This window comes from Daucus carota, chromosome 3 (genome assembly GCF_001625215.2).
Source record: "Daucus carota subsp. sativus chromosome 3, DH1 v3.0, whole genome shotgun sequence".
In the NCBI taxonomy this organism is placed as follows: Eukaryota; Viridiplantae; Streptophyta; class Magnoliopsida; order Apiales; family Apiaceae; genus Daucus; species Daucus carota.
Genome location: NC_030383.2, coordinates 45,961,109 through 46,084,296, shown reverse-complemented (window position 1 = coordinate 46,084,296; position 123,188 = coordinate 45,961,109). Strand labels below are relative to the sequence as shown.

The following is a 123,188-nucleotide window of genomic DNA, read 5'->3' as shown; positions in this document are numbered from 1 at the left end:
AAGGAGAGACTAACAAAACCCAAATAAATTGAGAACTTATTGAATGAAAAATAAGCTTTCAAAACAAGAAAGTAGAAAAAAGAAGAAATCGGACTTTCCACCGGTGGAAACCGATGGAAAGCCCTTCAAAAATCTCTTATGGAAGTTAGGGTTTTGAGAAAGAGTGAGAGAAAGAAATATGGGGAGAAGAATTACGTAAAATATGTTATCTAAAATATGTTTCACAAATATCATTATTTTAATAAAATTTTACAAATCTCATAAACTTAAAAGTACAACATGTATATGTTCGGCAGACTAAGTATGTTTTATAAAGTAATATATTTACCGTGTTTAACTTGTAAAATGTGTGTGATCCGTAGAATCTTCAATAAAAATAGTAATGTTTTACAAACATCAATGAAAAAAAGATGTTTTGTAATGTTTTAAACTGTATTTTATTTGCAGAACATATGTGTACTTTAAGATTCCATGAAGGGGGGACTAGATAGAACTTGACTCTTAAATTAGATATATAAATTTATTCATGTACTAGTAATTTATTTTCTTTCGCCACACTCTCCAAAATGTTTACATTTGGGTTGGGTAAGTAGATTAGAAAATTAAGTAAAATAAAACATAAAATATAAAAAAATGAGTAAATTGATGGAATCGACTGATACCTAATATATAAAATGAGTATATTCGATGAAAGTATTAAATTTAATTAATTTTTATATGATAAAAATTTATTATTTTTAGCGAATTTTGAAAATATAATAAATTGAAATGAACATTTGGAAAAGAAAATATAAAATTTTTAATGGGCAGACAGAATTATAGGTAAATAATTAAAATAAATAGAGATTCAACTAGTCCGGATTATGCGAAACTTGAACTCGGGTAAAGTATTCAGGTAACTGGACTCAAGTTCAAATATTCGATTAACGAATAGTTTAGAAAAAATGGAGCCATTTACATCCATGTTAAGATGCATTCTTCATTTAATTCTTTATATTATTTTCAAAACTTTTCTATAAATAATAATTTGATGCTTCATACTTTTACCAAACAAATTCTTTTCAGGATAGAGATAATTTATGAAAATATATGATCAATACACCTTGATATAACTGTTAAAATTGAAAATTTAAGCTAACACAGAGGAAGTACTAATTATAGAAAAGATGCACCAATTATTTATATTTTTTTAAAGACCACACCTGATTAAAAAAAGACCATACAGAATGTATTTCATGTGTAAAGATATAATAAAAAATTATATCCAGGACTGGAGATATTATAAGATAATGGATAGCTACATATATTAAGCAGGAGTAAACATAAAATATATATAGTGGACGCCTATCTTATTAAGCATATAATTAAAATAGTACTCCTTCCGTTTCTTTTTATTTGTCGTTTTGATTTTTTACACACAATTCAAAGTGTTTTGACTAAATATCTAAAATCATCATTTTGAAAAAAGAAAATTTATACTTTAAATTTTGATTATATACTTTTATTTAAAAAAATAAAATTTTAAAAATAATAAATATAAATACATGATCAAAAAATTTTAAATTACATGCAAAAAATTAAAATGTCATACATTTTGAAACAGTGGGGTAATATTCAACTTTTAGCGGACTGTATTGTCCAATATTGTAGGATATGAAAGTTTGAGCAGGAGCAAAGTGGAGTGGGCTTGCAATCGGGCATGGGGTGTAATAGTGAATTGTCGGGTTGGAAGACCTGGATACAACTCATTGTAGCAGTGATTCTGTAATTTACTTATCGCAACTTGCATGGAGTTGGAGTCGAACACAAACAAAATAGAATCAAGGAGTGCAACTTGTATTCACGTCTCCGGAATTCACCTCGGTTTCGCTAGGCACCAAAGTTTATTATTTCTTTTTCCAATAGTAAGTAAGCTTACCAAATATTTGGTGCCAATTATAGTAGGGAAGGTCGTTTTATTTAAAAATGCAACTATATTTGTGACCGTCCGTCTTGCATGTCGGCGTCATGGCATGCATTCTTTGGTCCCTCTCCCTCCTGTCCTGTGCGGTGATTTTTGTTCCGGCTTGTTTGTTAATCATTCATTTCTCGATTTCTAAACTCATGTCCTTAGCTTGCTAGGTCGTTTAGTTCTAACTTCTGCCTCTCTTATTTTTAACTTACTCCCTCCGTTCCAAAATAATAGTCGCTTTGACTTTGTGCACGTATTGTAAAAAAAACATACTTATACACATTATTTTTGAAATTTTTTTTCTGAATAAAAAAGTTTAACATTTCTATTTTTATTCAGAAAAAAAATTTCAAAAATAACATGTAGAAATATGTTTTTTTTGCACCTCAAAATACGTGCACAAAGTCAAAGCGAATATTATTTTGAAATTGAGGGTGTAATTGTGAAAGAAAACATTAATATGTACTTTTTCGTGGTATTAAGTGATTTATTTCGGCAAATAAGAAATGCTAAGCACCTATTAAATATTTGATGTGAAAAAAATATTACATAAATGAGAAATTTCCTCCCAAAATAAGTCATATTTTCATTGAACTAGATGGCCAAGCCTGCGCATTAAACTAGAGTCTTGTTTAAATCATTTAGTTCTAAAAAAGTTACGTGCTTGAATTTTCTCTTTTTAGCAAATAAAAAATATTAACACCCATTAAATACTTAATATTAAACAATAATATATAAATATAAAATCCTCCAAATAAGTCCATAATTGGGCTAAATAAGTTGAGACAAACAAGGTTAGTTTATGTTATGTCTAAACTCGTCACCAAACGAGTTTCATAAGAGCAATTTCAACATTGTAACCTGTCAATTATAAGTGCCCTTATGACAATAAACAATACATATTTTTACTATCCTCCAACATAAATAGAGCTCCAATCAGTGACAACTACGGTATTTTATGTATGATTAATTTAATACCAACAAATTAATAAAAAAAACTGATTTATATATAAAAATACTTGAAATTACTACAATTGAACTCAGACAAGTTTTCATGTTTTGATAGCAATTGACATTATCATTCCTCTTAATAATAAAAAAATAAATCCCTATCTTATTATGTAATTGAACAATCATTATTTGATCTCACATGTCGTTATGTAGTTTAACTTTCATTTGCGTCATCCTCGGAAAAATTCTTTCAAAATTTGTCGTTGCAATGGGATGAATCAAGACCAATTTCAGCAACAAATAGACAATTTAAAGAATTTTATGTTTTTCTGATACTACAAGTTTAACTTCACCAAAACTTGAAAATTCAAAGTTAGTGAATTGTTATTACTTGAAAATTCCTTTTGGTAGAATGTATCAAGTCATAGTAATGTATTTTTTTAAAAGACACAAATCGATTAATAGGACAAAAGCATGACATGCACATAAGTATTTCTTTACTAACCTCTGAAAATTCACACATGATTAGATTTATAATATTATTAATAAAATTCTGATGTTGGAGACCTATTCAATAGAAAAATTATCATATTGGACTATGATCGACCCAATCGGATTATATCAAATTGTAAAACATTCATATTAAATTTTAAAACAAATTCGTAATAAAATTTGAGTATTTTCAGTCAGTTTATAATTTTTAATTAATAGTAATTTATTAATTTAATAAATTGTGATTGATTTTGTTTATATGAAATTTAACAAAACTAAGATAAGATTAGTAACAATCAGAGGATAACAACAACCTGTGATTTGAATGTAGTGCAAACGACTTGTATATTAGATAAAGGTAAATGTTGATGCAGCTTGTATATAGAGCGTTGATCATGTGGGGGTAGGCTCTTTTTTTTGGGGGGTGGGGGTGGGGGCGGGGCTCCGTGCAAGGGAGCGTTGATCATGTGGGGGGTAGGCTCTTTTTTTGGGGGGGTTGGGGGAGGGGGCTCCGTGCAAGGGAAGCTCTAATCGTAGAGAATCATTCCATCTAAAATCTTAAAGTGTTCGGGGGAGGGGGGGAGGGGGGAGACTCCGTGGAAGGGAAGCTCTAATTGTAGAGAACCATTCCATCCAAAATCTTAAGGTGTTAGAGGAGGCTCCTTTATGGATCTTATACTAATATTTTAACACTCCCTCTCACTTGAAATCCCATTATTTGGGTTGAAGAGTGGATCACGGGCGCCCATCTTTGGGGTATAAATTGCCTTCATGTCCATTTAAATTGTGAGAATATTGGGGGGTGGCAGGGGCTCGAACCCGAGACCTCCCGCAAACCTCGCTCTGATACTATGTAGAGAACCATTCCATCTAAAATCCTAAGGTGTTAGAAGAGGTCCCTTTATGGATCTTATACTGATATTTCAACAATAATTTGGATGAAGAACTGGAGGACCAGGAAATGTATTGTTGAATTTGATGCTAAGCTTATTGTGATGCTGTTAATGGAAGTCGGGATAACACTTAATTTCATGCAATTGTTGAGGATTGCATCACTATCTTAAAATACTCTGATCAAGTGTTAGTTTCGTACGTTTTAGGTCTGCGAATATGATAGCTCATGAATTAGGAAGAGCCGCATATTCTATGTCAAGCTGATGGAGTGGCTTTATAATGCTCCAGAATTCATCATTTGTAAACTTGATTTTGATAAATTCTAATGCAAGTGTGCTTTGGAGAAAAAGGAGAAATAAGATTGAATAGAATTGACATAGATTTTTTAAATTTAAACATATTTTTTTTTAAAGTTTTCATGAGTTGCGAGGATTACATTAAGCTCTCAAAATATGTCTATATTACAAAATACAAAAAAGAATTTATTAGTTTTTATCATTGGAGTTAAAGAATTTCAACACATTTTAAATTAGTAACAAAATATTTTAAATTACAATTTATAAATCTGACTGTAAAATTGTTTTAACAACAATTTAAACTTTTGATTATATACTTAAATTTCATTTATTATCTTTTACTCCAATTTTTATATATCCAAATTTGGTGAAGGTAGAAAATTTTAGATTCATTACATACTAAGCTGATCGGAATGTTTTGAGTTGCCTCTGATATGCTTCCCAATAATATAGTTCTAAACTAGTGAAAAAAACGCGCTCCGCGCGAGTGAGAAAAATTAAAATATAAGACATTTTAAAAGATCTTTATGATTTAAAGTTTTTGAATCCTTATATTCTGTAATTGTTGTTGAAATATAAGAAAATATAACATTTGTTAAAACTCTAACCTTCAACATTTACTAAAAGAAATGAAATTAACAGCTATGTCCCTTTCAGGTGATGATCTTGATTAAGAAGGTGGAGTCTGCATCAGTTAATAAGGTGATTAGGCAACTTGTAACATCTAGAAGCCAAATCAGCAACATAAAAATTTATTGTAATAATTAAAAAGAAGCAAGGAAAAAAAACATAAACAACCAAAACCTACAAATTAGTTATATATAAATTCCAAGAACATGTTTATATAGAAATTAGGATCCCAAAAGCCTATTTCAGGCTTGGAACGAATTCCAGTCGAACTGGGATAGGAAGTCACAAGAGTCACAGGCCGTATAGTCTGGTTGTAGTGTGCAAGAAAGAAAATTGAACAAAACTATTCACTTTAATTGTATTCTAAGACAAATTACATGTGCAACCACCTTGTTACAAGCCAAAGGACAAAGGAAACTATATAATGCCACGGTCTGTTAGACAGCTCCATCCTTTTCTTGCTTGTGTTGCGCAGCCTCCTTGACATTGTTTTTGTTTGTTGAACTACACTCATGGGCTTCTTGCTTCTGATCTTCAGCCTCCTTCCTTTCCTCTTGTTTCATCTCTGATGCCAGGCTCTTTTTCGCAAGACCGTCGTTGCCTTTTCAGCCTGTCACACACACACATACAAGTTCAAAAGAAAAATAAACTGATAAATAGTAATCTTGTGTCATATGCGGTTTGATCGGGTGAATGTCATATTGTCATAGGATTTTATCTCAGTTAAATTGGGTTGTCTTATACATTGTTACTCCTAAGCTGAGATGTCAATTTCCATAGACCAAGGAAAACAGATAAAAAGAACAAAAATGCAAATCACCCGGTTGATCCAATTCAATAACCAATGGTTGCACAGCAAGCCTCTTGAACAATTGCTTCACCTGATCAGTGGAATACCCCTTTACAAAAACATCAACAGACCCAATTTCAAATCGTCAAAAAGATTCAAACTTTAACATCAAGAACCAACGAAAACACACACACAAATAATCTTCTCATGTGTCTTCTGCCATGCCCTGTGCCTTTTTGAAGTAATAAGATCGTGAAGAGACTGCAAAGTATCTTGCTTACGACCCACATTAATCAATTGTGCATGGTCAAATACCAAAGATCATTAAAACAACCTGATACACTAATGTCGCAATCAAAGATATAAATAAATTCATAATCTGCTTTTCTAATGCTACCATGTTTTGCTATTTATATTATTTTGATATACAATGACTTTACCGGGTGATCTAGCTAGCTGTAGTTTAGAAACAGGAGTGTATTCATAATGGCCGAGATCGAGTAGCTCAACAACATTAGATCGAGCCACAAACGTCCGAGCATATCGCTAATTCTTTAGCACAAAGAGTCTAGATATGGCGATTCTAAGCAGAGACATTAACAATGAAAGTACTTAAAGCATAAACTAAAATGCACTGTCAGAAGTTCACACAATCTAAATAAAATAGTACAACAAACAATCCAGATTATTTAATACTTACAACTCCAATGACAGAAGGAAGCCATCCTTTGTACAATGCACGGGCCCTTCTTCACGAAGCACTGTAGCAAGAGCATGAGCAATTCCTCTATACTGGCTTGGAGAGCTCCTTGACTGCAAAAGCAAGCACAAAACTTGAACTCCTTGCTCCATCCTAGAGCATACCTGATTTGGCACAGACCTTTGGCCAGCGCCAACCTAAATTTGAACAATATTAATATTGAGCAAGCAACTGTAAAGTATGCCTGGACTGTTAGGCGACCTCATACCAGGTCCATCGAGTAGGTCGCTGACATAGAATACTCGAAAGTTAACTAAAAATAAATCAAATCCCTAACCACCCATCAGCTAAAAATTCAACCAATCACAAAGCAAATCAATCAGTTCGATCAATATAAACAAAAGCCTCTAACATCAAGATCAAAAAAGCTAAGTTTCACACACTGCCAAATCATATGATAAAGCAAACACAAAAGATAATCAAACCCCTAACAATAATAATAAACATATTTGACCAAAATAATCAGGGAAAAAAATCTGGGACCGGGGACGCCGTTGGAATTTTCTTGATAAATATACTAAAGCCAATTATTATAGATTATACACATGAGCCCAACTTCTACACCTGCAAGGAAAAAGATGCAAACAAATTAGGAAGAATACTAAACAGCTATACTGTATTCTTCAACCACGGGTTCTTCTGTGTGATGAATTTGTAATAAATCATCGGTTGAAAGGGAAATATTAAGGCGCCTGTAGAAGGGAAGCTGAAGATACAAAAGATGTACATAAATTGCCTTTTCATCCGTCCTTTGTATTTCTCAACTTTAAAAGTAAATTTTTAATTATTAAAATGTGAAAAAATTAGGAAATGAGAAAATTGAAAGGAAAGATTTTCAAGCATGCCAGGTCAGCCTTTGAGGATCCTCCTTTATATAAATATAAGATATAAGATATAAGATTTTTGTTTTGTAAAAATTATAGTTCTAAATTTAAAAGGCGTATAGTTCTAAATTTATGAACAGATTTTATAGCGTGACCATATTTTAGTTAGTTTTATTAGTTAGTTCTAAATTATTCTTTCAAACGACGTCGGTTGGGCATAACACTATTCGGGTATCATTATTTTCTTCGCTCTATCTGCTTCCTGTTTAGTGTTAGGGTTTATAGTTTTGCCTGCGATTTTGATCTTTCCAATCCAATTAATTCCCCCAATTCTGTTCAGGTAATTCTCTATAATCGTATCCCCTTAATCGATATCTATAATAGTTACATACAAGTTATACGTACATTTTACCTGTATATAATCGTTTGCTTTATTAAACTGAATCATTAACAATTTAGGAATCATTTTAAAGCATTCGTCGATTCTATGGAGATTTTAATTGAAGGATTATGTTAGTACTGAAGCTTTACTCATTAAAGGACTTTAATTAGGGTTCTATATTTTTCAATAATGAGGTTATGTTTTGAATTGTACTGTTTCGATACACGAATTAATATGGCATCGTTTTGGAAATGGGTTTTGGTTGTGTTGTCCCGGAAATTTGGCTGAGATATGGTTGTAAGATGTTGATAGTATTAAAGTTTTTTATTTTGGTGTGCAGAATGATAGTCGTGGTAAGATTTGGCTGATTCGATAAATTTTCTTGATAAGCAACTTCTTACTATATTGAATTTATGTAACAATGTAAAATAGACTTTTTCGCTTTAGTTTGTGTTTCGTAATGCTGGTCGCACAGCTTACAGATGGGAAGTCATCTGGGAATGAAATGTAGATCGATAGGATCTCTGGTGCAGTTGCATTGATGGCATCACCTTTATCGTGAAGTTTATAAGATTTGTAATGAAATTTTCAACTTCTCAGTCTTTGTTGTTTCAAATGTCTTGTTGTTATGATGGTATTGGTCTGGCTGTACCAAAGTTCCTGACATTTTTGATAATAGTTCCTTTATTTTAGTATCTTTCTGTTAAACTGATTTTATCTACTGATGTTGATATAAAGTTAGATAGGAAACCGGATATGGGAAGCAAAGGTCGAATTCCTCCTCAACAATTACGCCGTCCTCTTCCCGGGTCTGTTATAGAGCATGCTGACACGTTTGCTCCAGGGCCACTACCTCCACGTGGTGCTTACCCTCCTTTTGATATGCTACCTCCTCCGGAGGTCATGGAACAGAAACTTGCTGCACAGCATATTGATATGCAGAAGCTTGCAACTGAAAATCAAAAACTTGCTGCCACCCATGGAAGCTTGAGGCATGAACTTGCTGCTGCCCAGCATGAGCTGCAGATGCTGCGTTCTCACATGGGAGCTGTAGAATCTGATAGTGAACATCAGGCAAGGAGCCTTAAGGACAGAATTGCAAGAATGGAGGCTGACCTCAAATCAGCTGAGCCCCTCAAAGTGGAGCTGCAGAAAGCACGAGCAGAAGCTCAGGAATTGTTTGGAGCAAGGCAGGAACTTCTATCTAAAGTGCAGGATATGACACAGGATCTTCAGAAAGCTCATGCAGATATGCAGCAGTTTCCAAGTCTGCTGTCCGAACTGGAGAACCTTCGACATGAATATCAGCATTGCAGGTACTTTTGTAGGTTCATTACAATGACCATAAAAAGAGTGTTCATGATCTAATATTTCATGAAACTTTGTTATGCTGAGTTTGGTTGAGGAGAAATAATATTATTGGCAAAGCGAAATGAATTAACTCTCCCTTGTTTTGAGTTAATTGATTTGATTTTGGGAATTTAGACATTGTTTTAAGAGAAGAACTCCAGATTTTGGATTTTGCTTGCTCTTATATATATGGAATTTATCTAGTTAGATAACCCCCCCCCTCTTCCGGCCCCAGTCCCCTGGTTTCTCTTTTTGGTGAGAAGAAAAGGTCACGATTGATTACTTGGGAGTCTGGAATGAAATTCTGATATATTTTTCTTTGACCGTCTTTAAATGCACCACTTAGTGTTAGAAATGTGTTTTTCTACTTCCGGGAATCTATGTAATATTGTTATATAATGTTGAAGTCCAACAGAAATGTAGCATGTTTTGATTGCATGTTTTGACCATGCAGGGCTACTTATGACTATGAGAAGAAAGTGTACAATGACCACCTCGAATCTCTTCAGGTGATGGAGAAGAACTATGTAAACATGGCCAGAGAGGTGGAAAAGCTTCATGCAGAATTAACTAATTCTGCAAATACTGACAGGAGAACTGGTACGCTGCATATATCATAATATTTTTTGCCATTTTATAGTTTTAGTCTGCTTTCCTGCAGTAATTTCTGATATCATGTTCCAAGGTTTCTGAATATCACATGACAGGTATTCCTTATGGTGGTACTGGATATGGCGATGAGGTAACTGGGCATTTTCCTGTCGGACAGAATGTTTATACCGATGGCTACGGCCTGCATCAGGTAATTATGTATTTTTGCTGTTGGTGAGTCTAAGGTCTTTGTCATTTAAATTAGCTATTTGATGAAAAGAGCTCATCCTCCAAAGTAAGTGTTGGGTTCTGCAATAAATTATTAGCAGTTGGAGGAATAGGTTATGCTTTAGTCCTATCCTATCTGCTTAATTTGCAATCAATGTAATTTGTTGTATTAGCTACACTAAGCCGACTTCAGTGTGTGGAACAAATGTTGATGTACTGATTTAGTGAACTAGAAATTTGCTAATCTGTCTATAGGCTCAAATATTAACAGCTCCATGACCAACTGGCAAAAAAAGATGAAGCTAATATGGACACATGTATTCCACCACTTGTCAAACTTTGGGATACATGTGGATGTTACAGAACATTAATTAAAAACTCTATAAGATGGTTAAGTTCTAGCCTTTTGTTGATATAAGATTATTATTACCTTATACGGAGAATGGTTAACTTAAGAATAAAGAAAAATAAATAAAAGCAGTGGTTTTAACATGTCATGTTATCTTTTTGAGTAGTGAAAGTTCAACCTTTTTCTTGAAGTTACCAATTTGGTGGTTGTAACTATAGCCCATACAAGTATTATCTTTTACATTGGATATACTTGCATCTGGTCAAATACATGAGAAGCTCGTATATGAATGTTTACACTATTACCATACAAACGTAAAGGCGGATCTCTTTGTTGTACACGAAGTTTGGTGAATAATGAAAATGCAAATTTCATCCTCTATGCCTCCAAATATATCGGAGCTGCTAAATTTATTCTCATGTTATAGTAAATTAGATATAAGTAGTTGCAGTGTTATTAGGTCGTGTCGAAGGAAAAAATGAAGATAATTGCAGATAGTAAAAGAATTTGAAAACGAAAGAACACAAGGGTAAGTAAATGCTACTAAGCAGCTGAAACTAGTAGTTCTGCTCCTTCCCTCAATGACTTCATGTTTACATTCACTTGAAGATGTTCAAGAGAAATGTGTTTAATGTGATACTTAACAGCAATAATTTAAGAAATTTATGTGTTGTTTGTGTGTAATAATGGCCAGGTTGAGCCACAAGTGAGTTTTTTATTTTAGTAATTAAAAAATTCCTTACAGTACTCTCTCCATATTGTTACATAAAACTCCACTGTTACACTGATGTCACAATTGGATAACATATTTCAGGGACATGGCCCTCTTCCTGGTGGGAGCAGTGGTGGAGCTGCTGGACCTGCGGGATCAGCACCTACTTCATCTCTTCCTGCTACAACTACACCCGTTGCACCTGCCGCTGCTGGTGGGGGTACTCCAAATGCTGGTGACAAATCTGGAGTAGCTCCTGTCAGGCCCAATATTGATGCACAAAGGGGTTCCAACTACGATGGGCAGAGAGGTACAGGAGGTCCAAGTTATGATACTCAGAGAGGACCAGCACTTTCAGGTTACGATGCACAGAGGGGTACAGGAAGTCTAGGTTATGACAGTCAGCGAGGACCAGTAGTTCCAGGCTACGATGCACACAGAGGATATGGTGGACCTAACTATGATCCGCAGAGAGGACTTAGTGCACATGGTTATGATATGCAAAGAGCCCATGGTGTACCCGGGTATGATTCACAAAAAGGAGTAGGTGGATCTGGTTATGACATGCAAAGAGGGCCTGTTGGAGCTGCGTATGATTCCCAGAGGGGAGCTGGGTACGAGATGCAGAGAGGATCTAGTTACGATGCACAGAAAGGACCTGTTCATGAAGCTCAAGTAGGGCCCGGATACGAGGCTCCAAGAGGACCAGAATATGATCAGGGACGGGGCTATCCGAGGAACAGGAAATGATTTCTGATCAGTGGGTTGAATTTGTCACACTGCTCGGGGGTTTCTTTGTTGAGAGATGGCAAAAAGCATTTCTACTGATGAACACAATTTTGTTGATGATATTAAACGGTTTAACTGCATTCAGATTACAAGTTGGAGCCTGAATTTTATTGAAAATAACGGTTTCCTCTTCAGTATGTTACTGAAGCAGTCCAGTATGTTTATTTCCTAGAATTTTAGAAATGCATGAGCTTGCTATCCCCAGAATTAATTATTATCGATCTTGTAATATATCATCAAAATTGAAAAAAGAGGTAAAAGGAAAGTAGTAGTTTAGTCTGTACAAACTCGTATGAATCCACAGTTTGATTTTGGTTACAATGTGCTGGTCTGGTCGTGTCGTGATCTGATGGAATGGGTGAACTGGATAATGTTGGAAATATTAGATTGGGGACGGTGGTGGTGAAATGTATGTGGACTGCTCATGAATGATTGCTAGAAAAGCAAAGCGAAAGTTCAGTCCAGAGCATTTGGTGCATAATTCCAACACTATCAATTTTGTGTACATGGCTGTTTTTTGTGTACCTGGGTGTTCCTCTGCTCCGGGGTTATAACTTTGAATCACTGCCGATGAATTGAGAGCTTACTTTGCTCATCTATATTTCAAAGACATGCATAACAGATACAGATCGACTGATCAGATTAGTTTGTTCTTCAAGCTCTCGCAACACCTGCTTTCTGCGTCGTCATCCCTGGTTGTTCTTGTTGATAAAGTAGCCGTATTATATGAGATCAAAAGGCCAACTGAGTGACGTAGTAACACTATAACAGTCTCCACTTGGCCTATACAAATTACTACGCTTTCGGCTTCTTGTTTTCTTTTAATCTCCTTTATGACTCCTCTATTTTGTCATTTATTTTCTACAACTGCAAAAGTATAACAAACACAAACACATTCATGTTATACATGAGGCAAGCAAAGCCACTAGTATCAAGCACATTACTCCAAATAGCATGTTCTTCAAATAATACCGCATCACCGGTATTCCAATTGTCGTCTTCTTTTGTTAGTGGATCGGTTGAGAATGTCTTTGCCTAACTTAGCTGCCTTAATAAATTGTTAACTTTTAATCATCACTTAATCACAGTTTGATGATCGCGATCCATGTAAAGTCCTACCTACAATGATACGTACCTTGTTCCCGTTAACGAGTTTTTTCCTTTGGAAAATGACAAGATGAGTTGCAACCGTAATTATCTTTTGTGCGTGGGTAAAATTAATTGCGGAGACTAGAGAGTGTAAAATTGGACGTGGTTAATACTTAATAAGACCATCTCCAACCACAATTTTATAAACAAAGCAACTTCATATTTATTTTCACCTTTTTCGCTTTATATCTTGATTTCATCTCCAACCATTACTTAATTTTATAAATAAAGCAATTTTTGCTTTATCTTCGTAGTTCAACTTCATATATAAAGTAGGATAGTAAATGACTTTATATATAAAGATAAAGTAATGGATAATTGGAGATTGATTACTCCATTTATAAAGTTAAAAGTGAAAAAATATGAAGTTTGAAGTTGTGATTGGAGGGAGTGTGATGATAAGCTCCTTTAGCAGAGTACACATTCTAAGTATCGAGATTTTGATTTATGAATTCTGGAGTTCTCACATATATGTTTAACAGACAATAATACATAACAAGTCTACAATACACCTGAAATTTTGTAGTATAAATTTGTTGCAAGTGGAATTCTGACAAAACAGAGGTACAAGTCCGGTAATAATAAACATCAAGACAAGAACATTAACCAATTACTACCAAGCTTGCTAGCTAGTGAAAACCAAGCTACATACTTGTAGCTTTATTTCTACCACCTCTATAACCACACACCATTATTAGCAGAGCAAGGACTATTAAGTATTATCTACTTATCACATAATCCACTATGTTTAAGAGGATAAGAGATGATTAAAAAGCATAAGTTTTGTTAATCTTGGGAGAATCAGCAACCTTGAGAGTCTCTTGAATGAGCTTCTGAGCTTTCCTGCTTCTTATTTCAACTCTCATGCTCTCACTCTTTTCAATCCTGTCATATAGTCCTCCTCCAGCAGCAGGCTTCTTTGTTTTTAGACACCTTAATTTTGACTTGAGACTCCCCATTAGTCTTCCAAATCCCATCATCACCATGCTTTGTTTCTTTAACTCCGCAGTTTAAGGACTGTTTCGAAATTCTGGTTCCTGTCACTAGAGGACAGGAAAAGAAATAAGAAGGTATTTGAAGTTATAGAGAGAAGGCAAGTGAAAGAGATGATTGGAATGAATAAGGGCTGTGAATCACATTAAATTGATGGTGTTTCAATGGGTTTGGAAGTCGGTCAGACCACGCAATACAAGTGAAGTGACTCAAAGGCCTAGGCTTCGCCTTATATATGACATGGACATTGAGATTCTATGTGTAATTATAATCTCCACTCAATTTTTAATGTTAAGAAAACGATTTAAATTAGGTTTAGTGACTGTTCAAACAGAAACGTATGCATGATTGCATGAATGAAAAGACAATGCGGTGCGTGGAGTGAAATGCAAACCAAGGCCACAATCATAGAAAAGATTGTTATCCTAACAAGTTATACCGAAATAATATTTCACAATCTTAAAGCTAAATTATAAAAAAAAATCTAGCGATTTATAAAAATTAGATCAATGCTCACAAGGCTCTCTTTTATTCGCTCATAATAACATGACAATGTCTGAGATCAGGCACCATATACTATAATTTTCATAAATAATGTCTAAAATACTTGAGTTGTGAGAAATGACTTGAAATATCAGTTATTAATGTTGGATAATCTGCCGTTTTGTTTTTTGAAAAAATAATATAATATCATATTTTTTTTGAGAATATATAATATCATATTATGTTTAGATTTGAAATCATTATAAAATATAACATGAAAAGATGAAACGCTACATAAAATAACGTTTAGAATTTTAAAACGCTAAACGCATTAAGAAGTGAAAAGGGGATGAATGAATGATTTCAAACTAATATATGAGGTCAGCTTGTCCGATAGTGATATTTGAGACCATTTTTCTTAAAAAGTGATAAATTGTGCTACCGGCAGCTGAAAGGCTCGGTTCACTGAATGTGACCATCAAAGACATAATAGATCCATCAATGTAGAAAATCTTTCCCCTCTAAAGTTTTTTTCTCTATGCAATTAGGATACGTAAATGTGTTCATCTGGTTCGTTTTCTACTCATGAAAGAGAATTTTGATTATGCATGAAAGAGATTTGAGCTTGGATGATGGATAAAGTGATAAAGAAAATTTCCACTATATATTTGGAGAAATTCTTTATAAACTTGTGTGTAATCGTGAATATATAAAAGCTTAAAAAACCAATTATTAAGTAGTTTTGATATATACAGCTTGTCAGTTTTCAGTTGGAACGAGCACCAAATACAGAAACAATAGAGAGTTGTGAGCAGGTAGTATCTTTTTTCCCCTCCATACAAATTTCAAGTGGCCACAACTGTCATAGCGTTTCTTATCTATATATGAAGATGTACAGTGCTCTTCTCGACACGTGAAACTAGTGCAAAATTGCACTATTGTAGATTTCTAGTCCTCTACCACCAATCTTAAATAAAGATAGAACTATTCTATCTAACGTTATAATGTGATTTTAATATAGATTTAAGCGTTCTAATTCTACTTACAAAAGTGCGACCTAATTTTTTTTTTTTTTTTTGAGAATGAAAGTGCGACCTAATTATTTTCATTTCTCGATATGCTCATTTTTTCGCTAATTATCTACCAATATGTTTTTTTTAATCGTATAAACAATAATACTATAGGCACAACAAGACAGTTAAGAGGAGAAAAACGAACTTATATATCAAAATGGATCTTGTATATATTATGGTGCTATTAACTTTTATATTTTGTTTGTGCTTGAAACAAGTTTGGTTTATACGAATATCATTTTTAATTCTAAAGCCCATAAGTTTAACATCTCGGCCCAAAAAGTTAAATATCGCTTCCTGGTCAGCCCAAGATGTTTTCCTTTCAACTTGGATACTTTCTTTTCCTAATAATAGATCTTTTTGACCGGATCTAATTAAATACGTGTTCATCGATATCAATGGACATCGTACATTATGTTGCTACTTGCTGGTATCTTTTACGTCATAGTAGGCCTGGCAATTTGACACGTAACACGCTAACACGAAACGAAACGACACGGAAAAAATGGATACGGGTTTTGATTTTCGATACACGAAACACGAAAGTACACGAACACGAAATTACACGATAAATTTCGTGTCGGATATGGGTTTTCATTTGGGGTACACGAAATACACGAAAGTACACGAAATATTTGTAGATTATATTTATTATATATATGTAATGGTATATTAAATATATAATTGAGTATAAAGTATATATTTATATGTATGTGTGGATATATATTATAGATACATTAACAAATTTATAAAGAATTGTATACAAGTATAATATATATCATTCACATTTAATAAGTTTATAAAGGAAAATATATATTAAATCCATTTTTTGATTAAAAAATATATTAATATTTTTATATATAATATACACGAAAAGTACACGAAATATACACGAAACGATTCGAAACGGATACGGGTTTCAAATTAGGTACACGAAATTAATAACGAGCGGATACGGGTTTCACCTTCCGGTACACGAAACACGAAAATACACGAAACGAAAGTATACGAAACGAAACGATTGCCACCCTTACGTCATAGGAATCGTGCATTTTTTATTTTTTAATATCTTACATAATGATGTATGAATATAAAAACCTCTAGTTGATAAATAAATAGATATTAAAATACTGAGAAAAAACAAGCATGGATGCAAAACTGATCCACCACTGTCCAGTCCACTGCTTGGGCCATGAAGCATAATTTTCATATCCACTTCCAGGTTCCACCACAAAACGGTTTTTTCTAAAGAAGACAATAAACAAATATAGAAAACCAAAGTAAGTTTAAAGTAGCTGGTTTGTAAGCTAAACTCAAAAAGTTTGCAAATTGAGTAATTTTGTAATTTTATATTATATTCTAATTTATTGGTTTTCAAAAATAATTTTATGAGTTACGACAATTATGTGAATATTAATATTTTACGTGCAAAATATGAATTGATGCAAATAATTAATTGTGGTAACTGTTATATGTGCATTTTATTGTTTATTTTGTTCCAGCAGGTAGATTTGAAACTCGATTTATTTTATTATTTTGTTCGAGCGGGTATCTTTAAGGTAAGTCAATGGTTATTATCGTTGAACTTGCACTTGCACGGCAGCGTGGTTGATGGCGTGCTTAGATCAACCCAGTTGTAAACTTGTGGTCTCCTCTAGTCGTGTATGTTGCGACTTGTGATGGTGTTGCGACTTGATGTTTTAGTTCAAGTATTTAACTTATCATGGCAAATGAAGTTAGTATTCAGACATTATGGCTTCCAGAGCGAAAGCAATTCTGTACATTTTTCTTCATATGATTAGCCTGTTGTCCATTTCTCAAGCTGAACATCATCCCAGTCTATTAACCTTGTTTGGTAGATGCAACTTCGACAAGATATTTCAGTTCGGAGATTCTATTTCAGACACAGGAAATTTCCTCGTCGAAAATCCACTGGACCGCTCTGGTAGACTGCCATACGGAGTGTCAAACTCAAACACACCTACAGGCCGCTATTGTGACGGTCTGCTTATGATAGACTATGTTGGTATGTTATTAACTCCAAACTTATTTTCTTAGCTAGTGTGCTCAGAGACGGATCTAGTAAGAGGCACGGGGACACGTGCCCCTCCTATTTTTTTTTTGTTTTTTCAATATTCTAAATTTAATAAAATTATAGAAGTGCCCCTTGATAATCTGAAAATATATAAGTGTTTTTTAAAAATTTGCTTGGTGCTCTTTTAAAAAAATATTTCTAGATCCGCCCCTGGGTGTGCTAGTGTAGATTTATGTGTATTCATGATATGAATCAGGGGACTATATTATAAATTGATGTTTTATGTTATTTGTTTACTTGACAGCATCTGCAGCCGGTCTGCCTTTGTTGAATCCGTATGAGGACACGAATGCCGATTTCACCTACGGAATTAATTTTGCAGTAGTCGGTGCAACTGCACTCTCTGTCGAAACTTTGGCCAGGAAGAATATATTTGGCGCGAGAACAAATAGTACTCTGGACGTGCAGTTGAGTTGGATGTCGCGTTACCTTTCTTCTTACTGCAAGTCCGAAGCAGGTATATCAAGTTCACAGCTTATTTAGCGTTTATGTCACAAATGCTGCATTTGTATTTTACTTGGTTGACGGAAGCTATTTTCAGATTGCAGGGAGAAACTTAAGAATTCATTGTTTTTTATGGGAGAAATTGGAGGTAATGAATTTAATTATGCATTTTTCGGTGGTATGAGTATTGAAGAGGCCAAGAATCTTGTTCCGGAAGTAGTCCAAACCATAATGAATGCTACAAGAGTAAGAAAGATTTTTATAATATTAAGAATCAACACTTCAAATGAGATTCAGAGAATCAAGAGAACTCATCTGCACTTTTTTGTTCTTTCGTATAGATTATTACTTGCTGACATTTTCCTCGACTGATTAATACCGACAGGAAATCATCAAACTTGGAGCTCGTAATATTGTGATTCCTGGAAACTTTCCCATAGGTTGTCTGCCATCTTACTTGACCACGTTTCGAGCTAACAGCTCTTTTGACCTGAACCATTGCCTGAGGGATTACAATCAACTTTCAGTTTATTATAACTTGCAGTTAAGAGTAGCGATTGTAAAATTACAGTTAGAGAACCCGAGCGTTGCTATTGTTTATGGGGACCTGTATTTTGCTTTCCAGCGCCTTTTTTCACCTACTATTCACCCAGGTTTCTTTCACTCTCTATCTATATATGAGATTCTTTTCCAAATTATTGATAGGTTTTTGATTTTTTGGTCGCATATATATAGGAATTAGGATTTGATCCCGATTCGTTGTTAAAACTTAAAAGCCTGTTGTGGAACTGGTGGCGATTACAATTTCGGATTTACAATGTTTTGTGGAAATGCTGGAGTTCCGGTATGTTCGAATCCAGATCGGTACGTAAACTGGGATGGACTTCATCTAACACAACAAGCCTACAAATATATAGCAGAGTGGCTCATTCTCAACATATCACCAATGCTGCACTGTCCAGCATCTTGATCGAGTATTATGCTTTTAAGTGGTTGAGAATGTATTTAGGTGATATGAAACTGGGTAATAGCTTGCTGTTTCAATTTAAATAAAAGTTACTTTTACAAACTAAAGCCATGATGGAATATACGGATTCAGTTCTTCAAGGAGAATGAATTTATATATATATACTTGATGTGAATTAAGAATTTGTGTTCTAAATTTATAAGTTGCCCGAATTTATTTTGAGTCCCGTGCAGAACTAACATCAGTCGCTAAATGTAAATACTGTAGAACTTTAACATTATTGTATCATTCGCATAAAAACTGCACCATCATAATTGGCCTGTAATCCTTGGAAGTTCTTAAATTTATCGAACTTTTAATAGTGTGATTTTCTTTTCTTTTTTTGGTCATAATAGTGTGAATTTCTAAGTCAACAAAAACTAGTATTTTTATACAATTTGAATCATTTTAAGCATACTAGATTAAAAATATATTTTAAATCCTTTTTGATTAACCGAAATTCCAATAGGTTAAACCATCAGTTGGTATATTTATTTGCTAACGAAAGAATGATATATTTTTTTGTGCTTGAAGATGATTTCAACATGTTGATTTTCTATTCTAAAGCCCAGAAATTTAACATTTCGACCCAAACATTTAACTATTGTTTTTACTCAGCCCAATATGAATCCATTTCAACTTGGATACTCTTGGTCTGCAAGACTGCAACAAGCTCAAGATGTTTCCATTGCTAATAAATCTCTCTTAAATAACACAAGCATGACTGCAAATTCTATTCAAATATTCCAATTACTTCAATTGAAATAAGAAGTTTGAGGTGTTTTTGGAGTTTAACCATTTCAATCTGTTAATGTTGATGTGAGTATTAAATAAAAGTGGACTCAAAAAATTATTTCGAGGATTTTTTGAGTTACAAGTTTTGGTATGTGTCATAAATTCATAAAAAGCTAATCAAAAAACTATTTTACAAAAGACCGCTAATTTAATTCATTAATTAAAATATTTATTTTAATTTTTAATTAACTAATCAAAACATACGATTCAATCCCCACCATCAAATTCTCAAACAATGCCTAAAATTTTTTCCGCTCAAGAGTTGCAACAGATGACAAGGCCAAAATGCTGCTTGTTCCATTAATTATGAGCCTGAGTGTCTATACTGAAATTGCGCCACAAATTTGGAATTTGTTGCGTAATTTATGATTTCATTTTTACACTCTTGTTTATCAACCTTTCATATTTTTATATTCTCTCCGTCTTGAGTTTCAAAAAAATCACAATTAATATGTAGATAAACTTGTATTGAAAGAAGAGAGAGACATATATTTTGGGACAATTTTTTTTTCTAAAATGGACCTATAAATTGAGACGAAGAAAATACTATATTTTTCTCTCAATCCGTTCGTCCGTTCCTCTGCACTGATTCTCTTGCAACCAAAGAGAACATATAATCATGAGAAGGAAAAAGGAAGAGAGAAAGGATAACGAAAACGAGAAAGAAGCACATGTGGTCACGTGATTCGCTTTTGAGTTTGATGAAACAGCCATCTATCCCCACTGGAAGGTGTCCACAGCTTCATCACCATCGTCCTCCTACACGTTCACTGCGTGTGCTTAAATATATACATATTTGTCAGCACCCAAAATATATATGTATTTATATACGACTTGTCAATATATGTAACTGTACATCATGACCAAATTAGATTTCGACCCCATGATAGATCTTTATATTTTATTTTTTATATTAGCAGCACAGTCATACACTCATACACGCCATTGATTCAGATGTAAATATAAAATATACAAATATCCAGCGGAGCCCGAGTTAGGAGTTACTCACTTCATAACAAAATACTGAACAAGATCAAATCTAAAAAGGATTAGATCTGATTTTATTAAAATGTGGGTAAAATAAAAGAGGGGATGAGAGAACGAAAGAGTTAATTGGTGAGCGAGATAATATTTAGAAGATGGAGAAGTGACGATTGAACCCTAATTACGGGTGTCGACTCTCAACACAAAAGAGAATATAAGAAGAAGAATTTGATGGTTGATCGTAGATATTACGGGTAATGACTTTTCGCATCGCACTTTTTATGCAGAGAAAACCGTCGCTTTTACTATTCCTATGCGTGTACATTAGACCGACGATTATTATCACTTGATTAGGATCTACAGTGTATAATATAACACTGTCAAAATCACATATTGTATCAAAGTTAAAAAAAAACATCTAAGATATCAGAGATCATATACGTACTACATACAGAAAATATTGTTCATAATTAGATATTTCAATTAAATTGAGAATATCAAAATTCTCCAAATTTTTAAAAATTCTGGTGGTTGATTATCTCTTTTAAAGATGAAAAATGGATTGACTGCATGATAAAAAAAATATCTAATAGTGATGAGTGCCAACCTTTTACACACATAATTTAGTCAGCTAAATTAAAAGTAAAATAGGGATCGTCGTTACACCTAATTTCATTTCTAAATATAAAATTATATTAAGCTGATTCATGATTTCAACTAATCCAGCAAGACTTTCATATTGTAAAAATTTTAATACACAACTAACCCAATGTTTCAGGTCAGCAAGAATCAGCCAAAACGGTTGACCGAATAGCACGATTACGACATGTAAACTGCCTTACATGGTGATTAAAGAAAAAAAAAGATTAATTACAAATATTTATTTGTTTATATTATCTACTTTCACGGTTATTTTTGATTTGGACATGCAATTTAAATTATAGACACACTCTTCTATAATATTTATTGAATTTAAATTTTGTGGATAAGAATGTATGGTATATATTTCTAATCATAAAAATTTAAAAAATAATAAATAAAAGTATTTTTATATACACCATAATTATATATAAAATATCAAGTTCACGTATATAAGCACACTGATATACTATAGAACATGTAAATATACATTCTTTTATGCATTAAGAGCAGATCATGTACGAGAATTGCTTAGTAGAGAGTTGTTTAAATTAACACCGACACACAAGGGGATTCTATATTGATCATATGCGTAATGATGCTATTATTAACAAATAACCACGAGGTAAGCTCCTTTCTCTCTTCTTAGAAATTGTTGTCTTTCTTTTTGCGATGTGATATTTCAACCAAATTACGAACATTGTTGGGCTATTGAGCAAACAAGGAAAGTAAAGCATTTTGGAAAAAATATGATACTACTTCCAAAAGCACTTAAACAAGGAAAAAAGAACTTTTACATGGTAGATAGATATCGGGGCTGTTTGGTTCATAGAAGCAGAAGCTGCTTCTGGCTTCTGCTTCTCTTGACCCGTTTGTGTAAAGAAATAGAAGCACTTTTAAAAAGCTGAGAATGCTAGCTTCTATCTCACAGCTTCTGCTTATTTTCCAAACACTTTATTAACTTCTTTACTTCTCACTTCTACTCCACTTGTTTACTATAAGCAAGAAGTCACTTTTTTTAAGCTAACCCAAACGGCCCCATCGTTTACGCCTACTCGAAGCTTCCTCCGTTTCCCAAATATGTAGGCAGAGAGATTCTCTCCCATATTTGTTCGAAAAAAGCGCTCCTGCAATAGATTTTTTTCGCAAAAAATTTAATTTGACAATTGTACATCATTTTTAATTTTAGGCACATAAAGCACAATCCCTTGTAAGTCGCACATGATCTGTATAAACTATTTCTATCTCATCTCTTTTCTTTAGACAGATTTAAAAATATATAAATAATATAAGTGGTATCTAAATAAATTAAAAAGCAGAAAGATTCATACAATAATGATTCTATGACAGTATGGACAAAAGAAACGGTGATGCAAGGCTGCGAGATTTTCAGCATCTAACCAACATATATCAAATTCAACACTTTGAACATATCGCACCTTCATATATGCCAAGTCTGTTTCCACCACCCTTCTTCATCACAAACTAATCCATCGCCCTCTCCCCCCCCCTCTCTCTCTCTCTCTCTCTTTCTCTCTCAATCTCTCTCTCTCGATGAAATCCCAGCCCCCCGAAAATACCTACGGTTCCAGAAACACAAGCACACAAAAAATCCCAAATGTAATAATATTACTAGCCGCCACCCTACTTCTCCTCACCATCGTTCCTCTCTACTACCCTTTCCGCCCCTCCTCCACACCCTCCCCCCTCTCCAAAACCTCACCGGAATCCCACATTCCGACCACCCACTCCGACGTCGATTCCATCAAAATCACCGAACATGAAAAATGCGACATATTCAGCGGAGAGTGGGTCCCCAATCCCGATGCACCTTATTACACAAACACAACATGTTGGGCCATTCACGAACACCAAAACTGCATGAAATACGGCCGGCCCGATGCAGACTTCATGAAATGGAGGTGGAAGCCCGACGGCTGCGATCTTCCCATATTTAATCCTTACCAGTTTCTCGAAATCGTACGAGGTAAATCTTTGGCTTTCGTCGGAGATTCGGTCGGAAGAAATCAAATGCAGTCTTTGATGTGTATGTTGTCACGGGTACGTAAAATTTATTGTTACTGATCATTTCTCTTTTATTTTCCGCCACCATGCATATTCAATTATTCATCAACGTCGTGTACAAATTTTTACCTAGTCCTTTGGATGAGGTTGATTTAGTAACTATGCAATAATTAGCGAGATTTGAAGTTAGCACGTAGTTCCAAGATTAGGTGAATTATGGAGGGGAGAATAATGATATTATTATATTGATAGCTACAGTACAAATTTTACACTGAAAGGTGAACTGATGTGCACGTGAATGATTAGACTGCTGAGTTTGCTTAACAGCTTAAGTTGAAATCTGGAATATTATTATTATTATTGCCGGGTTTCCTGCTTTTAAGTTTCAACACTGGGACATACTTATAAATTGCAAGGTTAATTAAGGTATTCATAATTCAGTTAATTTAGCTTTAAAATTAGGATTCGAGCAAAAACCATTAGGTTTGCGTGAAAACGGAAAAAGCCATTTGATCCACTTACCCTAAAAAATCTCTTAATTCCAAATTTACGCTGTAAAGAAAGTAAAAAAAAGTCCTACAGAAGTTGAAAAGTAATTTTTGAAATTTTCAAGTCTCACTTTTGAGTGATAATATCGGCATCATTGCTCATATTAATTGTTGGCTTCCATTTTCTTTTGTTTTCGATTTATAAATTATGATCGAATAGTTTGGAGTTGCAAGTTGTTTAGGTCCACGGTTTATGATGATGACAAAGTGAAGAAGATTTATCAAGCTTTTCGCAGTCATCTTTATTCGGGGTGACTGTAGAACATTAAAAATAGAGCTAGGATATTGAAGTAAGAGCTAGATCGCCACCCTTTATACAAGTCGTCAAGTTGTGGTTGAGCGGTAATTAAGCTGCTAAAGTCAACATATACTTCCTCAACACTCCATTTTTGTGGACAAATGTTGTCAGAGACTTGTACCAAGTCGGCCTTGCTCAACGCCTCGACCAAATCCTATTACTGTACCTCTGTCAAAATCACAAACATAGCTCAATTAAGTTGGACGTCCCACCCAATTATATATAATCCAATAATAATAAAAAAATTAAATTACATCATCTACTTTCTTTCGTTGTACCCACCTAATTTTATATATTACTCTCTCTGTCCCATTTGATTGTATACGTTTCTTTTCAACTGCTCGACACGCATTTCAATGCTCTTTTAAAATATAGTTCCGTAACTTATTTTTGAGATTTTCTTTTTCTGAATAAAAATATAACATCCAAACTTTAATTCAGAAAAAAAAAATTTAAAAATAAATTACACAATTACACTTTACAGGAGCATTAAAGTCCGTGCCGCGTCCCCGTCCCCCAATGTATACTACTCAGAGGGACGGAGGGAGTAAATTTAGTTGTTTCCGTCCGTTTATCCGCACTACACTCATTTTACATATTAAATATTAATTACTCTTATCACCTCATCTACTCTTTTTCTTTCTTTACTAAATTCACACGCACACGTGGGGAGTCGACCTCCCGCAAAGGGGTACAAGAGCTTTACTACCACACCAATACCTTGTTGGCACATTTTCTTAACTTACTTGACACATCTCATACATATACTATTTCATGGGACAGAGTGAGTACTAGAGTAGTATTTTATTTCATGGGTCCTGGTCCACAGTCATCGATGGCTGTGGACTGGTTAATTGGCCCATGGTTTTCTGGCCGTCGATGGCTGTGGACTGGTTAATTGGCCCATGGTTTTCTGGCCGTTGGATGCATATCCAGCGGCCAGGATTATAACAAAATTTTAACACGTCTAGCGGTTGGTTTTTAACCGCTAGACGAGGAACATATGTCTAACGCGTTAGACACATTTTCCCCGTCTAGCTCTGGCCGCTGGATATGCATCCAACGGTCACAAAACCATATGTTATTTAACATGACCAGTACCCTTATTTCATTTCCCTTTCAAATAAATATATACAGGGGTTGTTTGTCGTGATTTAAAAGACTTATAAATGAGAAGTAACTTTTATTCTATATGTTTGGATATTTTTTTTGGTATTTACAATGTATTGGGTATACAAATTATTAATATAATAATAAATTATTATAATTATCCTTTAAAGTGATCCTCTACGTATTTGTAAAATCAAATTTAAAAAAAAAAACAAGTCAGTGAAAAAGAAAGAGAGAGAAGGTAGGATTTTCAACTTCCCAGATTCCAACTTATAAAATCAGGAATTGACTTAAAAGTTCATTACATAAACAGTACGAATAAGTTACTTCTAACTTATAAATTCAGGAATTGACTTAAAAGTTCGTTACATAATAAGTATGAATAAGCTACTTCTGACTCAAAAGCCCAGAAGCTAGGGTTATAAGCCCAACCAATCACCCTCGTAAACTACAGAGACACCAAATATTGACAGATTTAGAAGTATGATTGGTTACAATTAGTAATAATTTAACCGAAACCCCTGATTATTTCTTAATACTTTATTATTAAACGCCATGACTAGATTTGATAAATTGGAGAATTAATGGAAAAACATTGAAGAAAAGAAAGCAAACGAAGGATATTAGAGAAGATAATAGGAACTTTTAGCATCCTCTAAAACTTGCAGTATTATATTTGATATAGCCATTACAAGAACTATCATGTGACATACAGTAAAATTCAATAAATTAACAATGTCGGGAGTGTTAAATTTTATTAATTAATCGAAACTGAATGTATACAGTAACTTTATATATTACACTATTTCCCACAATCGTGCAGAAAGCTGTGTGAGATTTCGAAGGTTTTACATATAGTTTTTTTGTGTGGTTAATTTCAAGCTTTGGATTGAAGCTGATGTGATTTATATATGAAGCCATTTTCTTATACAAATTTAGTTAAAGATATCAATAATACAATGTGCAAGTCTTGTCTCACTTTGGTGGCAGTCCGAAATCAGAATATCCATTATTGAGGGGATGAAAAGGATTATATGGAAGATATACACATGCAGAAACTATAATTAATAGAAAAAGGAAGTGGTGGGGTGTTTGCCCTTTCATACTCACAGAAATGTATAGGCTGGAATAGACTCTTAAATCAGACTAATAATTCATGTCATTTTTTTTCTTTCTATTATCATTTTCGATCAGTTTGGCCATATAGAGTATTTCTAAGCGACAGTTTTGGAATTGTTATCCCACCCAAGCTATACGAGAGTTTGTGTACCGCCGAGTAAGATTTATGCTCCACTCTTTGAAAGATATGGATTTGAGATCCGTTTTATAATTTATAAGACCAGATCTGCTTTTCCTGCCAATTTCTTACACTAACATGGTCTTTAATTAGCTGTTTTGAAGATAGAACTGTATTATGTATACAACCTTTCTTATAAAATCATTTTAATGTTATAGTTGATGAAGTACGGAAGGTAATTAAAATCTCTTTCGAGTCAGGAATAATAATAAACTGGTGGTAATTTTGTTGTGAGAATCGTCGCAAGCCTGGCAAGTGGGCTCCTCGCTCAACATACTGTAGCCTCCTCTCCTGTTGGTCTACACCTTGCCAGTTACAGCTGTAACTCTGTGAGCTTGTGACCATATACACTCAGTCTGTATGCAGGAGTATGTTTCAGGGTGACCATGTATCATCATTTGTTGACCATAATTCCAAAGACATATAAGTTCATGTGACTTTGTTCACAAATTTGGAATATTTGTGACATAGAAACATCTCGTTAACAATTATATACTTTAATTACTTGAATATTTTGTAATCTCAATCTGACTACGCTATATATGGACATATGTAGAATAATTAGTCAAGTATTAGATCAAAACAATGCAAATTTACTGTGGATGTATTTTTTGTTTTGCATTATTATTAGTTAAAAAACAATACATTTGGTGCTGTCGCGAGATTTAAAATTTTATTTGGATGATATTTTTCAGGTTGTGTACCCTGTAGATGATTCATACTCACCAGATGAAAATTTCAAACGGTGGAAATATGTTGATTACAATTTCACCCTCGCCACATTCTGGTCGCCTTTTCTGGTCAAAGCTGAACAAGCAAATGCGGATGGTCCGACTCACACGGGTCTCTTCAATCTCTATCTGGATGAATTTGATGAAAAATGGACGACTGGGATTCAAGATTTCGATTATGTCATCATCAATGCCGGTCACTGGTTCAGTCGACCGGGAGTATACTTTGAAAAGCAGAAAATAATCGGGTGTCGATTCTGTCAGGTTGATAATGTTACCGATTATCCAATGACTTATGGATATCGTAAAGCCTTCCGAACAGCCTTTAAAGCAATTAATAGCTTACAAAATTTTAAAGGTGTCACATTTCTAAGAACTTTTGCACCGATGCATTTCGAAGGTGGAGAGTGGAATGCCGGCGGAAATTGCAAGAGGCAAAAACCGTATCGGAGCAACGAGGTAAGTTTGGAAGGATTAAATTTGGAATTGTACATGACACAGCTCGAGGAATACAAGGCAGCAGAGAAAGTGGCCAGACAAAATGGGAAAAAATTCAGGTTGTTAGATCTGACCCCAGCAATGTTGTTGAGACCAGATGGGCATCCCAGTAGATATGGTCATTGGCCTAATGAAAATGTGACATTGTATAATGACTGTGTCCATTGGTGCTTGCCCGGACCAATCGATACATGGAGCGATTTCTTGCTTCAGATGTTTAAAACCGAAAACTGGAGATCGTTCAGGGAAAATTTACCACAAAAAGTGGGGAAAGATAGGATCAAATAGACTTTTGTTTCTTGGAAATATTCCATTCTTTTTTATCACTTGATTTTTCTTCACCCCCTTAAACCAGAGCCTTGAGGAGGCTCTGTTACATGAATTGTGTTGTTGCCTAAAAGTTATGTATGGGGGGGCCAAGTATTACATATCCTTGTTGTATTTAATACAGATATGAGGACAACATATAAGGCATGCTAAGGTCAACAGAAGAATGTACTATATAAACTGTTTGATCTGTGCTATATAAATGCTGTTGTAAATTTGTCGAGCTTCACTTCATATTTTTTGTAATTTTTACCCAAAAACAGTTATGGATTCAAATATTCACCTGTACAAATTACAATCATATGGTTGGATCCAAAGGTAAAAGTATGATGATAAAACTTTAATGCTCTGTTTGGTTGGCCTGAATGGAATGAGTTTCGGAGAGAATGGAATGGTCCATTCAGCCCATCAAAAAATTTTGTTGTTTGGTTGGGCCAAAAGAATGGAATGGTCCATTCTTTAAATCATTCCATTCTGGACCGGCAGTATACAACCTATTCTCGAACAAAACAAAGGGACAGCTCCATTCCATTCTCTTCTCTGCTCCCGCACAAAATCAACATATACAAAAACTGTCCATTGTATCCATGTCCGGCGATTCTCAGCGAGCTTCGAACTCTACCGAATCTGCAATCATCAACGAATATGTCTCGTTTTCATTGATCTACCATTCTTAACATTTTCAAACCTCAATTTATCTAAATAAACAGGTTTGATTTCCATCCATTTAAATTTCTTCATTATTCTTGCTAATTTATGTGTTTTTATGTCGATTGATTTCGATAAATCATTTGTCAATCTAGCTAATTTATGCGATTTCGGTGTATGGATGTGCCTAGGGCAGTTGCTCATTTCGGATTAGATGCTTGTGTTTCACCATGTGTATTACGTGTTTGATGAAATGCCTCTTAGAACAATGAGAATTGCCTGTGCTTGATTTATTCTCTGATGGAGTATGTGTCAGTAGGCCGATACAGAGAATGTGTTAAGCTAGATAATTTGTGTTATACAGTGAATCTACAGGAGGTCCACAGGGGCTCTTATAATCAAGGATTCTATTTTTAACTATATGATTGCTTATATTCACAAGTATATTTGTGTTATGTTTTAGACAAGGCTGATGCCATGTTTGGCTGTGGGTTTGGTCCTGATTTTCATAGGTTTCTTGACTCTAATTTTTAAATTTTGGTGGTACTAAATTGTATGGAAGTCCATTCATTTATATTGTCCTAACTGATATGCCAGAGAAATTGTAATGGGGGTCTAATCCGGATTCATTACCTTTTAAAACTGATTTTTTTAATCCAACATTTCTGTTATGCTAGCTCAGATGGTTTATTATAATGGTTTCTGTGAATTGCCTAGCTGATTTCTGTTATGCAAAATTTGAGCTTTATTATAATGGTTTGCTGGAGCTTCATCTTGTTAACATAAGGGAAACATAAGAATAATTAGGCCTAAATCTTTCTTAGCAGTTGCTGTGTCGACTCAACTTCGGATGTAATCTGAACCTTATTTTACGGATTTTACTCTATTAGATGATCTAATTTGGCGGGTTTGTGCTTATGGCAGAGAAACCTGAGCCTGTTGAGGAAAAGGATGCTGAAGGTGGTTCTGTTAACAGAGGTAAGACACCGGAACTGATTAAGAAAATTGTGATTAATTGCACAGGAGATAGCTTTGTTGGGTGGCTTTTTATCTTGGTTAATTCATATAAATCTGCGTTGCTGAGTTCATATGATTTATCATTATGTGTCCTGAGTTCATATGATTTTATGTTGTTGAGGTGCTGCAGATTTTATAAAATTATAGTTTTATCTGATATTCTGTTCTTTGCCAAGTAGAATCTTCATCTGTTGCTAGTTTAGTCATCAGGAGCACACACTTTTTGACGAACTTCTCATCCTGGTTTTCTACAATCTCTCTTGTGTTATTTAGATCATGTTGTGACACTCTAAATTATTTACTCTGCTATTTTGTTCGTTGATTGCTGTCACAAGGTTCTACATTATAGAAAATTAATGTTTACTTTTGAATATGTCTTAATTTATATATATGATGACCAAACTGTTGGACTGATAATCTCACTCTCAACTGGCTAGTTAAAGTTAAACCAAACTCTTGTCATTTCCTTGTACTCCTGTATTCTTTATAAGTTTCTGGTGTGTACAAATATATATTTTACAAAGCATTTGCACTTGGTTTATTTTTGACCATTATTGTCGTATCATCTAGTGTTGCACATACACACTTACCTTTCATCTTTTACATGGGGCTGTATTGTAATGACTCACTTTTTGTCACTGTAGATGCCATTTCATGCACTAAAACGTGATACCTGGTCTATTTGAGCACTCGAAAAATGCATCTTAGACTCTGCAGTTTTGTCAATGTGGACTAACAAAGTTTCCTGTCAAGTTCTTTACTCTGCAGTTCATTCAATTTTCTGAATTTTGGCTAAACTACTAAATTTGTTCGCAGCCAGATCTGAACCTGCATCTTAGACTGAATGCGGCTTCATCTTAAATTTCTGATATTGTTCAGAGTGCTTTATTCCCTGATGCTGGCTTGGAAAGTGGACTTGGTCATGCTGGAGAAGTGGGAGGGCTAGTAATAGTTCGGAATCTTGACCTCTTCTTGGAGAATTTTTGTATTTTATTTGTAAATTATGAAGGAGAATTAGTAGTGGCCAAAGTTTGGATTTTTTTTGTAAATTTTTAATATATATTATAGTTGATTAAGTTGCTACTAATTTGTGTAATGAAATGTGAAGTATGCTATTGACATGAAATTAATCCATTTGTCTATTTGATTTATAAATTCTGGAAGTTAAAATTTTATATGAAAAAAATTTGATAAAAAAATAATTAATTACCATTCCATTCCTTTGAGTAACCAAACAACTCAAATGAATGGAATGGTTCATTCCATTCCAATCATAAAAAAAATGAACCAAACAAGAGTTTTGAATTGATCATTCCATTCAACCTTCTTTCCATTCTCTCACCATTCCATTCCTAATCTCATTCCATTCTTAACAAATTTCATTCCTCCCAACCAAACACAACATAAGGCCAGAGTAAAGCTAGACACATGCAATTCAATTATAAGTGTAATAATTCCGAGGACATGAAGCATAAAAATAATTTAGGATGATAAGTTATTATTGTTTTACAGGTGGAAATGAGATAAGAGATTAGAGGGCCAAAATGAAAATGTGGATGAAAGGCGACATGGGCAACATTGAGTGGGGACATGGAGAATCATGGACAAAGAAGGTGGGGTTCATATATTCGACGTTTTCTTTGTGTTTGGCTGCTTATAGGCGGCCTTATCTTCTGGGCCTCAACGTAAATAAAGTTACTACAGTCTACGGACGTCAATCTTCTTGTTCGAGTGGTCGTATTCGTTGCCGGTCCCCGGTAACCATAATTTTGTTCATATAGACTCGGTTAAGTCGGAAAGGATATGATGTACGCAGACCAAATAATGCTCCCTGTAGTAATGAATGTAAATCGATTTCGACTCCTGAATCATGTAATCGTTGCTTTATATTCGTCTAATAATTTGGGGATGATATATAAGAAATCTAAGAAAAGAGAAAGGCAATCGAGCAATATATATAAAATGTGTGGCATCTACACATCATAATCAAATGGGGGAGTATTATTAATCGCATCGATTCGCCAATAATATAATTTAGCAGGATTGGTCCACAAGTCAATTTTGCCAGTTCAGTGATTGAGAAGAAGAAGATCACTACAAATTTTGCAGTGACATCTTGCCCACTGCTCGTTCAAATATTAATTATTATTAATCCAATCAACCTACAATTATTAATGTGTAACTATCATCTCCTCATTGAGCTTGACTTGATAACAAACTTAAAGCTGCTTTAGTTTCCTACTAATTAATTTCCTTAAAATTGAGCCATGAAATTCAAATTTGTAATCAAGTCGGTTATTCAAATTTATGGAGATGGTTAGCTGTATAATTAATCGCGAATTTGCATGGGGTTAAGAAGTGATTAAAAGTTGGTGGAAGATGCCTTTTGGAAAAGGCTAAGAAACAGACAAAGTTGCCATCTATTTTGAAAAGAAAGAAGGTTAAAGATGAGACAATGATGAAGCTAGAATGATTTGACTTCGTCCTTGCTACAACTCACCGGAGTCTTGATCACAATTATTTAGTCACCGTTTTAAGTTACATTTAACATTGTTAATCCTGTGCATTCCACAAAAACTCTTCGAAATTGGAATAAATGATTTATCTATTAATATCTGAGACTATAAATTAATAATCTCCGAACCTTGCTTCCGAGCTAAAGACACTCATGTTTGATTACATATTTACATTGCTTGTCAATATGGAGTCGGTCTTGACATACTTATATGAAACATTCAGTAAACTTGAGAGTTGTGGTCAAAATTTGCATCAGAGTTTCAAATTTTAAAAAAAATGACCAAATTTTGATTCTGATTTTTAAAAGTGTGGCTCCCGTTAAATGTCACTAACGAAAGCCACACTTTTGAAAAGCGGACCATAAGTTTGACCACTTTTCTGATAATTTGGAACTTATTTTTATCCTTCTGTCCGTTATCATATTTTTAAAAAGTGGATTTATATCACTAATAATACATTTTTCTGTGATATACAGTGAAGTAATTAAGCAATCCAACTGATTTATTAGTGAACCTAATCATGTTAGCAATTACTGATATCAATAATGGTTCGAATAATACTGCTAAAGTAGTTAACTCATCAACCTCATAATGATGAACTTTCAGAAAAGGCATCTCAATTCTTTCCCAAGAATAATTCCCCAGTAGCTTTAGATTACTTTTCTCCTGGCACTACAACCACCAGCTTTCTTTTATTCTGTAATGCCATATTCCATTGCAAATGACCATCATAATAAATCATTTCACTTTTACAAGATTTATTTTCAACCATAATTATGTTGAGATTGTATAAATTTTAATTTGACAAAAACTATCAATTTATATATATAGCATTCAACTGCAGGAAAAACTATATTTTCTATATATGATCCTATTTCTCTAAGCTGGCAATTCATGCATAAAATGATTAATATACAATTAAGAAACGGATTGTTTTGTTTAAATTGCTCCATCTCCATTGAGCTGTTAAAGGAAGAAAAGGCATCTCATCAGACACTAGTCCATGATACTTGCTTCTCTTCTCAGTGCATGTTCTTTAGTCAATTATTATACACCGCCAACCACTCTGCGTTTTACGCAATATCTAAACACTACTTGTGCATATAAAATTAAGATGCATCTTTTGGTTTAAACACTTCAATCAGCGATAAAGCAAAGCTCAAAGATTGTTCAAACTTGACACTATATAACTAAGAATGGTCAATAACAAGGGATTGTCGGTACACATTAGCCTAACTTGTTGGATGACTTGACTTAATTTTTAACTTAAAACTAGTTTAGGACACACTTGAATTTTTACTTAAAACACGAGAGTGGTACGAACTTTGGATTTTTACTGAAAATACGAGAGTGCTACGATTTTGACCATCTAAAAGAATGAGATTCTCATCCGATACAATCATATAACTAATTCAAACTAATACCAGGGATTGAAGTTTTGATATTCATTAATCGGACTTATTAACCATGAATCAAACATCTTTTACGTTGGTTTGTCGATAACAAGTTTTGACACGATGACAAGTACGTCTCAGCAAATTTCAGTCGCAGCATCATCTGTACAGATATTAACTTTAACTAGCAAGTCATTAATATATGAAGTAGCAAGTTTATTGTTTTGGGCAAGCCAAACAAAGCAATCCCAAATGATAAATCTGAAAATGACATTAGTACACTTATAGGTAAACTAGAGCAATATTGATTCCATATCCAACCTTTCTGAAAGTCGCTTTAGGAACAGTAATATTACACGTTTTCTTTTAATTATTTTGGAAATTATCTTAATCCTTGGCATTGTCGGTTTCAAGAAGGCCTTAAGAAAAAGATTAGGGTTAGAGATTAGAGGGGAATATTATTACAACAGTGTCTGTAGTGCTTTGTCAGCTTTAAGTTCAAAGATACTAACAAAACAATATTTAACTACAGGGTTGCTATGTTAATGTAACAATAGTTTATACATGTCCCAGTAACCTGTACAAAATGAGTTCCATGTGTTGCACCAATATTATCAGTACGTACATACAGTTTGGCCACATGTATCCAGCTCATATGCATCCTATATCCAAATACAACATTCTCCATTCTTTCTCTTCGGTTGTATACGTTATTTTTAGCATATATTTCAAAAAAATTTTAAAATACAATTCTGTAATAGTTTTATAAATTTCTTTTTGTAAATGAAAATTTGTTATTTAAATTTTTATTTAAAAAAAATAATTTAAAAAAACATTACGAAACTATACTTTACATGAGTATTAAAATACGTACAAACAGCGAACGTGTATTACCCACCGGAACGGAGGGAGTAATTATTTTCCTTTATAGCAGCGGTGAGATTTTTAATGTTTAATTTTTTGTCATATAATGAGGCAAATTTGGGTTCACAAAGCAGCAAGGGCGAAAGAATCATAAAGAACCGTCCACTTGACATGATATATATTTATATACCTCGAAAACTCTTGATTAAAACTTTCAACTAATTTTGAGGATGAAGGGCTATGCTATGGAGCTTCCAAGCTCCAGAAAGTTGATATTACCCATCCTATCAGTCTTTTTTCTAACCATAATACCACTTTATTTACGAAACAGTCCTCTGTCTCCTCTGCATGCTCTAGAAATGTTCAAGAATGGTTCAAGAAGCGTGGAAATTGAGCATGTCTGCAATGTGTTTCGAGGAGACTGGGTTCTAGGTTCCGACGGGCCTTACTACACCGATGAAACTAATTGCGAAATCGATCAACGACAGAATTGTATGAAGTTTGGCAGACCGGACACTGAGTTTATGAGGTGGAGATGGAAGCCTGATGAATGTGAGTTACCTCGTTTCAATGCATCTCAGTTCTTAGAGGCTGTCACAGGGAAAACCATGGCATTCATCGGAGACTCGGTCGGACGCAACCAAATGCAGTCACTGGTGTGCCTCCTAGCTAGTGTAAGTTCTCAAAACCACTCCAGCAATACAAATTTCATTGCTTGAATTCCTAATCTGCATTCCAAAATAACATGTTTCAACTACTACTAAATCACCAGTAAAAAAATACTAAAGGTAAATAAACATGGTGATTTACATGAATTCTGTTATCTACTTTAGGTAAATAGTTAACAGACCATATTAGCACTACAGGGCATGCCTGGCTGCCTGCACAACACACATGCATAGAATTATAGAAATGAGTTGGTGAGGGGTACAGTTTTTAGTATAAAGCTGATGTGGTGGCTCAGAGAAGTATCATAATTCATAATCATGTACAATTCAGAACTCGGAAGTATAAAAAATATGTGAACCTAAAAGAAGCAGAATGAAGAGCAAACAGTCAATGTGGTCCTACTTAGCAAGAATATTATATACACATGGAACAACAACAATATGACAACAATGACAGCAATAAACACCAGCAAAGAATCCAGACAAATGACATAGAACCCACTTCTAGTTACCCACATACTTTCTTCCTGTTCTCCAATAATTTTAATAATCAACAACTTTCGAAATTACTATCAAGTCCCTGCTCTTCTTTCAGCCTTGTTGTGCATCAACACATTACTGAATAGAACGGCATCCTTGATTAGGTTGATCCTAAATATTAGTGGGTTTACGGAAATGAGAATGATATGAAAGTTCAAGACGCGATTGGGAAATAATTTACTTATGTAATAGGAATAAGATTCGAAATAACTAAATTTCTAATCCAAATACTAATACATAGGATAAGGATTTCGATTCTTGTTAACTGAGACCATAAACTAAAAACCAAATGCTCCTATAGATTTCATAACCATAATGGATACAAACTTTAGCTCAAGTTGCTTACATTTTGTGCTAGCCTTTCATTTAATCTGTGGTTTATATCTTGACACAAGTATAAAGATGTGATTGCATTTTCCAGGCAGCAAATCCTATTGATATCTCCCATGTAAACGATACGAGATTTAGACGGTGGTTGTACCCATCACACAACTTCACATTACTAGCACTTTGGTCCCCTCTGTTAGTGAAATATCGCGATGCTGACACTAGTGGCTTCTCTAGGAACAGCGTCTTAAATCTCTATCTAGATGAGGCAGATGAGACCTGGACCGATCATACAGATGATCTAGATTTTGTTATATTCTCGGCTGGCCAATGGTTCTTTCGCCCCTTCATTTACTACGAGAACAACACAATTGTTGGTTGCTTCAAGTGCGAAAGACAGAACATAACAGAGCTGCCTCATTACTATGGATACCAAATGGCCTTTCGAACCGCCTTTCAGACTCTATTGAAAAATGAAAATTACAAAGGAATCACATTCCTGAGGACATATTCCCCATCACATTTTGAGAATGGGGACTGGAATAAAGGAGGGAATTGTGTACGAACAAGTCCATTTACAAAACAAGAGATGAAGCTAGACGGGTATAATTTAGCGTCCTACATGACTCAAGTAGAAGAGTTCAGGACCGCGGAAAAGGAAGCCGAGAAGAGAGGCCTGAAATTTAGATTGCTGGATACAACTGAAGCAATGGTGTTAAGACCGGATGGCCATCCAAATTATTATGGTCACTCACCGCAGGAAAACAGGACCTTAGCCGATTGTGTGCATTGGTGCCTGCCAGGTCCGATCGATACATGGAACGAATTTTTGCTTCAAATGTTGAAAGCCGAAGGAAATGGAAACATCAAAATTAAGCTTCAGACAGAAGACTAGTGAATAAACATCCTTTTGCTTGCAAAATGTATATCCTAGATCATATCGTCTAATATATGTATATAGATATGTGACTTGCATTTTTTTCACCGATTTATATTGAATTGATCATCACCAAATATCTTTTAGATGTATCAATGAGTATACTATATTGAGCTGCTTATGAGTAGTATAAAGATACTCTGTTCATTACAAGTAGCTAACTAAAGATTATGGGGCCGTTTGGCTGAGCTTAAAATAAGTGCTTCTTGCTTAAAATAAAAAAGTGAAGTAGAAGTTAGAAGTTAGTTAAGACTTATAAGTGATTAAAGTGTTTGGCAAAAAAGTAGAAGTCATGAAACAAAAACTAGGAATTGTAGCTTTTTTTAAGTGCTTCTCGACTTTTTACACAAACGGTACGAATAAGTGCTTCCAACTTAAAAGTCCAGAAGCGGGGCTTAAAAGCCCCGCCAAACACCCACTATGTTGAGTCTACTTTGAATTTGAGCCTCTTGAAACTAATGATACTTCATGTAGCTAAGTTTAATGCTTAAGAGGGCGCAGGAATGTTCAGATTCCATCAACTTCTTTTGTCAAAAAAATTTGATTGGGATTAATGTATATGAGCAAATAGCAATGAATCCAGTTCTCCCCACCTCTAACAACTTTCGTCACCCAAACTATTCATTTTTGCTTTCCATGCAAACCCAAATTGAATTCTGATATGATCGAAAGTAAATCCAATTTAAAATGGATAGATCTTGGATCGATCCAATTATCCGACTTGTCATGTTTACACGTATGCAAAGAATTAAGCTTTAGGGTTCCCCTCCTATGCAAAAAAAGAATTTTAAAAAAATATTTCTTCCACTTCTACTCCAGGAGCACAAATGAACAATATATGTAAAAGAGTCCAATACTCCAAGTCAGGTTGATCTTATATCCAGCGACAAAACTAGCCCAAATATGTATACCAGGGTCTGATAGAGCATATATTTATATATGCTTCTATATGATTTTATTCCCATAATTTTAGTATTTTGTAAATAATCGGGTTATTACTGATTGATTTTAAGTGTTTAATGGCAGGAAAATAAATATTTCTAAAGTTGGATTAAATCAAGCTTAATTGGGCTTAATCAGGTGAAAATTCGGATCTTACGGGCTACCTGCACAACAAACTTGTTTGGGTCATAACTTGAGCTCTGGACGTCAGAATTGGGCGATTCAACAACCCACGCGAAGATATCGAAATTGTCTACAAGTTTAAAGTGGTCCAGCTCTCTAAAGACAAATGAATCAGCCCAAAATCAGGCCTGAAAGTCAGCCTACGAATTTCTTTTCAGAATCCAACTTGTTTTAGGAAATTTGATTTGTTTTTCAAGGAAACCATTAAAACACTATTATTATTAGGGTTTTGTATTATTAGAAATATATCGAATAGTGGGTATTGAGAGATAGAGGTAAAGAAAGCTTTGAGAGATAACTTGAGCAAAGATTGAAGGGATTCAGTCAAAGTTCGAGAGATTTCGTCAAGTTGTATTTTCTTCACTCTTGTACTCTTTTGACATGATTTCAGTAATATATATATTCGTGTTTTCTTTAATTGTTATGGGTAACTAATCCTCTAATCCGAGGATTGGGGAGTATTTGTTGGCTTAATATGTTTGTTTGATCTAAGATTGTGGTTTCTCTATGTATGCTAATCTGTCATTGAGCGCTTAACACAGTTATAGGAGTCGCGAACCTGTAATTGTATCTGTAGGATTTATAATGAATCGGGAGAGGATTTATATTTCTTGTACATGATATGACAGACATAACTTGATTAATTAATCGGGAGATTATTAGGCGAGTTGTGAAACAGAAAATCCTTGGTTCGTGATAGCTTATAAGTTGGTTTTGATTGATCATGGGAGTGACTTCAAGATTAAGTTATAGGTATTATTTTGTATCTTGGGAGAGAACATTATAATCAATAGAAGGATTGTTTTTAGCAGAGTGGAGACTTGTTTATCACGATTGATTGACATTCATTGTAGCCAGCAAAGAAACCTGATTCTTGGATTGCTTTCCTCATCGTTAATTCACGTTTTTAATTGCTTTATTAGTTTAATTTAGTTGATAGTAAAAAAACTACAATTATTCTATAAACTTCTAAATAGAAAGGAGTAATATACTTGATTTGATATTGTATTCAGTCCTTCCCTGAGAACGAACTTTATATAATTTCACTGCAACAAATTGGCGCCGCTGCCGGGGAAGGCAGCAATATTAAGTTTAGCTTAATTATTTCTTATTGTTTAGATTTTATTAAATTTGTTTTCAAGATCTATCTTATTGGTGTTTCGTTTCAGGTGCACCATATATACGCGAAGATCGAAAAGTATTGGAAATTTCGAACCAGATCCAGAAATTGAGCGCACTTTTCGAGTTAGAAGGAAAGAAGCAAGGAGAAAGGAAGAGGAGGCCAAGATGGATGATAACAATAATCCAAATGGAAATCTCAATATTGTTGTGCCTGATGAGTCATCCATTCAGGATCATGAGACTCCTAATCCTACTAATTGCATGTACAAGACTCCTGAGATTGGTGCAGCTCAATATAACATCAATCTCAGTCTAATTCAGATGGTGAGCAATTCTGCTTTTGAAGGAGACATTGAGCGAGAGGATCCACACCGCCATCTAGAGCGCTTCGTGCAAATGTGTGGTTCTTTCAGAATTAATGGTGTTACAGCAGATCAGATTCGTCTCCACATGTTCCCTTATTCTATAAAGGGAAAAGCTTTGGAATGGTTTCAACAGCTGTCAGATACTGCTCTAGCTACTTGGGATAATCTTTCGACCGAGTTCCTATCCAAATATTATCCTTCTGACAAGACTCAACAAATGAGAGCAATTATTCTTACTTTCAAAGCACAACCAGGTGAAGGCTTGTATCAAGCATGGGAGAGATACAAGGCATTGTTGAGAAAATGTCCACATCATGGTTACGAGGAGTGGATGGTTCTGAGTACTTTCTATGGAGCTTTAAATTCTGATATTCGGCTGAGTTTGGATGTTGCAGCTGGAGGTAATTTTAAGAAAGCACCAGTTCATCAAGCTAAGGCACTTCTTGAGGAATTGGCCTCAAATAATTATGCTTGGGCACCCAGTGGTACAAGTTCAGTGAAATCAGCACAAGACACTGAGATGATGAACTTGCTCACTCTGAAATTGGATGCTCTTACTCAAGAGGTCCGTGGACAAAAGGCAAGTGTCAATGCTATCTCTTCTCCGATGGAAGGATATATGGATCCTAGTGTTAATCAACACTCTTATACACAACAGTTTCCGGATGAAGCATCTTTTATCCAAGGAAGACAGTCATGGCCTGTTCAGAATAATTCATATTACAATCCAAATCAAAGGCCCAACAACAATCTTTCCTACAACAATAGTCATGCTGTTAATCCATCATATGCAGCTCCAAAGCAAAATCCGCCTCCTGGTTTTCAACCACGTCAGCAATATCAAAGTCAACAACAGTTTCAACCTTTATCTAATGACAAAAAAGAGCCTGCTGATTGGGAAGTTGCACTCGGCAAGATGATACAAGGAACTACTGGGGCTTTTGCTAATATCGAGACTAAATTCAATAAGGTTGAGTCGAGGATTGATCAGATAGCTTCGTCACAGAAGATGTTGGAAATGCAGATTGGCCAAATTGCTAATAAGGTTGGTGCTCGTGAGCAAGGATCACTGCCTAGTCAACCAGATGTGAATGTCAAAGAACACTGCAAGGCTATCACGTTGAGGAGTGGCAGAGAATTACCAGAAGTTAGAGCGCCGGGACTAAATGATGCAACTCTTCCTCCTAAAAAGAGAAAGTCATATCAAAATACTGTGAAAATTGCTGAGAAGAGTGAGGATGAGCCAAAAGATGAGACTCCACCGAAAGCTCACGTGAAACAATATGTGCCTCCAATCCCTTTCCCACAAAGGTTGACAAATCGGAAGTTAGAGAAGCAATATGAGAAATTTTTAAAGATGTTTCGGGAGATACATATTACCATTCCTTTTGCTGATGCTTTGGCTCAAATGCCCCTTTATGCGAAATTCATGAAACAGGTATTATCTAATCGCAAGAAGTTAGAGGCGGTGGAGACCATCAGTCTTAATGAAGAGTGTAGTGCGGTTATACAACACAGTATTCCTCCTAAGCTCAAGGATCCGGGGAGCTTTTCTTTGCCATGCACTATTGGGAAAGTCGGAATAAAAAGAGCATTGTGTGATCTTGGAGCTAGTGTGAGTTTGATGCCATATTCTATCTATAAAAGACTTGGTTTGGGAGAGTTAAAGAAAACAAAAATATCACTTCAACTTGCAGATCGAACTATAAAATATCCACTGGGTGTACTTGAAGATGTTTTGGTGAATGTTGATAAATTTGTTATTCCTTGTGATTTCGTTATTTTGGAGATGAATGAGGATGTTGAGATTCCGATTATCTTGGGAAGACCATTCTTGGCTACTGCTGGAGCAAGTATTGATGTGAAAGCCGGCAAGCTTTCACTAAACGTGGGTGAAGAAAAAGTTGAGTTTGATCTTGATCAAGTTATGAAGGCACCGTCACTTGAAACCGAAAGCTTTGCTGTGGATATTGTTGAAGAACTTGTGCAGGATGTCACTGATAATATTCTCGAGAAGGAAACCGAAGGTGATGGAAACGATTCTCTGAAACTCCGAGAAAGGGAATTTAAGGAGATGGATTTGACACTTGGACCATTTGAGATGGTTTTGAAAGAGCCACCATAAAAAAATGAGGTAATCACGTCGAGCTAATGACGTTAAACAAGCGCTTCATGGGAGGCAACCCAAGGTATAATATATTTTGTAATTTTTATAGGATTTTAGAATTTTTGTTTTTATTTTCTTTACTCCCATGAGATGCGTTGATGGGTGTGTTCAGTGTTTCAGGTTATGATATTTGACTGATATTAGTTGAAGAATCATGACATGTTGTGATAATGATGTTGTGCACAATCATGCACTCTCTCGTGCATCTAATTGGATCATGCGCCTGGTTTTTCTTTAATTTGCACGGTCATGCAATCTACAGCATGCTCATGCATTCTCAACATAGCACAATCGACTGGAATTATCAGACCTTGCATGATCATGCAGTTCCGGAACATGCTCGTGCAGTCAATTATGCTTGCTGCGTGTGAATTTTGTGGCATCAGCATGATCATGCTGTTTTGTGCATGATCATGTTCTTCCTTCACTTGCTTTTATGGGTTCTGGCATGCTTATGCAACATTCCTCAACCACTTCCACACTAGTCATGGATCACGACACTTCATGCGTATGCATAGGGGAGTCTTCTTAACTTTTATTTGTATAACTATTTATTATATTATATTATATTATATTATATATTATTCATTGAGGACAATGAACCATTCAAGTGTGGGGATGTGTTCTCACGAATAATAATAAAAAAAATTGTATATTGCCTTGTCTTATATTCAGGAAATTCATGATAGTTGCATTTAAATTAGAGCATATATTTTTATTAATTTATTTTCTTTTTAGTTTGCATTTGCATAATTCCATGAATGTTTATCGACCAAGTCAATTTCCTATGATGAGTTTAATTGCATAATTTCTTGGTTAGTAGTCTTGATCATATGTGATGTCTTGCATGCTTAGAAATTGTTTGTGCGGAACTTGTAATTACACAATAACTGTTCTAGAAGCGAGATTTAGACTAGCTTATTTCTTGAGTCTTAACGATGGGCCGGACGTAGAATTTTGACTATTCCCTTTTGAGCTTAGAGTCTATAATTCTTAAGTGAGGGGGAGCTTTGGGATATACATGCCTTTCAAAAAAAAAAAAAGAGAGAAAAAAAAAATAGACACATATATTAGCAATAAAGTTCACGAAAAAAAAAATGGTGGTATAATTGACTAAGTTGGGCTCATTAATACTCGAGTAATTAAGTCTGAGGGGACTTTGTGCCTAGTAACCTAAAGCCTTTCATGGTTCGGGATTACTGACCCAACGCTCGCTAAATGGGTATTAGTGTATAAATCTTTTGGGATCTCAACCACTGCACGGTCAAATAAGCCACCTAAACAGCATGTGTGAACAATTTGGTTGGTGAAGTCTTATGGTGGTCGTAACTCATTTACACTGAGAAGCGTCCCGACCTTAGACCGAGCATGTACACACCAAACAATAGATATTGAAAAAAAAAAGCATATATAAGAGAGGCATGGAAGTACCTTGGTGACCCTAAGCTGTAGTTGACTCTAATGTAACGAAATGTTTAAGCATTATTCTGATTAAAGACTCATGGTTAAGATTCTGTTGAACTTTGTTGGTCTCTATTTCGTTTCATTAGAGAGCATGTTGAGCACACACGATGCACTCCGTACTTGCAGTGAAAGAGTTGCATGACTAATATGTGTGATAGATGAAATCCTTGATTGTTGCAAATTCTGAGGATTATATGTTGACAAGGTTGATAATTTCTTGATTGGAATCTATGCATATTCATTTAGTTTGCATTCATATTAGTTGCATTTTTAAGACTTGGCAAAGAAAAAAAAATGAATTTTGTGGGTACATTCACTATAGGCCCTCACGAGACCTTACTCGTCCACTAGGGCTGCCTAGGGGTTTAAAGGGCTTGTTGCATATGCCAAATGCAACCGTGATCACCTACGGAAGTGGTATATAATTATTAGGTATTAGTTTTAGTTGTTTTGTTTGCCCGAGGACGTGCAAAACACTAAGTGTGGGGATATTTGATAGAGCATATATTTATATATGCTTCTATATGATTTTATTCCCATAATTTTAGTATTTTGTAAATAATCGGGTTATTACTGATTGATTTTAAGTGTTTAATGGCAGGAAAATAAATATTCCTAAAGTTGGATTAAATCAAGCTTAATTGGGCTTAATCAGGTGAAAATTCGGATTTTACGGGCTACCTGCACAACAAACTTGTTTGGGTCATAACTTGAGCTCTGGACGTCAGAATTGGGCGATTCAACAGCCCACGCGAAGATATCGAAATTGTCTACAAGTTTAAAGTGGTCCAGCTCTCTAAAGACAAATGGATCAGCCCAGAATCAGGCCTGAAAGTCAGCCTACGAATTTCTTTTCAGAATCCAACTTGTTTTAGGAAATTTGATTTGTTTTTCAAGGAAACCATTAAAACACTATTATTATTAGGGTTTTGTATTATTAGAAATATATCGAATAGTGGGTATTGAGAGATAGAGGTAAAGAAAGCTTTGAGAGATAACTTGAGCAAAGATTGAAGGGATTCAGTCAAAGTTCGAGAGATTTCGTCAAGTTGTATTTTCTTCACTCTTGTACTCTTTTGACATGATTTCAGTAATATATATATTCGTGTTTTCTTTAATTGTTATGGGTAACTAATCCTCTAATCCGAGGATTGGGGAGTATTTGTTGGCTTAATATGTTTGTTTGATCTAAGATTGTGGTTTCTCTATGTATGCTAATCTGTCATTGAGCGCTTAACACAGTTATAGGAGTCGCGAACCTGTAATTGTATCTGTAGGATTTATAATGAATCGGGAGAGGATTTATATTTCTTGTACATGATATGACAGACATAACTTGATTAATTAATCGGGAGATTATTAGGCGAGTTGTGAAACAGAAAATCCTTGGTTCGTGATAGCTTATAAGTTGGTTTTGATTGATCATGGGAGTGACTTCAAGATTAAGTTATAGGTATTATTTTGTATCTTGGGAGAGAACATTATAATCAATAGAAGGATTGTTTTTAGCAGAGTGGAGACTTGTTTATCACGATTGATTGACATTCATTGTAGCCAGCAAAGAAACCTGATTCTTGGATTGCTTTCCTCATCGTTAATTCACGTTTTTAATTGCTTTATTAGTTTAATTTAGTTGATAGTAAAAAAACTACAATTATTCTCTAAACTTCTAAATAGAAAGGAGTAATATACTTGATTTGATATTGTATTCAGTCCTTCCCTGAGAACGAACTTTATATAATTTCACTGCAACAGGGTCCAATTTCATACTTACAATTTTCAAATTAATTTTGATAATTAAAATATTGTGATGTAAAAGCGGGAATCGGATTTAATCAGTGAAGTTACAGAACAAGAATTAATCAGAGAAATTAAATTGATCGAAAATTAATCGGATTGATCGGTGATTAATTGGAAATTTATTCAGCTCGACGAGTTACAGAACAAAGATTAATCAGTGATTAATCACCGACTTTTAGAACAGAATATAATGCGTCAAATATACTACATATAACTTGTTTTTTTTTCCCCCGAAACATAACAGAGTAAATTTCAATAAATAAATAATTTTACATAACAAAAACTACACATGAATATTGAATAGCGGGGAAGTTGATTTTATTTGGAAAAAAAGACCATGTCACAGTAACATAACAAAGAGTGTACTTCTTTTCCCGAAATTCATAAATATTTAATTTAATTGAAAATATTGGAGAAGTTGATTTTACTTAAAAAAAGATGTCACGGTAACAAAACAATGAGTGTACTTCTTTTCCCGAAATTCATAAATATTTTTTTAATTTAATTATTTTAAAAAGTGTTTCTATGATCATGACCACATACAAAATACTAAATTTAATAAATTAATTTTTTTTATATCAACTCTCACTTATGCATGTGTAATATATTCATGAGCACACACTAAACAAAATGATTTAAGAAATAATATTTATAGTAGGCCCTTGTCTACATTCCTCTAACTAATTCTCCAGCTTGCTTTTTCTTAAGTCAACTAGCATATCTTATTAGGAAGATTAAAATTTATTTTTCCAATATTTTGAGAAATAAAAAATTATTTTTCTAATAAAATGTAATTCTAACATAAATTAGAAAGAAATTTCAATTATATAAAATTTTAGTCAAAATTTGATTTATTTGGTCACTCTAAAATCAAATTAGCCAATTAATGAAATATTAAATATTGTTCATCTAATTATGGTCGAAAAGAATAAGCACGAAGGTGCACTCAAAAAAAAGAGCATGAAGGTAATGAAACGAGATTTAAATTATTTTAAAGGTAAAAAATCCAATTAAATAAGATAAAATTTTAAAAAATAAAATTATTTATCCATGAGCACTGCACTCTGCACGCCTAGAAATAAGAAAGACGGAGCAAAGAGACTTGAAAAGGCAGCGACTCACGGCGAAGACGACACAACTGATCGTGTGTTACTATGAATTCGCAGGAGTCCAAGTCAGCGGCTGCGGCGTCGTATGACTATGAAAACGACCCCAGATGGGCTGATTATTGGGGTAATGTTCTCATTCCCCCAAACATGGCTGCGCGTCCCGATGTTGTTAATCACTTCAAACGCAAGTTCTACCAGCGCTTCATTGTATGCACTTTATCCCCCTCTCCTTTCTACATTTTATGTTACTTCAGGAACTCGTGTGTAGCTTTTCATCGTTTTGTGTCTTGGTTGTGTGTATCAGCATGATCCAATTTAATTGAGCAAGTCTAGGGTTTTGTTTTTTTTGTGTAAACTTGGTTTGTTTGTTCAATCAAACACAATCTTATCTACGGGTGCTTAGATGAGTGGAGATAGGCCCGTGGAAACTCGCATATTAGTATAATTGTTTGTGATTATTATTCTGTTGGTTAGAAATGAGTGGAGATTTGAATGACATTGATATTGGCAAGGAGAGGTTTAGGACAGAGTAAATGGGAGAACATACTGTTGATTATGAATAGCATATTTGGGTGTGGATATTTATTGAAAATCAAATGATCTAATGTGGTTATGACGAAATGCATAGTGTGTGTAAAATTCGACTGGACACGATAATGTACAAAGTCCAAACAAGCACACACACTATTGAAATATTATCTTTGTGTTCGGCCCGGGTTGTACATTTGTTCTTTCTTCTCCTAGGCTTTTTTTTGGCTATATACTTTTTCTGTTTCTACAATTTCCCAAATTAGGTCATTTATCTAAATAGTTAACTTTCGATGCTTGAAATGATTCACAATAAAACCAAACTAAACATGCCCAGTATATCCCGCGGTCTGGGGAGGGTAAAATGACGTAGACCATTCCCCTATTTTGAAAGAGCAGGGAGGCTATTTTCGTGAAGACCCATGGCTTGACTTAGTGTAAGAGAAAGTATTGTGTGACATGTATGTAAAATAGTACCTTGGCCTATGATTTCCTTTTCACGGGTCTCACCTTTGTCGTGAAATCCTTCGTCATTGAATGATCTGAGCACTTCTCCAAACAAACTCTAATTGAGAGGCCATAAAATCCATTCCTTTGATCCTAATATAAACCTACACTATGTGGAATATTATGTATGCATAAGAATAAAAAGGGGAAAGTGATATAATACTAATGGTGGAAGTTAATTCATAATGATATTGTAGTCGATGTTTATGTGTGCACTTCTCTCTCTCTCTCTATATATATATATATATATAGGGATAGGATCAAATAAAAACTTTTTTAACTTACAAACTTACAAACCTTTTTTTGTGAATTTTTTTTTATTCTTCTAACCCGTTAATCCTTAGTTATAGAAAGTATCTATGTTGAAAATTATTGAAAAAACATCACAATTTTTAAAATAACGCACAGATAAATCGTGCATTCAACACATTTGTAACTGGGGTTCAACATTGAGTGTAGAACATTAATTATAATTGTGTTGAATATATTTATAGAGATGCTTAAACTATACCTCTGGGGTTTGGGTAGGGTCTAGAAAGATAAATATAGGTTATATAATACGTTTAACTTAGTTCTTATATTGAAAAATTAGTTTATGTGCTTCTCCAACACAATTTAATCGATGTTCAACAAAATATCTTAAAAAAATGTTGAACTCAAGTTATATATGTGTTGAACAAAAAAAGTTTGTAAGTTTGTACCAGAACCCTCCCCTATATATATATATGTGTGTGTGTGTGTATATATATATATATCTTTTGGAAGCTGAAAGTCTAATTTTAGAGGGGGCGCCTTAACTAAGTCTTTGATATAACTGTTGACTAATAATATATGAATATGATAGGATATACTCCCTCTGTCCCATTCATTGGTTTTTTCACTGCTCGACACACACGTTAGTGCTCTTATAAAATATAGTTCTATAACTTATTTTTAAAATTTTTCTTTTTCTGAATAAATTTTAATATTTAAATATTAAATTTTTATTCATAAAAAAATCTTGAAAATAAGTTATAGAACTATACTTTACAGGAGCATTAAAGTGCGTGCCGCGTCCCCCAATGTATACTACAACTCAGGGGGGTGGAGGGAGTATTTGTTTAGACTTAATTTTTTTTTTAAGCTACACATTCTCTTATGCAGGATCCTGAGTTGGTGGTTGAGCCAATTTCTACTAGCAGTACTTCCCAAACAACTAGACCATCAACATCAAATCCAAGCAATCAAACACGACAGCAAACATCAGGTCATTAACGACACTCTAACTACGTAAATTAAGGTAATTCTCAATCTCCTCGAGATCGGTTGCATATTGATCTGCCTCATATTTGTTGTGTAGAGTCTACTACCAGAGCATCAGGCACATATGTATCTCCAGCTTCTTTGCGCTGGGATCGACAGACAATACAATTTTCCCTCAACGCCTGGGTACTGTGACTTTCTGTTGTTTCTTATATTTAGATAAACATGCTTCATTCACAATTGTTGTTTGATATGTGACAAGATATTATGTGCTGGAGAAGTTTAGATGTTTAGGATATATGTGCTGCTGCCTGCTAGTCTCCCTGATTATTGTAATTTAATAGGGTATTTCTTCTTTTGACGACATACATCATGATGGTTTCAAAAGACTTACTCTTTAGAGGGCTTATTATATTATTACTTGTAGTCTATATCCTCTAGTGACTTTGATTCAAAGTTCTACTAATATTAGTTTATTCGATCTTTTTGCACATTCAAGGCAAATTTTTTTTTTACCTTATATATTTTTTGACTAATGAGTGAAACATCTGGTCTGAGCAAATGTTTTCGGTTCTAGGACCGATCTGGCTTATTCTAAAAAAATGTTATTAGTTACTTGAAGTTTATTGTAACTTAACTGAATCTAATAGGCAGGAGAAAAAAAAATTGAGATCAAATACTATTGCAAAGAGCCTGAATCTAATAAATTAACTGATATTTTTTTATAGCAAGGTGCTTTGTGTTATTAGTAGGGCAGGAGAACATTTGAGACCAAATTATAGAACTGAGGATATTGCTTTAAAGACTTATAACGTATATGCTTTTTTCAATTCAACTACTCCAGGTCTTTGTTGTTGCTGTTCTGGCAGTGTTTCCTCTTTCACCTCAAAATCTTTCAAATAGGGCTTATCGGCTATCTTTGACGGGAACTGCATGTTCTTCTTTGTATTCTTTGTACTCTCTATACGGGGTAAGAATGCAATTGTAACTTCTTAAGTTCTTACCTTCCACTGTTTTACTTTTATTAAAAACGATACTTTGAGATATGCTTACCAGAATTCTTTTCCCCAGAAACCTAGAGCTTGGAACCTGCAAGCTGTGCAAGTCTGGTTTCAGACGGTACTAGGAACCAAAGATTTCATCTACTTCATTTACTGCCTTACTTTTGTCACATCACAACTCAGCCTTAAATGTTAGGTTCTTGAGCTGTTTATGCAATAATTTTCAGCATGTTTAAGCTTAAATTTTTCATGGTGATTATTGAACTTTGTGTGCTAACTTGGATATTATTACAGTTGCGTTGATTCCTATTTTATGTCGGGCTATTGAAATTGTTGCAAAATTTCTGAGACGTAATTTTGGTCGCTCCTCCTTGTATCGGTAGGTAATTTGGTTCCTCTTCAGGGTGTGAATTCGTCTTGAGTTACTACATGTGTTAATAGTGTCACTGGTGTCTTGAAAGAGGAATAAACACTGTATTGAACAACCGTACGGGCATGTTTATGCATTTTGTAAGCTAGTTTAGAACTTCCCCATGTGCTTATGCTTTTAAGGCCCTGAAAGTCCGTGTGTTGTTTATATGCTTGTTTCTACCGAAGGTGCATGCAATACTTATTTCTCTAGGTTTGAAATTCTCAAATGAGTGATATTTTTTTTACTTATTCCTTCTGTTCTTGAATATTTGTTTTTTAAGGTTGTTACACTTTTACTAATATCTCATTTATCAGTCTGAATGTTGGTGTAATTAATTAATTATTTACAAGAATACTACTATTGATCAAATCATATAAATAGAGCATTTATTGTCTTATAGGATATAGTTAGAGTTATAGCATTAATTACACATAGAAAATGATACAAAAGCAAATATTCACATATTCAAGAACGGAGGATGTAATAAATATGAAAAATACTAATTATCCACAAGTAGAGGCAAATACAACTATATGCCTTGTAAAAACAATCATAGTATTAGAATGTACTGAACATGTAAATGCCCAGAACATCTGCCTTTATATGCTTGCTAATATATATTTTTTGAACCATCCTTTGGATGTTATTTCTTAAGTTGTCCAGTATATAGTTTACACCTTGTTTGGTTATTTTATCTCCTTGCAGATGCAGATTTCTCTTGTTTGGTTATTTCTTTCCTGGTTGCTATGATTAGCTCTATATATGTGCAGTTTTTAATTATTGATTGATGGTTCAAATTGTATTTTAATTATGTTTTGATGATTGTAATATTGAGTATGTTGTGATGCTGTTAATGTTAGCTGTTTCGTTGTTCAAATCATTTCCTTGTTGGCACAGATAATTGTGTATTAAGAATTAGGATACTGCAAACTATAAGGTGGATAATTTGTAATTGAAGATCAGTTTGGTTATATTCTGTAATATTGATTATGTTGTAATGTTGTTGATGATAGCTGCTCTGTTCAAATCATTTCCCCTTAAATGCAGCTAATTGTGTATTAAGAATAAGAATACTGTAAAATACTAAAATATAAATCAGATAAATTGTCTTTGAAACGGTTTAGTCATGTAGTTGAGTAACTCCCTGCCATGTGCCACAGATGTATCACCTTTTTTTCTTTTTATTGTTATTGTTCGTTTTTGTGTTTGTTGTCATTGTTGTTGCATTAAGATTTGAACTTTTCTAAGTCAGAAAATTTATTGGAGTTTCTTGCAGAAAGTACTTCGAAGAACTCTGTGTGTGGGTGGAGTCAAATGCAGCTACTATAAGTATGCTGTCTTCACAAGCTGAGATTGGGATTGGATTCCTCTTAATTGTTTCCCTCGTCTCGTGAGTAATTAATTACATATCCTTGATAGCTCATTCAAGCTCTAGCAAATCCTGGTGGTGTTTCTCCCCTCAAATTCTTACTCCACTTTTGTACATGCAGGTGGCAGCGGAACATAATACAAACATTTATGTACTGGCAGGTTTGTTCCTTTCTGGCTCATTAACTTGACGAAATAGGATGTCAACTCTGTATACCAAAATGAAGTCATTTGTTGGAAATAACATCGAGGGGCAAATGACACAGTATACTGTTTACCCTATTTTATGCCTCTGTTCTCTCATTTCTATTTCTTTGTTCACCTAGGATATAGTGACTGAACTTGAGGGGTGTTAATTTGCAGAATATGATATGGCCCGCCTCCTTTAGTTCCTTAGTTAAACAAAGGTCAACATGAAGAACAAGATACTGAAACTATAAAGATGCAATGTTGTCATAGTAAAAACAGAAAACTTCATGTATAATTGCAGTGAAGCATGCTAGTTCTTCTGTAGATAAGTGTTTCTTTAATTAATTTACAAATCTTTCTTGCAGCTCCTAAAACTTATGTATCATGCCCCTGTAACTGCAAGTTACCATCAAAGTATGTGGGCACAGATTGGCAGGATTGTTAATCCTTTGGTGGCCAGTTACGCGCCATTTCTTAGCACTCCAATATCAACAATACAGAGGTGGTGGCTGAGGTAATAAAAACTATGGAAGGAAACAACACACTGAGAAAACTATGATCTGATAGAGTAGCAGTGAATTCTATACTAGTTTAAAGGTTGTTGTAATTGTACTTAAAAATATAGGATCTTTTTACAAGTGACCAAGCTGTGGTCTTTAATAGAGCTGTTAACTGACAAGGGGATCTCTCCTAATAATATCTTACTTCTACAAGGAATCAGTAAAAGCAAACTGCCAGTATCCTATTTTATGATTCTGCATTTGAAGGTGTGTGTACAAAATAGAAAAAAAAATGCAGGGAAGGCCATCTTTGTGTGCATACATTATGGTTATCTGCGTTGGCAGGGACTTTAACTCTCAGAATTATTTATATCCTTATCCCCAACAACACGTTTCATTGTGATTTATTGCAGGAAATATTGTAAACATGAAAATGAATAACTAAACCGCAAATTTTGAAAATATTGTAATTTGAAAAGTTGTATACTTGTATAACTTGGAACATAAAGTCAGGAAGAAGAGGAATACATCCGGTTAAGATGCTGAAGATGCTTTGCGAAATTCAGTAGGTTGCGTGCTGTCTGCTGTGTTGAACTGCTGATCTAACTTTCGACAGTTGACATGGATTATTTATACAAGAACGTGAGTACAAACTAATATCACATATTTACGACAAGATGACATTATATTTAAATAAATAAACAATTTGAAATTGGTGAAAAGGTGTATTACAAATAATCTGAATAGATATCTTCTAGTATAAAATATGTCTCTTGTCTCGTCCTTTTTAGTGAATTCGGATGACCGTCCGGAAATACGTAAAATGTCACGTTTGTACTGGGACAGCTGTGATGCTTATGATTTATACTCTTGATGCAGTAAAAGAAGAACGAGCCAGCTAATAGACGAAGATAGTACTTAATATTGTTTGAACTTCTATTTAAAAGATCGGTTTTTTTTAAGTGTGCTCATGGGCATACATTAAATATAAAATTTGATAATTTTTTTATTTTAATTGATTTACACTCTTTAATAATGATAAACTATGCTACAACAACCACACCAATAAAAAATATTCAAATTCATAGATTTTAGTACTTAACATGTGCCAATGAGCACACATTGGACAAACCGTTAAAGGGTCATTTGATTCATGAGTATCTGAAATCAGGTATGAGGTTTGTCCATTTCAAACCCAAAGCTGGTGTTTGGTTTGAAAAAATAAAATCTGAAACTCGTGTCTTAGGCCCCATTTGTTAACGGGTGAATGAGACAAAATGAACCCAAAATTTATGGTTAAGATTGTTTGACAAAATTTTTAAGTAGCTGAATGGAACACAAATCATCTGGACGAAACACCTAAAACAGGCGGAGGGTCACTCGTCCAGAAGTCTTTTAACTGTGTTTTCACATATTACTCTGCTGTGCTGTCACCCCGTGCACCAATTTTCTATTGAATAACATTAATATTATTGTGGAAATCATGTATTCTTATCATGATAAAATAGTTTACAACTCTAATATAATTTTTAATTTTTAAATTGATCTTCAATAAAATAACAATTTCTTAAGTTGATAATTAACCTTATGATTAAATTAAATAATGAAAAATTATAATTCAAGAGTTATTCATTATTATGAATTAAGTTTAAAAATCAAAATAAGAAAATATTTTATATGGGGTAACAAGGTATTTTTTTAAAGTACCAACCATAATATTATATTTTAATAATAATAGAATCATGGTCCAGAAAAATTCAATATTTAACAAACAAGATTGTTTCTTCTCTGTTCAGATTTATGACTCATTCAGAATCTTAATGATCCAGAAAATTTCATTTAGATTTAACAAATGAGGCCTAAATCCCAAGGGTATGGGTTTCGATACTCAAGTGGGGAGGTGAAATTAATATAAATTAATAACCTATTTTTTACAAAAAATGTATATATTAATTCCAGCACTCAACCAAACACATGATATCAAATATACACATGATATCAAATATGATACCCCAAACTCATACCAACATGACCCACCCGATTTCTCTCCTCCAAAGTCCGAACCACCCCCTAAAAAGATTACTGCTTACCAAAAAAATCACCCGGATAATATTATACACACACCCCAAAGCAAACATAACAGAAAGACACAAAAACAGTGAGTCACATGGACAAGGCTGGCCAAACAAACAAAACCCCAAAGCCGAGCCTCGTCATCATTACAAACATAAGCCGTGCTTCTGCTTTATTGTCAAGTCTACAATGTAAAACTGTACAAGTATTACAAAGCATCCGAGTCATCCTTTGTTATTTCTCTCTCTTTATTTTTTAAATTAGATTCCCCCTTGTCTCTCGCATCATCTATGACGACCCCTTCCTCGCCGCCGGCGACCACCCATCAACTTTCCTTCGATACGGACCCCCAGTCCTCCGGTTCCGGAGAGAATCAGCAAATACGGAGAAGACGAACGACGAGCAAGACCGCCGGAGCCAATTTGCAGCGGCGGCCTAGTCTACTGGACCGCCGGAATTCTCTAACTCGCGACATTGAACATGCAGCTGCCGAGACTTATCTGATTACTCATCTTGCTTTTAAGCTCCTCAGTTATCTCGGGTACTATTTTAACTATCTATCTATTTTGTATTTTACGCAATTTTTTAATATATTTTTAAATGTGTTTTTGCATTGTAATGTTGTTGTTTCTTGTAATGAATCATAATATTAGTTGGTGGTTGTTTCAATATACAGAATAGGTTATCGATGGATCTCGAAACTATTTGCACTTTGTTTATATGCTCTCTTCCTTATGCCTGGTTTCATTCAAGGTAACTACTCACCTCTTGTTTAATTGATAGACAGTGATATGTAGTGTTACAAGGTAGAATGATTTTAGTGGTTAACATGGACTTGTGTGTATTTAAGGTCATGTTCGACTGCGAACTTTACGCATTCTTGATTATACACCAGGATTCACCTAGCAATATAAACTTGAATTTTGTTCTTGAAGATGTAGCTACTATATGCCTGTGTAGCTGAAATGGTTTGTATTTGAATGTGAACCTATTTATATACATATTTGGTGCTTTTAAATATGTATTTCTGTTCTATATAAGGGGGTTAGAGATGAACGTGTACAACTGGGAGTCGTAGTTAACCTCATTACTAATAGCAGGACTATATCTCTCAAAAACACAGGGAGCTAACTAGGAAAACAAATAACCTCACTAATCTAAGCTACAATCGTGGGTTGAATGATTGATTTACAATCAAACAAAACCAAACTTGTTAGGTATCGTGTGATTACTCTTCTAGCCTAGTCTTTGTTCTCATCTGAAGTCAACAATTCTGCTCTAAAGTTGTATTATATTTACTTATTTAGCGGTTAGTTATCTCATCAACTGATTTTACCCACTTTATGGGTCCAAATGATTGATAATGCGTAGGAAGAACACGAGGTATATAATCTCCTCAAGATGAACTAGAAAGTAATTACTATGATCCATATGATCATATTGAGTGTTTAATAAAAATGATAGATTGAGTGCAAATTCTAGCCTCTAGGCAATCCAATGATTATAATTTTAACAAACAAACATAGCCTTTGTGTGACAACACTCTAACTTCTTAGGAAGAACAAACCATCTCTAAGAGGCCTTTTATTGCAAGCATGTTGAGTGAGAGTTTAAACGTAAAGTAAAAATAATCTGGTTAATTCATATCCAGAGCTTTTGTGCTCTCAGCTCTGGCTCCGAAGGGTATTATCGAGAAAGGCTCCAATTTCTGCACTTTCATTGTTCTCCATTTTATCAGTTTGCATCTGCACTACGAAGGCACACAAGATTTCTATCCATGGTCCAAGTTGTTTGCATGTGATAAGGAGTATAATTGAAATATTCAGTCCTTATGTTAACAAGGCGTGCACAATTCAAGTTAAATATTTGAATTACTGCTTGTGATGTGTTCTGTTATCTTTGCAAGTTAAATATAAAAGTAAATATAGTCTGGTCACTTCATATCCAGAGCTTTTGTGCTCTCAGCTCTGACTCCGAAGTGTATCATTTAGAAGGGCTCCAATTTATGCACTTTTATTTTTTTCTTTTTAAATTAGTTAGCATCTGCAGTATGAAGAAGTCACACGGTATGTCTATTCATGGTCCAAGTTGTTTCCATGTGATATTGAGTATATAGTAAATATTCTGTCCTTCCTTTAATCAGACGTGCACAATTTAAGTTAAATATTTGAAAAACTGCTGTGATGTATTCTGTCATCTTCGCAAGTTTGTGGCATATTACATTTCCTTCAGGATTCATGTACAGACTCCTCTCTATATTACTGGAACATGACAAGCTTTAAATTGTGTTCGCAGTTGGTTATCAATATTTCTTCTCAACCCAAATACGAAGGAGTATTGTTTATGGAGATCTGCCGAGAAATAGGTATGTGGTTGATCAAATCATATCAATATTGGCATAAGAAAATTGTTACATGCTTACATGTGTATTTGAATATGGGAACGTGTTGCAGGTTGGATCTGTATTTACCAAAGAACACGGATGGCCTGAAACCAGTTGTTGCATTTGTGACTGGCGGAGCCTGGACTATTGGGTTAGTCAGATAACTAACTTCTCTTCATATGGCCTAGGTGTTTGTTTTGTTTACATTAATCTTTGTGTCCTACTCTTACAAACATAGCAGAGCAATATAATTTATGCTGGCAAAAATTGCAGAAACCAACAGTGGAGAGAAGTATTTGCCTCCAATGAGTGTGTGTTTATTGCTTGCCCACTCTGATTTGATCTATCACCTATTTTAAAGATCTTGGATGCGGTGTATGTTTTTTTATTGATTAATAATTATTCACACACTGCTGTTGCCTGATGGTTTAAGAAAACTGTGGATTCAGTTCATAACTTCTCAAACTCATTGGGAAAAATATAGTGGAATTAGTTTTTATATGAAATACCATGCAAGTTGGTCTTGTAATCTCTAATTCAAAAACCATGATATTTAAATCAAATATCCGTTTGTGATGCTAAACTTAGGATCGTCTTGATACTCTAAGAGAGAAAATGAAGTGAACTTGTCTTATTGTAGAGTTATTCTTTTATCTGGCCTAGTACCTGCATGACAAAAACTGATTTTGTTTTGGTTGGGAAAAGTGACATGTTTGTTTTTAATATTATAATCTGAACATTCAATTATATTTTGTAAAAGTCTAAGTTCTGAGAAGAAATTACAAGTAATCATTGCCTCGTTCATAAAAACCTACCAAGAACCAAATCACTTGAACTGAAAATTTTATGTTGATATATGCCCTATATCACTTGAAAGGGTCTGGAATTTGGTCTTTTTCATCTTTAAAAGATCAGGTACATTAATTGGGAAATCTAAAAAGTGTTCAGCATATGTTTTGGGTTTTTTTGGTGGATCATTTTAACTTCAAATAGAAATATCACTCAGACTTAAAAGGAATGTATATATTTCGTCCTGTGGATTAGGGATGGCAATCGGGTCGGATCGGGTCGGGTTTCATGAAATCCATATCCAATCCGTTATATTTTGGATCGGATCGGGTTCGGGTTTGGATATTAAAATGTAAAATCCAAATCCAATCCGTCGGGTTTTTTCGGGTTTCGGATCGGATTCGGGCTTCAACCGGATATCTTAAAAAAAAAATTAAAAATTATAAACCTGTCTGAACTATGATAATTAAGTATTTTTTTTTCAAAATTAAGATTATTGGATTGGATTTTATTGGTTTAAATTAGAATAATATAAACTTAAACCATATTAATTTTCATTATTACCAATATACAATATATTTTATACAATATATTATTAATGAAGTATTTGTCTTAAATAGAAATCCTTATTCCTTTAACCTAGTCTATTGATATTGAGAGTATTATATTACATTCATCCAAATAATTAAATATAAATATGTTATATATATAGACACACACACACACATTCATATTAAATTATTTATAATATATATATAATATTCGGGTTTTTTTCGGGTTTCGGGTTCGGATAGGATTTCGGGTTTCGGATCGGTAGAGGTCATATCCATATCCAAATCCAATAAATTTCGGGTACAAAAATCAAATCCATATCCAAATCCAAATCCAAAAATTCGGGTTCGGTATATCCAAAAATTCGGGTTTCGGATCGGGTATCCGTCGGATCGGATTATTTTGCCATCCCTACTGTGGATCTTGCTAACTCTTTGGCATATAGGTATAAAGCATGGGGATCTCTTTTAGGACAGCAGTTGGCCGATCGAGAAATTATAGTAGCGTGCATTGATTACAGGTATTGTTATTTTATGTGTTGTGTCTGTTTTGCACGCAATATATCTTTAAGACTTTTTACTTGGTTCAAATATACTTGAAAATAGGTTGCTTCCCTAGTTTTTGCAGAAACTTGATTTACAGTTATAAAGTATACTGTATATGTCATTATCTTGTATCCATGAATCATAATGTTAGGCCGACTAAACTCACTATATATATGATAATATAGTGAACACAATCCAAAACAAACACAAGTATAAGAGAATAATTCAATAAACTCTTATTCACAAATCTCAGTAGTTTACAAATAATCTCTTAGTGATTTATATCTTATCACTAAGAGCTGCTAGGTTACACGAATGATATTCAATTGATAACTCATCTAGAGTAAACCCTAAGCTGTGTTTATATACACAGTTACATGATATCTACTGATTGATTCATAATTATCTGCTTCCTAAAATAATCTAATCAGTAGCTATCCTTCTGCTGTCCTGATCTGCACAATCTCTCTTGATCTTTATCTTCCTTACTTAGTCAGATATGCTCCTGAAAATCAGCCGCCTGCAAACTCTGATCATCGCTTAAACTCTGATCCAGCTGTCAGACGTTAAACTCTGATTTCCAGCTAAACTCTGATATTTGCTTCTGCACACTAAACAAGTTAGATACCTGTGACATCATCAAATATGTAACAATCTCCCCCAACTTGTACATTAGACAGGATGAACAAGTTCTATATATATTTACTGATGATGTCAAAAACAATCAAGAACAAATGCATGAAGTAATTAATCTGCATAAATAAATTAACACTTACAGAATAGGCAGAACTAATTACAACTTACAGATCATAGCAGAACTAACTATCCAATCAGTCTATACCCATAGCTCTCCTTAACAAACTTGGTAATCAGATCTTCTTCAATTTGTTTCAGAGTTTGTATCATTTGAGCTTTGACAGTCTTCAACTCTTCATCTTCATCCCCTATCTGGTATATGGCTGATCTCAAAGCATTAGCTTTGCTTCTCTTCATGGCTTCTCCCAACTGAATGGCTCCTGGTCTTTCAGCTTCATTATTATAACCCAGAATTCTGGTTCCAGCAATAGTCTCCATAACAGAGCTATTTTTCTCCATATCAATCTCTGAACCATCTTCCAAGGTTATCTTAGGCACATATTCAGCATCAGAACTTATCCCATAGAATCTTCTTTTCTCTTGAATAGTTCTCTTCATTCTGTCAGACCATCTTCTGGATGCTTCATTCTTTATCTCAAGCATATAGTGAATATGCTCAAGTTCCCTCAGAGATTTTAACAGTAGATCAGCTTCAGAAATTCTGTAAACCCTGCCAGATTCCAAAAATATAGCAATTTTTTCCTTGTCTTCTCGTCCATCATGAGTGTCTATCAGAATTTGTGCTGATTCTATTCTGTCAAGGTCTTCCTGTGTTACAGCTTCTCCAGCCTTTTTAGTAAAAAGGAATGAATCTCTGAAGTTAGTTGCTGCACTTGTCTGTATTTTCTCCTTTCTGTGACCCAGACCTGTATTGTCTCTTGCTTCTTTCCCTCTTGTTCCTTTTGCTCTGATCTGAGTAAATAAAGAGCTTTCCTTGTACTGACCTGTACCAAGGCTTCCAAATAAACTCTTCTTCTTAGATTCAGCTGTGTCAACTTGAGCCTTGTCAGAGATTGACTTGATCCAGGTAGCTCTGTCTTCAACTGGCTTCAGCTTTTCTTTCTTCACATCTTCAGCTTGAGCAATGTCAGAGGCTAAACTCTGATCAGTGGACTCAGGAATGATCTCAAGAGTTTGGTTAACTTCTGATTCAGCCTTCCTTTTAGATGGAGCACCATCTATAATCTTTTTCCCTTTTTCACTGGAATCAGATTCAGACTTCTTCTGATAAACTCTGGGCCTATTGATATCAGAGTAATTAACTTCACTGATCACAATTCCTTTTCTTCTTGAAGAAGTTAATTTCCTTGTAGAGGAATTAGTGACCAGTTTCTTGCCATCAGAGCTTACTTTTAGATGATCAGTTTGAGCTTCCTTTTCATCAGACTTCAATTTTCTTGTCTTGTTCTTCTCAGCAGCCAACCTTTCTTCTTCTTTTCTAGCATCTTCAAGTGACACTCCTGGATTTTCTTCTTCAAATAAGTTCTTTGCAACTGCTTCATCAAAATCCAGTTGTGTAGGGGCCTTGTAGAAGAAGGTTGTTTCCTCTCCCTGAAACTTCACTGTGTGACTCAGAATCTTAGATTAAGGATTACCAAGCTTAATTAATTGCTCAGAGAGAGCTCTGGTTTTACTGTCAGCTGGTATCAGAGGTTGAGATTTTGTTTTCTGAGATGGATGAGAACTGCTTCCAGCCTTATCACTCCTCTTTTCTTCAGATTTACTCTGAGAGTGTAAGATTATTTCAGAGTTTAAATTTTCAGACTTCTTCTTATCTTCATCCTCTTCCTCATCATCAGGTTTTCTCTGTTGCTGATCAACCTTGCATTTGTCTTTTAGTACTTTCTCCCCCTTTTTGACATCATTGGGGTTGAGAAATTTCACCAGTTGAGCAACAGAAGAGCTCAACTCAGTCAGAGTATGCTGCATAGACATTTGAGTGGCCTCAATGGAAGTGAGTCTGTCCTCAATAGAAGGAGGTGTAGCTCTGCACATCCTTTGATAATAAGTTAAATTACAGACTTTTCTTCTGCCAGGCACAGAGAATGGAAGCGGAGAGCTTGGAGCTGTGGGAGCTCGGATAGGAGAAGAATCTCTGACAGGTGATAGTACTTTAATTGGAGAATCAGCCCTTTCAGTTGTAATGTCTCTGACTGGCTCAGAGATTTCAAGGTGAAGACCAGGTGTCTGGATGGGAGTGGATGTGACTTCTGTTGCACCATCATCATCAATATCATCAGCAAAGAGGCTCAGAGTATGAGATTCCAGAGCTTCAGTAGCTGCATCAGAATTTGCAGTTTTAGGAATCTCCTGAGCAGGAGCTGCAACAATAACTTCAGGTTGAAGCAGAGAATCCTGAATCATTTGCAGGACCAACTCTATCTGTGCATCTTCTGATTGATTGGGAACATCAGGAGTTATTCCTGACACAAGAGTATCAGCTGCAATTGTCATTGTTGGTTGATCATTGTGCTCAGAGAATAATTCTGACATTTGTGTGTCAGCTGCCATAGTGTCAAGTGGAATTGCAGTGATAGGATCAATCATAACAGGCTCTGTACCAGAGGGTTGGGCAGAGAATGGGATCAAAGCCTGTGTTGGATTCTCTGACTGAAGTGGCTCAACAGTCAGATCAGTAATTGTGGTTGGCTTGATTTTCTTTCTCTGTTTCTTTGCTGGTGGAGGAGGTGAAGGTGCTTCATCAGAGTCAGAGTCTGATATTTTCTGCAGAAATCTTCTTTTTCTGGGAGGAGGGGAGGGTTTGGTTGGGGATTTAGTGGACCTTAGTATCCTCTTGGGTGAAGATTTTTCAACTGGTCCTTGTTGTGAAGAACCAGAGGGTAGTGTGTGAGTAGATTTTACAACTGGCCCCTTTTGGGAAGGACCAGAGGTTGGGACTGGTTCTGGATCAACAGTAGAAGGTGAAGGCTGTGGTATATTCTCATCAGAGAATAGAGCTGAATACTTATCAGGTAAAGCTACTCTTAATTTATCCTGTACAGTCACAGGAATGGCAAATACAGGCACATGCGGTTTCTTGCTATCCTTCTTAATAAGATCAGTAAAAGCACGTTTGGTGATCTTAAAGGGTGATTCATTACCAGTTTCAGGAATGGGCACATCAGGAAAACAATAAGAGAATATAAGCTGACAGAATCTAGCATAATAGACTATATTCATATTCTCTTTTCTCCTATCACCAATGAATCTCAAGATAGATGTAGCAATATCAAATTTGAGATTATGAATCAGAGAGTACCCAATCTGTTGACTGAAGATGGGGATGGCATCAAAGTTGCTACATTTGTTGCCGAAAGCCCTGGTGATGCAATCATAAAAGAAGCTCCACTCCTTGCAGAGATGTGGACGCTTAAGTTCTCCCATCTTGTCAGTACTTGCTGTGTACCCAAGAAAAATCATCATGTCCCTCAGAGTTTGAGTAGGGACTGAGGAATCAAACTTCTTCTCTTCAGGAAGATGAAGAGCCTTCCTGATAGTTGCTGGTGAGATAGCATATTCTTGACCTTCATAATTGCAGGTGAGAGATGGACAACCATTTTCACCTCCATCATCGTAATTTGCTGATCTCCATAGGGTGAGAACTTGAGAAGGAGAGATGGACTCCGGCTGAGTTAGAGCATACATTAGCTCACTGTGAGCCAGGAAGTCCTGAATAAGATGAAACTCTTTGGGAGCTTCATCGTTATCAAGTATGGCTGAGTAGTTGTTGGTGACGAACTTTGCGCCATTGAACTCGAAAGCAGTTGTCGACATGATTTCTGAAAAAAAATCAAGAAAATCGTGAAGTGTAGATGAGATGTTTGATGAAATGCGCACAAGAGATTTTGAAAATATTATCAGAGAGAGAGAGAGAGAGATATCGTGTGAAGTGAGAAGAAAATACTCGATTTCTGAGAATATATATGTATGTACGCATGCGGGTGAGATATAAACGCTGTAGTGGGGCACGTGGCAAGTTCTGAACGGTAAAAAAAATGGTAGTGGAGAGGTAATAATGAGTGGCGTGTGAATCTGAACAAATATGCACCATTTACCAATAAAACACAAATAATTACCGTGTTTTTCTCCACTCAGGAATTCAAATGGTTTTCCTACCGTTTGATAATAAAAACTAATATTATCTGACCAAAATGTTTATTTTAACTCGGACTTCGATCAGAGGCTGACCATTGACCAGAGTTTAAATAAATGACTTATAAAATGACAAATCAAAGAGTGATTATAGAATCTTGTAATGATGAGAGATAAATATTCAAGGTCTAAACGACACTTGCTCCTCAGAGTTTGCAAATATTTATTGAACTCTAGTCAAAAATTACTCGAAGCAAAAAAAAATTGTTAATCACAGAAGTGGAGTGAGGTGTGTGTTAACATGAATATTCTAATGTCACAGAGATTGTCAAATTTCTCAAATAATATTAGAAAGAATCAGATAATAAGAAAATGTTTTAATCATCTCATAAGCCGAGTTTCTCACACATGGATCAGAGTATATCATTTCTTCTCTTTGGAACAACATTTGTCGTTTGAAAGGGAACTTCTCATGGTAAGTGAGTCATAACCTTTATCAGACTTTTGTTTGCTCAGAGTATTTCTCCAGTAATCAGAGAATGTGAAAAGTCCCCAAAAATTAACTTAAATTTTGATGCATTTGCTTAATACCAGCAGTGCACTTGGATCTTTCCTTTCACAAATTTTCTAAGATCTCAAAGGAGTACCTGATATAATTTCTTTTGTTTTTCTTTTCTTTTGATTTTCTTTTCTGAGAAGAAATATCTTGAGGATCCATGACTGAAATATATTAACTCTTAGCTCATAAGTGGAGAAAAGCAGATTCTTTTCTGAGTACATATCTAATACTTAAGAAGTAAGACAGTCTAGGTAACAAAATTAACTCATGTGTTGTGTGTTAAGGATTTCCACAGCTGTAATATCACAAAATTCAGACTTTAGAGAGGCTTATGACTAAATTCAGTTAAGTGCAACATATTCTTCACAGGAGTATCTTTCATCATGAAAAATTCAAGTCATCAGAGTTTGTCGGGTCAGAGTTTAAATATCAGAGTTTATCAAATCAGAGTATAATCATCAGAGTTTAGATCAGAGAATAACAGATGCAGTTGTAGATCAGATTTATAACAACAAATACTAACAGATATAGTATCATGCAATGTATTAGAGTTTAGAGAGGACCAGAAATCATCCCTAATTCGTTTACAAGCCTTGTAGATGTTGCTTCAGCCAGAGGTTTGGTGAAGATATCTGCCAACTGCTGATCTGTTGGAACAAAGTGAAGCTCTACTGTTCCTTCCATCACATGTTCTCTGATAAAATGATACCTTATGCTGATATGCTTGGTCATGGAATGCTGTACTGGATTTCCTGTCATAGCAATAGCACTTTGGTTATCACAATAAATAGGAATTTGAGTCAGAGTTAACCCATAATCCAGTAGTTGATTCTTCATCCATAAGATCTGAGCACAGCAGCTTCCTGCAGCAATATACTCTGCTTCTGCAGTGGATGTGGAGATAGATTTTTGTTTCTTACTGAACCAAGAAACTAATCTTCCTCCTAGAAATTGACAGCTCCCACTTGTACTTTTTCTGTCTATTTTGCATCCTGCAAAATCTGCATCAGAGTAACCAATCAGTGTAAAGTCTGATTCTCTGGGATACCAGAGTCCCATCTCAACTGTTCCTTTGAGATATTTGAAAATCCTTTTGACTGCTACAAGGTGTGGTTCTCTTGGATCTGCTTGAAATCTTGCACAGAGACAGGTTGCAAACATGATATCAGGTCTACTAGCAGTCAGATATAAAAGTGAGCCTATCATACCTCTGTAGTTAGTAATTTCTACTGGTGAACCAGTATCTTTATCTAACTTAGTGGCAGTTGCCATTGGAGTGGTAGCAGCTGAGCTATCCTGCATGCCAAATTTCTTTAGCAGGTTCCTGGTATATTTAGACTGATTAATGAAAATACCCTCATCAGTCTGTTTGACTTGAAGTCCCAAAAAGTAGCTCATTTCTCCCATCATGCTCATCTGATATCTGGACTGCATAAGCTTTGAGAATCTCTCACAGAGTTTAGGATTAGTAGACCCAAAAATAATATCATCTACATAGACTTGAACTAATAGCAGATCATTACCATGGTTGAGATAAAAGAGAGTTTTATCAATTGTACCTCTGTTGAAACCACTGTCCAAAAGAAATTGAGCCAGAGTTTCATACCATGCTCTTGGTGCTTGCTTTAGTCCATACAGTGCTTTATCCAATCTGTAGACATGATCTGGAAATTTTGTATTTACAAACCCTGGAGGTTGTTCAACATATACCTCTTCCTCCAGCTCCCCATTAAGAAAAGCACTCTTTACATCCATCTGAAACACTTTGAATTTCTTGTGTGCTGCATAAGCCAAGAAAATTCTGATTGCTTCCAATCTGGCAACTGGGGCAAAGGTCTCATCATAGTTAATTCCTTCTTGTTGAGAATATCCCTTAGCTACCAGTCTGGCTTTATTTCTTGTAATTACACCATCACTGTCTGTTTTGTTCCTAAAAACCCACTTAGTACCAACAATTGATCTGTTCTTTGGTCTTGGTACAAGTGTCCAGACTTTATTTCTCTCAAATTCATTTAACTCCTCCTGCATTGCTGTTACCCAGTCTGCATCCTTTAAGGTTTCTTCCACTTTCTTTGGTTCTGTCTGAGATAAAAATGAATGAAATAAACACTCATTTGCTGTTGCAGTTCTGGTTTGTACTCCAGCATCTGGATCCCCAATAATCAGATCTGGTGTATGAGACTTTGTCCATTTTCTTTCATGTGGCAGTTGATTTCTGGAACTAGATCCTCCCCCATGATCCATGCCAGTATCATTTTGATTCTCTGATGCCTCTCCCCCATTATTCATGCTATCTCCATGAGCATTCTGAGATTCTGATGCTCCCCCTGAAGATATGTTCTCCTGATTCTCTGATGCAGAGTGATCAGAGTTTGAGGAGTCAGAATCAGAGTTTGTGTTTTCTGCCGAGTCTGCAACATTTTCATCCAGATTTTCATCTTGAAAGTGCTCCCCCTCAACATGTGCTTGAGGTTGGTGAGTAGAAGTGACATGCTCTGATATTGTCTCAGAGTCAGAGTTTATGGAGTCAGAGAATGTATCTTCATCTTCAAATCTCAGTTGCTCATGATCTTCAAAATCTTCCATTCCAGTAATTTTCTTATCATCAAAGGATACATGAATGGATTCCATGATTACCCTTGTTCTCAGATTGTAAACTCTGAAGGCTTTTGTTGATAAAGGATAACCAACAAAAATTCCTTCATCAGCTTTTAAATCAAATTTGGTTAGCTGTTCAGGATGATTTTTCAGAACAAAACATTTACATCCAAAGATATGGAAGTATTTGAGATTTGGTTTTCTGCCTTTAACCATTTCAAATGGAGTTTTCCCATGTTTATTAATCAGAGTTGCATTCTGTGTGAAACAGGCAGACTGCACAGCCTCAGCCCAGAAGTAGGTTGGCAATTTTGCTTCCTCCAACATGGTTCTAGCAGCTTCAATTAGAGTTCTGTTCTTCCTTTCTACAACACCATTTTGTTGAGGTGTTCCAGGTGCTGAAAATTCCTGTTTAATGCCATTTGCTTTACAGAACTCCTCCATTTTAAAATTCTTGAACTCAGTGCCATTATCACTTCTTATGATCTTTACTGCATCTTTAGAGATTTTGTTCAACTGCCTGACATGCTCAATCAATAAAGATGGTGTCTCATCCTTGCTGTGAAGAAAATATACCCATGTATATCTGGTAAATTCATCAACAATGACCAGAGTATATCTCTTCTTTGCAATGGACATTATATTTACTGGTCCAAATAGATCAACATGCAGCAGATGATATGGCTCAAGAATTGAGGACTCAGTTTTACTTTTGAAGGAAGACTTCCTCTGTTTTGCTTTCTGACAGGAATCACAGAGTCCATCTGGAGTAAAAACTGATTTTGGAAGTCCTTTCACAAGATCTTTCTTCACAAGTTCATTTATATTATTGAAGTTCAGGTGAGATAATTTCTTGTGCCAGTTCCAGCTTTCTTCAATACTGGCTCTGCCAAGTAGACAGATTGCAGAGCTTTCAGAGTTTAAAGATAGCTTAGCTTCATAGATGTTGCCATGTCTGTATCCTTTCAGAACAACTTTTCCAGTTCTTTTACTAATGACCTCACAGTGTTCTTCCAAGAAATTGACATGATATCCTCTGTCACAGATTTGACTTATGCTTAGCAGATTGTGCTTAAGTCCTGAGACCAGAGCTACAGATTGAATGATGACATTTCCAAGATTGATATTGCCATATCCCAAAGTTTTCCCTATGTTGCCATCTCCATAAGAAACATTTGGGCCAGCCTTCTCCACAAAGTCTGATAGCAGGGCTTTATTTCCTGTCATATGTCCTGAGCATCCACTGTCCAGAACTGGGATGTTTTTCCTGTTGCCCTGCAAACACATACATAACTAATGATTAGTTTTAAGGACCCAGACTTGCTTGGATCCTTTGTTCTTGTTAAGTTTGTTAACACTAGCAGCGGAAGATTTATCAGAGTTTATATCAGAGTTTGTGCTAACAGACTTTTTAACAGATGCTGAACTAGGAGAATCAATCTTTTTCTTCAAAGAAGGTTTTAATTCATAATAATCATAATATAAACTATGGTATTCCTTACAAGTGTAAATGGAATGCCATAAACTACCACAATGAAAACAAGGATTCTCTGGTCTAAATCTAGTATTCCTAGTCTTAACTTCTGATTTTGGAGACATAGCATTTATGTCCTTATTTTTCCTGCAAAAAGAAGCAAGATGATTAGGATTACCACAATTATGACAAGTTTTCCTAGGAGCATTTGGAACAGGCATGTAATTGTTGCTTTTGTTTATTCCAACCTTTCCATTCCTATTTTTCCTAGGTTCCTTAATCCTGTTTTCTTTCTTAACCTCCTTGAGTTTATGCTTAAGCTGTTTCTGAGTCATTAAACCAATATTAACCTGTTTAGGAGTATCAGTTTTTGATTCTGCAACAAATCTTACTGGAACTACCTTGGGTTTTTCAATTTTAATGGTTTCTTGTTTATATGACTCAGCTTCATTTTTATCAGAGTAACCTAACCCTTTCTTCCAGTTTCCACTTTCTAAGATATTCTGAGTAGTCTTTCCTGAGTTAGTCCAAGTTCTGATTATCTCTCTTTCCTTAATAAGTTCTGATTCAAGAGAAGCATTTTTCTTTAAGAGTTCATTTTTAATAAAGATAGCATCATCCCTTTCCTTCTGAACTTCTAGCATCAGAACTAGTTCCTTTTCAAGATAATCATTCCTTTTCTTGACATTTAAGTTCTCAGATTTTAGTCTTTCATTTTCTAAAGTCTGATCTCTATAACTAACATGCAGAGTTTTAAGAAACAATCTTAACTCTGTTATATCTTCAGTATCAAAAGCAAGAGTGGAATGAGGTACCTTAGTTTCAACAGTCTCAGTGCTGTTGTCCATGTTTGCCATCAAGGCATAGTTGACTTCTTCCTCTGATTCTGATGAGTCTGCCCAACTTCCCTTCTTTGTGATAAAGGCCTGTTCCTTTTCTTTCTTAGCTTTCTTGCACTCAGTTGCAAAATGTCCTTTCTCTCCACAATTGAAGCAAGTGTATTTAGACTTATCAGATTTTCCAGATTTTTCTTCTTTGCCTTCATTCCTTTTGAAGACCTTCTTATCAGAGTTTCTGTCTTTCCTTGAGAACTTCTTCCCTTTGTTGAAGTTCTTGTAAGCCATCTTCTTGAAGCTTTTCACCATCAGTGCTGCCAGCTGCATCATCTCAGTATCACTGTCATCAGAGTCTGACAGTATATCAGAGTTTGAGTCATCATCAGAGTTTGATGACTCAGTATCAGACTTTTTGACATGAGCTTTTCCTTTGCTTTTCAAAGTTGAATCTTCTTGAACTTTTAGAGCAACTGGTTTGGGTTTCCCACCATGTCGTTTGCTCCTTTGCTCCATCTCAAGTTCATGAGTTTTCAACCTTCCAAAGATTTCATCCAGAGACATCTCTTCAAGATCATGATTGTCTCTTATAGTGGTTACTTTCAAATCCCACTTTTCAGGAAGAGCAAGCAGAAATTTGAGATTTGAGTCTTCCAAATCATATTCTTTGTCCACAAGAGACAAGTCATTCAGCAGCTTGACAAACCTATCATAAAGATCAGTCAGTGATTCACCTGATTTTGAATCAAAGTGTTCATACTCTTGAGTAAGTATGGTCCTTCTGTTCTTTTTGATGGCTTTGGTTCCTTGACATCTGACTTCCAAAGCATCCCATATTTCCTTTGCAGTTTTACATCCAATTACTCTATTGGACATAGCATTGTCCAGAGCACTATGCAACAGATGCTTCACCTTTGCATCTTTACTGATAGATGAGATGTCCTCTGGAGTATAGTCCTTCTTCTCTTTAGGAATCATCTTCTGGGGTTCATCTCCCACTGCAACAGAGAGCTTCGTTGGCATGTGTGGACCATCATAAATTCTATCCAGATATTCTGGATCTGTAGATTCCAGAAACATGATCATTCTTACTTTCCAGACAGAATATTCAGATGCTCTGAGGACCGGAACCCTAAGAGACTCATATCTACTGTTTTGTGATTTCTCAGACATGATTGTGTGTGATTAAGATCTCACTGTAGGTATATCAACAGAGCTCGCTCTGATACCACTTGTTAGGCCGACTAAACTCACTATATATATGATAATATAGTGAACACAATCCAAAACAAACACAAGTATAAGAGAATAATTCAATAAACTCTTATTCACAAATCTCAGTAGTTTACAAATAATCTCTTAGTGATTTATATCTTATCACTAAGAGCTGCTAGGTTACACGAATGATATTCAATTGATAACTCATCTAGAGTAAACCCTAAGCTGTGTTTATATACACAGTTACATGATATCTACTGATTGATTCATAATTATCTGCTTCCTAAAATAATCTAATCAGTAGCTATCCTTCTGCTGTCCTGATCTGCACAATCTCTCTTGATCTTTATCTTCCTTACTTAGTCAGATATGCTCCTGAAAATCAGCCGCCTGCAAACTCTGATCATCGCTTAAACTCTGATCCAGCTGTCAGACGTTAAACTCTGATTTCCAGCTAAACTCTGATATTTGCTTCTGCACACTAAACAAGTTAGATACCTGTGACATCATCAAATATGTAACACATAAGAAACTTGTTTAAAATACTGCAGAATACCCTCTGATTTTAGAATATTCATATGGAGGATTAGAACTATTTAAGTGAATATTTCTTTGCCTGCCATAATGTCACATATCTAGTGTTTGGCTATTCTTTCATGATATATATTGTATATGTATGCTTACGGGATAATATATTCAAGGTGATTAGGTGAATGTAAAATATGATCTAGGTAGTTTCTTGCTATTACATTCATGCAGTTCTCTGAGTTTCTTGTTTAGGTCTGATTAATCCCCTCTTAAGCTCCTAAGGTTTCATGCTTTATTGCTTTAGATACTGTTGAAGCCTAAGCCTCCACCTTGGCAATAAATATGAACCTATATCAGATTAAAGTTGCTTAAACTTTGAAACTTTCTATTGGACAACTCTTCTCAGCATGTTTATACACATTAGACCCTATCTGTAACTGTAAGATCACATATACATTACCAGTCAATACACTAAATTTATAACAGTGACATTTCTTATGCATTTTTTTATATTTTGAAATATTTCACGTTAGCATAATATAATTAAAGGGTGCAGAAATTTTCCCCAAGGATCAATTAGCGACATGATTAAAGATGCTTCCCAAGGGATCTCATATGTTTGCAACAACATTATTGACTATGGAGGTGACCCTGACAGGTAAGAAATTTGACCTTATCATTTCATCATCTTGTTTCTTCTGATAGTCTCATTTGTTATCCCTTGGTGTAGAATTTATGTAATGGGGCAATCAGCTGGTGCACATATCTCCTCTTGTGCTCTTTTGGAGCAAGCGATCAAAGAATCAAAAGGAGAGCGTGTTTCTTGGAGTGTATCTCAGATAAAAGCTTATTTTGGTTTATCAGGGGGGTAAGCGTTCCCCAACTTACATTTAGTATGCGAAAGCAGCAACTGTATACTTTATGTTTCACCGGACTCGCATTTTTATTTAGCTGTAAACCATATTATACAGTTCAGACATCATTTGAATTGACAGCTGTCACAGATTTGTTGAAAACATCAAGTCAGGTTCAAGTTAAAGCAAAATTTGAACAGAAATTAAAATGGTATATGGGAATTGTTGTTATACTCAGATAGTCAGATTCATTATACAGTAAATTAGTAGGCCCATAATTGGACCAACAAGCAATCATGTAATTGTAATATATTGGACAATCAGGCAAATTGAAACTATTAATTTCCATTCTCCTGCCTATAACGGGAGATTTGAATTGCAAGTAGCTTCAAATCTTATATAATAACGTACTGTAAAATATTTTATGCTCGACTGCTGAGCAGTTTTTGTAAGGCTCGTATTTGATAGTTAATCCTTCGATTGCTCAATTTTCATTTAATTCGACTTCAAATTCAATAAGAATCAATGAGTAAAGTTCGAAAATTTATGGTACTAGCTCTTGATTGATTATTTCCTCTTTATGCCCCCTAACTTATATTATAACTTGATGTTCTGAATGATGGATAGGTACAATATAACTGAGCTGGTTGATCACTTCGATCGCCGAGGATTGTATCGCTCTATATTCCTAAGGTATATGTCACTGGTACTTTATTGTGATGAAATTTGATTCACGAGTGTGGCTAAAGAAATTTCTTGTTGCTGATAACTCATTTCAGTATAATGGAAGGGGAAGAATCCTTAAAACGTTATTCACCTACCATCGTTATACAAGATCCAAGTGTTAAGACTGCTGTATCACTTTTGCCCCACATTGTCCTTTTTCATGGAACGGGAGATATTTCCATACCACACAATGCGAGGTCTGAATTTTTATGAAATGATTTTGCTACTTAAACTCAAACTTCACACACACACACACACACACACACACACACACACACACACACACATATATATATATATATATATATATAACACAAATGCTTCATTCCTTTTTTTCTTTCTGATAGTGAAAATCTACAGATTTATTAGAACTTAAATTAATGCATGTTTTTTGTACGTCTAGCTCCGATTGCCAAAAATTTGATTATAGAATACAAGCATTAGGATATTGAAAGTGAACGTTTACTATAGATAGCTTTATGTCTATCTGTTACCTTGATCATAAGAATGTGATCAAGTTGCATTGAGCTGTGTTACAGTTTTAGGGTATCATGAACAAAGTGTGGTCATGCTTAGGCAAATTCATCAATTTACCCATCTGGGAGTGGCTGCTCATGAATTATGAAACTTATTGGATAACAAATTTTCTGTTATGTCTTTGATATTAGTAGCAAGAATTTTGCCATATAATAGAACATAGCCCAGTGAGAAACTTTGCTTTAGTTAGATCCGTAGTAATCTATTACATATAAATGGTCCACTTTGAATTTTAAGATTCCAGTAATTCATGGGATCTTTGTTAGTTATGTAATGGAAAATTGTAGTATTGTAGAACTGAAAATATTGTAGTGACCAGTGGCGTACCTTTTGTCTTACTTTAGGTATGATATGTTTTATTCAGTGTCCAAACAATAACTAAGTTATGTCATCACCCCATCATTTTTATTCTCTCATAAGTAGATGGGCACTAAGTTTGCTTGTGATATCCAACTTACATAAATGGATACTAATTATCGATCCTCAGATGATGGATTACTCAAGGATGATGATCTCGATTGATAATGTTTGTTGTATACATGCAGTCAAGATTTCGTAGATGCCTTGCGTAGAGTTGGAGCAAAAGCTGAACTGATTTTGTTTGCTGGAAAAACTCATACAGATCTATTTCTTCAGGTAAGATAATTTAATTGTGCTCTTTAGATGCTGCTTACCTAAAATTGCCTGGGTCGTAAATTTATCTCTGGATGCAGCGCATGCCTGAAATAGTGTGGTATTAAAATCACATTAGGGTTTATTGGTCTCAGTTCCTACATAGACCTGTTAAACAGGCCTTGGTGTGAAGCTTTTCTGAATTGAGCAATGTCAAATGAAGGCATATGACTATTTTTATCATTTATTCTTGTCTTTTCAATTTTCTCGTTTATAAAGTGGCTGATTTATGTAAACTTTGTAAAACTGTATTTGCTTCATTTGTACTTTGTAGGATCCAATGAGAGGCGGTAAAGATGAGCTTTTTGAATACATCACTACTTACATTCACGCTGGTGATGAGGAAGCTCTTGCTAAAGATGCTATGGCACCTCCAAGAAGACGACTTGTTCCGGAGATTCTCTTGAAGCTGGCTCACGATGTGAGCCCTTTCTAAGCTCTCTGTTTGTAATTATTAGCTAGTTTTCTGTTTCTTTTCCTTCTGTACTGTTCTGTTTGTTGTTGATGCTTTGACTAGGTACTAAAGTAGGCAATGGTTAGTGCATATTGTTGTCATTCTTTTAAGAAAGAGTTGTAGACATATATTCTTTATTACTTTTTTCCTCAGTACGATCAATCACACATTTGCACACAGTTGAGACTTTGCTAAGGGAAAGAAATTACTGAGGAAAAACTATTGAATTCTTCACTGGAATTTTACTGACCATGCTTGCAGGAATGAAAATTTGAAAGTTTACAAGAAAAGACAAGAACGTTGAAATGATATTTTGTGAAAAGCAAAATAAAATCTCTTTAGATAGTTATAAGAGAATTGGGTGACAACAACGTATGTAAGCTGTCCAACTCATGTAGCTTCAAAATGAAATTTCAGACTCTTTCATCATTTTAACCAGATTTTACCTTTACAACACCATATTTCAAGTTTATGAACAAAAATATGATAAATTGCTAATAGAATGACAAGGTTGAACTAGGCTAGTAGGAGTAAAATTTTATTTGTAATTATAATTAGAAAGTGATAATATATAAGTTATAAAACAATATAACATGCAGTCATCATGCATAAATATTTCTTTCTGTTTTTATATAATTTGAAATTTGCGACTCAACGTTCATGTTGTGTATCTAAAACTCATGAAGTTGGATCTAATTTTATAATATAAATTTTATTATTATAAAATAAATAAAATTCACATATGAATTATTATAATCCACAGTTAAATTATATTAAGTATTAGCCCAAAACTAAAATTGTAGTAATCCTCTTCTTGCATTTCGGCTTCATAGCCATCACACGAATATTTTCAAATTAGTAACATAATAAAACCCAAAAATTACACGACAAAACCACGAAAATTACACTAACATGAGATAAAATAATGCCCCCAAGTGATATATTTTCTCAGTTTTGAAATATAGGTCTTTTACGTATTTTTAAATCTTTTGACCGTAGATTTAAAATCATTATTTTTTTTGAAATTTTCTTTTTTTCTAAATAATAATATCAATCAAAGTATACTTTTATTCAAAAATAATCCGAAAATAATATTTTTAGTATTTAATAACTTAAAAATGTGTGGAAAAAAACAAGCTTGCTTATATTTCAAAAGTGGATACATAGATTAAAAGACTACCGATGATTAAAAGACCCGAACTCTCCGAGTCCTTGTCTGATCCATAGACACATTACTGTTCCTTTGTTGTAAAAGACCTAAACGTCGTCGTTCGGCTGGTTATGTCTGTCTACGTAAAAGCAAACCTATAAATACTTACACCAAAACTCTTGCATACAACGTAAACCGCTGCTTATTTAGTCCCAATTTCAACCAGGTAATCGTTTTGTTCCTCAATCCTATTTTCAATCGCATCGTTTTAAATTTAATTCGCGATTATTTCGGTGATTATTTTATTTGTTTTTTTTTTAATTTTTTGTTGTAATGTGCAATTTTTATTATATAAAGTTAATTGGTGATTAGGGTTTGAAAATTGATTATGATATTGCAGATTGATTATGTGTAAGTCCTTGTTTTGATTGAGATGGATGAAAAGCAATGTTCATTAGGCCAGTTGTTGAATCCAATGCAGCAGGAGCAAATAGATTATGATCAAGTCGAATGGATGAATGATATGTGAGTTTGCGGTGTGATTGATATTAGTGAAGTTTAGTTGTTTATTTTATTGTTTCGTGTGTTGGTTTTGGGTGTTTGCTTTAAAATTGTTGATGTTGTATGATGCAGGGTTTTGGATACAAGGCCACAGGTGCACTCGAATGTTGATGCTTTCGAGGTTTGTTCCCTGTGGCTTTTTATGTGATTTGGTTTTGCGTTTACTTTTAAAAAATATGTTTGTATGTGTAATGATTGATGAATGAGGTGTATGTAATGCTAATGTATGGCGAGGTATTATGGGATTTATTGATACTGTGGGTGGAAAAAAGTATTATTGGTTATTTTCTTTTTTGTTATCGCAAATATTGAGTTCTGAAATTCGAGAGTCTAAAACAGAACTGAAATTGGTAAGTCATATCATAGAGCCTAAACCCTAAAGGCAGTTGTATTTTATCAAGCAAAAATAAAAAAATCAATTGTAATTTAAGATCACACCCCAGACTCCCTTGAGATTAATACCAGCCATGCAATTTGACATATTTGGTCTGGAAATGGTGAGTCTGGGTAATATTTGAGGGTTGATGAAGATTGTGGGATGGGTATAAATAGCTCTGCCCTTTTGCTGCATTCATGGAGGGAAAGGTAGAAAAGGATGGCGGCGGTTTTTATTATTACCTACAAGAAATTTATTTGGGCATCTCACGCTCACTCTCCTCTAGGAAATTGTCAATTTGTTGTCATCACTTTGTCCGAATTAGTAATCATGGGTGGTGTGTTGGGATTTTCTTAATATGATCTAGTGACGTGCAAGTTACGATAAACTATTCGTCCTATGGACATAAGAATGTGGATGTTTTTCCTTAATAGTTGGTAGGATTGGCTTTATTGTTTATTGTAGTGGCTGTCGGTTGTACAAATATATTGCTTTACTAGAGCTTACATGCCCTTTCAATGCTTGTAGGAGGAGTATAGGAACCTTGAGTGCTTACCTCCTGGCCGACTGAAGGACTTGCTCCTGCAAGAAATATTGGCTCCTAAACTTCCTCAGCATCAACCAAGTTTATCCTGGGGACACCCCCCTAATTCTTTTTACTTTAATAGGTCAAGCAATCGTGTAGAATACCAACAAGCTTCCAGCAATGAATTTCAGAATTGCACACCCAGCATGAGAGATTCTGCCATGTCTGAAGGTTAAAATTCAGTTCTTATAATAGTAATCTCATGTATAATTTTATTTATTTTAATTGGCCGTTTAACATATAATGATTTTTCTATGCGATTTTAGGAAATAGCTGGGGAGTGTCCTCACCAAATACTGCCTGTGATAGGAAACTTTTGGGTAATGTTGCTAGTAAAGTGAAGGCTTCTTATGGACATATTTCAGCAATTCCTGCAAGTTCTAACATAGATTATTATTTTGAAATCGAACAATTTGAAGATGGATCACATTTTGGCATGAGTAATTCACAGCAGATCTTGAAGCCTTTACCAGAAAATGATTTCCAACTGCACATCTGTAATAGGGGTATGTTTTTTAATCATATTGTGAAATATCAGAATTGACAGTATTTACAGTGTTCATACATGTATTATTTTATTTAATATAATTACCTAAAGTTATAGTCACATGCATACATGACTATATTATGAGATTAGTGGAATGTAGAAACGTAATAATCATCTTTAACAGTACCTCCTTCACACTGAATATTATTGTATAATTATCAGTTAGCCACCCCTAAACTCCTGATGAGTTTATTTTCCTAGTATGCCTTGTTCAGGAAGCTTTTATATTTTTTTTATTAGTTGCCTTTTTTTTTTTTTAATTTGCTCACTAACCTTGTATATTTGGAATGCTTCAACATGTATATACGCAATTCCAAATTGTGACACACTATCTATGTATTTTAACATTAACTTTTTTTCATCAATAGTAAAATAACTTTCTGAAGTTGGGAAGTTCTGATACATCGTTTTTGCCTAGTAAATATATCTTTCATGTTTGTTCAGCTCTATTCTTTAGAAGTAGTGAACATTTTTCTTTTAAGTATTTATTCTACAAGGGTCATTGAATTTGACTGATAAATACATTGTACAGGTTTCCCAAAGAATAACCAAAATCTCGCTCATGTAAATTTTTCACCAATGTTGAGGGGAAAAACAAGCCCATCTGATATGAATATGATGGTCCCACAATTCTCATGGAACATGTCGGAAGCCTGTAATGACTTTAGTAGAGTAGAATATAATACACCCTTTACAAGTCATGCAGGCAGTACAGATCAGCTTCTGGTAACTGGTTTCCAACAAAGTGATCGTTGTGTTCAGCAGTCTTATCTGCAGGTTGATGAGAATTTACATCCTCAATCACATTTGTTTTCAGTAAAACATGATGGAAATTTTAATCAGAGTTCAGAGAGACAGATTTATAAGCTTCCGGAGCTTCCTGAACAAATTAATGCGAGTCAACAATATTATTCAGAAGTTTCTGTTAGTGATCTTGGTCCACTAAGTGCTGCTAAACTAACAAATTCATGTTCTTCAGATTTGCAAACTATCCTCCTTTCATATATTACGTACAAGAGCAAGCTGGGAAACACAATTAACCAAGTCCCCTTTCTGAAGCATATTCATATGACAAATTGCAGTAGCCATCAGTGTAACTGTTACCAGTATTCTGTTCTGGTCTCCCACTATGATAATTGTCTTTATTCCGGTTGTAGCATATGTGCACCAGTGCGTGGAATTTTTGCTACTGGTAAACTTTATATGGACTCAGGAAAGCGGAAAAGTCAATATCCAGGAACTTCATATAATAGAGAAGTTAATGGCACCTGTAGTGATCCCATTGTTGATTGTCTGCCTCGTCTTAAACGTCACAAAATGGAAGTTCCATTTTACGACTTAGCTACTCCTGCAATGAATCAACCCTGTCCTCATGATCGAGTTTTGCATGTGGAGCAGCACCAAGAGGCTGCTTTATGTCGTAGCAAAAATGTCACGGAGAATGTACTGAGACCAACAGAAGACCAAACACGTGACGTTTCAGACAGATGTCATGCAGTCGATCATGCTTGTTGTGGGGATGTTTATAACACTTCCCAACTCGAACAGCTACCTGATCGACTTCCACAATTAGAGCAATGGGACGAAGCTGTTTTACATACTAATAATGTGACAGAGGTGAGCAAGGATCAGTTAAACCTTGAGGGCCAAACAACTGAGAGTTTAAACATATGTGATGGCACGGATAGCCTTCCTGTGGATCTTCCCAGTACTCTCATTCTCCTTGAAAAGCTCATCAGTAGGACCGAATATGGAGATATAGATGATACTTGCAGTAGTGAAATAACGAATGATACTGTAGATACATTTCAAGGACTGATTTATAATAGTTTGCCTGATAGTTCAGAGGTTTCTACTAGGGAAAATGAAAAAGAAGATATGGAATTCAGGTACTTGGGCCTGCCTGTCCTTGAAGACAAGTCTAGTTTACTTGCATCAGCATCTGATTGTAAGGATGTATTGAAATTGAAACAGCTGAAGATACAAGGGGTGTCTTGGGCTGATTATTTCTCGGTTGGGGAAATGAAGGAACATTTACTTAGTCTCCGTTGGATGAGTCAGGTTTGTACATTAAATCTTTTATGCTTGAATATTTACCTTCATTATTGATTCTCATTTTTTCACGACTAGAGGAATAATTAATTTCTCAAATGCATTTTTTAAAATATTTACCATATATGCAGGATATAGGAGATGACATGAAAATTTCTTATGGAGAAAATATATGCCAGTTGTGTGCAACGGATAGTCTGGAGTTTGCACCAGCACAGTTGTATTGTTCATCTTGTGGAATCCTCATCAAGCGTAACCTGGTATTTTATAAGGAAACTGGGGAAACAGGCATGCAGCATTGTTTCTGTACTACATGCTACAGAAGCTCGGTTGGAGGTATTATCTCATTTCATGGGGGCCACATCCTCAAGAATAAGCTGCAGAAGGAAAAGAATAATGAGAAAATTGAAGAATCGGTAAGCCAAAATCTCCCAAGTGATTGGTGATTTGTAATCTATTTCCTAAACCTCCCGATTGTTGTGTTCTTGTAGTGGGTACTGTGTGATAAATGTCAACGTTGGCAGCATCAAATATGTGCCCTGTACAATGATAAAAGTGATCCAGGTGGAGAAGCAGAGTATGTATGTCCACGGTGCTGGTTAGAAGAAGTTGAAACAGGAAAACGTGAGCCCTTACCAAGAACTGTTGGGTTTAGGGCAAAAGATCTTCCATGTACCATGCTTAGTGATCACATTGAAAAAAGACTTTTTAATCGTCTCAAGGAAGAGAGAGAAGAGTGGGCAAAAGACTCGAAAAAAGAACTTAATGAGGTGATATATAATGAACATGTTTTCACTTTTTGTTTGATCTTGACTTCTTATAAATCATAACCAATTATCATCCATTTATTCTGCATGACGTGACTTAGGTTTTCATTTCAGTAATGAGCATAGATAATAAAAAATGACATGTTAATATGGAATAAGCTCATAGATATTAAAAAATGACATGTTAATAAGGATTAAGCTTTTGTAGTTAAGACGTTGACTAGGGAGGAAAGTGAGCATAGCGTTTTCATGTACTGTTTAACCTCAGACTCTGTTTGTTTCTAGGATTGGGATCCATAGAATATTGACTAGATTTCTCAGAATTTACCATGTGCTTGACCCTTAATATAAGACCACTGACTGCAGCTTATTACTTTTTCATTTATTATAGCTTATGGAGAGGCTGAGATTATATATATTCCTACAAACAAACTAGATAGTGATGAAAAATAGTCTACTGTATTACTGTTTAAGTAATAATAACATGAGACTTAATAGTAAATGTTCACCGGATCATAATACTTGCAAACAAACATAGCGTCAGGTCTGTGCAGTAATTTGGCTAAAATATCGTATCTGATTGTATGCTGTTGCTTGATTATGTACCCTTCATTCTAGTATCAGGAACTTGGAGGTGGGAAGGTTCTTAAGAGTAGTTTAAAATTTGGATTAGTGCAGATGACTGATATTGTAGAGGACATATGGGGAATCTTTGAATGGGATAATATTTGTACAGGCAACTCTTTTATGACTGACTGGTAAAAATCACCAGTTTGAATACCTCGTAGTTGCGAATAGCATCATCCTAGTTTTGATATGGCCTATGGGCTTTGTTACTCCTACTCAGCTAAAATTGTCCAACATGGATTGGACACTGTTCAAGTATCGCACTCGACAAATTTTTTAAAATATACATAATTTTTTGCCTAGTATAAGTGTCCACACCCATGTCCCAGGGCACGGCTGTTTGAGGCAAAATGAAGAGTTGGGCTGACAGAGCCTATGAGCTTTTTAAATTTTATTACTGAGTCTATGATTTTGCATGATATTGTACTACTCGTTTTGGTAATATATCTGAAGCACCGATCTCTTCCAACCAGTATAAGACACGGAGTTTAGTGATATGAAGTATTTCTCATTCAATCTTTTTCTTATTGTTTTATGGTTCATATATAGCTAATCTCTTTCTAAATTTTGCCAGTACCAAGTACCGGGAGAAGCAGACCTGACTGTTAGAGTAGTGTTATCAGTTGACAAGATGTTGGAAGTGAAGCAGCAATTCTTGGATATCGTTAAGGGTAGTGACTATCCATCACAATTCTTGTACAGATCGAAGGTGAGACACAGAGTTCCTCATTGAATTTAATTTTGGTTCTCTTCATCAGTATAACTTGGCGTTGATCTTCTTCAGATTGGAAAAAGAAGCTTTTCTCCTTTTTATTTAAGCAAACCCTTCCGTAGTTTACATTTAAATATTTAATGTTCATTGTTTAAGATAGTTGATATGTTGCTGGCAATTCTGGTAACAGTCAGTACAATGTCGATCGAAGGAACCAAATAGGTTGGAAAACTAATATTAATTAAATGCCTAGTCACGACCACAAAAATAGTGATATGGAAGTATATAACTATTACTTAAACTATTAGCCTGTTTGGGAGTTTCTTCACCTTATTTAGAGTTTGTGGCCAAAGAGCAAGATAGTAGCATTTGTCTTCAAAAGTAATATTGTCCATCTTTAAGTTGAGAAGTTGGTTTACCAGACAGTCAGCAAGTTGCATGCTGGGTGTGACAGCTACTGATTTTCGTTTATGCATTTGCAACATAATTGAAAAAAGATAGATTTTCAATTGGCTATTCATCCTTGCTGATATTTGATTGTATAGAGTTTTAGCTTACCTGTGCCATATTGATAATTGCTCTTTATCCAGCTGCCAAATGTCTCACTGTTCTCACAAATACAAAACTATTTTTTTTGCATATTATGAAAATACAAATATATCTATATATCTATATATATATAATGATTCCTGTGAGAACAGATACGATCAAGTGAACACTGTGAACACACAATGAACGTCTAGATTGTTTTATGTACAAATATTTTATATACAAAAAAAAATTAATCTTTTAACTTAAAATAAGAAAGCACGCTGGCAGTTACATCCTACTGGCAGTTACACTAAATCTACTTTTAATTTTAATTGTTATGCAGAAGTACTATTAGAAGTTGTATTCTTCATATGTACAGCTAAAAATTCTATTATTACGCACAAGTACAATTAAAATTTGTATTATTCTCCATATGTACAGTTAAATATTATATTATTATGCAGAAGTAAAATTAAAACTTGTATCATCATCTATCATGTGTAGCACAAAAAATATAAAAAACAAGTTACTTGATATTATGTTATAAGTTACACTATAGCCTACAGTCCTCTCCTTGAAAAGTAAGCAACCATGTATTCACGATAAGCAATATCCTCCTGTACCTTCATATTTTATGTAGTTAATGCTTGTTGGTAACTATCCCTCTAAATCTGGATATGAGTTTGAATGAATTTTGGAAATGTGGTTATCAGGTAGTTATAGTTCATAATAAGCTTTATTTATTTATATGTTTAATCTCTCTGTTAATATTAACTTCTAATCTGAACCCTTGCTAATGTATTCACATGTTCACAGTCTTTTATTGTTCTCCACTGAGCATCACCCTATATATAACTATTAAGTTGTACACATGCAACATGTCTTTCTAGAGAACAGTGGATGTCAGTATATCTATGTGTGCATCAGTTGATTTCTGTCTTCATTGCAATTTTAGGTATATCTTGACATGTTTTTTTATTGCAATCAGGTGATACTTTTGTTTCAGAGATTAGAAGGGGTGGATGTTTGCCTCTTTGCAATGTATGTTCAGGAGTATGGATCAGAATGTGGTAAACCAAACCAACGTTGCATGTACATTTCGTATCTTGATTCTGTCAAGTACTTGAGACCTGAGCAGAAAACTACAAAGGGGGAAGCTCTTCGCACATTAGTGTACCATGAGATACTGGTAACAATATGTATTCTTTATATTTGGCTTGCTATTACTGTGTTTTAGACTAGTAGTCGAAGTACATTGAGTTTTAACACTTTTCTTTTCTTGTTAATAGATTGGTTACCTTGACTATTGCAAGAAACGGGGCTTTTCAACATGCTATATCTGGGCTTGCCCACCTCTTAAGGGGGAAGATTTTATACTTAATTGCCATCCAGAGAATCAGAGAACACCAACTGTAGATAAATTGCGGAACTGGTACAGGACACCCTTTCTTTATCTTACCGACACTACAAATTATTCCAGAATTAGTATTAATATTTTTTGTGAAATTAAAGTAGGAGAAAAGAAACTCTTGCGTTGTTAAGTTAGATAAATAAGTTGGTTTTGCAAGGCCAAACTCACTATTAACCTATGCCAAAACACTTCTATGTTAACTTCTTGGAATAATGTTTGCATTGCATATACATGCCTCTTCTACAATATTTTAACTGTACAGGTACAGTTCAATGCTTAAAAGAGCAGCCAAAGAGAGTGTTGTGGTGGATTACACAAAGTTCTATGACTTCTTCTTCCTTAACTCTGAGGTAACTTTGTCTCGGTTGCCATATTTTGATGGAGACTATTGGTCTAATGCTGCTGGGTCAATAATTAAAGACTTTGAAGAACAAAGTGGAGGAGGATTAAATAGGAAGGTGAAAAAGCAAGTAACAAAGAGAACTTTGAAAGCCATGGGACACAACACTCTATCTAGTGATGCAACCAAAGCTCTATTGGTGATGCAGAAAGTAAATTCTAATTTTTCTCCCTATAATATACCATATTTGTTAATTCTATTTTGCATAGTTTGTGATAATATATCTTATAGCTTTATGATCAAAGTTTCAATTTTTCGTTATTTGAATGATTACTACTTCCCTGAAAAACTAATGAGGGCTTTACCTCATCTGATCCGACATCTTTGACAGCTGGGGCATGATATATTACCTGCAAAGGATGATTTTCTTATTGTCCATTTGCAATATTTTTGCAAATGCTGCCATAATGTACTATTATCTGGAGTTCATTGGGTTTGCAACAAATGCACAAATGTTCACATTTGCTCGAGGTAAATGGTTTTTCTTTAATAATTCTTTTCTGTGTACCTTTGTCATATATGCTTTAGAACATATTCACCCTGCATATCTCTCTTTCTTTTTTCTTTTTCTCTCTGTCAAGTTGCATTCTCTATATAATTTTTACAAATCTAAAGAATGGTTTGAGAAAGGGTTGAAGAGCGGCTGAAGTCATGAAAAGTCTTGAAGACTGATATAATATTATTACTAAATAATTTTTCACTTCATGTGCAAGATGTGTTGATGCTGAACACAATCACAGTGAAGAGAAGGTGCACACGTTAGATAATGGTGAAGAACATGTACTCTGTAAGGTAAAAACACTACTATATTCTTGCACTATTAGCAGTTCTGTCTCTGCGAAGCATTGTAGTAATTTCTCAGGGAAGTATTGTCTTGACTCTCAGAGAAGGACTTTCTTGTTTATAGAATGATTACACAATGCTGCTTGGTTCTTACTTGGTATGCTTTTGCTCATTGTTTTCAGGTGGTTATAGATGACATGCCTTCTAATACTGAGGACAATGATATCATTATAGACAATAATCTCTTCAGCGATAGACATGTGTTCTTGAACTTCTGTCAAAGCAACCATTATCAATTTGATACACTCAGGCGTGCCAAGCATTCATCACTGATGATATTATATCATCTTCACAATTTGCTTTACCCCGCTAAGGATCCATGTAAATAAATTTTGTTTAGTTTTGGAGAATAGTCTTGGTTTATAAAATATGTAGAAATCTAGTTGTGTACAGTATCCTGTTTTATAAAATATAAAGCTCAATTGGTAGTTTCAGTTACAATCAACAGAAATAACTAACAAGTATAATCACGTTAAAGACAAAATTATTATGAGTATTTTGTTTCTTGATCAAATATTAAAAGAATATTATTCGTACAATTTTTCTTCTGGTTTGAGACTCTGACTACTTGAAATTCATCTGATAACTGATAACGTAACTTGAGCTCCGGCTTTTGAAATTAATCGATTCCAGAGAGTTGTGAGCAAACTTATGAAGCTCCTCTTTTTTCTTTTTCTTTTTTTGTTGGGGAGTTTAGCTAACTTTGGTTGTGAATTGATCTGTGACTTTTCGACAATTTCTACAGAGAGATCTCGAGTTAGGATATACAGACGCTGGTCTCTATGATTTAATAGAAATTGTTGTGTGCATCGACTCCACAACTTGGGTATTCATCAAAACCCTAGTTTCTCACCAGGTTCTAAAATGGTTCTAAAATGATGAAAATATTTTGTTATTCAACTTTTTTTTAAAATAAATTATTTAAAACTTATGAGGAGTGTTTCATAAAATATGGTTTGTAAATCATATGTAAAGTTAATTACTCCATCTGTCCCACTGTTATATGCCTGTGAATATGACATGCATATCAGTGTTAGAAGTTAGAGGTAGTATTTACTATTTAAGAGGTGTTTTTTCATAAAACACACTGAAATTGAAGAGAAAGTTAGTTTATTAACCTTGCTCTTAGAAATAGATTATAAGTCATATAAAATAGACAAACATTAAGGTTTCATGCGACGATAAATATATAGACTTCAGCGCTTAAAGAACCGCGTGTTAATATTTCGGTCCAGCAGCTCAAGAATGATTGATACTTAAGCAGGACTTGAAAAGCTTACCTTCCTGGCACTTTTAAGGCCTACTTATTATTCTTACAAGAGTGGAACAGATGGACCAGACTCACTATGGCTAGAACCATCATCACAAGAACAAAGAATCCAAATCTTGGACTAAATATTGGAGGATGACACTGAGCAATAACAATGTCAAAGAATCCAAATTGAGCAATAAGACTTTCACCGGTCATATTCATATAACTAAAAATTCTGTAACAATGATGTTATGACAGCCAATTGAGCAGCACACCCTCACTCAAACAAGAAAACACTCCAGAAGTAGACAGAAACAAGCTACAGTCAGGTATTAGACTTCCGTGATTATAAGTACATTTCAAACTACCAACTGAACACTACTACTACACAGCACAGAGCTCTTCGATACAAAAAGAATAGAACTCCAGACGGGCACTCTTGAGAAGCTGCCAATTTAATTCCCAATTCCAGAAAATGTAAACTAAGATTTGAAATTCATCAAGTTGTGAGGAACTTCCATACTTTCTTCCTCATAGAAACTTCACCAGGATGCTCAACCTCATCACCATCTTCGTCTTCCCCCTCTGCGCCACTTGTGTCCCCTTGGTTCTGATACCCTCTGGATTGTTCAGGTGTCCCATTTACTTCTTCACTTAACATCGTATCACTAACTAGTTGGTTTGCAGCATCCCTATCCTGACTCTCACTTGTTGCATTAATCTGGAATAGAAAATTCAAAATATTGAACATCAAATTAATAATACAATGACTAGGTGCAAAAAATTTACTACTCACATACAGATGTTCACATCAGAGAAAGTTTTAGTCTGACCGATGATTTAATTGTTTATTAAATTAACTCACCACTCCAAAATCCTGTAAGATTAATAGATGCAAACTATATAAGTATCCTTTAAGCAAAAATTTACTTGCTAAATAAATAAACTCACTATATAAGCATGCCTCCCTTTCTGTGTTGTTTTTTTTGAAAAAGCTACTGTGCTTAGATATCCCATCAACAAAATCTATCTGTTGGTGCGACTATTGCATAATGATACGTATCCCTAAACTTGACATTCCCAAAAATATAGCAAGAGGTGGTAGACTGCATTAACTACCCATCACTCAATAAATTAAGACACTGATATATTAAGAATTTATGCAGATGACAACCATTAAAGTACTAAATCTTTAACTGTATAAGTCTGGGATCAGAAAAATAAACATGGAGAATCAATTCGGGCAAAAAAAAAACACAGATATCAGAATACTTGCGATAGTAAACATAAAAACAGCATCCATCAAACACCACTCATAATGCACACATATAGAAAGAAAGGAATACCCCATGGAACCCAGCTGAAGAAAATTCATTGACCACATTGATTCTTTTTTTTAGTGTCGTCACTTGCACTAAGTGCGTATTTCCATCAACTTCATCAGGAATCTCTTCACCTATACCACCACCATCATCAATTTCTTTCTCCTTCCCTTTGTTAGGGTCAGATAAAGCTCCATTAGCAACCAGCGGAGCTGCACTGAGAAATGTAATGAGTGAAAAGTCAGATGCCTATATATATCAACCAGAAAGATAGATTCTAAATTTGGTTTCCAATATTATCATACCATCTACATTTAAAAATTACATGAATAAATCCAGCACATTTAGAATGTATCATACACCTTATCCAAAAAAATCTTCTATTTTAAAAAATAAATTGCTACCACCTTCTGCAAATAGTTGAACTGCTGCTACATAAAGCACCTAGTATTGATGTTTACAGGTAGCGAGTATGGGGAGTTAAGAAGGGAAGAAGAGCAGCCCGACCCAAAATCATACTAACATATATACATACATACATACATATATATATATATATGAATGAACCTACGTTTTGTGTCGCCTTAGGTTGTACCGTCCAGTTGGAGCCTGTACTGCTGGAACAACTTTACGCCTCCTCTTCTGGCGTCCTCCAGCTGTCACACTATCAGAATGTCCTTCACTGTCTGCACCTACATCACCTGCTGCACTTTGAGAGGGCTGTGAAGGGTTTCGCTTCCTTGAGTTTCTTGTTCTTTTGCCAACAAGACTCGAGTCTCCCCTGCTCTCATTAGTATAAGCAGATGCAAGACCATTGCTGTGCTCATTCTCATTGAGTTCAATAGGGTCCGCAAGTACAGTTTTGGCTTCTTCGGCAACTTCTTTCGCAGAGCGTTTTCTACGAACTCTACCCTTGGCTCTCTTTCCAGGTTTACGGTTGCCTGCCCTTACATCAGATTGCTGTGAATCTTCAACGTCAAGTGCTTTGCTATCTATGTTGCTCTGTTCAGTCCCCGAAAGATTTAAATTAGATTCCATCTCTCTATTGCTGTTGCTCACTTGCATATTCTGCATTTCAAGAGTCTCTCCTGCAACCCCAGAAGGAAGTTCCGGAATCACTTCAGTGTTCAATAGTTTATTTGGTGATGCTTCCACATGAAGCCTTCTTGACGTATTCTGGTCTGGGGAGTTATTTTTCTTGCTGGCAGAAAAAATAAAAATCTTTGACGTGCATTTCTGAAGCCAGGACTTGGTTCCTCCAGAAGCTGGAGAACCTAAACCAACTGCTCCCGGGGTTACAGTGCTAAGATTCTTGTCAGGAGTACCCTGGAGATCCTGTCTTAAATAATTTTCAGCTAATTGTGGCACTGAAAGGGCCTTCAAATTTTCAAGTTCTGCCAAAGATTGAAGATCTGAGACGACAAATTCTGAAGTCATTTCCCCACAATTCTTGCAGCTTTTCTGACTCTCAACAAACCTAATAAAACACTCTCTTTCCTTGAAAAATTGTTCGCGTTGATCCTTCAACTTTTCACTAAGACTAACTAACTGGCCAATGTCTTTCTGCATTACAACATGCTGCTCGTCAAGATGCTTCTGATGCATTAATATTTCTTGTTTCTCCTTTGCTATCCTTGATCTTTCCAGTTTTATATCTTCTCTTTCTTTTGAGATTACTTCCTTTATGTAATTTATGTTGTTAAGTTCTTTCTCTCTCTCTTCGTCAAATTGTTTTTCTCTCAAACGTAGAGCATTCTCCATGTCTTCCCTTTCATTAAACAACTTGGTTTCTAGTTCACGTTTCCAGAGCTCAAAATCATTAAGCATTTGTTTCTTCTCACTACTAGTCCTCTCAGCAAGCACTGCCTTCTCATGCTCCATGGTAGCAGCAAATGAATCCTTAGTCAGTCTTAGTGCATCCAACTCTTTCTGAACATAAGACTCTGTATCTAGCTTCTTATTGTTCAACCTATCTTCTTCAGAATGTTTCAACTTCTCAAAATTTTCCTTCTGCACAGTAATATCTTTCAAATCTTTCATAAGTGCAGTTCTTCTCTCATCCAGATCTTCCCATTCTTTTTCAAACCTCATTTTCTCCTGCTTTAGCTCGTCTTCTTCCTTCAAAAGCAGTTCCCTCTGATGTCTGCAGTTTTCTATCTCTTGCTTCAATTCTGACTGCAGGCGGGCAAGTTCCAACCTCTCTTCTTCTGTTATTTTTAACCGTTCAATCTCCTCACTTAATTTTAAACGTTGCTCTTCAGTGCTAGCCCTGTCTTTCTCAATCTCAGCCTTTAAACAAAGCATTTCCTGTTTATCCGAGAGTAACTGATTTCTTTCATCCTCAATCTTATTCTCCTCAAGTTTCATTGATTTCTCTCTTTCATTTAAGTCTTGTAACTTTGATGCAAGATACTGTTCTTTCTCCTTTAGTTTTTCATGTTTCTGATCCAAAGCATGTTCTCGCTTTGCAAGTTTAGCCTCTAAATGCTTAACTTCGACCTCTTTCTTCTCGACTTCAACTGCCCTGTTTTGCAAATCATTCTCAAAATCATTTTTCCTTTTGTCCATTTCCATCTCAAAGCTTTGCTTCTTCACCTCTAAAATGGCTTTATGTTCATCAAGAAGTTTCTGAATCTCAGACTGTAAAGCATCAAACACAACAGTGTCAGTTGTATTAAATTAATTTTGCCAAGAGTAACATGAACCTAAATTCATAAACATGCCAGTCAAGCCATTTAAGATATTCTTCATTTTTCTAGTCTTGGATTCAAATGAACCACTCACGGAGAAGCTTTATGGAATTCTATAACTTCTGGAAGCTCCTGAACTGCTAATCTTTCTAATGTTACACTAACTGCTAGACTGGAAATTTCTGTGATAAAATATATCAACCAGCCTCTACTTGGAATAGCGTAACTGGGATTAGACAAGATTATCACAGTGACTAAGGAAAAAGGAAAAACATTCTTTCGTATAATAAATATGAAATGGCAAAAACTGAAGTACTGAACCAGCTAAGCAGACACACACTAACTAGAAACTAGTGTCAAAAAGTCTAAAGGTGCCAAAAAAATGCATTTTCTCAAGTATGTGATGTGAAAACTTGAAGTGGAAGACTATGGACAGATTCAACTCCTTACAGACAAATATGGAAACTAATCAAAGAGATTTGTGAATTACTTGTTCTCTAGCATTCAGTTTTTGCTCAAATTCAGTCAGATCTTTCTCTTTTACCTCCAGGCTATGTTTCACAGCATCAGCTTCCTGCACCCATACGAGATTGACTTAACCCTTGAAAATCTAGTAAATAATAAATAATTATTATATAATAATTATTATATAATCAAAATCTAATTCATGAAAAACTTGCCTTCTCTTTAATATTTAATTTTGCAATCCTGCTGCTTATATCATCTTCTTTATTTTTTAGAGAAACCATTATTATCTCAATCTTTTTTTGTTCGCCATCAAGTTCAGATTGTTTCTGCTGATATAGCCTATCGTTCTCATTCGCCCTTTCCTCTCTCTGGTTCAGCAATCGACGAACCTCAGCCAACCTCTCTTCATCCTCTTGTAATTTTCTTTCCCATTCTCGCAAGTCTTCCCGTTGTCTAGATATATTATCAGTGAGTGCCTCTCGTCTGAAAAGAGAATTATAAATCCAGATTAGTAAATTGTAAACGAGCAAGAATAATGATGATGATACAAGATAACAGTAATCAGGAACATACTCTGCATTAAGCGCTAACCGTTCCCTTCGAAGTGCACTTTCTCTGGCCTCCAACTCATGCGATTTCCTCTCAATGTCTGAACCCTTTCTGCTCAATTCAGCAAGTTTGGCATCAGCAGAATGCAATTTTGATTCAACCTCCAAAGACTTCTCTTCGACTTTAGTAATTAAAGCACTAGCTTCAGCTAACTTTGAGTCGGAGGTGAACTTGATTTCAGCATAATCTGAGCGCATGTCACGCAAGGCCTTCTCTAACTGCACCAATTGTCAAATTTTTAACCATGACTGCCTATTTTTAACGAGATCAATGACAGCCAGACAGCTAAAAAGGGCCATTACTTATCTGTACTGGTCAATTAACATCACAGACAATTTTGCAGAAATGTAAAACAACCTTCCTTTAAACTTTTGGTATTGAGGAGCTTTTCACCACAACTTAAATCAAATTTGTAAAACAATATCACTAGAAGATCTCTTACACATAAAGTGGAAAACAGTTATATTTCATACTGATACCGTGCATAGAATTTTAGTATGACAATTTATATTTTATTATCCGTACTAAATAATATAACAAAAAAAAACAAAACTCAGAAGAAGACTAAAAAGAAATGAAAAACTTACATCAAGGACACACTGCTTTTCAACACCCAGAGCCTTTGTCAGATTCTCTTCTCTCTTCTCCGCATCAGAAATTGCAATCAAGTGTGCCTCTTGCTCTTGTTTTAGTGCATCCTTTGTTTCAGTATATACTTGTTGAAGTTCTTCAAACTTAGAAGTCCATTCCTTTTTCTCAATCAAAAGAAGCCCCATATTGTACTGGTAATCAAACAGCTGATAACAAGGCAAACTAATCATTTAAGAAATCTATACTAGAAGTAGCCTGTCAAGCAGCCCAAGCCAATAATTCATATGAAAAAAATTAGAACACAAAAATATACAAGACATAACACGGGGATAAGTGGATTACAGCCCAAACTCAGGGACAAATAACACAGATGCCCTGGGAGTCTGGGACAATGGGTGACAAAAGCAACATGCCCATTGTTCGGCATAAATCGTAGACCACTACAGTAAAATCTGATTGTTAAAATAGCATATCAAATTGGAAGGCAACACCGAAAATTGAAAAAGAGATTAAGTATTTCTCATTAACAGTTCCCACCCCCAAATCATCACTTATGATCCCATGTACCATGGTTAGACATGTAGCTACCTAATACCTCTATATCAACTCTAACGAATGCAATCACATGCAGCATGATTATATATATACATACATATACAAGAAGGCTTCTGTCTGCAGATGCATGTTCTAGATTTTAAGACACTAGTTGAATAGAAGGAAATGATAATTTGTGCCAGGCAAAACACCTCGTTGATAAGAATCAGATAGTAAATCAAGATTACTAAGATAGTGACTCAAGATCACAAAGATTGTAGTCGGAAACTTAAACTAATCAACATCAAAAGTACATGGATGAAATTCTAATAGTCCTGAAAAAAGGGCAACAGCCATTATTCCTGTAAAAAAGTACAACAATCATTTCTGCTGGCGGTTAACTACCTAAAAATATTAGCACCTACTTTCAACTCCCACTACACAACAATTCTCCAATCTCTAAACTCTTATGCTCCCCCTAATTAGTAGGAATAAAGTAGAGGAAGAATACAATGACATCGTAGTTTTGTACTTAAAGGGTATTCATTCCTATTTTCCATTCAATTGAAGTCATACAACAGCTCAATTTTGGGATCAACTACATCAAATTTGCAGTCTCTTATTTTTATTTCTCATCTCTTTAATTCCCTTCTACTCCCTTTTCCCATATTCTCATTGTTTCATTCCTTTCCACCAAGAACATAAATTAATCCTCAAATAAAATCTAAACGAGCCAGAGGAAAATCCAATTATCAATTAAACCAATTTCACATAAAGTCTTCTATTTCCATCATATATATATAAACTCAAACAAACCATTCAAGATTAACAAGAAGAGATATCCATACAAGCAAGTAACCCACACACAAAAAGAAGTGTTGTTCTGACCTCAGTTTCAAGCTTCATCAATTTAGCATTCAAACCCATATCTTCGACCCGACCCATCAAATTCTGTGGTGTAGACTCATCAAAAACAACATCCTTACCCTTGGAAACTTCACCACCCCCTGAACCGCTCTTCCGGGTCGGGTCGGTTCTTGGAGACCAACCCGACCAAATCTTCTTTGGTGGAGTAAACATCACAAAACCACCGCAATTCAACCTTTCGACGCTCTAATTCACAGATCTTGACCCCAATTTCACATAAGAAACAATAAAGATTCAATCTTTACGACTCTCGGAGCCCTAAAAACACTAAATTCAAGATTTACAGGAGTAGCAATGCGAAAGTATGAACCGGACCTGAAGGTAGCTCCCAAATTGCAATGAATAAAAGGGTTTGAAATCCGGTTTAGCTTTTTACACCCACCTTCGTGTGTATAACGGGTCACTCACGTTCCTTGGCTTTTGTATTTAATTGGGTTTGAAATTACGTTATTACCCTTGTTTTTGTGATGGATTGTGTTTTTAGAAGAGGGTGTTTTGGGGAATAAAAAGGTCTTGCTTTTTGGGAGAACGTGGGTGGAGGCTTTTATTTTTATGGACGATTTTGCCTTTTGTTTTGTTTGACAATTGTGCCCTTTGTTTTGTTTGATTGCCAGAAGGGTTTACGCTCTGGCCTCTGGGTGGGTTGGGTGATGAGGGCTTTATCGTAAAAAGGGAGGATTAAAATGGTAAATTGGAATATTCGGATTTGAATTTCCACGGTGTCGCTAGGCTGTACCAGTATAGAACTTTAGAGAAGATAAGGTTATGTGTGTATATATATGTGCTTTGTATTATGAATATGAATATATAATATAATAAATTAAAAGGAATGTAATCTCTTCTGCTCTTCTGTCCCATGTGATTTATGGGGGCCATAACATTGCTTAAGCTGTTTTGGACACAAGTGTATTAAAATTTAAAAATACCTTGTCTGCATCTACTTACTCGACACATCTTGTGTGAGCGATTTGATTAAAAAATGCAAAGTTAATCAAAAGTAAAAAAGAATATAAGGAGCGTTTGTTTATAAGAAGTTGGGGCTGCTTTTGACTTCTGCTTTTTTTAACCCGTTTGTGTAAAAAAGTAGAAGCACTTTTAAGAAGATGAGAATGCTAGTTTCTCTCTCACAGCTTTTGCTTTTTTCCAAACACTTTATTAACTTATTTATTTCTCACTTCTGCTCCACTTCTTTATTATAAGCAAGAAGTCACTTCTTTTAAGTTAACCCAAACGGCCCTAATGTGATGAAGCCAAATTGTTGCTTTCGTAACTCCTCACTTTTTCTTTCTTTTTTTTTTAGCTCATGCGTTTTCTCGAAGGTCTTTTTATGTTTTTCTATAATATTCTCAGATTCTCTCATTTTCCTTCTTTTCCTCGAAAGATTATGTGCATTTTCTTGAATTGACTCCGACTCTCCGCCCAGTAACATTGTCTACATCAATTTCGAGGAAATGTAATCTCTTCCATTTAGATGGTAAATATTGTCTACATCTCCAGTTAGATAGTAAATATTGTTTACATCTCTCATTTTGAAATATTAGTCGTTTGATTTTTGACACACACTTTCGAGTAGTATTTTTAAAAAACAAGTGATCTATTTCAAAACAGAGAGTAATAAAGAGCATGTGATCGAGCTTTTGTCATCAGACATCGGCGTATTGCATGTGTGTTAGCGCCATTGGGCTCATACCATTATGTATTTCATTGGTTCTGGTTAGCAGCTTGGACAATAGGTCACCCACTATTGAATAGCAGCAACGAGAGGGGATCACTCATTTACTCTGCAGAATTTTCTGAGGAAATCTCGGTGTTTGCGTTCCATTTACAAGAACTGAAATTTTGCTATCGTGAATATTGATTTAATTCAGCAATTCATTTGTTATCGAAATTCACCACTTTGAGTGTGTGGAACATAAACTCACAATAATCTCCGGCGCTTTCTTAGAATCAACTTTATTATTACACTCGTGTTTTTTTTTTTTTATAATTTCAACGCAGAGTATACCTCACTAGCAAGAATACAGTCTGTTATTTGTCTCCATTAAATGGAAGTCGATTGTTATTTAGAGATTAGAGAATTTATTGGCCCTTCCAATCTTCAAACAATCACTTTTGATAAGAGTTGAAAAAAGCATACATTAGGCTGATCGACTTAAAATTAGACAGATTATTTACATCTTTTTATCTTTGATATTAGTGAACTGAAATGGAACAGTGTTCCCCAAAAAAAATTAAAAAATGGACTAAGCTCTTTGATGTGATTTCGAGGTGTAAGGAAACTATTAAAGTGATTGTTAGTTTCGATTTTAACTTTTTATTTAGAAAAACTTACATTTTAATTAATAAGATAATATTTATTTTAATACTTTTGTAAATACTTTTGGCACTTTAATTCTCATACCATTTTGGAGTGAAAGTTTTGGAATGCAAATAAACTTGTTTTTTTTATCATTTGCTTTTGTTTCTGAAAAAGCGGGGGATCACAAATATCAAATGTGAATGCAAATTTTGTTTTGTGATTTCCTTAACATTTGCTTTTCTTTTTATTTAAAACTCTTGAACAGAGTTATGTAATAAAATATCGGTCACCGTTCTCGCAAACGACTACTAGGGACGCATTATATAACTTACTGATCGTTGGATAAATATAATATTTTTTTAATATGTTTAGTGTTTAAAAACGCTTGACGGGTGTGACACCCTCAGATCCGGGGGTCTGGATCTGGTGCCACGTGTAAATAAAAGTAATTTAAAACCTGTATTTTTTAGTCACTGAAAGAAAAACAATTTAAAACCTGTATTTTTGAAAGAAAGTAAATACAAATATTTCAAAACCTGGATATTTTTAAAAAAATGATTTAAATTAAAATCAAATTCACCCCCTGAAAACAGGATCGCATACAGGTTACAGCATTGAAATCAGAAACTAAAACTATCAAATTTAATTACAAATTAAACTGCATTATCAGCTAAACATCGATAAGAAGAGTAGCTGATAACCAAATAAACAAATCTCATTTCCAACTGAATTGAATTGCAGAACTCCAACTGCATCTAGTCTTAATCACATCGTCCCGGATACCCTACCTAACAATTTTCCTGAACTCAACCACTTGCAATCATTGCCTATCATTACTCTTTACGCGCAGTCTTTAGTGAATCATCTTTATCCCTAGCTGAAAAAGGTTAGAAGGAATAGCAAGAATGAGCAATAATGCTCAGCAAGAATATGATAGGTGGAAGCAACAAGATATATATATTTAAGTGAATCAGAATGTTGAAGTGAAAGTAAACTCTGGATTAAACATGATGTTGTAAACCAACAGTTCAGTATAAAAGAGTAAAATGGTAAACAATGATAAAACAGTTCTGCATCAATATATGAATTTAAAGCTGTAGAAATAAAAATAACTTCCATTATCTTTTGAACATAAGATAATCTCCTTTGAAACTAATCAATATTTAATTGGGTTTAAATAAGACACCTGGCTATAACAGATGATCAGTCATGCTATAGTCCATAAACCAAGCTTATTCAGCAAGGTCGACAAATATTACGAATTCCGGTAATCCGGGCTGAAGGAGCCACCTTTCACGCTGGGCCGATGTCTGAGCCTCTTACGCAAAACTACCCAATATATTAAATTTAAAAGCTACAGCTTTAACATGATTTGGTAAATTCAAGAATTCAAGTGGCTTTTCTTGTTAAACAAATTTATTTTGTAGCAAATCAAAATAGTTACTACTTTTAGTAGTTTGAAAATCTTTTATCAAAATCAAAGTTTAAATAGTGAGTCAAAGGTATTATCAATTCAACTGCAGGTATTCAATTACTAAACATGATTCACAAGAATGATGTCACGATAAAAATGAATCATGTCATGAAAGAGAGGTCAGGGTCAAGAAGAAGATAAAAATCGCTTACTCTTAACTAAGGGTAGAAATACTTGCCTTAACTCCTATGTTTAGCCACCATTCTAATAGCACTATACCGCACAATCGTGTTTTTCTAAGTAGCTTCTGACTATACTCTTTCTCCGCTTGTCTTTTCAGATTATTCTTGCTTCAACTTGAAACACCATCAGAATAATTCTGAACCTTCTCGATATACACGTCTTGATCTATTCTACACGATAGTAGGATAATATCTCAGTCATCGTATTAGAAGGACTAGCTAATTCCAAATATTATACGAACCGTGAACATCTACCCTTCGGATACCCGTATATAGCAAACATGAATATATACAGATATTCACATACCAATATATACACATTGGATCAGTCGGCACATAACCACATAGTCAATAAACAATCGATACACATTCCAGTCTACATAGAATATAATACTATTAACCATCAAATATTTATTAATAAATAAACACCCTTAATCTCTAACAAAAATTCGGCAGCATCTCCTCTGTTTATCGGACTATTAACCTGTTTTAATTTAAAACCAACAACCAATCAAACAAGTTTCTAACCCAATAACTCAACATCTGCTAACTAATAATAAACTAAACTCAATTACAACTCAATAATCCAACAAGTACTGAACCAATATCAATTAAAACACCATCACACATCAACAATTCACGTATCTCAGTCAAACAATGATTCAACTTTAAGTTTGGATGCAAGTCCTAGAACAATACATATAATTCTAACTCGACAAATCATAAAGCACATAAACTGCCGGACAGTCACCAAGAGATTTGCATTTTAATAACGTTTGGAAATCTCATTTATACATACACATCAAACAAAAAAGATAGAGCATTCCAAGATCTTTCTAACCATATATAGTATGCAAAAAGTGATCAAGTAATAAAACAGGAAATCATTAATTAAGTTGACTTCTTAATACAAATCAGCAACAACCCTCTCAATTTTGCTAACTTATAGAACACTAGATTACATAATTTTCCAAGACAATACAAACAGGAGACGTCATACTTGAAATTATCTGATCAACACAAAAAGACTCGCCATTTAATCAGTTATAGTTAGTACATAATGCATCATTTAGCAAAACAGGACAGTGTAGTATGGTTTTGACATACTTGACTTGATCAATTTTCATAAAATAGAAGCAAGCACCAAATCAAGAAACTCAAAGAATAGAAATCATAGAGAACTCACATAGCCAAGTTACAGAGGTCAAACAAACAAGTTCCAACACATAATTAATTTAGTATAAATTTTGAAAGTTCAACATGGTGCAGAGAAAGCATCACAGCAGGGCTCTAATAACACCGGATACATAAAAATTCTTATCTTAATATGTACTAATCCAAATTGATTAATTCCACTTGGCATAGATCCTTGATTCCACATAGCATATAGTCTCAGAGGTTTGGTATTTTAATTCTATTCTATGTTATACAGACTTTGCATACAAGACACTTCAAAATCATAACATATTACTCAGCATCTAATCATGTAGTATATCTCTTAAAAAAAATCTAACATAACTTTAATCTTATTAATCCAATCAACCTAATTCCTCTTGGTACTGATTTTATACCTTAAGAAACATCATTATAAGTTAATCAATTTACCAATTAATCTTATGTCAGTTTGGAGTACACATGTCAAAACAGGGCAATGCACACATATGTCACATAGCAGAATTTTCTCATCTAGACAAAGAGTCACTAATTCATTCATAACTTTTAGCTCATTTAACGAAACTTTGAAATTCTTTTTCGCACTTAATCTAGACTTCAAGGAGCATATAATCGCAGGAAAATTAAGCATAGTAATCGAACTTAACAGTCCTAGAACAAAGCTACAAAACAGGACATTACCGCTGCGAAGCTTGACAACAATTGACTCAATTCTAATACCACATCTCAAATTACACAAAACCCATTCTAAGAACATGTACACAGCTATATATACACCACCACATCAACACCACAGCTCCACCACCAAACCACCAACAATGTTGTCATCATCTCCAGTTAAAGCGAACAGCCACACAGATACATACATACACAAGTATACACACACTTATGCATATAATCAAGTTTAAGAATCGCAATTAATCGAAACGAGAGATGATTACCTTTGATTGGTTGAAAAATCCCAAACCCTAATTTCACTCTCTCCTAATTAATCACACGGTTGCAAGATTGAAAAGGCAGAGAGGAGGAAGAGAACACTAGTTGAGGCTCAACAACGAGAGATGCGAGAGACTGAGACTTGATGTTTTAAAAGTGATGAAATATAGAAAAGGAAAGAAGAAAGGGAGTATAGGCGGTGGAATATTGGGACACATGTCACACCTCCTTTTAATCTGATATTCAATCCTAAATACCCGATATCAACTAATTCAGGGAAAAACTTGCAGTAAAATTTCTTCCGACAGCTACCGAAATATTTTTATAAATCCCGGAATGTTATAAGACCAATGAAATAAAAGTTTTGAGATTTATCGAGTACTTATGAAATTTATACGCAATTTAGAAATTAATTGCGTTCAGAAAATATTTAAACATCAAACTTTTACAAAAATAATATATTTAATATTTTAAAAACTCCTAAAAATATTCATTATAATTTTCAAGTAATTGAAAGAATTTTTCAAATCATTTTTGTATTTTTAGAAATTCATTTTATTATAATCCATTTTTAAGGAAATCATAAATATTTATAAAACAACACAACAGTTAGTAACAAATATACACACAAGCATAATCACATCCAGATAATACAGTAAATCAGAGAACAAGTAATTCATGTATATAACATGGTATTCAATTCCAACCAGACAACAAAATCTCGATACCCTGATGAACCGAAAAAAAAAATAATTCAAACATATACTTTTGAGAATTATCAAACTGGAATAAAATATTGAATTTTATTCCTCATTTTCTGAAAAATCACAAGTAAAATAATAAAATAATTTTTGAAAATCCGGGTGGTCACAATCTACCCCCCTTAAAAAGATTCCGTCCTCGGAATCAGCGAAAAAAAAACTAGAGCGTACGATCGCTGTAATTTGTAATACTATTCCTTTCTAATATAAGATTCTCTTGATCATTTTCGTATACCCGCACCAGCATCCGTTTTTGTTCATGGTACTTCCTACTATAAAGGCTTAATTGATCTTGGGAACTCAGTTGACATACCTTCAACTACTGAAGATTATAAGAGTCTTGAAGGTAAAAGATATGACAGATTTCACATATTGGAGCAAGTGTTGAAATAAATGAATAACTGAGAGATCAATATGGTCTATAGAACTCGGTGTTGCGTGTCTAATTTAAGACACTACTAAAGGTAGTTAACCTTCTTGTAATGTACAACACACACAAGTGATGGCGTCCCATCCAACTCCTATCACACAGACAGGTAGTCCTTGTGTCCCCTATAGGTAGGGTTGTTCATCTCAGTTAGAGTAGAGAATATGAAAGGGTTCGAAATTACCAAGATTGAATAGATTCTAAAGGTGTGACAGTAAGCACAAGTATCATTCGAGATCTCAAGTGAAAGGTAAAAATATACTCTTTGTCGAATATCTTTATGAAAGTGATGTCAGAACAAATCATTGATGGTGAAAGAAATCAATATAATTAACAATAAGGAAGGTATTGCCAGGATTCTCACAGATGTCTTCTTGATCGATTCCTTTGATGACTCGTCCTGATTCTAATGATTCTTCCTGACGTTCTAGTGATCACTTGCATATATTATCGTTGACTCATAATAGCCTCTGAAGATCCCATCATTGATATCGTTGTCGGTCAGAAGTCTTATCCAACTTTATAAAATTATCACCATAGAGCGTTGACGGCTTAACTCACTTATAAGTACTAGATCGAGCAATCTAACACGAACTCTATGTAGCTCTAACGCTCACTATTAACTATATACAAAGTATTAAACTCAGCCCTGGTAACACCTATATTCTTTCACCAATCCCATATATCTCTGACAAGAATCTAAAGGTGACTCTCCAAGTAATACTCAACACTTGGCAGATACTATAAAGGATATATTAGATTGTGTGAGAATGTCTACGGGTCCGACCTCAACTAGTTTTAACTTGAAGGTTCCGCTGATAGATCTAACTTCGACCCTCTTAGAATGATATAACTCCGAATTGGTCAATATACTAAGGATTGGAAGAACTAGAATTAGGAATTGTGATGTCTATAACTATAAACACTTAAACTTAATCATCTAGCTCCATTTTATTCTTCTCCAAAAGACTATCCCCAAGTAGTCTTACGATACCTCTATGTGAGGTTACACCACGTAATCCTTTTTATTAAACCTATTATTGCAAACTATATTCCAATTTCAATAACTTATAACCTGTAGCTCTGATACCAACTGTGACACCCTCAGATCCGGGGGTCTGGATCTGGTGCCACGTGTAAATAAAAGTAATTTAAAACCTGTATTTTTTAGTCACTGAAAGAAAAACAATTTAAAACCTGTATTTTTGAAAGAAAGTAAATACAAATATTTCAAAACCTGGATATTTTTAAAAAAATGATTTAAATTAAAATCAAATTCACCCCCTGAAAACAGGATCGCATACAGGTTACAGCATTGAAATCAGAAACTAAAACTATCAAATTTAATTACAAATTAAACTGCATTATCAGCTAAACATCGATAAGAAGAGTAGCTGATAACCAAATAAACAAATCTCATTTCCAACTGAATTGAATTGCAGAACTCCAACTGCATCTAGTCTTAATCACATCGTCCCGGATACCCTACCTAACAATTTTCCTGAACTCAACCACTTGCAATCATTGCCTATCATTACTCTTTACGCGCAGTCTTTAGTGAATCATCTTTATCCCTAGCTGAAAAAGGTTAGAAGGAATAGCAAGAATGAGCAATAATGCTCAGCAAGAATATGATAGGTGGAAGCAACAAGATATATATATTTAAGTGAATCAGAATGTTGAAGTGAAAGTAAACTCTGGATTAAACATGATGTTGTAAACCAACAGTTCAGTATAAAAGAGTAAAATGGTAAACAATGATAAAACAGTTCTGCATCAATATATGAATTTAAAGCTGTAGAAATAAAAATAACTTCCATTATCTTTTGAACATAAGATAATCTCCTTTGAAACTAATCAATATTTAATTGGGTTTAAATAAGACACCTGGCTATAACAGATGATCAGTCATGCTATAGTCCATAAACCAAGCTTATTCAGCAAGGTCGACAAATATTACGAATTCCGGTAATCCGGGCTGAAGGAGCCACCTTTCACGCTGGGCCGATGTCTGAGCCTCTTACGCAAAACTACCCAATATATTAAATTTAAAAGCTACAGCTTTAACATGATTTGGTAAATTCAAGAATTCAAGTGGCTTTTCTTGTTAAACAAATTTATTTTGTAGCAAATCAAAATAGTTACTACTTTTAGTAGTTTGAAAATCTTTTATCAAAATCAAAGTTTAAATAGTGAGTCAAAGGTATTATCAATTCAACTGCAGGTATTCAATTACTAAACATGATTCACAAGAATGATGTCACGATAAAAATGAATCATGTCATGAAAGAGAGGTCAGGGTCAAGAAGAAGATAAAAATCGCTTACTCTTAACTAAGGGTAGAAATACTTGCCTTAACTCCGATGTTTAGCCACCATTCTAATAGCACTATACCGCACAATCGTGTTTTTCTAAGTAGCTTCTGACTATACTCTTTCTCCGCTTGTCTTTTCAGATTATTCTTGCTTCAACTTGAAACACCATCAGAATAATTCTGAACCTTCTCGATATACACGTCTTGATCTATTCTACACGATAGTAGGATAATATCTCAGTCATCGTATTAGAAGGACTAGCTAATTCCAAATATTATACGAACCGTGAACATCTACCCTTCGGATACCCGTATATAGCAAACATGAATATATACAGATATTCACATACCAATATATACACATTGGATCAGTCGGCACATAACCACATAGTCAATAAACAATCGATACACATTCCAGTCTACATAGAATATAATACTATTAACCATCAAATATTTATTAATAAATAAACACCCTTAATCTCTAACAAAAATTCGGCAGCATCTCCTCTGTTTATCGGACTATTAACCTGTTTTAATTTAAAACCAACAACCAATCAAACAAGTTTCTAACCCAATAACTCAACATCTGCTAACTAATAATAAACTAAACTCAATTACAACTCAATAATCCAACAAGTACTGAACCAATATCAATTAAAACACCATCACACATCAACAATTCACGTATCTCAGTCAAACAATGATTCAACTTTAAGTTTGGATGCAAGTCCTAGAACAATACATATAATTCTAACTCGACAAATCATAAAGCACATAAACTGCCGGACAGTCACCAAGAGATTTGCATTTTAATAACGTTTGGAAATCTCATTTATACATACACATCAAACAAAAAAGATAGAGCATTCCAAGATCTTTCTAACCATATATAGTATGCAAAAAGTGATCAAGTAATAAAACAGGAAATCATTAATTAAGTTGACTTCTTAATACAAATCAGCAACAACCCTCTCAATTTTGCTAACTTATAGAACACTAGATTACATAATTTTCCAAGACAATACAAACAGGAGACGTCATACTTGAAATTATCTGATCAACACAAAAAGACTCGCCATTTAATCAGTTATAGTTAGTACATAATGCATCATTTAGCAAAACAGGACAGTGTAGTATGGTTTTGACATACTTGACTTGATCAATTTTCATAAAATAGAAGCAAGCACCAAATCAAGAAACTCAAAGAATAGAAATCATAGAGAACTCACATAGCCAAGTTACAGAGGTCAAACAAACAAGTTCCAACACATAATTAATTTAGTATAAATTTTGAAAGTTCAACATGGTGCAGAGAAAGCATCACAGCAGGGCTCTAATAACACCGGATACATAAAAATTCTTATCTTAATATGTACTAATCCAAATTGATTAATTCCACTTGGCATAGATCCTTGATTCCACATAGCATATAGTCTCAGAGGTTTGGTATTTTAATTCTATTCTATGTTATACAGACTTTGCATACAAGACACTTCAAAATCATAACATATTACTCAGCATCTAATCATGTAGTATATCTCTTAAAAAAAATCTAACATAACTTTAATCTTATTAATCCAATCAACCTAATTCCTCTTGGTACTGATTTTATACCTTAAGAAACATCATTATAAGTTAATCAATTTACCAATTAATCTTATGTCAGTTTGGAGTACACATGTCAAAACAGGGCAATGCACACATATGTCACATAGCAGAATTTTCTCATCTAGACAAAGAGTCACTAATTCATTCATAACTTTTAGCTCATTTAACGAAACTTTGAAATTCTTTTTCGCACTTAATCTAGACTTCAAGGAGCATATAATCGCAGGAAAATTAAGCATAGTAATCGAACTTAACAGTCCTAGAACAAAGCTACAAAACAGGACATTACCGCTGCGAAGCTTGACAACAATTGACTCAATTCTAATACCACATCTCAAATTACACAAAACCCATTCTAAGAACATGTACACAGCTATATATACACCACCACATCAACACCACAGCTCCACCACCAAACCACCAACAATGTTGTCATCATCTCCAGTTAAAGCGAACAGCCACACAGATACATACATACACAAGTATACACACACTTATGCATATAATCAAGTTTAAGAATCGCAATTAATCGAAACGAGAGATGATTACCTTTGATTGGTTGAAAAATCCCAAACCCTAATTTCACTCTCTCCTAATTAATCACACGGTTGCAAGATTGAAAAGGCAGAGAGGAGGAAGAGAACACTAGTTGAGGCTCAACAACGAGAGATGCGAGAGACTGAGACTTGATGTTTTAAAAGTGATGAAATATAGAAAAGGAAAGAAGAAAGGGAGTATAGGCGGTGGAATATTGGGACACATGTCACACCTCCTTTTAATCTGATATTCAATCCTAAATACCCGATATCAACTAATTCAGGGAAAAACTTGCAGTAAAATTTCTTCCGACAGCTACCGAAATATTTTTATAAATCCCGGAATGTTATAAGACCAATGAAATAAAAGTTTTGAGATTTATCGAGTACTTATGAAATTTATACGCAATTTAGAAATTAATTGCGTTCAGAAAATATTTAAACATCAAACTTTTACAAAAATAATATATTTAATATTTTAAAAACTCCTAAAAATATTCATTATAATTTTCAAGTAATTGAAAGAATTTTTCAAATCATTTTTGTATTTTTAGAAATTCATTTTATTATAATCCATTTTTAAGGAAATCATAAATATTTATAAAACAACACAACAGTTAGTAACAAATATACACACAAGCATAATCACATCAAGATAATACAGTAAATCAGAGAACAAGTAATTCATGTATATAACATGGTATTCAATTCCAACCAGACAACAAAATCTCGATACCCTGATGAACCGAAAAAAAAAATAATTCAAACATATACTTTTGAGAATTATCAAACTGGAATAAAATATTGAATTTTATTCCTCATTTTCTGAAAAATCACAAGTAAAATAATAAAATAATTTTTGAAAATCCGGGTGGTCACAACGGGGACTTGTCCAACACTTTTTATTCGTTGGACGAGGTCATTTTCTCCGTCCAGTTCATTTTCTTTGTCCAGTGGTTAAATAATACTGGACATGGTAAAATTTTATTATAATCTTGACTGTTGGATATTATTCAACGATGACGCATCCCTGCGGTCGTGTGGCAGGAACTACGACCCATGAAATATAATTAGGGGGACAGAGTTTCTCACACATTCTAATGCTCCAGAAAACATAATTTTGTAACTTATTTTTTAATTTTTTTTGAATAAAAATTTGATAATTGAAATTATACATAAAAAAGAAAATTCAAAAATAAGTTACAGAATTATGTTTTATAATAGTTTTAAAATGCATGTCGAGCATTAAAAAAATCGTAAAGAAATAAGAATGACAAAGGATGTAATAATGACCTTTTTTAGTTAAAAGAATTTGATTTGTTAATTAAACACGGAACACAAAATCCAAAGCAAAATTTTAACTCAGAGTTCGATTATGTATGATAAACATATTTATATTTTTCGGGAAAAAATAAAAACCAGATAAAATAAGAGTTAATTATCTAGTTAGTCACTGAAGTGGGCTTAATGACTCAAAACAGATCAAGATAGTCACTGAAGTGGTCATAAATATCAAACAAGTACCTTGAAATATAAGTTCAAGCGGTAAAAATATTATTTATAAAGTTTTACACATTATTTTTGAATGTTAACAAAACAAATAAAAGGTTACGACTTCTAATATTTATGATAATATATTTAGATTTTATCGAGTTTATTTATTATTTATTTTTAATTAAAACAAAGAAAATAACTATATAATAAATATAAATAATAAATAAACTTAATAAAATATAAATATATTATTTTAAATACTAGAAGTCATAACCTTTTAGTTGGTTGTGGTAACATTTAAAAAAAATATGTAAAACTTTATAAATAATAAATAATATTTTAATACTTGAACTCATATTTCAAAGTACTTGTTTGATATTTATGGTGACTTTAGTGATCATCTTGATACCGTTTTTATACCGTTTTGAGTTCAGTGACCAACTTGATACATTAAGCCCACTTCAACGACAAATTTGATAATTAACCCGATAAAATAATATTCATCCGTTTTAGCCTTTCAGGAGAAATAATTTGGGATCGAGACACGGCAACGGCGATATCATTCTGCAGTATACAGAGTATTTTGTACAGTTGTTTTAATAAATTTCTAGTCATCAAAGGCGTTGAGCCGGTGAGATAATCTGTTAAAGTCAAAAATGGGGGCCCCGGTGGTGAAATTTCCGATCATAGCTGTGATAAGACTCGTCGGAATAGCAGTGTCGGCGCTGCTTTTGACCTGGACTTTACACTTTAGAGGCGGCCTCGCTCTCGTCTCCGATAACAAAGATCTCATCTTTAATGTAACTCTCTCTCTCTCTCTCTGCCTCCCTCCCCCCCTCTCTCTCTCCCTCTCCCCCCCCCCCCCCCCCCCCCCCCCTCTCTCCCTGCACTCTCAATTTATACTGCTGGTTTATAGTTATTGAGTAGATTCATTATCAACGATTAGAAATTTATCAACTTGTCTAGTAATGCACTCTGTATGTGAAGTCTTTGCAATTCAATTTACTTTGGTGGAGCTTAATTTTATCTTTTATAATAATTATGCAGTGGAACTCAAGCTGAATGTTAATGTTTATGCAGGTCCATCCTGTTCTAATGGTGATTAGTCTCGTACTCTTAAACGGTGAAGGTATTATATCTTAAAACCCTTTTTCCATTTCGTTCGTTTATCAATTTTCGATGCTTATACAATATTCTGTTGATGCGGAGAGTATCTAATCTTGTTATAACATTTAATATCATATTTATCTGTATATATGACATTAAATAGTTTTTGTTACTCGGTTTACTTCCTGTTAGTGATTATAAGATGTTTATGAGATTTGTTGATGATACCTTTAGTGGCTTTGCCAAGAAATTGAACCTACACATATGCTTTGCTTATTTCTGACCAGATCTTAATTGCTGAGAGAATCTTGTTGGCAAATGTAGTACAGTCCGTGAAAGGTCATTTGGTCTCTTATACTACTGCATTTATCATCTCATTTAGCATTGATATGAAAGTTTGTTAATGAAAGAACATTCCTCTAGTTGATGTGTGAAATTCAAGCTATTCAAAATCACGTTCTGTCTGATATGCACCTTAATTATAGTATATTGTGCTGTTGATACATTATCCTTTCCTATTTGCTAATATACATTGTTATTAAGTATTTATATTAGTGTGTTATGAATTGAGTGTGCTGATTTGGAAATGTTTTTTCCCCTAAACCACCATATGCTGTAAACCATTGAATCACTCAGCTTGGCAACATTGGTTATAAATTATAGAATTGAGGATGACACTTTGTGTGAGATGTTTAAATTAGTAGCAACATTGAGCATACAAATTCTTGTCTTCTGTACAATCTGATATTTTGCTCATACTTCAGGCTTCTCAATTTTTGAATGTAGTACCTGTTGTTTTGAACTTAGTTAGAAGCGAATATTGTTGCTGTATCACATGATATGACCTTGTAAAGTTGTATTTTTGCATGCGGTCTAGCTTCCTCTACTAACCTTTTGCGGCAGAATGGTAAGTTTGTTAATAGGATCACCGCACATGTTTATAAGTAGGTGTGTAGTAAGCTTTATTTGTAGATTGCACTTCATTGTGCTCTTTTTAGGCATTTCCAACCACCATATCTATTTCATTTCTACTTGGTATTATCAGGGTTATAATCTTTTGGGTGATGCTCTTGTTAATAACTTTTACTTCTCAACCTAAATGCAGCCATGCTAGCATACAAGACGGTTTCAGGAACAAAAAGTTTTAAGAAATCAGTTCATCTTACATTACAATTTCTAGCTTTCTTTTTGAGCTTGATTGGTGTATGGGCTGCTATAAAGTTCCACAATGATAAGGGTATTGATAACTTTTACAGCTTGCACTCATGGTTGGGCTTAGCGTGTCTTTTACTGTTTAGCATCCAGGTCTTTTCCTAATTCCTAAAAATTCTCATTTGTTCTTCTATTCATCCTCTTCCGCTCTGCAGTCTGCAATATAGGGACATTCCTATACTTTATATTATCTGATATGATGCACATATCTTCTTTTGCTCAGTGGGCAGCTGGATTTGCAACCTTCTGGTACCCAGGTGGTTCAAGAAATAGCAGATCCTCCCTGCTTCCTTGGCATGTATTCTTCGGGGTTTACATCTATGCACTTGCTGTTGCTACTTGTGCTACTGGGATACTAGAGAAAGCAACATTCCTTCAGACCAACAATATCATGTCACGCTACTCTTCAGAGGCATTACTAGTGAACTCATTGGGTGTTTTGTTGATTGCTTTGGGTGGTTTTGTTATCCTTGCTGTTGTTTCTCCCGGAAATAGCAAAGGAGAAATTCTTAGAGGGTCCACAGAATAGGTTGCCGGAGGAAGCTAGACACAAATAGAGGCCGCAAAAGATATTGTATCGTCAGAATTAGGATTATGGGTCCAGGTATCCAGTTCCGCAGCTTTTATTGGTCACTAAAAATTACTGGACAATTTTTAGTGTTCTTAGCATTTCCTTTTTGAAATTGGGTTTAGCTTCCAAACTTAAATAAATTTCAAGGAAGCAGATATAGTTGAATCTTATTTATAAATATAAAAATACATAGAACTAATGCACTTGAAAGTTAAAACCTGCTTAACTTGGTTTCGGGTGGGAAGAAGTATAACTGAAAATGACTTGCAAATGTATAGACAAGATGTTGTCCTGAAATACTGGAGAGACTAAACAGTAAACACACTCTTAACAGAGTTTGGTTGTCGAAAGAAAATGTAGAAAACGTCGAAGGGCCTCAGATTCAGAGGGTAACATCAGAAAAGAATTCTGGAAGAAAAAAGGAAACAAATTGTATCATATGTCTTCACGTACGTTCCTGTATTCTGGTATGATGGATTTTCGGTAGGGAAAACTTATATCCAAACATTTTCATCGCAGTAAGAATCGAATCTACAACATCTCGTCACTTAACGTTGTGCATTTGTCAGAGGTGTCCGTAGGCCATAAAAGTAAAAAAATCAGCAATAAATAAATAAATTTTGAGTAACTGGGACTACAATCCCGTAATTTCTTATGACATTCCAAACACAATCTGAAAGTTCTCCATCATGATCATTGACATGAAAAAAGGGTCATAGATTGAAAACAGAGAAGTCCAGGACGAGCAAAGTTGGCAAACCAATAACGAAGATGAGAAGATACAAAGAGTTTAGTGAATCAGAGGATGAAGAGAAAAAGCAATATCAGAGTATGTTTTGTCACACAAGTTTTTGTTCGGATCAGCACATTCAGATCTACCAAAAAAAAAAAAGCATCACATTAGTACTGTTCAATTCAAACGAAAGTTTACCTTGGCAGCCTTGACTTGGGCAAGGATTGCCTGCAAAACCCTCATTAAATGACCACACCCTGGTAAGTGGTATGGTTGCTTATGGATTCAAGTTGAGCAGAAAAGTACTTACGAGCCATGACATTGGCAATTCGCATACCAGAATTTAATATTTCACGAATTTCAATATTGGTCGTATGCAAGAAATCCCTTGAAGGGTTGAAACAAGTGTTGCACGTAACATCATACCATCTGGATGAGTTCATGGAACTATTGGAACAACTATTCAAATATAACGTAACATTCATTTAGGGTCTTCCTCTAATACTTTAGAATTTTAGATGAATGGGTTCTCAAATATGTACCAAGTACCAACCCCCTCCCAAATGAATATAGCACTGTTATGTTGCCGCACTTACTCTGGCATCCTGGCTTTGCAATGCTTCCGGCTTTAAAGGTACTCCCTCCGTCCCAACAGATTCTTTACAGTTTCCTTTTTGGGATGTCCCATCCAATTCTTTACATTCCAAAACTTACCAAAAATAGTCAATGGGTCCCACCACTTCCCAACTTTTCTTTCCTTTTCACACTACTTTTCCTTCCTTTTCACACTACTTTTACTCCACTATCTCTCTTTTATAATTTAAAAATTAATGGGTCCCACCACTTCATCCACTTTTCTTTCTTTTTTCCACTACTTTATACATATTTATTAACCTCCGTGCCCAAACCAAACGTAAGGAAATGGCCGGGACGGAGGGAGTAGTGCTTTTAGTCTGAGTGACTAATTGAGAGGATAACTAGTTAAAGACATAAGATTAAGCTGACAAGTAAAACGCTTTTACAGACTCTTCTTGTTCTTGGTCACTGATAATTTTCTCTTGAACAAGCAGCTGTATTTACGTAGTACGAGCTGACCTGGTTATAATAGACTGGCAAACAATTTAATATATATTATTATACTTAAATATATGAATATTAACTTTGTGGGCCAGGCACATGCGAATGAAGACGTATTAGGCTTGTTTCTTCGAGAGTGGGTTGGATCATATATGGACGGGCGAACACATCTCGCCGCGTCCTGTTTATAATGTGGGCGCGTCTTGTTATTGAAGACACCTTTATTTTTACGTAAAAAAATGATTTATATGAAGATCAGAAGGGCAGAGAGTCATATTATGTTCAGGGGACGCCCTAAAACATATGTGGAGCCTACTAGGCTCTACCTTATATTCAGAGGAGTTGCCTTCCTTGAGAGGTAGAGGACGAAAATTAGAAAAGACCTTGCTCTGTAATCTGATAAGTTGTCTTTATTGGTGAGCATATAGAACCTTCTCAAAGATATATCCTGGAAGGCTCTATCTCTGTAGTCTGGTGAGTTGTCCTCAATGGGGAGCAGAGAAGAGCATTTGTATTTGGGGTAAGTCTTGAGATTATCGAGCCATGATTAGACCTCATCGTATTGGACCCCATTTCAGGAAGGCGGCAAAAAGGGAAACTGAATCCAAGTAGGTTTGTTACCAGAATAGAATTACGTCTGGTTTGATCCATTATAAATAGAGGTACGGGTACATTATAAGCATCGACAATTCTTGAGAGCAAGATACTAGTAAAGGAATTTAAGTTTTTTTCGCAACCACGAACTCTAGTCCACAATCTCATCCACATCTATACATGTTGCCATCACATAATCCGACGAGTAACCGCCGCACCTGATCTTGATTTAGATCATGAACCTCAACTTTGTTAATTCTCTGATTTCTCCGTTAACATATATAAAATGAGTAGTTAAAATATTTAAGTCAAAAAATATAAAACAAGAAGAGTGAATTTAGAAGGAAACTAATATCTTATTTATCAAAACAATATAAAGTATGACACTCGTTAAAAGGAAGCGAGAATATTTTTTAACTTTTACTCAGTACCTCCTCGCACTTATTATTGTACATAATCATCGCATTTTGTTTAACATCTATTTAATAGGTATGGATTCAGGGGGCTCCCGCCGGGATGCTCTGGTTCCTTGAACTGGGACATGTATAATATTCGAGCGTCAAACAAATATTTCTGGTATGCTCTCTCTTAATCCTCTATTATTGCGCAAGCCTTGTGAAAATTTTTTGTTCGAATATACAAATTTTCGGTCCTAAATTTAAATATGTTCTAAGCTCAATGAACATAGGGTCTTTTTCAAATATACCCATATTCAAAAGAATTTTTGTAAAAATACTTTTATTTTTTAAACAAATTGCAAATATACTATTTTCAAAAAAAATTGTAAAAAATCGATGGTTGCATCTGCAACCATATCTGCTAATCCTAACAACCTTATATGCAACAACAAATGCAAATTTAAAAAAATCTCCTAAAAATTATATATAACTGCAAAATAGGTAGCAAGTATTTGCAAATAAAGTGCTCCTGCCGGGCCATATTAATATAACAAAATCAACTCAAAACAAATATTATCCCTAATTTCACATACTTGTATAACCTCCTCCCTATGTTTTAAATACCTAGACCATGGTCAGAACCAATCAAAACAAACCCTCCGTACAAACAATCCCTTTCATGGTGGTTTGTTATATGATTTGCTGTTTGATTGATGACAGGATTAGAGTTGAGTGTTGAGAAAAAGCGAAGAGAGTGGTAGTGATAATTATGGATTGTGACCTGAGAAGTAGAGGTGAGAATGATAGGAGGTGAAGGAAAGGACACTAGAGAGATGAAACAACGATTGGTGATGGTGTATGTGCTGAGAAGATAGATGAAGATGGAGATGACGACCCGTGCCCCTGTTCAGCCGTATTTATGCAAATGTTTTATGCAAATATATTAATAAAACGTATTTGTGCAATAATTATAGACAGTCGGTAATTTTGCAAATTATATGATCAGAAGTGGGTATAATTTTGTGAAATTCCCATAAACATATATGTTTTCTGTTTTCTCCAAAAGAAATGATATTTTAACTTTTTCATGTATTTCAATATATTAAAAGAGATGATTATAAATCTGACAAAACAAAAGGGAGATGCTCATAAATGAATTTCTATTTATTATAATCTATAAAAATGCAGATGATCCTTATTTTAATACTAAAAATTGAAAATGAATACACTTTCTACAAATGTATATATATCAATATACATACATATATATATATATATATATATATATATATATATATATATATATATATATATATATATATATATTAATATGTGCTAAAAGTGTGAGACTATGTTTTCACAGAGAATATTTTTACCAAATCTTTGATACTAGACTAGATCTTCTCTCGAAGGATAAACAATGCTGCATCCCCATTCCCACCTGCCTCTTTTGACGAAATTCTCAATATTTTTTGTTTTGATTTTTTCCGGAGCTGATATGTTATCTATTGGGAGCATTTAAGTAAAAACAGTGTGTTTAGCTTACTGATGATGTATACACTCGTGAGCTCTAACTTCAGAGATTTTATAAAAGCTTAATTCGAAAATGAATTGATTACCATTACATATATAAAACGTGCACATAGGAATTTGAAACATAAAATTTTATGGGAAATGAAAATTTTATTATAGGCAAGTGGTCAAATACAAGTATAATATTATTAAGATAAATTAGAATTGTTTTGAAAAAATGCATAAATATGCCAATCAAAAAATTAAAAACCATAAGAATAAATTATTAATATTCAGATATGCTAAACTCAGATTATCACAATGGAAGTAAATTATAGTGCTCCTAAAAATGTACTTGGCCCGGATAGAACAACTTCAAGATATATATATACAACCCCATTGTATTAAATTTAAAGTTATAAGACACAATAAAGTAAGTGAGGACTGGCGATATATATAGCACACTCACGTCGCTTAGATATTTGCTGCTCTCATCTTCCATAGCAATTTATTTAACTTGTGGAGTATCGAACTTCTTGTCGTAGGCTTCAAACGATCTGACAGCGGTTTGCGTATCTGCTCCACAGAATAAAAAACATGGGGATTTAATTCGTTTAGTTTAATTCATCATATACATGTCGTGGACTCATTTTCTTGCCAAAGGTCTAGGGTATACATTAGAGGTGGTATGTGATTGCTTTTACCCACTTTGATTTTCAAGAACTCAAATTAACTAATTTTTGATTAAACATTACAAGTTATTAAAATCCGAAAGTTATATATTAAAATAGACTAAATATACTTTCTAACGATGTAATTTTTGTTATTTTTTAATTAAATTATATGATACATGTAAATTTTATTCAAAATATAGTCAATTTGACTGGTCAAAAGTCAAAATAGACATGTAAAAGAGATGGAGGGAGTACTTACTTGTTTCCGAGAGTAATTCCGGATTCCTACTTTGACCTACTTGATCTGTTCCAACACTGAAGTAGGGCGCCCTGCAGCTAATATTGTGAAGGTAGCTCAATTCATTCCAAGTGCTTAAATGGTTAGCTGCAATTCTGAAATCATGAGGAAGCAACTTATTTGTTCCCAAGAGATGTCTTACACACATCTTTTGTCTTGTACGTTCCCTTGCCCTAGCTCTTGCCTTGGCCCTTGACTCTCTTGCTAGAAGAGAAGCCAGTTTAGCCTTTTCTTCAAGCTGCATTGACACCCTCTGGTCTTGAGTATTATCTATGCTTGTAGTGTTCTTCATGTAGTGTTTGTCTCTCATTTCAGCAGCTTCAGTAGTATCAGATCTAGAGCATCCTTCGTCGACTGCGGCGCAGGAACTTCGCTTATTCTTGACTAGATCATCGATGGCTGGCTGTGAGTTGGTGAGGAGCCAGCCAAGAGTTTCACTAGCTTTGTCGAATCTTAGAGTATCGTGAAGATCAAAGAACCTACGAGCTACCTGGATCGACAATCGAACTCTTCGATCTCTCGGACCTTGAGCTGTCAAAATCTTGCTATGCCTGTCTTTTCGAAAAGTATGAGGTGGTTTCATTCTTGAAGGAGGAAGTGAACTTGTTTGCAAAAGTGTAAAAAGTATTGCAAGCTAGTATCTGAATTAAAACTCTTAATCAATTCTATAATCTTTTGAATCACAATGGTGAAGAAGCTATTTTGCTTTTGACATAATTTGGCAAAATTGATAAAGTTTGAGGGACAGCTAGCTAGCTAGAAGAGGATGATGTGTTTAGATTTTGAAGTGCTTGAATTCTTTCTTAGTATATTGTTGTAGGTACGTAGCTAGGGCACAATTTAATCAGGCACCGAGAGAGGAGAGAAGGTAGTGGATGTAAATCCTAGGTCACATCTAATTTACCAGGTAGTGGATGACTGGATATGTGAATGATTGCACTTTGTTTATTCATTTCACTAATTCGATCACTTATGCTTGTTACTGATTTATGGGATGCCCAAATCGTGACTCGCGTACGTACGTAACATGTGACTAAACCAATTCTATACTCCGTCCCAATTAATATTATGGGACCGGGACGCCACGTACATTTATTTTAATTTTGAGATTTTTTAAAATGTAAGTTTGGAATTTTTAAAATTAAGTTATAATACTATGTTATACAAAAATACTAAAATACGTTTCAATAACTTATCTCCGAAATTTTTATTTGAAAAAAAAAATCATACTCCAATTTTGCGTTTTGTTTTAACTAAATTTCTGTGGTAAAAGTAACCAATTTTCATCAAATATTTAAAATTATTTTTTTATTATTTTAAAAACTGAAATTATACTTCATAAAGATTTGATATATGTGATGATATAATTTAAATTTATTTTAGAATATAATATATGAGAGTTTTACTTAAAATTTGAAAAGTTTGACTATACAAAAATTGACTTTAAATGGAGGAAATATAATTATTATACAGCATTTAGGTCATGATTGTAAAAATTCAAAAATCATAACTAACCCGTTAATGTCTCAATTAAAAACTAATATGTAATTGAGGGTATCTAAAAATTAATTTGAGTAATAAATAATTAGAACAAAATTTCATGTAGTCCACATATTTACCGTAGTACCGTGGACCACGTATATTCTGCAACTATAGAATGACATAAAAACATTGCAAAATGTGTTGTTTTGCAAATCATGTTCTATAAACATCATTATTTTGTTAAAAATTTTGACAATCCTAAACATTCTACAAGTTAAATAGTGAAAAACACGTTACTCTGCAAAACATGTTAAGTTTGCAGAACATATTTACATATTACAGAACATATGTGTTCTACTTGTCGAACATAAATGATTTTCAATATTTTTCATGAAATAGTGATATTTATAGAATGTATTTCACAAAATAACAAGTTTCATACATTTTGCAATGTTTTTATGTCATTCTATAGTTACAGAACATACGTGGTCTATGGTACTACACTAAATATGTGGACTACATGGAACTTAACTCTAAATAATTATATTCTTACAATATCAATTATATTATTGCACGCTCGTTAATACCTCATTTCAAATTTGATATAATACTTTCTCTTTTTTACGTTCATTGTTTGCACACATTTTGAGACTCTTATAAAGTATATTTTTATAAAAAAAATTAGATTTTTTTTAATAAAAGTTTAAACATCAAATTTTTATTTAGAGAAAAAAATTATAAAATTATTTTGTAAATGAGTATTAAAAAAATGTAAATAAATGAGTTGGAGATAAGAGAATCAAGGAGTACGTAGTGAGGCCCATAGGCAGCTAGGTTATTGACTGTGTTATGGAATATTGCAGACTCCGTGAGCCTTACTGTCTCGTGTGCCCGTTTCCATAAAGCTGCCGTTTACTAGTACATACGTTATTTGTTTAATAAATTTTAAAGGAGCATTTAGATATATGGCTTCTTGACTTGAATAGTTGAATACTTTTCAGTCATTTGAATCCGGATTGTGATATACATTAATCATGTATATTTTGAAAAAAGCTGTTCGATCGTATGAGTTGAAACTAACATACTAACCGAGACAATCAAACCAAATAAATAGGATCGGGACTGAAAGTAAGTGTGCAGCTGAGAACTTAGGCCCTAGAACTTACTACAAAATGTGTGTGTGGAATCGTACATTCAACTTGCAATTGAATTAGAAAAGCATTTTTCACTTTCTCCTCTCTTAGCATGGACCGTAGATTTTTCATTTATGCGATATATATACACATATACATACATAATTGTGAGGCCTTTTATGATTATTAATTTTAAATTCTTTTTCCAAATAAAATATAAATTAAAAGTTTAATTCACAAAAAAATCAAAAAATACTACACAAAAGTATCTTTTATATATATTTAAAATTACGTAAAAAAACAAATCAAAGAACGTGTATAATGGAGCCGAGAATATTGATCAAGTAGATAAGTTGATATACAAAACAAATACAAATGCAGCGTAACAATTATGAGTAGGATCAGTTTTAATTTGGTGTACTGAAATATGAAATTAAATAGATATCGGCGACTGCGAGTGTGTAAATTTGATGTTGGATATTAGTTTGTTACTATATACAATACTTGAAACAACACAAAAATACAAAATAGACATTTATATATTTCACTGTTACATATTTCAACTTCATAAATCAATGCAGCCATTGTGACGGGTTAATCTGGTACATGGTATAAAACAAGATGGAAAGATGTATAACAGCACCAGCTACCTATGTAGGAGTCTGAGTGAAATTGTTGAGATGTAAAAGAGTAAAGACGAGAGACAATGGGAAGACAATGAACATCATATCAATGGGGCAGAACTTCACATGTTCCTAGTCACTAGAATCAATGCTGTTCTAACCTACTGATGAAAAGAATTAATGGTAACTCCCGCTGTAAGAAAAACGGAAAAACGGGCATTTTCGACCGAAACGGTCGGAAATGAACAAAATCGGTCGATTTTGAGATCATAATCGACCATCAACTGACAACGTCGGTACCTTCAAACCGAGTCGGGAATGACGGTTCGATCCGAAATGAGAAATATAAGCGACTAATGACTTTGGTCAGAAATGTGTTGCCTAACGTACGATGCATGTATTATTTAAATATATATGACCACTATATTAAATTGGGAGTATTATTTTATATATATTGTTTTTCTTTTAATTAATTAGATTCAAAGTTGAATTTTGTGTTTAAAATATAATATTTTGTAATTTAATAAGTTTAATAGATTTTATAAATGATATCTTATTCTTTATAATCAAAAGATTAATATTTATATTATATTATATTTATAATAATATATCAACATAGAAATTAGACTAAAATTTACATCAAATTATTAGAATTGAAAAATATCTCACCCTAAATTTAGACCAAGATAGGAAAAAGGATAATATATCAATATAAAGAATTGAACTAAAACCTAGATAAAACTACTAACATTGAAAAAATCTCTTCCTAAATTTAGACTAAAATAGAGAAAGAAAAAATCATATCTCAAATTTTGGAGATAGTCTAAGCCTATATGCATTTGGATAGTGTATACCTAGGGGCGGCTCAGACACCAATCCCAGGCAAAGTATATACTCCCTCCGTTTCTTTTTTCTTTTCTTGTGATGTCGGTACTGTTTATAACATGAGACAAATTACTAATTTACATCTAATCTATAAAACTAAATATAGTCATGAGTGATCTTGTTAGATTCGTGTTCACATATACTTTAATACAGTGAATTTTTTATATTTAATGCTACCACGAAATGAAAGATATTAAAGATCAAAAGTGTGTATTGGCAAACGTGAAAAGTACAAACATAAAAAGTATTTAGAGACGGAGGGAGTATGAATTTGGATAATAGGTTTTATATTGGATTAATTTTGAGTTGACTCAAGTTAACCAAAAAACGAGGATAATTTCTTGAAACTGATCCAAACTATGTATATCTATACTATACTAAGTCAACATCAACATGATATAATTTGTAATCTAAATTTTGTTCATATTTTTTGGTTTAGTCATGTTTTTTAGTCATTTTTATATTATTATCTTGCTAAAAACAAAAAGAATCACACTAAGAATTTATTTCTTAATAGGTACAAATCTTAAACAATTATAAAACTAAAAATCTATCTCTTATAATTACAAGTTTAAAATAAACTACAACACTAAAAATTTATCTCATAATAAATACAAGTCTTAAACCGATCCAAAATATCGAGCATTTGGCTTGCTTTATTATAATGACGATAAAATAAAATTATAAATATATAATTTTGAATATTTTTTTTTCAATACAAACACGAATAATTACATATTTTTTCTAACTCTAATATTTTACACGACAAATATCTTTTTTTCATACATATGAAGATATACGAAATATGAAAAATATGATTTAAAATTAATTGAATAATAAATTATCCCATATTAATAAAGAAAAAGTATTTTTTTTTGCCAGAAAAAAATGTATTTTTAAATAGATAATAAATTGTATAAACTAAATTTTCGTGAGAAAATATAATCCATTGGTTAATATAATTTAATTAAAATTCAATCTATTAATATTAAAATACTAAAAAAATGATGTTATAATTTAAATTATAAAAAATAAATTAAGAATTATATAACCGCCCGTGCTTCGCACCGGTCAAAGGCTAGTATAATTTACATATATCATATTTGTTTAACATATTCAAACGGGTATTTGTTTATTTAATTCTCAGACCATCTCCAATATTATGGCACTAAAAAAAGAGCCACTTCTAAATTATTTTTGGTCAAAATCAATCATTTACCAAATCCATTCCAGTCTACTGACCCCATAATTTACACTAAAACTAATCTTTCATCAATAAAATCTGTTTTGTTAACAAAAATATGAAAAATACCAAAATTTGATGTAAAACCTACACCAAATTTTGATGCAAGTTTAGCCACCTGTATTCGGAGGTTTTACATTATAAATTACAGTATGTTAAGGTGTTGGATTGGAGCTAGTGTTGGGTTGGAGTTGCTCATGAGACTAACAATCCTACCAGTAGTTCTTTGAGCTCGAACTAATTTCATAAAAGAATAAAACACAAATAACTAGCAAGAAATAGTTGCTACTCTCGGTTCATATTCACCGCAATCTACTCTTAATACAATATCTATTCCTCTGCTGGTGGTTGATGTATAATGAAAACTTACTAACATATCTACTGAAACCGTTCAAACAGAGAGGAACAAATCTTCTCTCAAAAGGGTCTGACACAAGTTTCAGTTATATTGTTAGTAAATGTGTTATTCATTCAAATTAAACTACCCTTTGTAATATTATGCATATATCTTCTTCTCTGCATGCCATATTTTCAACTAGTGTTCCACTCAATATACATTGCAATCATAAGGTGAAGGCACACAAGACTGATTGCCGTTAATTTGATAAATAAGTTGAATAGGAAGAGTAAGAACTTGTAGCTGGCTAATTTATAGCGGCTCATGTACTTGTATAAGGCTAGAAAATTATTAGTAAGCTAGCTAAGATGGACAAATATAAAGAAAGTATCTGCAGATAAAATCACATTAAGTTTCCTAACTTTTGTCTTAATAATAACTACTCTCTTGACTAGCTATATACATGGAAAAATTAAAGAAGATTAGTGCTTAATCAGCAGACAGGTAATAACTAGTCATGCCAGCAAAGGAGCATGACAACACATCTTCTGATGATGTAAATCCTTGATCTCTGTTGTTTTAGAAACCTTCTCAAACCTCTGCTTTGTAGCCTTTCCTTTCTTGCCCCTTCCATTTTTTTTATTTTGCTCTTTTTGCTTCCTTACACAGATGCGCGCGTATCCCAGTGAGCGGAGGGAGTGAATTGAATGATGTTGGCCGATGATTTAAGATATTTCGATGAAGGTATCAGAAAGGGATGCTAAATTTGCAGTTTAGTGTTGAGTGATAAGTAGAAGTAGATGGCCTCTTCTTATATACTAGTAGCCGAATATCAGTCTTGTGATCATCAGGCCCCACTACATACTTAACAAATATATGTCCAGGACCATAATCAAACTAAGGTCCCGTGGTAGGATAATTTCTTCTCAGGTATAAACGTATTGTATATTTTAGATGCACTTGCTACAAGTACAAATACTAGTACTGCATGAAATTATTTACCCGAACTTTCACATACTATAACTCTGGAAATTAGAACAGAGGAAGTAAAATGTAGTCAGACCCCTATTGAGCTTATTTATCTTAATTATCCCCTAATCATGAACTAATAACTAAACTCATTTCATCAGTTACTAGAAAGATAAGTAGAATCAATTCACATTCTGTACTCCCACATGCTGGGAATATAACCTTCTTCCCATTCCCACTTGAGTAAGCACTAGCTTTTTTCTGTGTGTGATATCTCTCCACTGCAATCCATTGTATAAGCATAATTTAATTATCCATTTAGAATAAACTGGAGACAATTTCCACGAGTTGGAAACTGGAATTGAAGATAATCAGGTGAATTGAGGCTGTCGGCCACAAATGATAAGCGGGGAAACCCAGATTCTTTTTGTAAATTTCATACTGATTAATTATGTGAAACTACTTGTATTTATGGAATCGAAGTGAAGGAAGCAACTAGGACGTTTCCTTTCGAGTCTGACAACATAACGATTACAACCAGAATAGTGCAGGTACATGTATTGAAACATACCAGAAGATACATAACCAAACAGGTGTACTATTCAAATGGGACAAGCATGAGACATCAAGAGTTTCAGCTCATATAGTATTGTTCCAACTCCAAACTCGAGATAATGTCTTAATTGAATGATCCTTTTGTTCCAACAAATTAAACATAATTAAATAAACTTAAGCAAACTACTGTTTATTTAGTATATCTTACATATGTTTTGTGTTGTGCTCCTCCCAGTACACCCTTTAACAGGCGCCAAGTTTCCTTCATCTGCGCGTCCTTGTTTTCAAACCTTTGCAATATTATTCAAGTCCTTTACAATAATCATGAGGCTATAAATTTATACTTATTAAATATCGGCTTAAAATACAACAAATAATCTTGGCGTACAAAGATCTTTTTGGTTGCGAGTGACCAGAATCGATCGTACCGTTGTTGCAGTTTATTCTAACTATACCTTGTCTGGGAAGTAAGTTTGAAATGGCAAAGATACAATGAATGGGCGTAAATGAGCTGAATTTGGTCTTCATAAGCCATCTTTAGCACGCTATGGTCGATGATGGAATCATAATAAACACGCCAAACACTGGGATATTTTACTTAGAATGCAATTTGCATATCTTAAAGATTCGAATTTGGTTCATGCTCCTGTAACATTGCAAACTCTAACGACTACGCATTTTGTAAAACAGTTGCATTTTTTATGTCCTGGCAACTAGTTACATGCAGCAACCAGGTTGGGGGCGGAGCATCTCCAGTGGAAGTGCTAACTAAAATTGGTTAAATTGACAAATCATCAAAAGTATTATTATTTTATTTTTTCTTTCTTCATTTGTACTTTTGGCAACTTTTACATAAAAAATTTCTCCAATCACCCAAAGTTGCCACATATTTGTACAAGTATAAGTATAATAAAATAGGAAATTATATGATTTTAGGATGATATATACACGCTTTCTATTTTGGGAGGGTGCCAAAACTTGGCAACTTTATTTGGCACCACATCCACTCCAGTGGAGAGCCAACGAGTGCCATGCCTCATAGCATTTTAGTACTCTTTTTGGCACTCTCATTGGATTGGAGTTGTTCTTAGTGGAGCCGTTCGGATCGAAATTTCTTCTCTTTGTTCTTAGCAAATTTAAACCAGAGAGGGTTAAAAATTTAATCCCAGTCCTGATCTAACTTGAAAATGATTCATTCTGATCGGAAATTTATTTAAAAAATTATTTGTTTTATTTATATGAATTTATATTTACTCTAAAATATTAGAAGAGGAACTGATAATCTAATCAAATGACATGTAAATTTAATTATATAGATAATATGAATAAAATATATAAATATAACAAAAATCTATGAAATTATAGAATAATTATATATAACTCGTTTTGTAATAACTGTTACGAGGAGAGTTCCAATTAAGAGGGTGTATTAAATTGAAATTTTAAAATATATTTTTTATTCATGAAATCTGAAAGTATTCGATTGGGATTGTTTGAAATCCATTAAAATTGGGATATTCAATTGAGATTTTAGATTATGTTACAAAATCTGGTGGTATTCAATTATTTTAAATTATGCTTTAAAATCCGATGATGTTCAATTAGAATTGTTTAAAATCTATTAAAATATGATTATTTATACACCATTTGGATATCATGGCTGGCAGAGACAATCTCAAACATTTAAAATATATAAATTCCGGCTCTAGAAAATACAACCGGGGATGTAAACATTGGGCATTGCCTCACTATCAGGGATCACGTATTCGACATGAAAAATTAAGGAGCTGGGAAGCTGGCTTCTCTCG

At 34.2% G+C, this 123,188-nt stretch overlaps 11 protein-coding genes, 4 long non-coding RNA genes and 1 pseudogene across 25 annotated transcripts; 9 read left to right on the top strand and 7 right to left on the bottom strand.

The window, feature by feature from the left end:
- Positions 1–5,374: 5,374 nt before the first annotated feature.
- LOC108214772 (uncharacterized) lies at positions 5,375–7,828 on the bottom strand. Its single transcript, XR_001805774.2, has 2 exons — positions 6,035–7,828; positions 5,375–5,824 (listed from the first exon to the last, which is right to left on the bottom strand). It is a non-coding gene; the product is annotated as an uncharacterized LOC108214772 (long non-coding RNA).
- LOC108214771 (protein FLX-like 2) lies at positions 7,772–12,144 on the top strand. 3 transcript variants are annotated; one of them, XM_017386957.2, is made up of 5 exons: positions 7,772–7,928; positions 8,709–9,286; positions 9,775–9,920; positions 10,028–10,122; positions 11,303–12,144. In XM_017386957.2, exons 2-5 carry the CDS (start codon positions 8,727–8,729, stop codon positions 11,948–11,950), a joined length of 1,449 nt encoding a protein of 482 aa, XP_017242446.1. In that variant the 5' UTR covers positions 7,772–7,928; positions 8,709–8,726; the 3' UTR covers positions 11,951–12,144. The 3 variants fall into 3 exon arrangements, with proteins under 3 accessions (XP_017242446.1, XP_017242447.1, XP_063945138.1); XM_017386958.2 differs by having other exon boundaries at positions 7,777–7,928; positions 8,713–9,286; XM_064089068.1 differs by having other exon boundaries at positions 7,795–7,819.
- Positions 12,145–16,986: 4,842 nt separating this feature from the next.
- Positions 16,987–19,300, top strand: LOC108213370 (acetylajmalan esterase). 4 transcript variants are annotated; one of them, XM_064089067.1, is made up of 6 exons: positions 16,987–17,713; positions 18,027–18,239; positions 18,324–18,472; positions 18,612–18,666; positions 18,771–18,879; positions 18,969–19,300. In XM_064089067.1, exons 1-6 carry the CDS (start codon positions 17,440–17,442, stop codon positions 18,973–18,975), a joined length of 807 nt encoding a protein of 268 aa, XP_063945137.1. In that variant the 5' UTR covers positions 16,987–17,439; the 3' UTR covers positions 18,976–19,300. The 4 variants fall into 4 exon arrangements, with proteins under 4 accessions (XP_063945137.1, XP_063945135.1, XP_063945134.1 ...); XM_064089065.1 differs by having other exon boundaries at positions 16,988–17,713; positions 18,962–19,300; XM_064089064.1 differs by having other exon boundaries at positions 16,992–17,713; positions 18,612–18,879.
- A 3,674-nt stretch (positions 19,301–22,974) lies between these two features.
- LOC108214494 (protein trichome birefringence-like 19) lies at positions 22,975–31,304 on the top strand. 3 transcript variants are annotated; one of them, XM_017386505.2, is made up of 4 exons: positions 22,975–23,711; positions 27,624–29,194; positions 30,057–30,110; positions 30,966–31,304. In XM_017386505.2, the coding sequence occupies exons 1-2, from the start codon at positions 23,205–23,207 to the stop codon at positions 28,443–28,445; spliced, it is 1,329 nt and encodes a 442-aa protein (XP_017241994.1). In that variant the 5' UTR covers positions 22,975–23,204; the 3' UTR covers positions 28,446–29,194; positions 30,057–30,110; positions 30,966–31,304. The 3 variants fall into 3 exon arrangements, with proteins under 3 accessions (XP_017241994.1, XP_063945133.1, XP_063945132.1); XM_064089063.1 differs by having other exon boundaries at positions 23,045–23,711; positions 30,970–31,304; XM_064089062.1 differs by having other exon boundaries at positions 23,045–23,711; positions 29,960–30,110.
- A 3,714-nt stretch (positions 31,305–35,018) lies between these two features.
- On the top strand, positions 35,019–37,442 carry LOC108215146 (protein trichome birefringence-like 19). The gene is made up of 2 exons (XM_017387510.2): positions 35,019–35,597; positions 36,553–37,442. Exons 1-2 carry the CDS (start codon positions 35,154–35,156, stop codon positions 37,351–37,353), a joined length of 1,245 nt encoding a protein of 414 aa, XP_017242999.1. The 5' UTR covers positions 35,019–35,153; the 3' UTR covers positions 37,354–37,442.
- On the bottom strand, positions 35,075–36,553 carry LOC135151249 (uncharacterized). Its single transcript, XR_010289849.1, has 2 exons — positions 35,774–36,553; positions 35,075–35,651 (listed from the first exon to the last, which is right to left on the bottom strand). It is a non-coding gene; the product is annotated as an uncharacterized LOC135151249 (long non-coding RNA).
- A 123-nt stretch (positions 37,443–37,565) lies between the features above and the next one.
- On the top strand, positions 37,566–44,756 carry LOC108212553 (uncharacterized). Its single transcript, XM_064089061.1, has 2 exons — positions 37,566–38,868; positions 39,690–44,756. Exon 2 carries the CDS (start codon positions 39,808–39,810, stop codon positions 42,130–42,132), a length of 2,325 nt encoding a protein of 774 aa, XP_063945131.1. The 5' UTR covers positions 37,566–38,868; positions 39,690–39,807; the 3' UTR covers positions 42,133–44,756.
- Positions 40,214–40,328, bottom strand: LOC135151811 (small nucleolar RNA R71; annotated as a pseudogene).
- Positions 44,757–46,489: 1,733 nt separating the features above from the next.
- LOC108210914 (uncharacterized) lies at positions 46,490–52,547 on the top strand. Its single transcript, XM_017382371.2, has 9 exons — positions 46,490–46,754; positions 48,726–48,828; positions 48,922–49,010; positions 49,669–49,794; positions 49,896–50,016; positions 50,120–50,204; positions 51,514–51,627; positions 51,728–51,767; positions 52,160–52,547. Exons 1-9 carry the CDS (start codon positions 46,593–46,595, stop codon positions 52,310–52,312), a joined length of 993 nt encoding a protein of 330 aa, XP_017237860.1. The 5' UTR covers positions 46,490–46,592; the 3' UTR covers positions 52,313–52,547.
- Positions 52,548–54,517: 1,970 nt separating this feature from the next.
- LOC108210803 (isoprenylcysteine alpha-carbonyl methylesterase ICME) lies at positions 54,518–73,979 on the top strand. The gene is made up of 11 exons (XM_017382218.2): positions 54,518–54,908; positions 55,044–55,120; positions 56,663–56,732; positions 56,821–56,901; positions 58,537–58,611; positions 71,131–71,232; positions 71,305–71,442; positions 72,056–72,121; positions 72,208–72,351; positions 73,237–73,327; positions 73,638–73,979. Exons 1-11 carry the CDS (start codon positions 54,658–54,660, stop codon positions 73,797–73,799), a joined length of 1,257 nt encoding a protein of 418 aa, XP_017237707.1. The 5' UTR covers positions 54,518–54,657; the 3' UTR covers positions 73,800–73,979.
- Positions 73,980–75,009: 1,030 nt separating this feature from the next.
- On the top strand, positions 75,010–84,808 carry LOC108211353 (probable histone acetyltransferase HAC-like 1). 2 transcript variants are annotated; one of them, XM_064089059.1, is made up of 16 exons: positions 75,010–75,193; positions 75,368–75,492; positions 75,601–75,649; positions 76,433–76,661; positions 76,757–76,810; positions 76,910–76,996; positions 77,570–79,098; positions 79,221–79,505; positions 79,581–79,859; positions 81,058–81,192; positions 82,715–82,915; positions 83,016–83,158; positions 83,400–83,688; positions 83,869–84,008; positions 84,251–84,329; positions 84,503–84,808. In XM_064089059.1, the coding sequence occupies exons 2-16, from the start codon at positions 75,401–75,403 to the stop codon at positions 84,707–84,709; spliced, it is 3,798 nt and encodes a 1,265-aa protein (XP_063945129.1). In that variant the 5' UTR covers positions 75,010–75,193; positions 75,368–75,400; the 3' UTR covers positions 84,710–84,808. The 2 variants fall into 2 exon arrangements, with proteins under 2 accessions (XP_063945129.1, XP_063945128.1); XM_064089058.1 differs by having other exon boundaries at positions 76,757–76,996.
- Positions 84,809–85,821: 1,013 nt separating this feature from the next.
- Positions 85,822–93,174, bottom strand: LOC108214166 (nuclear matrix constituent protein 1). Of its 2 annotated transcripts, none has more exons than XM_064089056.1 (8): positions 92,735–93,174; positions 91,309–91,518; positions 90,686–90,939; positions 90,321–90,595; positions 90,135–90,214; positions 87,526–89,594; positions 86,979–87,171; positions 85,822–86,353 (listed from the first exon to the last, which is right to left on the bottom strand). In XM_064089056.1, the coding sequence occupies exons 1-8, from the start codon at positions 92,924–92,926 to the stop codon at positions 86,132–86,134; spliced, it is 3,495 nt and encodes a 1,164-aa protein (XP_063945126.1). In that variant the 5' UTR covers positions 92,927–93,174; the 3' UTR covers positions 85,822–86,131. The 2 variants fall into 2 exon arrangements, with proteins under 2 accessions (XP_063945126.1, XP_063945127.1); XM_064089057.1 differs by having other exon boundaries at positions 90,189–90,214.
- Positions 93,175–95,615: 2,441 nt separating this feature from the next.
- Positions 95,616–99,366, bottom strand: LOC135151247 (uncharacterized). The gene is made up of 2 exons (XR_010289848.1): positions 98,843–99,366; positions 95,616–96,899 (listed from the first exon to the last, which is right to left on the bottom strand). It is a non-coding gene; the product is annotated as an uncharacterized LOC135151247 (long non-coding RNA).
- A 1,903-nt stretch (positions 99,367–101,269) lies between these two features.
- On the bottom strand, positions 101,270–104,787 carry LOC108210868 (uncharacterized). 2 transcript variants are annotated; one of them, XR_010289847.1, is made up of 3 exons: positions 104,497–104,787; positions 102,353–102,553; positions 101,270–101,603 (listed from the first exon to the last, which is right to left on the bottom strand). It is a non-coding gene; the product is annotated as an uncharacterized LOC108210868 (long non-coding RNA). The 2 variants fall into 2 exon arrangements; XR_010289846.1 differs by having other exon boundaries at positions 101,270–101,599; positions 102,375–102,553; positions 104,497–104,738.
- A 1,689-nt stretch (positions 104,788–106,476) lies between these two features.
- LOC108211395 (transmembrane ascorbate ferrireductase 2) lies at positions 106,477–109,066 on the top strand. The gene is made up of 4 exons (XM_017382988.2): positions 106,477–106,777; positions 107,058–107,106; positions 108,190–108,389; positions 108,520–109,066. The coding sequence occupies exons 1-4, from the start codon at positions 106,634–106,636 to the stop codon at positions 108,823–108,825; spliced, it is 699 nt and encodes a 232-aa protein (XP_017238477.1). The 5' UTR covers positions 106,477–106,633; the 3' UTR covers positions 108,826–109,066.
- A 4,464-nt stretch (positions 109,067–113,530) lies between these two features.
- LOC108213865 (transcription factor CYCLOIDEA) lies at positions 113,531–115,052 on the bottom strand. The gene is made up of 2 exons (XM_017385653.2): positions 114,115–115,052; positions 113,531–113,757 (listed from the first exon to the last, which is right to left on the bottom strand). Exons 1-2 carry the CDS (start codon positions 114,734–114,736, stop codon positions 113,690–113,692), a joined length of 690 nt encoding a protein of 229 aa, XP_017241142.1. The 5' UTR covers positions 114,737–115,052; the 3' UTR covers positions 113,531–113,689.
- Positions 115,053–123,188: the final 8,136 nt, after the last annotated feature.

Coding starts and splice junctions, on each gene's coding strand:
- LOC108214771 (XM_017386957.2), top strand. CDS start 8,727: ATGGGAAGCAAAGGTCGAATTCCTCCTCAACAATTACGCCGTCCTCTT. Junction 9,287..9,774: donor CATGAATATCAGCATTGCAG/GTACTTTTGTAG, acceptor TTGACCATGCAG/GGCTACTTATGACTATGAGA. Junction 9,921..10,027: donor AAATACTGACAGGAGAACTG/GTACGCTGCATA, acceptor ATCACATGACAG/GTATTCCTTATGGTGGTACT.
- LOC108215146 (XM_017387510.2), top strand. CDS start 35,154: ATGAAGGGCTATGCTATGGAGCTTCCAAGCTCCAGAAAGTTGATATTA. Junction 35,598..36,552: donor TGGTGTGCCTCCTAGCTAGT/GTAAGTTCTCAA, acceptor TGCATTTTCCAG/GCAGCAAATCCTATTGATAT.
- LOC108213370 (XM_064089064.1), top strand. CDS start 17,440: ATGGCTTCCAGAGCGAAAGCAATTCTGTACATTTTTCTTCATATGATT. Junction 18,240..18,323: donor TTACTGCAAGTCCGAAGCAG/GTATATCAAGTT, acceptor AGCTATTTTCAG/ATTGCAGGGAGAAACTTAAG. Junction 18,880..18,968: donor TTCACCTACTATTCACCCAG/GTTTCTTTCACT, acceptor TATAGGAATTAG/GATTTGATCCCGATTCGTTG.
- LOC108212553 (XM_064089061.1), top strand. CDS start 39,808: ATGGATGATAACAATAATCCAAATGGAAATCTCAATATTGTTGTGCCT.
- LOC108211395 (XM_017382988.2), top strand. CDS start 106,634: ATGGGGGCCCCGGTGGTGAAATTTCCGATCATAGCTGTGATAAGACTC. Junction 106,778..107,057: donor ACAAAGATCTCATCTTTAAT/GTAACTCTCTCT, acceptor ATGTTTATGCAG/GTCCATCCTGTTCTAATGGT. Junction 107,107..108,189: donor CGTACTCTTAAACGGTGAAG/GTATTATATCTT, acceptor ACCTAAATGCAG/CCATGCTAGCATACAAGACG.
- LOC108210803 (XM_017382218.2), top strand. CDS start 54,658: ATGACGACCCCTTCCTCGCCGCCGGCGACCACCCATCAACTTTCCTTC. Junction 58,612..71,130: donor GTAGCGTGCATTGATTACAG/GTATTGTTATTT, acceptor TAAAGGGTGCAG/AAATTTTCCCCAAGGATCAA. Junction 71,443..72,055: donor TATTTTGGTTTATCAGGGGG/GTAAGCGTTCCC, acceptor AATGATGGATAG/GTACAATATAACTGAGCTGG.
- LOC108214166 (XM_064089056.1), bottom strand. CDS start 92,926: ATGTTTACTCCACCAAAGAAGATTTGGTCGGGTTGGTCTCCAAGAACC. Junction 87,172..87,525: donor AACCTAAGGCGACACAAAAC/GTAGGTTCATTC, acceptor TACATTTCTCAG/TGCAGCTCCGCTGGTTGCTA. Junction 86,354..86,978: donor CTTCAGCTGGGTTCCATGGG/GTATTCCTTTCT, acceptor TTTCTATTCCAG/ATTAATGCAACAAGTGAGAG.
- LOC108213865 (XM_017385653.2), bottom strand. CDS start 114,736: ATGAAACCACCTCATACTTTTCGAAAAGACAGGCATAGCAAGATTTTG. Junction 113,758..114,114: donor GGAATTACTCTCGGAAACAA/GTAAGTACTCCC, acceptor TCTGTGGAGCAG/ATACGCAAACCGCTGTCAGA.
- LOC108211353 (XM_064089058.1), top strand. CDS start 75,401: ATGGATGAAAAGCAATGTTCATTAGGCCAGTTGTTGAATCCAATGCAG. Junction 79,506..79,580: donor ATGAGAAAATTGAAGAATCG/GTAAGCCAAAAT, acceptor GTGTTCTTGTAG/TGGGTACTGTGTGATAAATG. Junction 84,009..84,250: donor AATGTTCACATTTGCTCGAG/GTAAATGGTTTT, acceptor TTCATGTGCAAG/ATGTGTTGATGCTGAACACA.
- LOC108214494 (XM_017386505.2), top strand. CDS start 23,205: ATGAAATCCCAGCCCCCCGAAAATACCTACGGTTCCAGAAACACAAGC. Junction 23,712..27,623: donor TGATGTGTATGTTGTCACGG/GTACGTAAAATT, acceptor GATATTTTTCAG/GTTGTGTACCCTGTAGATGA.
- LOC108210914 (XM_017382371.2), top strand. CDS start 46,593: ATGAATTCGCAGGAGTCCAAGTCAGCGGCTGCGGCGTCGTATGACTAT. Junction 46,755..48,725: donor AGTTCTACCAGCGCTTCATT/GTATGCACTTTA, acceptor TCTCTTATGCAG/GATCCTGAGTTGGTGGTTGA. Junction 50,017..50,119: donor ATCACAACTCAGCCTTAAAT/GTTAGGTTCTTG, acceptor ATATTATTACAG/TTGCGTTGATTCCTATTTTA.